The following is a 121384-nucleotide window of genomic DNA, read 5'->3' as shown; positions in this document are numbered from 1 at the left end:
TCTTGCATCTCATGATTAATTGCTGAGATAGCTGAAGAAGTAGCATTAATTTTTTCTGCTAAATTACATGCAACAGAGTTAATGTTAAGGTGAGCACGAGCAGCAAGTGCTGGCACACCCACCATAGACACAGCTAGTGCTACATATTCTGCTTTAAATAAAGTTGCTTCAGAGTCACAAGTGCTATCTAGTGTGACCCCTCGTTGAGAACGATTTGAATGATAAAGTTGTTGTTTAGAAAGCAACACAAGAATCAGCTGGCTGAGGCAGCATTGTGCATCATTAATATTAGCAGGAATATATTTAAAAGTTTCTTGACCACATGTAAAAAAACCATCCTTGTGGTAGCCAAACATGAGCAAAGTGAAAGGAAGTCTCTTCAAAAGCTGTGCAATTCAAAGTAGGTGAGCTAATGCGATGACAATGAGGTTTTTTACTTGAAGATGTACAATTAACTACTTTTGCGCAAGTTATATTTGCAGGAATGGCTATCACCAGGGTGTGCAAAGCAATCGCATCAGGGGGTGGATAATAAGCAGCAAATCCCCAACTAGCAATAGTCCCATAGTTAAAGCTTCCATTCAGTCAATATGTGCTTAAGCCAGTGAAGTTTTGACTTACTGCAGAAGGAGTGCAAACAGGAACTAAACATGTAGAAAGCAAATTTTCCATATCATAAGCTTCAGATAAACAAAAGGCATCATTTTGTGTGATGTTAACCAATTGCACCCATAGGTTTTGCTTCATTCGTTGCACCAATGAGTGTTTGGGTGGAATAGCAGCCACTGATGCCAAAGGACAGCTGTGAACAATCAAACATAAGTAAATGATGGCAAAGGAATTTGCAGTTAAAACTGCAAAAATGGCAGTGCATAAATTTTTGGGGAGTTTGTTTTATTTGCTGCTGTTGTAACACTGCCTGTCCTTCGGTGGTCAAGTTCTTCACATCTCCCCATGTTACTAGATGACTGGCATGGCGGGATCGGATTGGATGCTGTGCTGTCTGTAGCGTTATCCTTGCCATCTCCGGGAGTGGATTCGGGGACCAATAAATATCTTTATCAAAAACAGGACTTTGCACATCACTGTGGCTAAGCTCCTGGCTCATCGATGTCTTAGCCGGCTTACAAAGTTCAATTTTAAAGTTCTTCAGTAACTGGTTAATTTTATCTGCCTGTGAGATTTTGTAGCCTCCCTTAGTTTTCTCTATTTTTAAACCAAGATACTGTTTAATCTCACCTAAATGTTTTATTTTAAATTTCTTTTCTAACAGTGGAATAATCCCAGTAGCTTCTTGATCAGTCTTAGTGATCAATGCTATGTCATCAGTGAACAATAGCAACAATGAAATTACACCATCACTTTCCTTTTTGAATAAACATGAATCAGCCATGCCAGCTACAAAACCTATCTTTGTTAATTCCTTCACTATGCATTGGTTCCATTCATAGCCTGATTGCTTCAAGCCATATAGACTCTTTTTTAATCTCCAGCAATCAATTTTGTTATCAGTTTTTATCACTAAAGGCTTCTTTAAATATATAATATGTTGCAACAATGCATGAAGATATGCCATCTCTACATCTAAATGGTTTATTGTGTATTTATTTTTAGCTGCCCACACTAATGCTGCTCATAATGTGGTAGCCTTCAGACTAGGTGCAAACACCTCGTCGTAGTTGTTGGCTGACTGATCAAACCCTTGCGCTACTAACCTGGCTTTATGGGTAACAGTCCCATCCACACCTGTCTTAATTTTATAAATCCACCCTATGGCATGCTCACCTGGTGGTAACCTGAGATTTTCATATACCTCCAAACTTTGTAAGGATTTCAGTTCCTTATCCATTGCTTCCTGCCAAGCAGCCTGATCCTTAGCAGGATACAGTTTCAGTTCATTATAGTTAGTAGGAACTATATTTACTTGGCATACTATACTAGCCTGATATCTATCTGGTGGTCGTGTTACACAGGTTGAACGTCTCGGTAATACAGGGCTAACTGGTGGACTCTCCTGTTCCACCTGCTCCTGTTCTTCTACCTCCTCCTGTGCCTGTTCTTCCTCTTTAATGGCTATTGATGGTTTAACTATCTCATCATTAGGGACTACTTGGGTGTCGATAACAACATCATTGTTAGATTCCTGTTCTAGTTTATGCCACCCAACATGCTCAAGAAACTTAGCACTAGTGCTACAGTAAATATTAGCTGTGCCTGGATCCCAAAATCTAAACGATCTATGGTTGGCCTCATAACCTACGAAAAATAATTTCCTAGCTCTATGTTTCCCTTTCAGTCTTACTTGTGAGGGAATATGCACCCATGCTGGAGTGCCAAATGTGTGTAGATAACTTAAATTTGGTTTTCTGCCATGCCAACGAGTGAATGGCAATTCACCGGTTGTTGTGTTCACAATTGTTTAACACATGGTTGCTACACATTATGGCTTCACCCCACAGTGTTTCAGGCAAACCTGAATCAGATAACATAGTGCAAGCCATGGCTTGTAACATTTGCCCTCTTCGTTCTATAAATGAATTATGTTGTGGTCTGTAAGGTGCAGAACGCTTATGCTCAACACCAACCAATTTCAACATTGTTTGGAATCTATTATTAATAAACTCAGTCCCATTATCTGTAACTAAAGTAATTACTTTATGACTCATTTTCCTTTCTGCAAATCTTAGCCAATTAAAGAAATGTTGGAACGCTTCTGTTTTGTTTTTCATTAGATAGCAGAAACCATACTGTGAGTAATGATCCATTATACTCAACACATAGCAGGCACCTCCCAAACTGGGCTTCTTAGGACCAATTATGTCAGCAAAAACAACCTCTAAAGGTTCTTTGGTCTTAAACCCATTCAGTCTGTTTGCTGGAGTAACCTTGCTTTTCTCCGGATTACAGGCATTACAGTTTAAGTACTTGCTACAGGGTTTTAATTTTATCCCTTCTGACAATTTAACAGTGTGTTTCAGCATTTTGAAATTAATGTGCCCCAGACGTCTATGCAGTAAATGTATACATTCATCATGTGGCTTAACATTGTTATAAACCGAGTTAGCCATCTTCAACTGTTCATCATGTATCACATATAAATCATTCTCTAAAGTAGCAGTAACACTTTTACCCTCTTTCTCTATTATACAGTTATCTCCCCTAAAGTTTACTACATAACCAAGATTAACTAAAGCCCTTACTGATAACAACTTAAATTTCAGTTTAGGTACATATAACATAGGTAAATACTCATTTACACATGAACAATATGCAATACCTTCACCAGACGCTTTCATTTTCCATCCATTTGCCAATGATACATGTTGCTTACTTGTGGACATCTTTACAAACCTCTCTCTATTTCTAGTAATGCACTGCGATGCTCCACTATCAACTACCCACAAATCATGGTTTACAGTTGAATTGCTAGAAATAGCTAAATTAACATTCTTCTTAGCCTTCTGGTGATTACCAGTATTCTGTCATTTGCCCTTCTTACAGAATCTAGCTATATGTCCCCTAGCCCCACAAGAAAAACATTTCCTAACAGTATAGGCAGTTGAAAACAAATCCTCTTCTTGTGGTTGTTTCTCTCTCAGTTGGTCTGTATCCTGCCTTCTTCTTGCCTCTTCTAACAGTCGTCCGGTTATGTCAGTCAATGTCAGTTCATTTCTGGTCAGGACTTCCAGTGAAGATACGTAATCATCATAACTTTCATCCAATGAGGAAAGAATATTGTAAACCTGATGTAGCTCTGAAAAAATCAGTTCCTTCTCATGTAGCTCTTGAAAAGTTCTTTTCATGAAGTTCAAATGAGCTAACATATCTCCACCTTTCAGAAGACATGCTCTAAACAGTTTATGTGTAAGATGTATGTGTGCACCTACACTGTCACGAACATAAATCCTCTTCAAATTCTCCCAACACCTAGCAGCAGACTCTTCTCCATGAATATGGACTAGCCGCTGGTCACTCAGTGTTAGTCCAATTATACAAAGAGCTCGTTCATTGTTCCGTTTAAAGTCAGCTAACTTTTTGGCATCGTCCTCATTATTTGGATCCCAAGCATTTACATCCGGTGGATCCTGAACTGCAGCCCATAACACTTCCCTACACAGAAGTAGACTGCACTTCATAGACCAGGAAACATAGTTTGTTCCATCCAACCGGGTTATCAGTGATAGACTTGTTGATGAGTCTTGTGCCATCTTTACCAGGACAGTAACCCACAATTAAACAGTAAACAGCTGTCTGTATATGGTACTGCGTATTCACACTAACTCTCAGTTATCTGAGTCTGGTATGAACTGGGCCCATAACCAGTGTTGAGGTATTCCCCATTAGGAGAATGAGTGCACTCAGGGAAACATAGTGAGAGTGGTGACGAATAACACACAACCAGTATACAGATACACTGAATAGTAAAATGTACATTTTACTTCCTGTAAACGGGTAAACAAAGTCCAACAAACAGTCCAAATCATACACGGTTAAAACAGGTAGCATTCAATACAATCAGTCCAGGGATAATCCAAAAACAAAGTCCAGTATCATAAACAAAGTTCAGTAAATGGAGTTTGCTAACAGTTTGCAAGACTCACAGCAATTCCAGCAGAATGACAATCAGGCAAAAGGCAATAGGGAAATGTAAGAAGAGAGCAAACCAGGTTTCTGGCTCTACCTTATGGCCGTCGGAGGAACCTCAGCCAATCACAATTACAGCACTCTCTTAAAGATACAACAGTATTAAATAACTATCCTGGTTTATATATTGCCAACCCAACTGTTAGGTGACTATCATTCCTAACAACTGGTGTTTAGTGTCTGTGGTTGAGATTCTTCCTTTCAATCCCTTGGTTCTGGGAGACTGCTAACTAACTGTGCTGGTTCCACCTGCTTGTTTCGTAGCTAGTACTGCTCAGCCATATAGGCCTTGACTGGTTTTCTGGGTTTTCTCTTTCCAACTCTTCAAGACTGAAGTTGAGAGAGGCGGCGTTGGCTACCTTCCATAATGCTGCGGCCTGTGCTGGTTTTTTTGCTGCCTCCCTTTGTCGTATGAGCAACTCCAATTTGGCCTGAGCTTTGGCCATTTCAACCTGTTGTTTGGCTATTTCTGCCTGTTGACTGGCTTGAGTTTCTGCTTGAGCTGCTACTGCCTCCTTCTGCCATGTCACCTCTTTTGTTGCATGTAGATCTGCGTCTGCTACTGCGGCTTCTATTTCAGCTTCTGCAGCTTGATCAGCTTAACTTGCTGCTTTGGAGGCTTTAGATGCATCACTGTGACGGGAGGATGCTCTGGAAGGATGGGAAGAGCTAGCAGCAGAGAATTGCTGTGAGACGCTGGAACCTGCTTGAAATCTAGCTGGCCTGGGATGGAGGGAAGAGGCTTTCTTAGAATAGTGGGAGGAGGCCACGCGTGACTGAGGGGCTGTCGGATGTGGCCCTCTCCCCTGATGTTCCTTTCAGCTATAGCACTTCATGGAGTGCTGCTTGGAGGGAGTCTTTGCCTCTCTGAACTAAGTCCTCACGTTCCTTGTTCATTTCCTTGAAGCATTGAATGTGTTCTTGGAGCTTTGGGTCACCCAGCGTCGACTGGATGGACTTGATTTTACTTTTACTGTTTCTCCACCTTGCGAGAAGGTCATCTAGATCAGGGGTCCCCAACCGCCGGGCCGCGGACCGGTACCGGGCCGCGGAACAAGCCTTACCGGGCCGCTGGTTGCTGGGCGCCGCCATCTTTTTTGGTAAAAAAGCAATTTTTCGTCAAAAAGATGGCGGCGCCAGCGCTTGGTGAGCTTTTCCGGGTAGAAAGCCATTTCTACCCGAAAAGCTCACCAGAAGCGCTGGCGCCGCTTATTTGACGAAAATCACTTCGTGACGTCACCGGAAGTGATTTTTCGTCAAAAAGATGGCGGCGCCCAGCTGACGCCGGAACCGGGCCGCGGCGCCCAGCTGACGCCGGAACCGGGCCGCGGCGTCGAAAAGGTTGGGGATCCCTGATCTAGATCATCTAGCAATATGCGGATTCTCTCGAGAGACAGCTTGAATTTTGGGGCTTCACAGATCTCCTCCAGCTCCGACCATGAATCTGCATAGCGGCAATATTGCCTGTCCCAATCCCTCAAGCATGAGTCCATGGGTTCGGTGAGCTTCCTGTACTGTCTGAGGTCATAGGCTTTCCAAGGTAACATAGCCTCTTCAGAATGTTGGACATCTGAAACTGGGTTTTGGGAACCAGGCTCCATGTTTACATCAAGGGTGGGTGGAAGATTCGAGTCCTCTGGTACATCAGAGATGTCTGTCATGGCTGAAGACATTGCCATGCTTCAAATTGGCAAAAGGTGAATTTTGGAAAATTTAGCAGTTTTCTGTGTAATTCCCCTTTTTTTCACTAGGATGGCAGTGCAGGCGTGTGGCTGAATTTAGAACTTCTGTAAAATTCAGTACTCTAGGTGGTGCTGCAGGCATGTTGCTGAATTTAGAAACTTCTGTAAAATTCAGTGCTCTAGGTGGCGCTGCAGGCATGTGGCTGGTTCTTTCAAAAGCCTGTTGGCACTCCTGGGTCCACAACAAAGCCTGACTAGGTTGTGGCTTTGCAGTTATATGTTTGGTCCATAATAACTCGGTCAGTGGCAAAGCAACTGCTGCAAACGATGGTAAAAATTGTCAATAGAAATTTGCAAACCCTAGAAAGCTCTGAAGCTGCTTCTGGATACAAGGAGGTTGCCACTCTAATACTACAGCTACCTTGTGTGGGTCCATTTCTATTCCATCACCAGAAATACGATAACCCAGATAGTCCAGTTGGGTTTTGTGAAACTTGCATTTTGATAGTTTCACATACAATTTAGCATCCAATAGTTTTTTCAAAACTGTGCGGTCTAAGTGTACATGTTCCTCTAGGCTGGTGGTGTAAATTAAAATATCATTTAGATACACAAGAACTCATCATGCAATAGGTTTGATGCCTACCAGATAATAAGTTTCCTGCAAGTCCAATTTTGTGAATATGCGGCCTTTTGCCAACGTTGCCAACAGATCTTTCATCAAAGGCAATGGGTATAAGTTTTCTTTGCATACTGCATTGAGGCCATGGAAATCAATGCACAAGTGTAACCCTCCACCCTTCTTTTCACAAAATAGGACGGGGCAGCAATATGAACATGTCCTGGCTGGATGAATTCCCTGGCTAAGTTTTTATCGATATATTTCCTCATTTCTTCCATTTCCGCTGAGGTCATTGAATACATCCCCTCCTGTTCTTTAATTACCATTGTTAATCTACTCATTTCTGCACATTCCATTATTTTCTTGATCGTTTCCTCCTCTGTTGGAAATTTTCTCATTTTCCAATTTTGTGCAAATACAATTCTAGCTACTGTTAATACATTAATAATCAAATATGTTATCTCTTTTTTATAACCTTCAGGCAAAATCCTCAATAAAAATATCTCTGGTTTTAAGTCTATATGTTGTTTGATCATTTTTTCCAACCATGTGTGTATTCTAGTCCAGTATTTTTTTTCCTCTATGCATGTTCACCACATATGGTAATATGATCCAGGTATCTGATGACATTTCCAACATTTCGTCAATTTGTCATTGAACATCTTTGCTATTCTTGCCGAGGGTAGATGCCACCTGTAACATATCTTATACAAATTATCTTTATAGGCCGTTGACATTTATTTAAAAAAATTTATTAGACAAACAAACACAAAAACAAAAAGAAACATTAAAAACATTGAACATGGTATGATCCTCCTAACCCACATAGTTGTCTTACATTGCTAAATCACATTTAAAAATAATGCATGTTTACATTCTATATAATACACACACACACACACACACACACACACATGTACGTACGTATGTATGTATGTATGTATATATATGCAGGTTTTGGTGTGTTCGGGTCTTTTCGTGTGTAAGATTGAGAGTATCTTGGCGATGTTTCAGCGAGGCTCACTCGCCATCTTCAGGCTGGTATTTTCGGCTTCGTGCTTGTGATTAAGAATTGCCAATTTAAATTGTCAAAGGCCTTCTGCGCATCCAAGAATACAAGGGCTATTTGTTTTTCTGGATGGGCTTCGTAATATTCCAAGACATTTAGCACTATTCTTAGATTGTTCCTAATTTGTCTGTTGGGGAGAAATCCATTCTGGTCTTTATGTATATATTCATTCAAAATTCCTTTTAGTCTATTTGCTATGATAGTAGCAAATATTTTGTAGTCTGTGTTTAACAAAGAAATTGGTGTATAGTTTTATATGAGTCAGGGATCTGAATCTTCCTTTGGGATCAGCGAAATCAATGCCTCCCTCCATGAATCCGGCATTTTAGCTGCGAGTAAAACCCCGTTATATACTTCCACCATGAGGGGTCCTATTTGCTCTCCTATTGCCTTGTAGAGTTCCCCTGGGATCCCATCTGGTCCCGGAGTTTTATTATTTTTTTGATTTTCTATTGCTGTTTTCAGTTCAGACCATGTAATATCCTTAATAATATCCTTAATATCCTCATCTCATCCCCAATTACTTTATCTTTTGTTTCACCCAGATAGTTTCTTATCATATCCTCATTTACCTCCTCTTTTTTATAAAGGTCTTCAAAATATTTATATGCAATTTCTTTTTTCTGTTCTATTCCCTTTTGGGCATCCCCATTTCCATCTATTAATTGGTAAATTAATCTTTTTTCTTTTTTGAGTTTGTAGGACAGCCATCTCCCTGGTTTGTTAGCCTGTTCAAAGAATATCTGTCTATCTGTATTCAACTTTGTAATCATTCCTTCCTGTTCAATTAAGTTCAATTTGTGTTTAGTTACTATCTGATTTTGCAATCTACAATCATTTGGGGTACTCTGTAACTGGCTTTCTAGTTCTTTAATTCTTTATTTTAATTTATTTTGCTGCACATAATTTTCTTTATTCCTTCTGGCAGTATATGATATTGTAATGCCCCTTACTGCTGCCTTCATTGTATCCCAAATATTTTGCTTCATAGTTGCCTCATTATTTTATTTTTAAAAAGTAATTTAGTTCCTCCTTGCGTCTATTTATAAATTCTTTTTCTTTAATTAGCTGTATATTTAGTGTCCACCTTTTCTTTGGCTTTTTCCTACCTTTCCACAGTATCTGAATTGGGTTATGATCTGTCCATTGATTGGGTAAAATTTCAGTCTCTTTTAACTCATTTGCTATTTCACCATTCATCCACACCATATCAATTCGTGTCCATGATTGGTGTGTATTGGAGTTAAACGTAAATTGTTTTTTCTCCGGGTTTAATTTTCTCCACATATCTATCAAATTTAATTCAGTCATCATTACCTCACATGTTTTCAGTAACTCTCTTTTTCTTCCTCTTCCTTCCCCCACTACTGTGGTCCTTTTGATGGTCCACAACAGCATTGAAGTCCCCTAAGATACAAATATTCCTTTTTTCTAATCTTACTATTTTTTCATGCAAATGTTTAAAAAATTCTTTTTGGTTTTTGTTAGGGGCGTAAATTACTACTAACAGAGTTGGGGTTAAATTAATCCAAATTTGTAAAACCAGAATTCTTCCATTGGGGTCTGTCCAGATTAAGTCTGCTTTCATATCCTCTTTCACATATCCTGCTATCCCTTTCTTTTTCCCGGAGTCTCCCGGTGTTGTGTATAGTTTCCCTAGCTTCGGGCATACTAAATATTTTTCATCTGAATTCCTTATGTGGGTTTCTTGTAAACATATCTGCATTTTGTTTAATTAATTTGGCTAATATTCTTTTCCTTTTTATCATAGAATTTAGACCGTTTATGTTAATTGATATTTTCTTTTCCTCATCCATTGTCTAGTTGATTCTTGCTCTTTGTCTTGTAGTTACTCCTCTTTCTCTTTGTGACTGGTAGCATGTCCTCGGTTCTTCTCTCTCTTGTTGTTGTTGTTGTGTATTTTTCGGATTTCTAGGACTCCCGTCTCTGTTCTTTTGATGGTCTTGGTCGTCTTGGGAGTTTGATTCTAGTACATCTTTGCTACTCAGTTCTTCCAGGCCTACCAGTCGTTTGTAAAATTCTTGGGCTTCAATTTTACTGATGCCGCCAATCTAACAGAGGACTCTGATTCCCTTTCAGAGTATGGGCACATCCTACCTAGGGAACACCCTTCCTATTAGTTTTCAGACCAAAAAGTGATCTGGGAGAATTTGTGCTTCCCATAGCAGGAAGCATCTCCTTCCATAATCTGCCTCACAGTTTTCAGACCAGGATGATCTGTGCTTCCTTTTAGCAGTGTTATGGGCCCTTCCTACCTAGGATAGGACTGTGTTCAGGGACTTCTGTCAGTGCCCCAATAACAATATCTCACACTATTTCTCTTTCTGTCACTCACTTGGCTCCTGCTCCCTGCAGAAGGTCTCACACTCCAGCCAAACACCTTTCCTTTCCAAAACCCATTGGTCATGGTTCGGTGGAACTAGCAATTGATCTGGGTGTGGCTAGAAATGGCACAGAGGATCCAGGATCCAGCTCGGATTGAGAGAGAAGAGCCCTTCCGTTCACTCACACGTGTCCTTTCACTCCCTTGGGGTTTTCCACAAGATTTAAATGTAGCGGTACTCACCTCTTTCTGAGCAAAACTCAACGCTCTCTTTACTACCCTTGCTCTAAATGGGCAAGGTCCAGGAAACCTACCCACAGACACAAGGAATCTGCTGCCAGCAAGATGGAGGCTTACCCAGGCTAGGTCCATTGGTCAGGTTAAGCTTGGAGTCTCATCTGGGGTGCCAAATTTTTGGAAGTAAGATCCAGTCCGGTTCCATACTGAATCTATTACTTTTCTGTTCTCTGTGCTCGCTGTAGCTGGCTGTGCTTTGCCTATGAATAGGCTGCAGCCGGCAATGCTTTTATTGATGAATGGAGGTGTCCAGTTACTAAGTTTCCATTCACAAAAAGCATACTACTTTTATGAATGGATACAAGTTTTCCATTCACAGGTGCTTTGACTTATTGAGAAAACTGCTCTGGGCAATTTCCTATTAGTGGGAGGATGCAAGTTGGCTCTTGTCAAGGGAAACCTTTTTTCTTGCTTTTGGGAAGGGTATTTTTATCAACTATTTTAGAAAGGGGAAGCTGTCTTCCTGCACCCCCTAAACACACCTCACAGAATTGCCACTTTGCCATTCATTCTATATTTAAACCCTTAATAAGCCTCATCATTTTATTCGTAATAAGTTCTTTGGCTGCAAATTTTTGTTGGATCCCTTTAATTCCCTATTCATTTTTCCTGACTTTGTTGGTGGGTTGAATAATTTTATAAACAGTATTCTTACATGTATTTGCAAAGTAGTTTTTTTTCCAGTTTTACAACTGAAAAATGCTGTTGTAGGAAGTGCTGTATAAACTGACTAGAAAAGAAGGGGGTCAAATCCCACATTTCTAACATTAAAAAAGCATGCGGAGCATTGTGGGTATGGATCCATGTATGGATGTAAAAATAGGGTTTTGTTAATTAAATGAAGGAGGAATATGGGTAGAGTTTGCATAGCTTTTAGTAAGAGCATGATTTCTGGATTCCCATAATTCAAATTGCTAGTTCTGCTGTATGTGGTTGGAGGGCTATATTAGTTCTGAGTTTGGGCCTGTATCTCATTATTTCTGGGTTTGGGGACTATCTCCTTATTTCCTGGTTTAGGTATATGATATCAATTTTGGTTTAACAAAGTAGCCCCCCTTCCGGCTGTGAACCAATCAAAAACGCTTCCAGGGGAGGGAATATGTTGTCATATCCAGTTTGGCTCAATGCTACTTTGGATCTTGTACCAAGCAGAAGAGCTTCTGGGGGAAGGACTATGATGTCATATCCAGTTTGGACAAATGGGGAGGATGTGGAAGTGATGTCACTGATAAAAAAATGCTTATTAGCTCCCATTATAAAAAGATATGTACTACTTATGGATCACATAGAAGCTTCACGGGACTCAAAGATTCCTCATTCACACTTCATGCGGTGCGGTGATTAAGACATCAAGCTAGAAACTAGAAAACTGTGAGTTCTAGTCCTGCTTTAGTCATGAAAGCTGGCTGGGTGACTTTGGGCAGTCACTCTCTATCAGCCCAACTCACCTCTAAGGATTGTTGTTTTGGTGAAAATAGGAGGATACAGTATTATGTATGTTCGCTGCCTTGAATTACTTATAAAATAATAAAGATGGGTTAAAAATCAAATATTTTTGTATGTTTGTATGCAATTTGTATGCAAGTATAATAAACTCTGGCATGGGGGTTTTCAATAGCCATTTTCTTTGAGGCAGTAAAAGAGAGTTCAAGAAGAATTGTTCTGTTGGTGAAACAAATTATTGTTTTTGTTTATTTGATTCATATCTAGAAATCCAAAGCAGATTTCACCTGTGCAGACCAGAAATCTTTGCAGTAAATCATGGAACAATGATATTTTGCACCTCTGCCAATCAAAAGAGAAATTTCAATTATTGGTGTCAAATTTTGCACAAAAATAGAATAAAAACCATGATTTTTGTGCACTGTCAGTGATTTTATGCAGAACAGTATAGGAGAGGCACTAGTCATTGAATAGCTGGCAAATCTTTTTGCGCAGTAAGCTTAGATACAGTTAGACAGTAAGCAATTATGCCTCGCTGTTGTTCTGTTGTAACATAATAGTCCAGAGGAAGGACAAAATCCTAGTAGGCATCCTTAGTATAGTACAGGGGTCCCCAACCACCGGTCCGTGGACCGGTACCGGTCTGCAGAACAAGTCCTACCAGGCCGCTGGTTGCTGGGCGCCGCCATCTTTTTGATGAAAAAGTGCTTCGGTGAGCTTTTCCGGGTAGAAAGCCATTTCTACCCAGAAAAGCTCACCGAGCGCGCGCCGCATCTTTTTGATGAAAAAGTGCTTCCGTGAGGTCACCGGAAGCACTTTTTCATCAAAAAAAGATGGCGGCGCCCAGCTGATGCTGGTACCGGGCCACGGCGCCCAGCTGATGCCGGTACCGGGCCGCGGCGCCCAGCTGATGCCGGTACCGGGCCGCGGCATAAAAAAGGTTGGGGATCACTGGTATAGTATATACCCTAAGCACATTTCCACATGACCAGCCATTCTTTTGAAAGTCTAATTTCAAAACCGCTATGAAGCAGGATTTGAGTGGGTTATTCTTGCCATTTTACAATCAGAATATGCTCTTTCTGGTCAGTAAAAAAGCAGAAGTATTAGCCAATCAGTTTTCAGCTATTGGTCAGTTATTGAGTCCATCACTGTGCTCTTTTACTTTTGCCCCAACCCTCCTCCCATAAAAAAGATTAAAGGAAAAATCTGAAGTATCTTAACTGTTTACCACGATGGCATTATGTTCTTTTAAAAAAAAAAAATCTTTAAAAACCAAAAATACAGAACTCTCATTTCCATTAACAGTGTTTGTATCATTGTATATACATGTTTCTCGTTTTGTGACTGTACATCATTTTTATCTTTATTCTTCACCCATTCATACCATCTAATCCATATTATATAAGATTCTCAATCATCCTTGCCTCTTAATTCCATAGTGAATTTGTCTAGCTCTGTACAATCCATTATTTTTTGAATTAAGGCTTCATCTGGTGGTATTTTATTGCTCTTCCAACTTTGTGCAAAGGTGATTCTTGCTGCCATTAAGATGTGTACAATAATGTATCTTTTGTCCTTGCTCAAATTCCCTTTAATCATACCTAATAGAAACGTTTCTGGTTCCAGTTTCAATCTATAATTTGTAATCTCAAAAAGCCACCTCTGTACCTTCTTCCAATATTTTTTAACCTCCATACATTGCCACCACATATGGAAAAACGTTCCTTTTTTTTTTTACACCTCCAGCAATCCGGTTTTATATTTGGATACATTTTCACCAGTCTTGCCAGCGCTAAGTGCCATCTACAAAACATTTTATATTGGTTTTCCTTAAATGCTGTCGACAAAGTCAGCTTCTAGTTCTCGGTCCAAGTCTTTTTCCACTCATCCAAATTTATGTTATGTACTACATTTTTCACCCAGGCAATCACTGATCCCTTGACAATTTCTTCCTCTAATTCCACCTCCAATAGATAATTATACATTCATGTTATAATTATGTTCTATATACCCCTTTACCATGCATTTTGCAATTCCTCCATTGCAAAGTTGCCCCTTTTATTTTTTAAAAAATAAACCTTATAGGCATGGCATCAGGAACATGTAATTAAGTGCAATGAAAAGAATGAAAAGGATGCATGAATAATATTGTCTGATCACCAGGAGTTTCAATAATCTGTAAGCAAATTTAAATCCACAGATCACCAGAATGCTCCATTTTAACCATAACATCCCAATGTGAGATCATAAACCTTCCTATAAGTAACTCCAGCCGCTGGCATTTTGCCAGGAGATGAAGATTTGGTTTTTCTATTGAAATAGCATTGCTGTCAGAAGTTACTTTCAATAGTTTGCTTTCTTGGAAAGCCTTTCTCACCAGGTCTTTCCCATCTCCCTTCCCATGCTCAGCTTTTCAATCAGGAATTATAGCCTTTTGAAATTTTTGTATCCCATTCTCCCTCTCAATGCTCCGTTGGAGTTTAACATCTTTGTGAAATCTCCAATATCCTGTTGAATGCATTGCTTGCAAGTGATCTTCATTTTCTGCTTTGTCATATCGACTAAAGGAGTTTCCCATACCTAACCTCCCTCCCTCCTTTTATTTTCCCCACAACAACCCTGTGAAGTAGGTTGGGCTGAGAGAGAATACCCAGCCCAAAGTCTCCCCAGCTGGCTTTCATGCCTAAGGCGGGACAAACTCACAGCCTCCTTGTTAGATCGGGTACATCAGTTCCAATCAGAGACGCGAGACCAGTGTACTTCAAGCTCTTTATTTCATTGTATAGACCTGTTCAGGATCTTGGAGCCGCGGCAGCTCTTCATATAGGGATTGCTCGCGGCTCGTCGGCCAATGACAGTACTTTGAATCTCCCGCGATCGGCTCGGCCAATCGCAGTTGATTCTAAGTAAGCCAATCACAGTTGTTGAGTCGGCCAATCAGAATACAGTCTGTGCGGACCAATCAGAATTTACCTTTTGGAGTATGTTAATACAGAACACTCCTGGTTTCTAGTCTGGTGCCTTAACCACTATTATAGCAGATTGCCAACCACTCAGAAAATCTTTTCTCTGCAAGAAAATGACCCAAAATCGTTCTGATCTGCTGATATACTTACACTATCAGAATTGTTGAGTTATCTATAATATACCGAGTGCCTTTGCTGTGGCTGCTTTGCTGATGGAGTGCCTCAATTTCATTTTGAACCATAAGTTCTTTTATGTCAGCCAACGATATTATATGTACAGTTTATGGCCAATAGGGAAAATAACCCTCAAGAGCCAACAGGGAGATGTAGTAAGATTTTCCATCTTTCAGAGACAAGGCTGCCTAGGTTTCCGTACCTCCTCCACCGTTCATTCTGTGGAATAGATTATGCCAAACCGTAAATAGTAACCATTTCAGAATAATTTATTCAAATTGAAGTGAGGCTATATAAATCTCAGTCACCCTTGCTAATATCAACAAAGTTAACTGGTATTGGAGCATATGGATGCAGGGGGAAAAAACAGTTAAAAAAATCTTTCTGTAACTTTCTTGCTCTTTGCCATTGGCAGGTCTTATTATTATCTGCTTTCCTTGCTTTTTTTTAATTTACTGGCCATGTAGTCTTTGTCTTCCCATGCCTCCATTCTGTTCTTCATTTGGTCTTTCCTATAGGCCAGTTTAGTCTCTCCAGTAGTCAACAAGCCTTCCTGACATAAATAAATATATTATTATTATTCTTTTATTCATTAAACATGAAACTCAGTCAACTGAACATTTAAAAATGTATCACGAATATAATTGACTGGTGCTAATGGTTGATACGGGTTGCTGCCAGCATCCTAGGTATCGGCAGATTATGTGAGCAGATCCCAGTAAGGTGGCCTTCTGCAGCTGACCAATGGTGATTTTGTCAGTGCCAATTGTTTTTAAGTGCTTGCCTAGGTCTGTCGGCATAGCACCCAGTGTGCCGAGTACCACTGGAACCACCTGCACTGGTTTATGCCAGAGTCTCTGCAGTTCAATTTTCAAGTCCTGATATCTGGTGATTTTTTTCAAGTTGTTTCTTGTCGATTCTGCTGTCACCAGGTATGGCAATGTCGACGATCCACACTTTTTTCTTCTCCACAATCATGATATCCGGGGTATTGTGTTCTAAAAGTTTGTCAGTCTGTATTCGGAAGTCCCACAGTAGTTTTGCATGCTCATTTTTGACCACTTTTTCAGGTTTATAATCCCACCAGTTCTTTGCTACAGGCAGATGGTAATTGCAACACAAGTTCCAATGGACCATCTGAGCGACTGTGTCGTGAACTGTCCATGCAGTGCTTTGTTACACCAGCTGTCAGCCTGAGTTTGCATTGCTGTTTTCCTATATTGATCCTTACTTTGCTGCACTTTGAGCAGCTTCCTCTTGTTGACCTCCATCAAAGCTGGTTCAACACTGTCTTTCACATAATCTGCCAGAGCATGATTCTCTTCTTTGACTGTCTGCTTCACTTGCAAAAGTCCTCTGCCACCTGCTTTTCTGGGCAAATATAGCCTGTCAACATCACTACGTGGCTGCAGTGCATAGTGTATAGTCATCCGTTTTCTCGTTTTCCTATCCAGGCTGTCCAGCTCTGCCTGTGTCCAGTTTATGATCCCAGCAGTATATCTGATGACAGGTATGGCCCAGGTATTTATAGCCTTGATGGTGTTACTGCCATTCAGTTTGCTTTTTAGAAATTTTCTGACCCTTTGTGTGTATTCTTTGCTGACCACATTTTTTACTTGCCCATGCTTGACATTGTCCAGCTGCAGTATGCCCAGGTATTTGTAGGCTTCGGGTTGGTGGCACTTGATGGTTTGTCCATTGAGCATTTCGATTCGATCATCATCATCATCAATCACACAATCAGCCAGATGTTCAGACTGGGTTTGGCATTTTTGTCTACCTATTGAGTCCTTACCAAGGACCTGGGATAGGCAAATCTGGATGTTTGATGGTGTTACAGGTATCATCGCAGGATGGAAGTGTGATAATTAATAATAATTATAATTGTTGTTGTTATTGCCAAACCCAGGAGCTTGGGCAGGATTCGATCGATGAATAAAAATGACAAACCCAGCCTAAACATTTATCTGACCGTATGAAGAAATGGGAGAACGATGCCAGCAAGGATGCCTATATCATTTCCATTATCCTAAAGGGGTGGGGGTTGTAAAAGGATGCTGAAAAGTGGCTCCCTCAACGCAGCCTCGCAGTAGCTGAGGTAGCCAAGACATCAAAAGGGGGTGGGTGGGAGTTCAAATGGGCACGAGAGGACCTGCTGCCACGGCCCAAGGCCCAGGCGCTCAGGGTGAGCAGACAGCCACAGAGAAGCCCAACGGGGACGTCCGGTAGCTCAGGCCCTGCAGCCGAGAGATGCAGTGATAACCCTTCACACCCTCGCCCCCAGTATTCAGGCCGGCGTTATTCCCGCCAAGACCCCCTTCGCCTCAGCCCCTCCATCCTTCGGCGAGCGAGGACTCTCTCCCCCCCCCACTCCGCTCCTCCCTAGCCCCGCCCTCGCCTCCGAAGTCCCCGCTTCCTCCTTGCGGTGGAGAAGACGAGGAGGGGGAGGAGGAGGGGGAGGGGAGGGGAGCATGGTGCGGCCACGGCTTTGCTTAAGCTGCAGAAAGGGAGAAAGCGGCAGAAGCGACTAAACCCGTTCGAGCACCTGCCAGGCGCGGAACTGAGGAAAGCGGCGAGCATCGCGCCGCTTCCCTCTTCTTTTCTGCCTTTCCCCGTTTGAGGGCAGCGGCGGCGGCGGCGGCGGTCAGAAAAACCTGTGCCCTGTCGCCCACCGACGAGTTCCCGGCGGCAAGATGGTGAGTGAAGAGACCGGCCTATTTCTAGCTGGCTGGGTGGGGGGGCGCCGCCGCTTTTTCCAGCTAGGGGATGGGAGAGAGCGGGCCTTCGACCGGGATTTCTTTAAGGATGGAGAAGGGAGCAAAGCCAGCCCGTACCCAGCGAAGCGCCTGCCTGCCTTCGTCTAAATCGCGCCTCCCACCCCGCTCGCTCAGGCAGATCCCTGGATCACATTTGCTCTGACAGATCTGCAAATACCACACGCCTCCATTCATTCTTGTCAGACGTGCCTACAATACTAGTACTTATATCATATTCTCTCTCTCTCTCTCTCTCACACCCACACACCCACACAATCTATACAGGCATCTTATTCTCTTACATTTACTGGACGTTGTACACATGCAACATCTATTCTTTTCTCTTTTTTTAAACATGCCTGTTTCCTTGCCTTTTTTGTGTGCAAATGCGCAAACTCTGTATTCTCTCTCACACCCACCCATGCTTCTATTCTTTCAATCATTCTTCGCACATTTCCTTCAGAAAGGCACATAGATCGTATTTCTTTTCCATAGTCCTGGGCTCCTTTTACTCTTCTGCTTCTGCTGGTTTCTCTCTCATACCCACCCTGCTTCTCTACCTGCTCATTGCACATTTCCACCTCAAATCAGCTAATCTTAGTGACATATAAATTCCAAATATTATTTCCCTCCTGTAATATTCCACTTTTGACGTATTCTGTTTTATATCTGCATGCCAGCCCCTTTCTTCTCTGTTTGACACCTATGCAAGACACAATTTGCTCTGCCTAGTATCCTGTACACTATTCTCATTAATATTCTACACAGTGCTGCATGTCGCTTCCCTTTCTTACACATGCAAATGCTATCTAGGTTGCTTTATACAGCCTGCTGACAGAAGCTGCCCTTTACTTAGTTTTGTACCACACAGTCACTTTTTCACTGATTCTACAAACTATACAAAAATGTGTGCTCTCTCCCCCTCCCTCCCTCCCTCCCTCTCTCTCTCTCCCCTCCCTCCTTCCCTCCCTCTCTCTTACAAGTTAATTTTCCCCCAGTGGAAAACAGTTATTATCTTATTGTCTTTCCAGTAGTACTCTCTTATACTTTCTTTCTCATATTTCTTTTAAAGGCATCCCATCAGAACTGGTTTGTTCTGTTTTACAGTGTGTGTTTCCTGAGATATACATTGAACACCTTTTATTAAAAACAAGTCAATAAAAATAATAATAGCATTCTGTTATAGGAAGTAATACTAAAAACGCTTTAAAAATACACTCAATGAAAGATGTATGAAGACACTTGATTAATATGGCTCCACTAACACAAACTGGCCCTAAAACAACACAGAAATTGAAGAACTGCAGAGGAACCACTGATTGCCAGTACTACTGGTACTTCCAAATTATTCTCCCTGTTTGCTCTTGTAACAAAAAGTTTTGAGAAGAAAGGTCAGTTTAAAAGAACCCATTCAACTTATTTCTTCTTTGTGGTCCGTATCATTCCGCTCAATGGATAGTTCCAACGTTTAGCCAATTCAAGATAGGAGAGTGTTTTTTGTTTTTTTTAAGATGCCCTTGCAGAAAAAAGTTTAAAACTGCAAATTCGATAAATGTAAAATGTTGAAGGTTTGAATCTAACTCCTAATTTGGGCACTAATTAATGTGTAACAGTTCCATGGCTGAGACTTGGTGTTTCAGACTGCAGTCTGTGTAAATTCTCAGTGTTGCATTACAGAACAGCTGTAATAAAAGTAGAGGGAGGAAAAGCAAGTTATACATTTATTCCTAATTGATTTTATTTCTTAAAATGAAATTAAACAAGCCCCCTGGAGGACATATACTTGGTTTACTTTGAGAGGAACAAACATTCAATCTGAATCCTTTTCAGGTTTAAGAACTTACTTCCTAGAGTCAATTATTTATGTAGGCAGTTTATTTTCCTGATAATTGCCATTGCATTATTGAGAAATGTATCTTTTTTTAACACTTCGTTCTCTTTTCCTTACAGCTTTTAAATAATTTAAAAGCCTACATAAATCTTTAGGACATAAAATATTTATATATGAGAGCAAACTATAAGAGAGACTATAACTAACTATAACTGTTATATAGTTTTCACATTAATCATGCTATCATGATTGTCAACCAATTCAGAACGTTTACTAATGAGTCAAATTGTTTGCACAGTTTGAAATTTTGATTCTAGTAATTAAGATCTTAAGTAATTAGATAAAAATATTTGGCATTCACAGTTATTTAGAAGCGTGGTGGCTCAGTAGCTTAATAATAATGGAGATGGGCTTTGCTCCAGCAGTTTGAGTCTTAGCAGTGTGTGGCAGGGTGAGCTCCCATCACTCACCTCAGGTTCTTCTTACCTAGCATTTTGAAAGTATGATACATGCAAGTAGATAAATAGGTACCACTTCCATGGGAAGATGAGTCAGCACTTCATGCGTATTGTTAGAATCCTGTGACACCCATTTGCTAGGTGGCTTCAATGGAAGGAGGGTGTTCAGATGACATTGCAGGAAGCTGTTTATTTTTCTTTCTGGTGTGGAGTTTGCTCACATCCTTTGGCGCAGCTTGGAAAGCGTGAGAGCATGTGCCAAACAGGGCTAGTGATCTTAGGCAGCCAAACTCTTACTCTGTATTATCATTGTAATCTCCTGGCTAATGTAACATCCTTATACACTAAATAAATAAATAAATAAAAATCAGTTACTTGACATCCCTCAAAGCCTGTATATTATTTGGGGAATTATATTTTGAATAACACAAATATAGTTGATTAAGAAAAAAATATGACAGCCTCAGGATTACAACGTCATGGCTAAATTGTACTTCTCTAGTTAGGATCCAACGATTTAACATGCTACACTGGGCACCCTGGATTACAGATTAGGCTTTTGCAATAACCTGTGGAAGGCATTGCTGCTTTTACCTTGCACAGCAGAAATTTTAATAGGATGGAATGAATTAATTTGCTTCATTTTTCTTTGATTTGTTTGAGTTTGAATTTGGCTAAAGCAAGAAATTTATACATAGCACATGCATGATTGGTATCATATTTTTCCAATAGTGAAAGTATACAAGAAATCTAAGTTACACTGCACCATTTTTCAACAAAATCAAGACTTAGAATGGATATATTTCACACATTTCTGGCAATGCAACTAGAGTATATGAACTAGGGAAGGCCACAGATTAATTTCCCTAGGTAAATATCAACTGAAACCATCAGCCATTAAATAGCATTTAACTGAAGCATTTTTTTTTTGAATGGCAGAACTATTATTCATTTCAATTGTTTAAATCTCTCTGGTCGCAGAGATAAAATAAGTTTATTGGGGAGGCAAGATCTTACATACAGAAGACATTTTGCTAATTAGGAATAAATATTTGAAAATTAAGTACCCAGCTTCATGCCTGGAAAAGTGTTTTGGGAAGTTTGAAAATTTGTTTCTAATAAATAAATTTCATTTCTCTAGATTTTGGGTCTTTTTTTTTGAACCACACTCTAGTGTTATTAGCCTCTGTGTTACAACCTTACAGGGCAACGAAAGACAGCTCCATACCCAAGTGGCCATCTAATCAACAATTTGGTATGAAATAAGATAATTGGAAAGATTACGCTAAACAAGAACATATGAACTTCTTCCAGTTACACATAACAAAATAAAAGCAAAATAACTTTTCCCCCCTTCAGTTTATCCTGCTGAACCTTTTACTTTCTTCAACAGTTTCACAAGACCATTTTTTCAAATGTCAAATTGTCTATTTAATTTTACTTGCAAATCGTAAGCTTAGAAGAGATGCAGTCGAGCCTCATCTAGTTTTTAACAATGCAGAAAGAATTTATTTTTCAGTGTTTATTTCATCCCCTCAAATTGCAATCAAATTGCTGCCTTTCCCCTATAAATATTTTTCATGGCCAGCATTATTTAGGCACAATTACTTTGCTCCTTGCAACCTCTGCTTTAAAATCTGAACAGAAACTTTCTAAAGAGTGACTTAGTGGTGGCAACTGAAGGACTGGCAGCAATTTGAAAATGGGAGGGGAAAATGCTCTTTCAAGAAATTGGCATTCAATAGTGGCAGCCTTGCCGGATTTGCTTCTGGATTCATTGGGGGTAGATGCGCTAACTGAATGAATTATATTTGTGGTTGTTTCTCTGGTGAGCATTTGTTTGTGCAAAAGGATGTTTTATTTAGTTCTATTTTTTGAGTGGAAGGCAGTATTTTATATGCCCCAAAGGCGTTTATATGCCCCCTGACATCTGACTACATTTACCTGAATGCAGTGCAACTAAATTCACCAAATCTGAAGATTTATATACGATCCAAACTGTAACGCTGGGCACTAATTCACAACCGAGTAATCAAAGTCTTGAACATTTGAATATGTTTGTAAAGTTTAGATATGGAGTGCTTACTGAGATTTAAACTTTGTACATCTACTCTTGCTATAAATTATTTTATAATCTCTTTCTTGAAGTTAATTGGGGGGTGGGGTTGGCAGCGACCCTGTGGATATATAGTCTGAAAATTACAGTCTAAATACAGCATTTTCTCCAATAGCTCTGCATTTCATATATCTCTATTATTATTTTTCTAATTTGATCTAAATTGTTGTAAATGTTCCTGTTCTAAATTGAAAGCATCTCAGGCTTACTTTTCAGGGAGCTTTGTGGCTTTCATTTTATTCTTAAAGCTCCATTTCTATGTTATTAATAATAAGACAGAATAAACTTGCCTGTAAAAAGAATACTTCGCCTTCCACTTATAAAACACACAATTACAGATAGTCCTCAACTTACAACAGTTCATTTTGTGGCTGTTCAAAGTTACAACAGCATGGAAAAAAGTGACTTAAGATCGTTTTTCACACTTATGACCATTGCATCCCACGGTAACATGATCAAAATTCAGATGCTTGGCAACTAGTTCATATTTATGATGGTTGCAGAGTCCCAGGGTCACATAATCCGCTTCTGTGACCTTCTGACAAGCAAAGTCAATGAGGAAGCCAGATTCACTTAACAACCGTGTTACTAAATTAACAATTGCAATGATTCACTTAACAACAGTGGCAAGAAAAGTCGTAAAATGGGGCAAAACTCCCTTAACAAATATTTCATTTAGCAACATCATTTTGGGGCTACCTGTAATTGTGCCAACTTGTAAAATTAAACCTTGTTTTCAGTGAGGATTTCTTTATAAAGGAAGGTGTACTTCAAAAATGGTGTTTGCCAGCCATAATTTTTAAACCTTTTATTTATTTAAATTTCCTAACTCCAATGAGGACTTTGAGGGATTTGCAACAAAACATTATTCCATTAATGGAGATAAAAATGTAATCTGGTTATCAAAATGTTGCAGTGCAATAATAAACATATAATTATGTCATATTCTAACTGAAGCATCTTAAAAATGGCAACATTTCATAATGCTTTGAGCAAGATAGATAAAGTAATAAAATAATTGCTACTGAATAAAATAATTGCTACTGAAGTCCTTTAATATAGCCTTATTTCAGTTACATCTGAACTTTTCCAGGTATTAGGAATAGCAGGCTCTACCGTCTCTGCACCTGTTGTGCTGTCCAGACAGTATATAGTTATTTGGGAATTGGGATAGTTAATTGGGAATTGGGAGCTGTCCCCTTAAGGGAATGCCTCATGGGAAATGTAGTTAATGCATCCTGGGAAATGTAGTTCATGTCATGTGGTCACATCTGTAATCCTGATTGGTCACTGAATTGACCCTTGGTTGGGTTGGGGGAGTTTCCATTATTCTTGCTTGGACCTCAGCAGCATCGTGCTGCTTTGCTCCATTGTTATGGGATGAAGATAACTGTATTTTCACACTATGAAGTCAACTATGCAAAGAATTGGACATTAGATGAATCTCAACGTAACTGTGAGTTATACCTTGAAGATGCCTTGTGATCCAATAAAGAAACTTTGTATGGAAGCCTTTGTAGAGGTTGCCTGACTGCCTTTAGATTCAGCCAGCAATTTAAAGACAGAACACCTGTGTTCACCCCAACATCATTAGCCATATTGTGATCCTGTATCTAAAAACATAAGTTTTTATTTATTATCAAAGAAAGGATGAGCATAAATTGTGATCTTTTATGGCACAGCAAAACTTCAGTTAAGGAGTGTGGAAAAGAAAATCCTTCACCAGCAGGAACAGGCAGTGCAGTTTCTGGCAATTAATCCTAATTTTTAGGACATGGGGCTACACACAGGTGACCAGGTTAGCAACAAAGAAACCTACTTAAACATAGAGCTTTCTTTGTCTTAAGTTTCAGATCTGAATTATTGAAAAGTTGAAATTTATTTCCCTTTGTCCTGAAAAGGTCTGTTTCTGAACCATCAAAAGTATCCTGTGTGCAAACTGTGTATCCAGTATTATAGAATGGATTAAAATGAAAGAAGATGAGAGAGAAAACCCTCTTTTGAGGGATATTTTCCCTCAACCTAAATTATATAAACCTAAGTTGTATATACACAATAGTACATTCACTTACCAACTGAATATATTCATAATTAATATTTATTCTTTGGCCTGCAGATGGAAAAAAATGGGAAAAAATTGTACCCTTGAGTATCTAGCTTTGACTGGTTTATTCCTATTTTCTAATCACAGTTAATTAACTAAGCTTGAATATTTACACGGTCTGTTAATCCATAAGGGATTAAGGGTCATACATAAGGGTCAAGAATAGAAATAGGATTTGCTGTATTTCTTAGCAAGAAAATATGTCTGTGGTGCAGCACAATTTGACACTTGCTATTTCTCACCTGATCTTTGTAATCTTATAGTTTTTTTTGGGGGGCAGATAATCTCCTACCTCCACATTCCTTCTTTCAGCCTGCTTGCCTGTCACTTGTGCCAACTGGCAAGCTGTGAATTCGGACTTTGAAATCAACACCTCGTTGAGGGAGAGATACTTTAGAACATAGCAAAATGAGATTCCCCAAGGGAAAATTTCCTCCTTTCTGCTTGGAAGAACTTTTGTTCTTTTAGTATCAGAGAAAAGGAGCGAAAACATTCCAAGGTCAATTAAACAGGAGGGAGCGATAAGATTCCCTCCCTTCCTCCACATCCAATTAAAATTGGAATTTGCATGTAGAAAGATTTGTCTAGGTAACAAATCTGAAAGCAATTTGATTCAAGATAATTGGTTCTTGGAGGAAGTTAGTTAAGAACTACACTATCTTTAATTTCTGCTCTCTGGAATTTATATTGTCTGCATGTGCTCAGTAAATAGAGTGTTTTGTGTTGGGAATTTGGTGCTCTCTGAGCCTGGATGTTTTCTTGCAGATGTTTCATTATCAAACTATGTAACATTATTACTAGAAGGGAGTGGGGTTTGCTCTTATTTTATGTACTAGTTCAGGGGTGTCAAACTCGCAGTATCATGGTGGCGTCACGTGACGTATCGGAACTTTTATTCCCTTCGCTAAACCGGGTGGGCATGCGACGCATCCGGCCCATGGGCTGCAAGTTTGACACCCATGTACTAGTGGCTTGTCTGTCATTGTGAGTGGGAGTGGTCTTGGTGTTCCTGGATTAGGTTATTTGTCTGAGTTGGTAGTCCCTTGATTGAGATATTGTTCATTTCTTGATTGTTGGTCTAGTGTTAATCTTGGGATCTCATCTGGATGTTGATTGCTGGTGAGAAGGTGTTTTGGTCTTGTTTTCTTTTTGGCTTTTTGATTGTTTCTTTCGAATGGTATGTAGATGTTATTTATATCTATGTACCTGCTGATATTTGATTCGTCTGAGTGCCAGGCTTCCAGGAATTTTATAGCACTTTTGGACATGGCCTGGTCCAAGATGCTCACAATTGCCCATTTAAAACTATGGTTAAGTCTGCCATATGGTATGAAATTAAAGACTTTCCATCATGTCTTCTGACTGCTAGTTGGTATTCAGAGTGTTTTGTGTGCCTTGAAGTCTTTTTTCCACCAGAGTACCTCAAAATTAGAAGTACTTTAATAAATAAATAATCTGCATCTTCTTTTGTTTATGATGTGTTTATAATTTTTTTCTTGGGAGGCTATCTGTAATTTTAACAGTTGTGTAGCTTTATCTCTCCACCTCAGAATGTTTGAATGTGCTAAAATTTTCTTTGATTGTTATACCTTGTAAAAGTGATTTATTTCCTAAAAAGGGGGGAGAAGAGGGGGTTGATAACATAAGGATCTCTGATGCTCTATACAATTTATCTCTTTCATCATTTTATATGCCTTAGTGAGACCACACTTGGAATGCTGCTTCCAGTTTTGGTCACCAAAATGTAAAAAAAGATGTTGAGACTCTAGAAAGAGTGCAGAAAAGAGCAAGGAAGATTATAAGGGGACTGGAGACTAAAACATATAAAGAATGGTTGCTGGAATTGGGCAGTCTAGTTTAATGAAAAGAAGGATAGGGGGGATGATAGGATAGCAGTGTTCCAATATCTAAGGGGTTGCCATAAACAAGAGGGAGTCAACCTATTCTCCAAACCATCTGAGAGCAGGATAGGAAGCAATGGATGGAAACTAATCAAGGAGAGAAGCAACCTAGAACTAAGGAATTAGCAACCTAGAACTAAGGCTATTTATAAATCTGTCCTCTTTTCAAATCATCTAAACTAGCATCTAACATAACATCTTGGGGCAGTATATCCCATGGGTTAATTAGATCCTGCATAAAGAAGTCCCTTCTCTTCTTAATTTTAAATCTTCTATATGTCAAATAACACTCTAGATCTGGTATCATGGGTCATTTTTAAAAAAAGCAATAGCACTTAAGACTTCTATACCACTTCACAGTGCTTTAAAGCCCTCTCTAAGTGTTTTACAGAGTCAACATATTTCCCCCAACAATTTGGGTCCTCATTTTACCGACCTTGGATGGATGGAAGGTTGAATCAACCCACTAAGAATCAAATTGCTGGCAGTTGGCACAATTAGCCTGCAATATTGCATTCTAACTACTGCACCACCATGGCTCGAACCCTAACCCTACTTCTTGTTCACCTGTTCTTTACCATGCATAACTGTATAAGCTTCATAACACTTCAAAATGATCTTTAAGCCAAAAGGCCTCAACTTTTATATCCTGTTCTTGCATACAGCATAAGGTATTCAAGCCTATGGTCATCTTGCTTGCTCCCAAATGTGTCTCCTACGTGTCCATGATATACATGCTGACCAGAACTATGCTAAGTATTTTATGTGTGGTTCCACCATAGATTTTGTTAGGGACATCAAAGCATAATCTCATGTATTGTCTACATCTTTTCTAATAACAAGTAGCATGGAATTTACTTCCATTATAGCTGCTGGACACTGTGCTGATGGTATCAATGAAATATCTACAAAGACCCAGGTCTTTTTCTTGGTTTGACCACTGACAGCAAGACCCCATCATTTTATAAGTGAAACATGGATTCCTAGCTGCAGAGTGCATCACGTTACTCTTGCTGTTGTTGAATTGCATTTGCCACTTAGTGAGAGGTCACATCAGATATTTGCTCATTTTTCCCCCCTGTTTTTCACTCCACTTTTTATATATTGAAAACATTTTATGCAGCACTGTTTAAATTAGCCAACTGAAGGGACTTTTTTATCCCCATTTGGTTACAATTGTGCTAATATGCACGCAGACATTGCAATTTTTATATCTTTCAAAGTTGAATGTGGGAGCTGAATAAACAGTGAAACAAGAATGTAATTATTTTCCATGAGAAAGGATAATTGGTTCCATGCAGCCTATTCATACAGCCCTTCTGAGCACATATTGGCTATGAAAAAAACTGGAATATAATATCCTTTAATTGTGTATCGTCTCACCATGACCAAGTGAAGGAATTATATGCTTTCTGATGCTTCCGAAAGATAATTAAGGCTCAGTTCTTTCAATGACTAGGTTCACAGCTCATTCCACATTTTCAAAAGCATGCGTTCCAAATCCTTCCTCAAGCTTTCACATTATGCCTGCTGGTTGTGTGAACAATTGTGGCTATAGATAATAAATAATCCTTTTCGTTTATGCAAAAGTCCAGCCACTGAAGCGGTGAACAAAATTCAGGCACTTGGTTGCTCCTATGAAAACCCTCCTATCTTTCCCCCATCCTGCTCCACTGAGTCCTACATCCTCCTTCTCACCTCTGGCAATTAAAGTTCATCACTTTGGGTTGTTAAGCAAGGACAGCGGGTAGCCATTTGGGTCCTTCTGCCAGTTTGCCTATTGACTTTTCTTGTCGTGAAACCGATCAAATAGTCACCACCTGAATGTGGGATGTTGTGATGATGTAATTGAATTCTCAAATCATAATTACATAACTGCAGGTACACTGCAACCAATACAGTTGTAAAGACTGGTTGTTAACTACTGCTCATTGAACATTGTGTTAAGTTCAAACAGTGATGGAATGAGTGGCTGTTAAACAAGGACTACCTGTATTTCATTAAAAAAAACAACCAGTAAAATAATAAAATTGTTGGAGGTTAATAATCATTTTCAAGCATATTCAATTGTTAAGTATTTGTCAACCCTGAAGCCATTTTGGAGCATCTTCAGGGCTGCCACGGCAAGGCTGGCTGGAACGGGAGCGGGGAATATGGATAGCTGGAGACTTGTAGCCAAAATAAAATTCTTTCTCCTGGGAACCAAGGACGTTCTCACCAGGTGCTGGGGGAGGCGAGGACTGAAACCAATTGGAGTTGGAGCTGTGACTGGATTGGACCATGTGAAGGACATGTGGACTGGGGGAAAGAACTTTGACTTTTAATTTAGGTGGGAAAACCATGGGACTTTCAGAGTTGGGTTTTCATCAGATATGCCAATATGACATGCCTAATAAATGTGTACTTTGAGGAACACCTAGGCCTCAGAAGTTTGATTGCATTGGGTCTGTTAATTGGAACCCTGACAGTATTTCTTACATTTCTTCTTTTAATCTTTATACACTTTTGTGAAATGTCAGCATATTTTGAATACCTTTCCATTTCAGCATATTCTCATCATTAATGATTACTGGGTAATCATTGGCTCGGTATCTATTATTAAGGCATTCATTAAAAAAATACATCATCTGGGCAGGAAAGGGAAGGAACAAAACTAAGTGTATGCTAGTAGGAAAGAACAAACAAGCACTTCAGATTTTTCTGTTATTCGGGATTAAATTGGGTTTGGATTTGTATGAAATGGTGGATTAGCAAAAGAAACAATATTAGATCTGGAAAGCCAATAATCTAACCCAAGACGTACTTTAAAACTTAGCAATATGGGAACAACACAATTAATTGCTAAAATGCCAGGCATATTTACTTGAGAATAAGATATACTCTGTTTGTATAACTTGCCTACCTTGCAAATGGCAGTAAAAGTAAACAAAAGGCAAGAATTAAAATCAATTATAAGGTCAATATGGGAAAATGAATTTACAACTCGAGGGCTACCATTAAGGAGACTCTTCAGCAACCATTTGTACAGTTGTACTATGTACAGATGTATATCTATGTATCTGCTCCAAGCAAACCCACCAAGAGTCTGAAATATCTGATGGGAGTGAAGTAGCCTTACTATGAAAGTGTTTAAAGTGTTTGGATAATATGGATTAAGGCTCAAAATCCCATATTGGTAATACTATGAATTTACTAATAGGGAAGGAGTGGCTGCTAAGCAATGCATAGCAGAAGTGCAGGTTTCAACTGAACATTTATTGGTTTCTATCTATGAATGGGCAGTATATATGAAATACTGGTAGTATCCAAATCTGGTGTCTCTTTAGCGTCCCACTGTGGCAAAAGTTCAATTTGTCCGATTGCTCTCCGGAGGGGAATATCTTTTTAGGAAAATCCGTAGTGGGGGCTCCCGAAGAAGGCTTGAAGTGAGGTGCCCCCTACCTCCCGTATTCCACCCTGGAAAGAGACATGATAAATTTATTTCTTGGCCGGAGCATGGAGATCAGCCTCAAATGAGGCGCCAGCTAATTTATCAAAGCACTTTAAAAGGCAGGCGTGGGCTGCTACCGGTTCGTACCGGTTTGGCTGAACCGGTTGTTAATTTTACATCTGGTTCGCAGAACTGGTAGTTGCCATGACTGGCTGGCCCTGCCCACCCTGCCCCTCCCGGGGTCTTCAAGAGGCCCATTTTGGATTTGGATACTTGAAGGCTACAAGCTAAGGGAATGCAGTCACATGGCTCATAATTCTTCCCTCCAAAGTTGTATTGCAACCTTTCAGCAGTTGCCAAGTTTGGTGATTACTGCCTAATTACATTATATGCCCTGAGAATTTGTGGCTTATAATAGCAAAAGAGTTGCAGTTGTTTCAAAATATAACGTAATAGCATTTGATGCATCTTTCAAAGATACTTTGATGGTTTCTCCGTCTTTCAGCAGCATATGTTGCCTAAGCACCTTATTATTTAAACGTCTGTCCTGACCTTGTTAATATCTATAGTGGCAAAGCTCACAGAGCATTCTTGTATAATAACATGCTATTGTAGTACAAGTAGTCTCTACTTAGCAACTGACTTGCTTAGTGCACTAAAAAATGAAAAAGGTCCATAAAGCAAAGGAAAGTTAAAATAAGATCATAAGCTCCGTCAGTTTCACTTAGTGACCACACTGCCTAATGACAGAGTTGCCAACCCCTAACAAGGACTGCCTGTATATCAGGAGCATGAGAATGTATTCATAGAAGTAAATCTGTATTTACGATTATCCAATATATTCAGCCTTGTCCCATCTTACCATTCTTGGTCCTTTATCCATTGCTCTGTTGCACTGTAATTTCCCAAGCTATTAAAATAACCCATTTCCTATTCTGACTTGTTTAATAATTGTGGGTCTTGAGTCAACTTATTCTAAATTGCTGCCCACTGCTTTTCAGAGAAAAAAAATATTCTGATTTTTACAGGAGAGCATGCACTTGAATGAAGTGCAATAGCTTATAATCTGGGGTCCCGTAGAAAAAAAATCACCACAGTATCATCTGACATCAGAAATGCTATATTTAAATGCCAGTAAAATGCTGCAATCCAAGTCTGCTACTAACATGTAACAGAAAATGGCCAATGTCCAAAAGAATAACAAAAGAAAGACCACTGGATTTTCTGCTGTTGACCATGCATGTCTTCTCCATAGGGGTAAACCTATCCAAATACATGGAGTATGAAGAATCAGAATAAAAATTTATTCGAATAAATATTTGTGTCAGGGCTCCGGTAGTTCCCCCATTTAAATCATGACTCTAGCCGGGATTTCAAAGCTCAAAGAAGATTTATTAGGAGAAGACATGCCGGTGCTGCCTGGGTGTAGCCGACTCTGAGACACATCATTCATTGTCGCCCTTGACCCTGGTTCCCCCCCACCCCCTGGGTGTATCATAATTCATATTCTCCAATGGGACACATCCATAGCCAAGAGTCATCAATCATTCTCTCCAGTTAGAATTTTGCGTGGCAGAAACTTCGGTTGCCTGGAAACTATCTTTGAAAGCATCCATGGAATGCAGTTTCAGTTTTGCAAGCTGCTACATTACTCTCCATTTCTGTTGGCAACTCTAAAAGACCAGATAAATATTTTATGAGTTGACAATTTCATTGATTGAAAAGTTATTATCACTGAGAGCCTTTCTACCCCTCTTTAGTTGGGTTAGATAATGGCTGTCTCTAAAGGACCCTCAAATTCACTTTTTAAAATATACAAGTAACTGAAACAACAGAAACAACTGGGAAGAGCTGTGGAAGGCAACCTAATAAAAAATAATATAGAATGGTGGGTCCCAATTTGGCATGTCTTCTTATCTGTATTGATCTGTGGACATGTATCCCTAAAAATTGGGGTTGTGATTTTTTTTTTTAAACAAGTTTTATTAATTTCAACAACAAACAAATCATTACATATTTAAATCTTTTCCTGTCTTTCTACAGAAATTTCCCCAATATTCTCATAAAACACAAACAAACATATAAAAATCTTTTAGTAAAGTACCTTGGCCCCAGTTACCTCTCTTTGTATGGGCAGCGCATTTCACTCTTCACAATTCTATCTTATTTAATCCATCTTAATTAAATCATTATATTTATATCTTTTGCCCATTCATTATCCCTCTATCTCTTCTTATAATAAAAAGAATTTCTCCTGAAATCACTAATCAGAGTATGATGCCTTTCTATCCTCCCCCTAAGTTAGTAAAATTAACATTCAACATAACAAATAACCAATTCGGTTCTGCTTGGTACATTCTATCCACCAAAAATGTTTAAATACATTGTATCCTCCTTTCCTTCAATATTTTATTACATTTTAAAAATCAATCATTATTAAAGACTTCAACATTTTAATTTCTTATTAAATCTTAAACCATTCTAATTTACTATTTCAAATATAAATGTTACAATACCATCTTCTGTACCTAGCAGAATCTTTCTTACAGAAGTTTATATTTCATCCTTTGTCCCTAAAAAAAATTCCTCTTCTCCCATCCAATTTTAAAACTTTGAGGCTTTTCTCCGCCTTTCCCCTTTCTTTCTTCCCCCACCAAATCTTCCTACCCCCCTTCTTCTTCTAACCTCTGCCTTGCTGGGATCCCTTCTCTGTTGTGTTCCCTTTTTCTCTTGTTTGCTATCATTATATTTACTTTGCATCATATTTTTCTCTTTCTTAAATGTTTTTTTAGATCTTAAGTCCTTCATTTTCCTTGCTCTCTTCCTTCCTTCTTTCTTAGAAAAGTTTTGGGATTCAATAAAGATGGCGTCTTCGTCTTTTTCTTGTTGTTGTTCTTCTATTTCCATCTGTTTCATTGTCTGTTGGTAATTAACCAGCGCCATTTCTAGAAATAGAAAAGCTTTTTCCATACCATCTTTGCAGGCTGCTTTTGTTTGCTCATATTCATCCCTCAGGTCCTCAAAAGGAAAAGCCATTATAAATAAATCTTTTCTTTTCTTTATTCCTCTTTCTTCTTACACCAACCAAATATTCCGAGAGAAAGGTAAAACAATCCCAAAGTCCACAATCCTCAATAAATCCAAGCAAGCCAAAATTCCCCCTTCCTCTTCCAGGGGTGGTATCAAACAAAAAAAAAAGAGAGTCCAGATCTATATTTTAAAGCCTTATTAAAATTATGTTTCTGTCCTCAAATCTTCAAGGCATCTCCTCCAACAAGATCCAAATTTATATATTATCTTTGTCCTCTCCCTTCCGGCTTAATTCCGTCGGGAGGGAGAGTAAACTTTCCTTTCAGCACCTCAAAATTGCCGCTTTTTTTCTCTTGTGGAAAAAATCATCAAAAAACCATCTTTTCCAGGAATTAAATTAGATAAATCTCAAAGCCCTGGGTCGACCAAGAAGAACTTTCACTTTTAATAACTTTTTCTTCTTCCTCCTGCGCATACTTGCCCGGCTGCCGACTTCTTTGTGGCGGCCATTACGGACCGCCGCTGCACCGTCCTGGTAAAAGGGGGTTCTGCCAGCCAGGGAGGGGGTCTGCAACACCCCCAGACCCTTCCTCCGGATCCCCCTTACCTTCAGCTACCCCTGCAGGGCAGCCTTGCTCCGCACCCGTCCGGATCGGAGCCCCAAAACGGCTAGCGCGGCAGGGATCGCGCAGCTTCGCGAATCCCTACCGCTCGCGAAGCCGACAAACCGGAAACTCCGGGGTTGTGATTTTTAAATTGGACCATCTGGGCAACCATAATCCAATTAGTATTCCAAGTATTATTAGAAAAACCTTTTCTATAAATTATTGTATTGCCTGCATTCTAGAAGCATTCTAGTGAGAGAAGCAAACAACTTCAGAGCTACTCATCAAACCACTGACAAGGCCTGGTATAATGCCATCTAGTTAAAAAATATTAAATTGTTGCCTTAAGTATCCTTTGTTAACTTCAGCTATGCATCTGTTCCTGTCCTGAGGAAAACCTGTGAAGCAAATGTAAGGACTAACTCAAGGGTGTCAAACTCAAGGCCTGTGGGCCAGATTTGGTCCACGAGGTGGTTAGATCTAGTCTGCGGGACTTCCTGAGAAACAACAAAGGAATGGCCCGCTGATCTGCAACCTGGTGTGGCCATCTGGGCTGGACTGTGGCCAGCCTTAGATCCGTGCTGCCGCCTTGGCCCCACCCCTTGGGCGTGCAGCCGGAAACCATCGGCCCCTGATCACAAAGGGTAGTGAGCAGTGGTGGGATTCAAATTTTTTTACTACCGGTTCTGTGGGTGTGGCTTGGTGAGCATGGCAGGGGAAGGATACTGTAAAATCTCCAGTCAAAGGTGGCATTTGCCGATTCTCTGAACTACTTAAAATTTCTGCTACCGCTTCTCCAGAACTGGTCAGAACCTGCTGAATACCACCTCTGTGTTGTGGCTGACGGTTTCTAGCTGCAGCCGCCATGATCCCTGCCTTGCCTCATCTCATCCACTGCCCACTGCCCCACTTGCCGTAGACCCCTGGATTCCCTCCTAACCCTGCCTGGCCCCCACAGGCACTTCCCACGTGAGCGCCGTCAAGCTGGCTATGCCCCCAGGCCATGCCCAGTCGGCCATGCCCATACCCCCAGCCCCCAGAAGACAACCACAATACTGATCCAGCTCTCAATGAAATTGAGGTTATATCCTAATACTCATGTCAGGTACAGTACATTGGGCCAATTAATGGAGAAGGTTTGGAGACAGTTTAAAATACAATAAAATGTCTCCCTCATCTTGTGGTTACCCTTTAAATTAACTTTGTAGCAGGGCATCATGGATTTATTCCGTTGAATATTTTATGCCTTTGGGATGGATATGAATGTGCTAGGTTGGTCCTTGAGGAAATTATTTAGGTAGAGAATGATAAAATGAACAAAATATCCATGAATTTTTGGGAGCCAGTTGTAGTGTGCCAAGCCAAAAATGTATCCTGATTTGCTCATTATTCCCACATGTTTTAGAAAAATTTCACCAGCAGTTTTGGAGAGCATATTTAAGAAAACTCCATATATGCAAACCTTATTTCCTTGGGAGTGTGGAACAGAGGTCATAATTGTTGTATCCTTTGCAGTAGTTCTTTCAGTTCTCCTCCATGCTGCATCGAGAGCCCAGGATGGGTTGACTCCTTCCTATGACATCATTTAGCTGAGTCTGTATTAAGATATAAAAGCCAGCCCCTGGGAGAGACCCCAGCTTTTGACTCAGCTCCTTTCAGTCAGTAGCTGTGTCTCTGAAAGCGTTTCTGTTAGATAGCACTCACCAGCGATCTTCAGTACTTTTTTTCCTTGCTTCAAGCAGCTCCCAGGGATCTGGGCAGCTGCTCTTCCAGGAGAGCAGGGCTCTTTTTCCTGAAACGTTGGGAGCAGCGTTACAGAGCTCTGTGCAGGCAAGCTGGGCAGTGTCTGTAGACCTCCCCCACGCCTGCGGTTTGGAGCGATCGTAAAAACGATCGGCAAACTGATAAGAGCACAAGCCAGCTGATCGTGTGGCTGGTTGCTGCATTTTTCCCTTGCTGACTTCGCTCGGGGCTCTGTATAGCCTAAGGAGCGATTCTTCGATCTTGGAGCCTGTTTCCTCTAGTCAGCGGCCATCTTGGATTCAAGCCTTCCACCACGAGGTGAGCGGTCATTTTGTAAGCCCAGGGGCCATTTATACCCTAAGGGGCTTAATAGAAAAATTTCTAAACAGCTTCTAAACAGCTTCTTTCCAATGCAAGAGCCTTTATTCTACAAATGGAGCAAGATAAGGCTCAGGCAGAATCCCCCACCCCCCCAGTGGAACAGTCTCTTAAGCCCAATAAGTGAAAAAGATGTAGGCAACGCACCCAATCAGTCCAGAGGGAGGTGGCTACTAAAATTAAAGCTAAGGCTCTAGCCCCTAAGTGGCAACTCAGGCTGAATTGAGAGAAGCACAGACATGCAGAGTCTGTGTGCAGAGAAGCACAGACATGCAGCTCTAGAGAGGTAGTTCAACAGAACTATTCAACAGAAGGGAGTGCAACTACAGCATGTTTCAGGTGATACTCGTGGACCCCAACCAAGCCTTCCCGGGGAGGAGAAGTTATCTGTGAGCCTTTCCATCTTCCAGCCTGGTCTCCTGAGGCTCTTGCAATATAATCAGATCCTCAGGATCTAAGCAGATCTGGGTCTTATTTCCAACAGGCTTCTGGGCCCTATGCTCCTCCCCCTCCTTCCAGGCCTCAAACCTCTCCTCAATGTAGGCCTGAAGCCATCTTCACTCCCACAGCAGCGGGCCTTCTGCCTTGTGCCTCTACCTTTGAGCATAGACCAGGGGATATCCAAGATGTTGTCTCATTGGCCATTAGGCAGGGATTGGCTGAAGGCTTCAAGCAAATTCTTCAACCTCTGGAAAGGGTTCAGGCCCTTCTCCCTTCTCAATCTATAAGTTCCTTGCCTCATCATCCTGATTTATACAGGCCCCAGGACCTCAGGGACCATTCTTCTCTACCAGAATGGGAGGAGGTTGATGAGGAAGGAAGGCCTTCACCATCTGAACACAGTTACTCTTCTCATTCAGAGTGTGAAGAGGGCGAGATTTTTGACCAAAATCTTTCAGAGGAAGAGGATTCTCACCCAGAGCAGACATCCTCTGCATTGGTCTTCAAACCTACTCTCTTCAGGCCATTACTCAGCAAGGCCTTGGTCACTGCCAAGCTGTTGCCAGAGGAAGTGGCTCCCGAGCCACAAGGAAATCCCTCTAGCCAAGGGGATTCGCTCTTCTCCAAGCCTGTAGTGCATGCAGAGATTTTGCGTTCTCCCATTTTGTTCCTGGACATGGTCAAGGAACAGTGCACTTCTCCTTCGGCAGGTCCTCGCCCATCTTCTCTGGATAAGCGTGTCTACAATGTCAGCACAGCTATGGACAATGCCCTGGCAGTGCCTTCTGTTGACATTCCGGTTCTGGCCTCGTTCTCATCTTCTGGCACTCCCACAGAGCCAGAAGATATCCTGAAACCGGATGATAAACGCTCTGAACAGTCCCTCAAGCGCAATTACCAGGCCGCTACTTGGGCTGTTCGGGCTTCAACAGCAGCATCCTTTTTCACAAGGGCATCCATACGGTGGCTGCGCCAACTCCAGAATAGATTGCCTGCTTCTGACCTTCAGTCTCACCAAGACCTTAATAAGATTATTGCAGTGGCGGAATTCACTGAGGATGCCACTCTCAATTCCACCAAATTTGCATCCAAGGCCCTGGCATCTTCTGTAGCAGCAAGAAGACTTTTATGGCTCCAAAATTGGCAGGCGGAGTCATGCCAAAAATGGAAGCTGGCTTCAGTTCCATTCGCAGGCGATAAGCTTTTTGGCGATGCTCTGGAACCTTATCTCATCGAAACCAGAGATAAACGTAAAATTCTCTCTTCCTCTGGGAAGAAAGCCGACTATCGCCCTGCTCCTTATCGCCCCTCTGCCTTCCGAGCGGAGACCTCATCTTGCTTCCCCCGCTCTCACAGGCTGTACTCCCAACGCCAAGACCAACGGGTGGAAGCATCTGACAGGCAACAACCTTCTACTGGTAAACGGCCCTTTCGGGGGGGAGGGGGTCGTTCCTTCCATCGCTCTAAGTAATCCCTCATTCTTCCCACCCATCGGCGGTCGCCTCGCCTTCTTTGCCTCCAAATGGGAGGAGTCAACGACGGACGCCTGGATGCTCAGCACTATTAGGTCAGGGTTACAATTGGACTTCCTAACGCTACCCCCCCCCCAATTTTTTGATCTGTCCTGTCTCTCAGGACATTTCCAAGCAAGCCCTCATGAATCAGGCCATTCAGCACCTTCTTGAAATCAGGGCTATTCAACCTGTTCCCCCCTCTCAATGGGGACATGGGCTTTACTCTCACCTTTTCATCATTCCCAAAGCCTCAGGGGGGTGGCGAGCCATCCTTGATCTAAAATATCTCAACCAATTTGTAAAATACAGGCGATTTAAAATGCAGACTCTGCATTCTATTTTAGAGAGAGTTCAGGAGGGCAACCTCCTCTCTTCCATTGATCTCACTGAGGCTTACCTCCACATCCCAATTTGGCCTCATCATCTCCAGTTTCTCCGTTTCTGTTATCAGAATACTCATTACCAGTATTGAGCACTTCCCTTCGGCCTCTCATCGGCTCCAAAGGTAGCATTGATGGCATCTCTGTGTTCTATTCCAGTGAGGATCCAATGCTACTTGGACAACATTTTGATTCTATCCTCTTCCATCCATGCGGCCCATCAGGATCTGCAAATTACCCTGTCATATCTCCAGAGCCATGGATTTTCCATCAACACCAAAAAGAGCCAGCTCTCTCCCACAACCAAATTACAACACTTGGGAGCAGTCATTGATACCATGTTGTGCCAGGTTTTCCTGTCCCCAGCTCGTGCCTTGCAGAGATCATCAGCCAGATCCAGCAACATCAAATTGTCCCCCTGTCGCTGCTGTCCAAACTTCTGGGGAAGATGGTCTCCTGTATTGGCATCATCCCGTGGGCTCGGCTCCACTCCTGACCCCTCCAATGGTTCTTGCTTCCCTACCAACGAGCAGGCACCAGCCACTCATCCATCAAGGTCCCACTCCTGCCACAATTGGTGGCATTCCCCGTCAATCTGGAGGGAACTCCTGTTCAGGGACCCAGACAGGCTAGTGATAACCACCGATGCCAGCCTCCTGGGTTGGGGTTCCCATATGCAGGACTAGATAACTCAGGGCATTTGGTCCAGATCAGAGCAGACCCTTCCCATAAATTGGCTAGAGCTCAGAGCCATTTTTCTGGCTCTCAAGCATTTCAGGCAATCAGTGACCGGCTCTCATGTTCTAGTCCTTATGGACAACATGGCCACAAAGGCTCATGTCAACCGGCAAGGGGGGACGAGTTCCAAAGCCCTCAAGAGAGAGGCTCTACGGTTGGGGTTATGGGCAGAGAAACACCTGTTGTCAATCTCGGCAAACCACATCACCTGGGTCAACAACTCCCAGGCCGACTGGCTCAGCAGGAGCCTAGTCAACCAGGCAGAATGGTCCATTCCTCCGTCTCTATTCAGGGACCTCTCCCTCAGATTCGGAACACGGGAGGTGGATCTCTTCTCCACTCCTCAAAACGCCCAAGTCACCAGATTCTTCACCAGGTTTCCTTGCCAGGGAGCGGAGGATACCAATGCTCTTCGGTGCAGATGGCCCAAGGGTCTCCTCTATGCCTTTCTCCCGCTTCCCATCATTCCAGCAGTAATTCGGAAGATGTTGGAGGAACATGCAGAGCTCCTCCTCCTGGCACCCTATTGGCCAAGGAGGCCCTGGTTTGCGGACCTGGTCAACCTATCGGTGGCTTCTCCTTGGAGGATCCCTGCCCATCTAATCTCCCTTCACCAGGGGCCCCTGCTCCATCCAGAGCCCCAGTGGTTCAAGCTGACCGTGTGGCACTTGAGCGGCAGCGGCTCAAGGAGGCTGATCTTCCAGAAAGGGTCATCCTCACTATCCTGGCGTCTCACAAACCTTGTACAAGGCGCATCTATGATGCCACCTGGAAGGCTTTTTCCCGATGGTGCCTCAGGGAGGGTCTTTCTCCTGCTTCATCCCAGTTGGCAGAAGTTCTTAGCTTCCTTCAGCATGGGCTGGAGAAAGGTTTGCCCCCCAATACCTTAGGCAGGCAGGTTACGGCCCTCTCCTCGGTCTTTTCATGGGGTTCGTTTCCTTCCTTATCCCATCACCCTTCAGTCAGGAGGTTTTTGAAAGGGGCTTCCAACCTCCACCCTCCGGTGGTTCACAGGTATCCTTCCTGGGACCTTCATATGGTCCTTAATGCCCTTACAAAGCCCCCCTTTGAACCCCTTAGAACAGTGTCTCTCCGTTTCCTGACTCTGAAGGTAGTGTTCCTTGTTGCCATCACTTCTGCCAGGAGGGTTTCCGAGCTTGCTGCTCTTTCCATCAGACAGGACCTTTGTTCCTTTCACGATGATAGGGTTGTTCTTCATCTGGACCCCTCATTTATTCCGAAGGTTAACACCTGGTTCCACAGGTCCCAGGACATTGTTTTGCCTGACTTCTGTCCTCTCCCGCACCATGACTTAGAGCGGCAGTGGCACACGCTAGACATAAGAAGGGCTCTTAGAATATACATCAAGCGCACTTCCTCCTTCAGGAAGTCGGAAGCCATGTTTGTTTCCTTTTTCCCTTCTCACTTGGGGCACATGGTCTCTTCTCCTACTATTAGCAGGTGGGTCAGGTCTTGAGCAGGCCTACAAAGCTGCGGCCCTTCCTGTTCCCCGAGGTCTGACGGCGCACTCTACCAGAAGCACGGCCACTTCTGCTGCCTGGGCGACCCAAGCATCCTTGGAGGAGATTTGTCGTGCGGCCACGTGGACATCCCCGTCTCCTTTTATCAGACACTACCGTCTGGATGCTTTTGCCTCGGCGACTGCAGCCTTCGGCAGATGGGTGCTTCAACGAGTGGTTCCACAGTCGGTGTGATGAGCCGGACGAGGACCCGCCTGTGGACATGCAAGCTTTGGTATGTCCCATCCTGGGCTCTCGATGCAGCATGGAGGAGAATGGGCATTGGTAGAAGTTCCCGTGAACGCCCTTTCTATCTATGCTGTGAGAGAGCCCAGCCCCTCCCTTGATTTGTCCGGAGAGGGTAAGACATATTTCTGTATTTATTTTGGGCTTTCAGAGACACCTTTCAGTCTGTCAAGTATCTTCGTCAAAGCTGGGGTCTCTCCCGGGGGCTGGCTTTTATATCTTAGTACAGACTCAGCTAAATGACGTCATAGGAAGGAGTCAACCCATCCTGGGCTCTCTCGCAGCATAGATAGAAAGAGTGTTCACGGTAACTTCTACCAACGCCCATTTATTGTTAGTCCTACTCATGATTCCTTTCCCCCCCTTGAACTGACAATCATTAGATCTAGTTCCTTCTTTCAAAAAAAAAAGTTACATAATGTAGCTAAATTCTGTTTGGTTGCTAAGTCAGGCAAAACAATGTCCTGGGACCTGTGGAACCAGGTGTTAACCTTTGGAATAAATGAGGGGTCCAGATGAAGAACAACCCTATCATCGTGAAAGGAACATATAGCTCCAATTTAATTTGTGCTTGTTTAGCTAGCTTCTAATTTACTACTGGTAAATTGACATAAGACATAAGACATAAGAATTTATTTGTCATTACACTCGCTAGCGGGTGCAACGAAATGAGGTGCTCTTCCACAAAGTAAAACTGGACAAACACCACTAAAAGAAAAAAAAATTAAACTAAACACAACCAACCATACAATAATCTCTATGCAATTTAAAAATTTTAAAATGTAAATACCCCATTACTCTCAGCCATTTAAATTCCACGAAATCTTATGACCCTGCATTCAAACTCAAAACTGCACTTGGATAAAAACTGTTCTTAAATCTGGTCGTCCTTGTTCTTAATACCCTAAATCTCCTTCTCGATGGTAATAGTTCAAAGAGCTGATGTCCCGGATGAGAGGAGTCATTCAATATATTAAGTATCTTCCTCTTACATCTATTCCTATACAGTTCTTCCAAAGAGGGGAGTGAGCAGCCAATGATGTTTTGGGCCGTCTTGATCACCCTCTGAATTGCCTTTTTTCTCTGCCACTGTGCAGCTCGAGAACCATACACAGAGACAGTAGGATAATATACTCTCAATTGAACTCCGATAGAAGGTAGTCAGTAGACTCTCAGCCAGTTGTTGTTTCCTAAGAATCCTTAGTAAATACAACCGTTGTTGTGCCTTCTTAATTAAAGCAGCGGTGTTTGCGCTCCAAGTCAGGTCATTTGTAATGATGGTCCCGAGAAACTTACATTCCACCACCTGTTCCACACGAACTCCCTCTATATACAGTGGCTGAATGTCTGCTCTTTTTTTCCTATAGTCCACTATAACCTCCTTGGTCTTCTTAATATTAAATAGAAGATTATTATTCTTGCACCAGCGGGATAGCTGTAGTACCTCATCCCGATATGCAGACTCATCATCCCCAGAAATAAGTCCTACAAGTGTAGTATTGTCTGCAAATTTCATTATCCTATTGTTGGGATGTTTATTTGTGCAATCAGATGAATAAATGGAGAACAGTAGTGGACTAAGGACACAACCTTGTGGAGTTCCAATGCTAAGTGTCTTGACAGTAGAAATATAATCATTCAGTTTAACTCTTTGTGGACGATTTGTTAAAAAATCCAATATCCATAAACAAATAGAATCTGGAAGATCTAGATCTTTGAGCTTGGCTATTAATCTGTGCGGTATGATGGTATTGAAGGCAGAACTAAAATCTGCGAACAACATTCTTACATAATTCCCCAGTGTTTCCAAATGGGATAAGGCCATGTGAAGCACAGTAATAATTGCATCCTCGGTTGATCTGTTTTCTTTGTAAGCAAACTGAAGCCCATCAAAGGAATCGGGAAGGCAGGAGATAATATAATTTCGAACTAGCTGCTCAAAGCACTTCATTAAGATAGAAGTTAGTGCCACCGGCCTATAGTCGCTCGGACCATTTGTGGGCATCTTTTTAGGCAGTGGAACGATGGTGGAAGCCTTGAGACAAACAGGAACCACGCATTGTATCAAGGATCGATTAAAAATTTCAGTCCATACCCCAGCTAACTGATCAGCACAATCTTTTACCACCCGACCAGGAATTGAGTCGGGCCCAGCTGACTTTCTGGAATTAACCGCCTTCATTGTCTGCCTCACATCCTGCTCATTCACAATGAAGGGGAGGCTCTGCTGAGTAAATGATGGCAAAGGGACAGTTTCAGTTTGATGGATCTCAAATCGGACAAAAAAATTGTTCAACTCCTCAACCACCGCCGCACTACCATCCGAAGAGACCTTTTTTGCTTTATAGTTCGTTAGTTGTTGAACCCCCTGCCAAACCTGCCTCATGTTATTACTGAGAAAGCAATCTTCAATTCTCCTCTTATATTCGGCCTTAGCTTGCTTAATACCTCTCCTCAAGTTCGTTCTTGCAGCACTATAATCTAGATCATTCCCAGACTTAAAAGCCTTATTTCTTGCGTACAACAAACGTCTAACCTTCCCGGACATCCAAGGTTTTTGATTAGGATAAACCCGGATTCGTTTATCCACCGTGACAGTATCAATACAGTGTGCCACATACCCTAACACCGCAGCCGTGTGATCGTCAAGATCAGAATGATCAAAAACTTCCCAGTTTGTCTGTTCGAAGCAGTCCTTTAGCTGCTCCATTGCTCCCTCTGGCCAGCTTTTCACCGTCTTGACTATTTTCTCAGAGGAATATACTCCGGGGCTAGAAGCAGGGACAAGTGATCCGACTGGCCCAGATGTGGTAATTGTAACACCCTGTATCCATTTACAATATTCGTGTAGACCTTATCCAAGGTGTTCGACCCCCTAGTGGCACACCTTATATGTTGATAGAATTTAGGGAGGACCACACGAAGATCTACATGATTAAAATCTCCCGCAATAATGTATACAGCATCTGGAAATTTGCTTTGCAAGTTTCCAATTTCATCACCCAGGAAGCCCAGAGCCAAATCTACATTTGCATCCGGCGGAATGTAAACAGCAAGAATAATAACAATGCTGAATTCCCGTGGAAGATAGAAGGGTCTGCATCTAACAGACAGATATTCCAGCTCCAAAGAGCAGTGACGTGTTATAACCTCTGAGTTTGTACACCAAGTCTCTTTAACAAACATACACACTCCACCTCCTCTGCACTTCCCCACATTTCTGTCTCTATCCAGACGATGTAATAAAAAACCGTCCATCTCAATAACAATGTCCGGGATAGTGGGGTTCAACCAGGTTTCGGTGATTAACAACACACAACAGCTTTTCACGAACTTACTTGAAGAGACCTGTAACCTTAAATCATCCATCTTGTTTGCCACGGATCTAGCATTAGTCAGAAAGAGACTTGGGAGCGGCAGCCGTTTCATTTGTTTTTGCAGCCTGTATAAAACACCAGCCCTGCAGCCTCTTTTCTTCCCCCTTTCCCTTCGTCTTCTTCTCCTCCTCACCCTCTCTCTCACCGGAGCCACAATCCACGGAGAGCTGGGGAGCCTTGCAATCTCTGACGGTATGTTATGTTTCCAAACAAACTTAGCTGTTATCTCTTGTTTGCTTTGTAGTCCAATCTTCACAAGCTCACAATTGCTGTAGAGTATGTTCATCCCGCAGGAGGTATTCACAATACAAGATAATCCACACAAAACATCCATAAAAAACACCAAGTCGAAGAGCACTGAGCTGCAGCATGTGAATTCCCTCCTTAATTACCGAATTGGTGTTTGAGATTCTACCATACTTCTACTCTTACTTTTCCTTTGATTTTTCCTTGTAATAATTGACTAACTATATTGATTCTGAATCAGAGGTGGTATTCAGCAGGTTCTGACCAGTCTTGGAGAACCAGTAGCAGAAATTTTGAGTAGTTCGGAGAACCGGCAAATACTACCTCTGACTGGAGATTTTACAGTATCCTTCCTCTGCCACGCCCAGTAAATCACGCCCACAGAACCGGTAGTTAAAAAATTTGAATCCCACCACTGTAATCTGAATATATTTTGCAAATGACTAGTCACAAATTCTAACTCAGTTTCAAATAAGAGCAGTTACAGTAGAAGATTTCACGTTTACCAGATGTTATCCATTGCAATCCTTTTCAATCTTCAATATTATATAAAATTCAAATATCAAGCAAAAGAACTACCATTAAAATCTCAATAAACTTTGACAGAATGTTTTGAAATTTGAACTTGAGCAAATCAGATCACGCTTATTGTGGCAAAAGATCCCTTTCAACCAATAATGCCATTAAAAATTCCATAAGTATCACAATCTCTTCTAAAATGTTATTGTGCAAATTCTACTCTTCCTAGATTGCTTTTAAAAGAAGGTATTCAAAACACAAATGTTGCCTTCTTTAGCTCCAATGCCAGATAGCCTATTCTTGAAATCACTGAACAATTTTTATTTGAATGTGTTCTCAAATTTCTGTTCATTTTTATTAAGATTATGAAGGTAAGAAATTAATTGTTTCTGTTGTTAGCTTCCAGATGCATTAGTGTTAAAACACTGGAAAGCCAAAATATTTATTTCTTTATTTTATATCATTGACACTTAAAACTGTGGTTTGGCTTGTTTTAAAACTTAACACAATAGTGAAGAGCATTGAAGAGCCTCATGATTAAAGACAATGTTATTCAAATCTGATGTCTGTTTTTTAGCTTATTAAATTTTTCTTAATATATGTTCTTCATACATACAAATGGTTTTTAGATATAAATATTGAAAATGGATTGTTAAATTGTTTGCATTCTAAGGTTACATGCATTCATACCGTACTTTGCTCATTCGCCTTTTCTGTACTTTTTAAGATGTACTAATCATTTTAATTAAAAAAAACACACAAAGCAGGAAAGATTTAGGACTGCAGATTGTTTCTTCTCAATCATAGGATGCTGTCATTGTCTGTCTGTCTATCTATCATCTTTGATATGAATATGAAAAAATAATGAATTTTGTTCATTATGTAATATAGAATGTAATACAATTTCTGTTTTCTGTTACCTTTTAGGAACAGCTAAAGGCTTTTGATCAAGAAGTAAATGAGTTTGTGGATTATATGTTTGGAGATAGAGGTATGCATTTTCTGGAGCTTTCTGGCTGCCTAATAATTTAGCAGGTATTTAGAAGTAATGTATTACTGAAAATTTTATCTAAATGACTGGGCACAGTAAGTGATGGAGAGCCTTAGAAATTCTATTCTTTCCTTTTACTTTCACCATGCTGAGTAATAAAAAATACGATTATGATAATTTAAAATGTGAAATTTGGCAAGGTTTCATTGACTGCAAAATTCTTTCTTCATTTCTTTGTTATTTGGGAATGTTCAAGAGGGATAAGAAATACACTTGGGTATGTGAAAAAAAAGGAATTCTTTTTTCCATTCCCTCTCACTTAGACAGAAATCAGGAAACAGATTTTGTAGATCCAGTTCGTATGGCTAGTTTACTTCTCCTCTGTTTTTTTATTTTTATTTTTGTGTTGGATTTTGAAATGGCCTGACCCCAAAAAGTTTCTGGATGCCTTACAACATTTGAAAGTACATAATTTAAGAAACATGACCGCCAGGACCAAACCACATAAGTAATATTTTTTTAAAAAAAATCAATGGAGTTCTACAAGCACCCTAATCCTAACATTGGGGAGCAGAAGTAAGTTTCTAGAACACTTGAAAGAATGAAGTCGAGCACACTAGGAAACCAACGTAATGTGTGCCAATATTACTTTTATTATAAAGGTATAGTAACATAACCCTGCAAGTCTGGATTCTCTTCCCCCCTTCCTTCCTTTATCTTCCTTCTGTCTCTTAAGATTATTACCTCTGCTCAGCTCACGGGGAGAAGCTGTAGGAGTCTTGGCAGAGAAGGCATATTTCTTCAGTCCCACAAGATGAAAACATTTAATGGAGGGAACCTGGAACACACCTGTTCTGACCAGGTTTACCAGATGGGCAGAAAATTTGGAGATACGTGGCCCTTCAGATAAGCAGGCCCTTTGCCATGAACTGCTCCATGGGTGATGAACGGTGCCTTCAATTGAGGCCAACCAGTAACCCATGCAGCTCAAAATAACAGCAACGACACACGGGCATAAGGGAGGAGCACCCAATTTTCTTTGCAATTAAGTATATGCTAGTGAAACACATGTGGAAATAGACCGGATTGAAGGACCAACAAAATATTGAATTGTCTAATGGACGGTTGATTGATCATTATTAACAATCGGAGCACATGTTTTAGAATTTGTAAGTCAATCAAAATGTATGCATTAGGGCAAAGCGCGCACACGTTTATACAAATATATTGAAGAAAATATTTTCTGGTATAAAGTCTAGGAAAGTCTTTTACCATAAAGCATGTATTAGGACAAGATTTTAGGAATTTTCATGTACATTCTTATATAGAATTGAGCAAGTAATCAAGCCTGAAATGAATAAATTTATAATTTGTCTCTTTCTCTATTATGTATCATATACTGTGTTTGTGCATGCGTGTGTTTGCATGTAAGTATGAGAAGCCAAAGAAGTACCAGGGCCTGAAGGAAGAACTGGAGTAGATGTGGAAAGTAAAGGCCAAAGGTCCCCAGGAGTGGTAGGAGCACTCAAGGCTGTGACTCCTAAACAGGGATAGTAGCTCCAAGAGATCTCAGGAACCTAAGCTTATTTTACTGATAGGTAAAAAGTTTTTTGGTTTAGTGGATTTTCACCGTCAAAGTATGTTTAAACTTTCAACAATCAAAACCACTGGATTCTGATAAGTTATTTTCTGCTTCCAGTTTATGATGATACATTTAGCAGCCATACCTTATACAGGTAGTCCTTGACTTACGACCATTCGCAATCTAGGGCCTCCCTAACCCCTTGAGGCATATCATATTTTGCAAAACGACTTCAATGGGGAGAGCTGGGATGGCATATGTGCCTTGCTTAACGACAGCAACAATTTAAGGACTGTCATTCTAAGTTCAGTTGTGGCCTTAAGTCGAGGACTATCTGAAGTTTAAACAAAATCATTTACAGTACATTAAATAACTACTCAACTTACGAACACAATTGTACCCAAAATTTATGTTGCTAAGTGAGAAATTTGTTAAGTGAGTTTGCTCCATTTTACAACTTTTCTCACCTCGCTTGTTAAGTGAATCACTGCACTTCTTAGTCATATGGTTGTAAAGTGAATCTGACTTCCTCATTGACTTTGCTTGTCATAAGGTCACAAAAGGAGAACACATGACACTGGAACCCTGCAACCGTCATAAGTATGAGTTAGTTGCCAAGCCTCTGAATGTAAATCACATGACCATGGGGATGCTGCAATGTTCATAAGTGTGAAAAATGGTCATGTCTCTTTTTTCACTACCTTGTAACTTTGAATGGTCACTAAATGAACTTTTGTAAGTCAAGGACTATCTGTATGGTATCTGAATAATTTGCCCAAGCCCAATATTTTCTGGAAATAAACCCTCTCTGTGGTGATGGACAGCTGTGATGACTCGGAGTGTAACAAAAATGTAACAAAATCCAAAACGTAAATAAATGTCCTTTAATGCCTCCAACTTGGCCCCATTGTTCAATAATTCTCAGTTGGAGATAAAACTTACTCAAAAATAGTCTTTAAAAGAAAGCAATACAGTCTGAACTTAATGAGCAGATAGAGGTGAAATAAAAAATCAAAACAAACTACAATGAAGGAATTTCCACAATGGACCAGGATAAGTAATTACTAACTTCAAGGCGATAACAAGGCACAGTCTGTTGAAGGATGCCAACCAAGTTCACTTCAGCCCAGAATAAAACACGCTTTGCTTCTGGCAACGCTGTGTTTTAACCGTCTCTCTTATATACTATTCCCCCCAGCTGCAACCAATGAGGGGGATCGTGGTCGCTTCCTCTCTCGTAAGCCAAGTTGTTTCCTTCTCCGTTCCTCCCTGCATGTCCTAGGATGAAGAGGGGATGGGCCTGGTTCTTCCTGTGACTGCCCAGCCCACCTCTGCCCTTCCCCAGCCTCCTCCGCAACCTCCAGAGCCAAACCTCCATTCCCTGTTGGCTGTTCCTCCTCTCCCTCAGAGTCCGACTCTTCCAAGGGCATGACGCCAGCTTAGCTACACTAGTATGACTAGGATATGATAGCTGCTTCCCATACATTTATTTATTTATTTTTAATGTGCAAATACAAATGCGTGTTTGTATGTGTGTATGAGTGTGTATATTATAATCGTAATATAATATACAATTATATAACAATTTAATTAGGTATTAGAAGAACAAGCAAGAACTGCTCATGGTGATTAATTATTTTTTTAATTGGGTATGTTTTGTTGTCATTTCTTCAGATCCCAGGGTGAGAGGGTGGCTTATGCTGGATTCATACTTACCTACTTTTGCTCTCACCATCCTATATCTGCTCTTCATATGGCTGGGCACCATGTTTATGAAGAATAGGCCTGCTTTGTCACTCAGGGGCCTTCTTATTGTGTATAACTTTGGTGTCACAGTGCTATCGTTTTACATGCTGATAGAGGTACGTCTTCTTAACCGAAGAATTTTCAATTTTCTTTTCTTGGCTTTTTATTCAACTGATTGGGATTTTATAAGAATATTTGGGTCAACTTGACTTCAACCTTCTCAAAGTGGAATTGAGAGGTGTTTTAAATGCATCTATTCTGTACTGTACATTCAGGAACGCCTATTCTTTTAATTTCTGTGATCTCTATGATTCAATAGAAGTAAAAAAACAACAACACCAAGGCATTGTTCATAGCGACGTAAGAACAGACACTGAGCATTAGACCCATAGAAGCAAGGGTGTACCACACTAGACAGGACCCAATGTTCAAAATGTACAGTGGGACCTCAGAGACAGTCCAATACATCATGGAAGGGTGTAAGATGTAGGCAGGACAGCATACACACGAAAGGCACATCTAAGTATCTGGCATTGTATACAGGAACATCCACACAGTGTATGGGCTAGATCCTCCCAAATTCAGATGGGAGATTCCACAGGTCATGGAGAATAAGAGGGCTAAGATTCTGTAGGAAAGATTCAGATAAACAGCAAGCCATGCTAATAGAAGTTGTGGTAATAGAAAAAGACCAGAAGACAACAGTGGTGATAGATGTAGCAGTGCTAAGTGCCAGCAACACCAGGAAGAAGGAGTCTTGAGAAGCTGGAGAAGTACCAGGGTCTGAAGGAGGAACTGGAGAGGATATGGAAAGTAAAGGCCAAAGTAATCCCAGTGGTGGTAGAAACACTCCTAACAGTTCCTAGGAATGACTTCAGAGCTCTCTGTCCAGAAAAGTGCAGTACTAGGAGCAGCTAAGGTACTGCACAGAACCCTCAAACTCCCAGGCTACTGATAGAGGATGTGAGATTGAGGAAGGCCTACAGGAGTGAGGAAGGAATTGTCTGCCTGCCTGCCTGTCTATCATCTATCGGCATCTATCTATCTATCTATCTATCTATCTATCTATCTATCTATCTATCTATCTATCTATCTATCTATCTATCTATCTCTATCTATCTATCTATCTATCTATCTATCTATCATCCATCATCTATCTATCTATCTATCTATCTATCTATCTATCTCTATCTAATCTATCAAAATAGAGAACTTTCTTGATCATTTGGGTGTTTCAAATTGCATACTTTCAAATATCCCCAGTACACTGCTTTTTTCTAATGCAATTATGACTGTTTAAAAATAATCTTTCTACAATAAGACTACAATGTCTTATTTCATACAATAACACATAGTTGGGTATAGCTGTTCCTATTTATCTAAATCTGAATGTCAACCACTACCTAATTAAATAGTGACTCTTGCCATTAGAGTATGTGAGAACGGACAAGTCCTTTTTTAGCTAAAGTGCAGGCAAATGCACTAAGGAAAACTTTCCTTAGTCTTCCACTGAATGCTTAAATGTCAGAATTTTGAATATTCTAGGGATACTGTAAAACGGACAAGTTAATAGCAACAATTACCATTGACATATTAAAAAACAAAATAACGCCTAGTTTTAGACATAATTCACATCACTTTGTGCGATAACATTCTCTCATGGATGACAATCACCACATTTTGATTATTTAGCTTAGGGTATAGCATACACTATATTCTAGTAATTTATTTTTCTGGCATAGAGGAGCTGTGGTCTTGTACGTACTGCCTGCCTTCTATCTCAGCAGCCCATCTAAAATCATGGATTAAACTCGCTCTTTGAAGAGCATCTAAAAATAGGTAACCTACATAGAAAGCAGAGCAGGAAATCTGGATTGCTGCTTGAACAAAGCGATGATGAAGGACCTCCTCTCTTGGCCTAGATTTGCTTTTTGGATTCCACACTGATTTTCTCCACCTTTTTTTCTGAATCCACCTGAAAAGAAACAAACATGTCCTTTCAGCATTAATTAATCTTGGATTTGGTTGAAACACTCGTCTTATCCTACCTCATCACAATACCACCACAAAGAAAAAAAAGTTTCATATTGTCTACAATCATGCATTACAGAAAGAGATTATAATAATAAGTAAGATAAGTAAGTTTGGAGTTTTAGATTGCAGTCCAGATGTATTTTGGAATGCTGACCATTTCGAAACTAAGACCTTATGGAACATTTGTGGACCATTTGCACTTCAAGCAGCTCCATAACAACTCTAGGCACCTGCCAAAATCAACCCAATAATGAGCAGAATTTACACAGGAAGGTTTCTGTCAGTGGTTCTCAGCCACAAATGAATATTAGAGAAAAAAATCTGAGTGAGTCACCCAGATGTTTATATCTTTTGCCAGTTCCCTTCTGAAGTCAAGGTGGACTACATTTATTTGATCTTTATTCGTGGTAGCTGGCCTGCCCTCTTGAATGTTCGCAATATATGTTATGGTTTTAAGAAAGCCATAAAGAACTCTTGCTTTTTGACTAAACAGAATTTTGTAGCAAACAAATTGCTGACTCATACAAAATAATTGCAAAATAACAATTTAGAAAGGAAGAATTCTTGATTTATGTCTGTCATCCTTCCAGACTACATGTTAAATGGAAATTGTTTACGACAACAGAATTAATCCTAGCAGTGAAAGAGAGGACTATAAAGGAACATGGAAGAAAGTTCCTTGCAAACTTGGTTCTAGGATTTTAGCTTTATCAGCTTTTTAGTTAAACTTTCCAGCTGAATCCACAAAACAGAAACTCTCAGGTTTCTTGCCTGCCTTCATGACTTTGTGCCACTTGTAAGCATGACAAATGATACAAAGGCTGTTATTATGACTAAGAAATATGCACCCCATTAGGCTCCTGCAAAAATATATCTCAAGAGGCAAAAATCATGTTGCTCTTTCCATCAGCTTCCTCTGCATTCCTCTGACCAAACAGGTTCATTTCACAAAGGCTGTCAAATAATGAGCCATTCCCTCAGATTGCGAGAATAGTGGATTTATACCTCTATATGAGATTGCATTTGATCTTTTTTTTTATGCGCCTGCCACTTCTTGTATTAAAGTTTTTGCTATTTCATGATTTCCAGATTTTTGTATTAATGCTTATTTTACTAACTTTATTATGCTTCATAATTAACAAAATAAAAATACGAATACATCAAACTATTAATAAGGACCGGTTTTTCCCAGTTCTATCTATGTTACCCACCAGAGCAAGGAGGCAAGGAATGTTACAGACCCCACTCTCTCAGGACGTTCATTAGTGGAACCAAGAAGAAAGACCTTTTCCATGATTGGCCCTTCCCTGTGATACATCATCCCAACAGAAAAAAAGATACCCACTTTCACACTCTTCGAAAAGGGCCTGAAGATATGGTTCTGCCTATTGACCTGGGGACCCCAGGGTAATATGGGGCCCATCGAGTTTGATTATTGTCACCATGGGCATGGTTTTTTTTTTGGCTTTTGTATTGAGGTTTTTATTTTTGTAAGCCAACCGAATCATTGTGAGCTGAGTGGCTATATCAATTTTTCTAAATAAATAAATTTACTTCAAAAATAAATAATAATTAAAAAGAGAGAAGAATGGGTCTGAAAATTATTTGAAAAATTCCAAAATCCTTTACTCCCTTTGCCAACAAAAATCTAATCCACGTTTTGGTAAGCAACCTATATAAACAATGATACTATGCTTAGACATCTCGTAAGAGAAGACCCTTCTTACTTGATTAACAAAATCCCTACTTTCCTCACATTCAAAATAACAATGGAGTTTACTTTTCAAAGATTATGGTAAATTTAAACCATTTCAATTTTGCATTAGGCTGCAAATTTTTGTTAATATTCTTGACAAAGGTCACTGTATTATAATTCAGTTCAGTTATAGGTTTTGGAAATTGAACAGTTCCAGTCATCTGAATAAAAATGGAAAGGAAGATTGGCAGAGAATTGAGTGCAGTATTGTGAAATCAATACTGTTAAAAACTATTTGAATGAAGAGCTGAAGAAGCTTCTTGGATGAGAAGCAAAATATCTTCAAAGAAAAACTAGAAAGTCCAGTTGCCTCTTAAAAAAGCACCTTTGGGATATTTGAAAGAATATGTTTTTAATATGCCTAAAACTGAAGTTATCTCTTACTTAAATCCCAAGTGCATGCCATAATTAATATAGTTTTATTTATGTTTGTTCTAGTTATACAGGCACTCATCTCACATATATGACTCTGGGAGGCTTACAAAATTAAAAACATAAATAATAACCAAAAAGAACAAAACACATTGAAAATGTAAAAACTATTAAAACAACTACTGCATTTTCATTCAGAGTAATAAATATGTTTTTTTTCTTTCAGCTGATTCTTGCTACATGGGAAGGAAATTATAACTTACAATGTCAGAACTTGATCAGCGCAGGAGAAACTGACATCAGGGTAAAAGAAACTTAGCAGGGAACAATGTTTTCGCACATGCTTTAATGCATCTGACCCGAACAATCAATCTGCATAAGTGTAGGATCTGAATCCCTAAAATTCCCCACAAGAGTCTTAATGCATCAGGAGAGCATTAAGTTAAAAACATCTGCTGTAATAAATGTTTTGTACAGATTTCAACAACCTTAGCAGTTACTGTTCCACTGAATTTCTTGGTGCTTATTTTGGACAGTCATGTATGCGATTGCATTGTCTATGTTTGATTTATATGACTGTCCATTTTACAACAGTGACTTTGGGTGATGTACAGGGATTAAAAACAGATGTTATATATAACCCATGGTGCCCAAGATCAAACCAATAATCCCAATCATTAAAAAAAAAATCACATCAGCAGTAGAACTCACCTAACCTCTTGATCCAAGAGCCTAGGGAAAACTCTTCCGTGCACTTAAATTCCAGTGATTGGAATTTTTATTTGCCTTATTTTTATTCTTACTTCTTGTTTGGGAACAGTGCACAAGATTCATTTTCCTAATCTTAAAATTCTTGTAAAGGTTGTTTGCTTTTTATTAGCAAAATTGTCACCAAAATTATTTTCCTAAAAATAGTTTTACTAAGCTCCATTATGCCATACACGTTTTGCCACACAGTGTCATGTCCTTCCTTGCCTAGGTAAAGAAGCACTGTGCATAAGGTGAGAATGAGCAGTTACATCTTTGACATCATAGTCCAAGCACCTTCTTTTTCCTACATCCGTTTAGGTGTGTCTGTTCAAAGGATATATGGTTATTGTCAGGCTATATAATTGCTTCTAGAAACTGAGGCTGTCAATGTAGTAAGTCAATGTAGAGCACAGGTGTCAAACTCAACCAAGTCACGCGACATATCACAACATATCGCAACATTTTTTGCCTTTGCTAAAAGCCATTGGGCACCTTCTTAGAAGTAAAGAGACAGACTAATAATTAAAATACAAATATGTTTCCAGCAACATTAAATTTTATTTTCAGCTACTGTAGAATATCTTCAGAAAGAATTAGTATTTTTTCCTATGGTTTCTTTAAATTAACTGAATATGTTGTTATAAGATGAGATGATTAATTTTGCAGATTCTTTCTTGCAGGTGGCCCAGGTGTTGTGGTGGTATTACTTTTCCAAAGTCATTGAATTTGCTGACACTGTTTTCTTTGTTTTGCGAAAGAAAAACAATCAAATTACTTTTCTTCATGTTTATCATCATGCCACTATGTTTAACATCTGGTGGTGCGTCATGAACTGGATACCTTGTGGACAAAGTGAGTATATAAAGATGTCAATTAAGATACTGCAAAACAACATACTTGGAAAACTTTCCTGTAGAATGTGTCTGATTGCCAATCTGCATTATTAAAAAAAAAGTGTGTGTGTGTGTGTAACAATACCTTTAGTAAACATGAGTGAAAGATGGGTCTGACTCCGAATAAACATTCGGCAATAGTTGAATAGAGGATCATGGAAGACTGCAGCAGGCCACAGAAATCAAGATGTATTCTTCAGTACTAAGAAAACGGTAATGTTTGAAGTGTCATAAATTGTCACTTAAGTATAATGCTGCTTCACAGAAAGAAGTATTTTATAATAAATATGACAACATATTTATGTTTTCACAGGCTTCTTTGGACCCACTTTGAATAGTTTTATCCACATCCTCATGTATTCCTACTATGGATTGTCAGTCATTCCATCCATGCGTAAATACCTTTGGTGGAAGAAATATCTCACTCAAGCACAACTGGTACAATTATATTCTTATTTATTCTTAGTAAATCACCATTTAAAGAATAAAAATCCTAAGTGTTGAAGCAAGGTAGAATTATGGGGACAAACCACTTTGAAACAAAGAAAACTGAGGAAAAAATAAATTTGGGCGGTAGATTATTCAGCTTTACGAAACTTCCATGGTAAGTTTTTTATGCACATTTGAATCCAACTATTTCTACTGCATAATGCAGTGATGGGCAAAATGGGACCTTTAAATGTGGAGCTTTGCTTCCATTTGCTTTAACTATCATGATCATAAATGAGAAATGATGGCAGATGTACTTCAGCATCTGAAAGATCACAGTATGCTCTGAAGCTGGAGTCAGAAAATATAGTCATCTATTCCAAGAATTACGTAACACAGAAAGTGAGACAAAGAAAGGAAATAGATTTGATGAGAAACAGAGCAGTTGTAAATCACCAAGTGTTTGATATTTGAGCAGTTATTTTAAATTAGAAGATAAATGTGCATTGCAACACTTATTGGTAAATGTAGATCTATTCCAGTTCTCCCCTCTTGTTCCAAACTGCCCCGCCAAATGGTCCCTCCCCATACAATTATGGTATGGCTGCAGATCACTTGCCTGGACAGAACAGACCATTTCTAATGATCGTATTATGAGGGTCAATTTTAATCTGACCAATTCATTCTGCAACTGGTGCGATGTTTTCTTCTTCTAACAGATTCAGTTTTTGCTCACCATTACACATACACTCAGTGCAGCTGTCAAACCCTGTGGTTTTCCCTTTGGATGCCTCATCTTCCAGGTCTCCTATATGGCCACATTGGTGGTTCTGTTCATTAACTTTTACGTCAAGGTAAGCAGAGGAAGAGAATGGAGAAGTACAGGCACAGGTCTGTTTTTAAGGAATGAAACTTGTCGCTTGAAACACAAGCACCTCTGCTTTGGGGGTTTAAGTAATATGATGCTTCTGATTGATTGTCCAACCTAGTTTGATCCGAGATTTTGTTTCTCTTTGACACGCTTATTTTCCCCATGAAATATGATGTTAAATTAAGTTGCTACATGCATATTCCTGCATGGTCTGAACCCTACCCTAACTCTTTTTGCCCTTGACTTCAAAGCACTGCACAGCCTTACCTGCTAAGGATTGATAGTGAGTGACAGTCAAATGATGAATATAACTAATCAGTCTAGTTCTAACTGCAAATCAATAGTAACCTCATATAGGACTCATACATCATTTCCCAAACAGTAGGAAAGCATTCATAAAATTGAAAAAGTTAATTTAGGCTATTGGACGCAACCTCCTCCTCACTGTGTGAATTCAAAGGGATAGACGGTTCTATAGACTCTCCCTTTTAGGTAGAGGCTATATAAATAGGGGCAAGTTATTCATTACATGAATTTTATCCAGCTTAGCATAGTCTTGTATGCTATGTTGGGCTAATTTAAATCTTCCCATAGAATCCCTTGTGGAAATACAACAGTCCTTCTGTATTGTTTCTCTCTGTCTCTCTTTTTTTTTTTTTTTGCACAACCTGTATGTTTTTTCTAGCTATTTCACATGCCCCACTTATCTTGTCCTCAAGGCTGTGCTTCTTCTGTTACAATTATATTGCATTCTCTTGGTACCCAAAGCTACGCTCTTTATCTGAGAAAATGTCCTTCAGGAGTGGTTCACCCAGTGCTGTTATAAAAGCTAGACTTTTCACATCTCAACTTGGCAAATTTAGTGCCTGTGTTTTTTAAAGTAGGAAGGAATGGTAGGACAAAATATTCTCACCCATCTTTTCATTACGTTGTCTTATAAGAAGAAATAATGCAATTATCAGGATAAGTATGATTGCATAATGGGCAAAAGATGAGCTGGAAGAACTTTTCTGCAAAATTCTTCTATTCACAAATATAATATTGTTGGATCCATGTCCAGGGTGGGGTGGAGTGCATTAAAAGGGCAAAGAAAAAGTGCAGTTTGTGCTGCCTATTTAGCTGTTCCACAAAGTCAGAAGGGATAGTTCTACAAACCAACTTGCAATAGCAAGATATGAAAACAATTAAATTAAGTGGGCATTACCTAGTATGAAAGTATTGTATTGATGTGAGGTTGTGTGTTTAAGCATTAGACAAATCACATCTGCATGCTTCTTTATATCCGCTTATAATCACCCTTTTAACTTCTCTTTTCAGACATATCGGAAAGCAACTTCAAAAGCCAATGCGAAAGAGATTCCTCTGGTGACAGAAATTAAGAATGGGTTCCATAAAAACTACCTAAAGGAAATTAATGGCGCTCTGAAGAAAAAAGCACAATAACCATATTTTTACTATTACATTGTAGAATACAAATACCTCTCACCACACTTTTCTAAAACAAAGCAAAACTATTATACACAACTTTAGTACAATTTTAAACTCGGCGGTAACTGGTTCTTCTACTCACTATTTAATTGATTTCTTTTTAACAATAAGACTTGTAAATGGTGAAGGCACTTACCTCTTTTATTGGGCTAAAGTCAAATTGCATTCTGTAATTCTTAATATAGAGAACATGCCTTGAGAACTTTCCCCTTAATAACAAAGATTTGGATATTTTTGAATAGAATCTAAAAAGTTAAAATAGTGCCAGACCGAAGTCTATGAGAAAACAATATGTATTATTTGTTCAGCTATACAGCTCACTCCTTTTTTTGTCTTCTCTTAGTTTCCCTTGATTTATAAGAGGGGGGAAATCTTTGTACTCAAAAATCTTGGTTGTTGCCTTGACGGTGCTATAGATTGCTCTTATTACCCATTCTAGATACAGGATGGAATACATAGTGCAATGGGATTAATTACAAATTCATTTAGCTACAGTGAAACCATCTGAACATTAGTGTGGCTGTATGCCACCTTTTTAAAAATGCAGTTTTAAAACTAAACAAGAATAGCTTGATAGCTCCATAAATCTCTCCTTAAATATTTGTATCTGTAGCTGTGTATCTTAAACACCATGACAATCACAATGGCCTGAATGTTATCAGCTTTGGAGGTTGAAGACCAAAAATGTTGGTTTTATTCCCAAATGTCAATTGTTACTTTGAAATCCAATAGGGACACTTTCTATTCTCATTAAGCCACATCTAGAGACAACGAAAACCGATTCAGCAAATCAAATGGCTGATTGAGTGTACGTTAATGTTAATAATATAACTGAGACTAGCAACAAGGAAACTCAGCCTTCCTGAAAACAGGTTTGCCCACGCATGCCAACTTGGCATTTTGGATATCAAGTACAATTCAACACCATGAGATGTGAAAAGCTATATTCAGCTTAGTATTCAAATACTGAAGACGGGACTACCCAAATCACTCTACACAGGGCTAAATGCATTTATCCAGTTTGAAAGGTTTTTCTATTGTAGAAATAGGTAACAGGTGGAGAAAAGCATTTGCAAAGCTAGTAATTCCACAAACTCAAGAGACATGTTCAGTTCTAAAAGTAAAAGGATGAGGGGGTGGGGGTTAGTTGGTATTTGGCTGGCCATTTTATATTTTATTTTGCACACCATTTCTGTATTTTTAGCGTCTGACTTCATAACCAAATATTATCATTCCTATTGCAGAGGGAGGAAGACATGAAAAAAGAATAGCCAGAGATCCACTGCAAACATTTTTTTTTCACCAATCCATCTTAAGTATTTCTCTGAAAGGTTCAATAGTATGATTGGAATTTTGTATTCTAATTCCCAAAAGAAGTTTCATGTAATTCCCCATAACTCTCTACTGAAAATCAGCACCAAAAACCCTAGAAAAATAATATTCCGTCACAATGATGCATTAGGCCAGGACTCTCCAAACTTGGCAACTTGAAGGCTTATAGACTTCAACACCCAGATTCAGGTGGTGGAATTCTGGGAGTTGAAGTCCAGAAGTCTTAAAAGTTGCCAGGTTTGGAGACCCCTGCTTGAGACTAACTTCTAGAATTCCAATCTGCATGATCTGATTGATTGGGAGCGCGGAGAATTGAAACCTAGGTTTATTGAAGGTAACAATTGAGGAAGAGGGTTTAATCAAAGTAAATCATCAAATCTCTTATGAGGTGGACCCATAATGAACAATGTTCAGGAGTCCCTGAAGGGATCCTCTTAGAAACCTTTCCACAGGTCAGTGAATAGTAGAGATAGTAAATTGCACAAGGATTGTCTGTCTCACCTTGATGGGTTTTTTTTTAAAAAAAAAACTAACATTGCCTTAATGATTAAGGCTTAATCAAGCTTTTAAAGGGCTGGAAAAAATGTTATCAAGTTAACATTTAAAACCATTTGAATAAGCTACATTCAGGTATTCACCGAATGCAGAAAAAACCAATCAAAGTGCTGCTATTTTGAATTGCAACCAAGATTATGACTTTTAAAATTATTTTCTTGTAAACATTGACCATTGAAAATAAATGAAGTTTTACAGCAATGTATTTTAAAGTCTTCTCTTTTCTGTCCATGTGGCACTGCAATAGCTTCAAACACAGTAGTTGGCAAGTTATTGTTAACTTTCAGTTAGTTTCTTCAACCCGATAAAACCTATACCACTTTTTATTGTAACAGCCTTACTCTTTCAAGATGTAGAAGAGATCTATGTACCAACTGTGTGTTTCCTTTAGAAATGCAGTTTATCATTAGTTTCTTTCCTTGCTGTTTGGCTTACCAAACTACTGCAGTGATACCGCATTGATTTCCAAGACTTGCAAAACATTTGGTAAGTTGTTTTTCCATGGATTATCATGAACAAGTGGAAACAGAAAGGATTATAAAGTGAAATGCAGAGTTATGTTTAAAGCTCATGAAGATTTAGAAGATTAATTCTTTTCTAAGGTACTCAAAACAGGCTGAAGTGCATCTTTCACAATTCCTAACAGGATGCCAACACAAGATACTGTTCATTTGTCCAGTAGCAGTCGTAGTCTAGCACAGTGGCTCCCAACCTTGTGGGAACCAGGGACCGGTTCCGTGGAGAGGTTTTTCTGTCGACGGGAGGAGGGGGCACGTGGTTGTGTGTACTATCTGAATCCCGCAGATGGGGCTTTGCTTGTTTGTGCGGCCTGGTTTTGGCATGCAGTGGCCCAGGTAACGGTCCATGGTCCCGGGGGTTGGGAACCCCTAGTCTAGTAGTCCTCCAGTCTGTTTCATCCCAGATACTGTATATAGATAGTCCTTGACTTACAACCGTGATTTGACCTAGTAATTATAAGTCATGATAGTTGTAAAGCAGGTCATCAAGTGACCAATCTGATTTAAACTTGTTTTGCAGTGGATGCTGCAGTTGTAAAGCAAACACTGCATTCATTAAGCAAGTCTATTACTTGCTGTGGGCCATTTTTTTTTTGCTGGAAACTGGGTTTTTATGTGTGTGTGTGTGTGTGTGTGTGTATATATATATATATATATATATATATATATATATATATATATATATATATATATATATATATATATATATATATATATGTTTTCTGAGGTTCTCGCGGGTATTTGTATGTGGATCTTTGGTTATTGGGTTTCTCGCGTAGATTCAAGTATCTAGGCAGCGCTGGCGAGGTCCCACGCCATCTTCAGGCTGGTGCTTTCGGCTTAGTGCCAGTGCAAGCAGTGTGTGACCGGAGCACTAAGCCGAAAGCACCAGCCTGAAGATGGCGAGTGGGACCTCGCCGAAACGTTGCCTAGATACTTTGAATCTTACGCGGGAGAGAACCCGAATAACCAAAGATCCATATATATATATATATATATATATAATGTAAATCTCTAACGTAGCTGATTGCTGTGGTTCAAAACAGAATTTGAAGGGTTTTCTTCCAATGCAAAACCTCGTCAGTATTATCCCCCTTCTGGCCAAGAAAACATCTGAAAATTTGATTGTGCTGAATAATGAGACAATGACTACTACGTATTGAATATATTCATCCAGTGTATTTTCAAGTGATTTGATGTATTTGATGAGTGTTCCTTAAGCTTACATTTAAAATAAATGTAAGTTAGCAAAACCAGTGGAAGTTTTGCTACCGTGTGGTCAGTGGCGTTTCCATCCTGTGGGGAAAGAAGGAAAACCATTTCAACATTTATGTTGACATCTTGCAACAGAAACTAAAACTAACCACGAGTTAAAATATCATTTGTTTTTATACCAACCCATCATACAGAAAAAGCCACAATATGTTGATCAGGTGTCAACCTGAAGAGCATTGCTCATGTGGGTAACTGGAGACCAGATACTTAAATCTCTGTGTGAAATGTTTAGTAAAAATGTATCTTCATACTCAGTTGAAATCTGTTAATCCTTACATTTCTCAAGTTTCATGTTGAAATGTACACTGAATTATAACACATTTTCATTGTGAATGGTTCCATCAAGGCCCCTCATGTTTTCCTGCAGTATATCCATGGACTCTATTCTGCAATAAAAGGCAAAGCAGAAGCAACTGAGATGTGCAAAGTGGAAACAGAACTGCTTAGAAGTGAAGTTTATCTAGTTCTCACTTCACTCATACAACAGACCCAGAACAAAAGTCTGCAATCTAAATTTCATTGTTATTTGTGCAATATAGGATAGGTCTTTCACCTCTAGTACAAGAAATGAATGTGTCAGGTAAAATATCAGAGGTAGCAAATTTGGAAGTCTCTGCCCAATATAGGATTTGCAAGCCAGGGTACAACACAATCAATTGTGCATAACCTAGAAATTATATTGTATATGTGAATGAGCCACAGTGACACATTGGTTAGAATGCAGTATTGCAGGCTAACTCTGCCCACAGCCAGGAGTTCGATCCTGACCAGCTCAAGATTGACTCAAACGTCCATCCTTCTGAGGTCAGTAAAATAAGGACCCATATTGTTGAGAGCAATATGCTAAACCATCAAGAGAGGGCTGTAAAGCACTATGGAGTGATATATAAGTCTATTGCTAAGGGCTATTGCTATATAACTTTTTTTAAAAAAAGCTTACTAAAACCGCTAGGGAAAACTGCAAATAGCACAGGAGAAGAAAGTACCATCCATTTCCTGATGTTTGTTACTTTCAATTTATAGTGTAAACACAATCTAGAAATGGTGAGATAGATATGTTTGAACCCACATCCCAGAGAAAAAGATGTGCAAAGGAAGGGTTTAATGGTGCTTTTTGGACAGACAGGAGAAAATACCTCTGTATCTGATGAATGCAAAATGCATTCAGTTTAGTGTTCAGTTTATGGGATTGTTTTGTCCAAAATTCCTGTAACAAATTTTATGAATGTGAGTCAGATGACAAAAGCATTAAATCGATTAACGAACAATGGAGAAAGAAAAAATCACACATACCACAGTCCCCTTTTCAAGGCTTGAGAGAAACTCTGTTTTCTTCTCAAGATTGGCAAGTTCTTTAACAACACTCTTGTGGAAGGTTTCCAATTCATGCAGCCTGCAGCAGATGTGTCAAAGATACTGATTTCATTAGCAAAAAAGAATCCTGATATTGCTATATGCTAGTGCAAAATATAAACGCCATCCTCCACTTCATCGGTTTCTGTCAAGGGTCTTAATCGGTTTGCACTGCTTGATTAGGAAATCAACTGACGAGTAAATCAATCTAGCTTGAAAAACATCTAATACAGGCAGTCCGCAGCTTACAACAGTTCATTTATGGCCGTTAAATGAAAACATTGAGTTATGACAGTTTTCCATGCTTATGACCTTTGCAGCCTCCCCAAGGTCACATGATCAAAATTCAGACCCTTGGCAACTGTCTCGGATTTATGATGGTTGGAGTCATAATATCACCTTTTGCGAATATCTCACAAGCAAAGTCAATGGGGAAACCAGATTCACTTAACAACCATGTCACTAATTGAACAACTGCAGTGATTCACTTAACCAGGAAAGGTGGTAAAATGGAGCAGAATTCACTTAACAAATGTCTCACTTAGCAACAAAAATTTGGGACTCAATTGTGGTCCTAAGTCGAAATAAATTATTTATGAACCATATTTTGGGGACATTTGATTTCCTTCAAGACTTTTTATTGTGGAAGCCTTGTTAAAACTAACCACAATGCACAGATTTCCCTCAACTACTGCCTGAATGTATTATATTATTATATTTATTTTTTATTTTATTTTTTATTTATTTATTTTGTCAAGCGATTATTAGATAACAGGTATAAGTATAAAAATAGTTATGAATGCATGAAATGGATACGAATAAGAAAAATAAAAGAAACAATAGGACAGGGACGGTAGGCACGTAGGTAGGTGCGCTTATGCACGCCCCCTACAGACCTCTTAGGAAAGGGGTGAGGGTCAATAGTAGACAGTCTAAGGTTAAAGTTTTTGGGGTTCGGGGAAGAAACCACAGAGTCAGGTAGAGTATTCCAGACATTGACCACTCTGTTGCTGAAGTCGTATTTCCTGCAATCAAGTTTGGTGCGATTAACCTTGAGTTTGTATCTATTGTTTGCTCTTGTATTGTTATGGTTGAAGCTGAAGTAATCATTGACAGGTAGGACATTGCAATGTATGATTTTATATACCATACTTAGATTGGACCAAAGGCGACGTAGTTCTAGATTTTCTAGGTCTAGAATTTCAAGTCTGGTGGTATAAGGTATTCTGCAACAAGTAGAGGAGTGGAGAACTCTTCTTGTGAAATATTTCTGGACTTTCTCAACTGTATTAATATCAGATATGTAATGCGGGTTCCAGACTGATGAGCTGTATTCAAGTATTGGTCTAGCAAATGTTTTGTATGCTCTAGTTAGTAGTGAGATATTACCAGAGAAAAAGCTACGCAGGATTAGGTTAACAACTCTTAATGCCTTTTTGGCTATGGAGTTACAGTGGGCTCTATCATTAGAGATGAGTACTCCAAGGTCCTTGACAAAGTTTGGATCATCAACAAGGTCTTGACTATTCAGCTTGTATTTTATTTTCTGATTTTTTTTGCCAATATTTCTTTAAAACGCACAATCTAAGAGCATTGTACACATTCTACCTTGATGCTCAGTTCACACAATGCAATAGCAAGACACAAATAAGCCTAGCGAATGTCTAACTTGCCATGCTAATTTGTTTAATTAATTGTTTATGGACCCGCTTCCAATGCAAGACTCATAAAGGAAGAACAATCATGGGCTGAAACACGGAAATCGAAGTGTGTATACATTATGCTGGTTTGCCCATTACTTTAATTAAATATTCCTTAGCCAAAGAAACGAGTATGTTTTTCCTAGGTGAACAGAGCAGCATCAAAGCTTCATCCTATGCACCATGAGTAGTCCCATCTCCTTGAACCTCTACCAGGAAAAGAGATCACTGTGCTTTTCCTACACAAGATGGGTACCACTTACCGCTTCTGATGGATCCGATGGAACAAGGCTGATACATTCTGTTCAGGTGCCTTCAAGACTCTGTGTGCATAAATCTCCATCTTCTTGAATCTAAACTAAGTCACAGTACTGGGAGATTAGAATCACAAATTATTTGTAGTAATAAAAGAAGAATAACCCTAATCTAAATTGTCTGTAAAGACCACACAGTATAAAAAAGAGATGGAAGGGAAGACAGGAAAAAAGAAGGAGAGAGAACTGGTTGCACATAAGGGAATTGGCAATAGGGGAAAAAAAATCTGTTTACATATTTGGGAGCCTATCTAGAAGTTATTCGCAAGTACAAAAATGACTCTTGGCCAATTGTAGGGAAGAAGAATTACCCAAAATGTTTTCTTCAACTCGGCTGTAAAATTCTCAAAAGCAGCAATAATCCCCTGGTCACCAAATTCTTCTCCAAGTATTTTAGAGGCAAATACTTCGTTCTCAAATTCATTTAAAGGTTGGCCTGCAAAAACAGAAGCACAACTCTCCTAACAAGGCATTTACAACAATAACCAGCCGAAAGATAATCAGGGAAATACAAAGCTGTGTTTAAGTGAATGAATAGGAAAACTCTTTAACTTTCTAGACATGGTATGTAAGACGGGAAACCTCTACAAAGAAACATTGCCAATTATCTGAAACATGATTTCTCTCATCCATACTTACAAAAAGTTTAAATTTTTGTTGTAAAACTTACTGCGAGAAGTCCTGCGTCCTCCCCTTATTTACAGTAGCTGTATGGTAATTCATCTTAATGCTGATTTTAGCATTCTGGAGATCTTGACTCATAAAGTCCTTTAATAATGTTTTTTTTTAAAAATCATCATCATCATCTGGGAACTTCACTTTATAATCTGTTCATTCATGATATTTTAATTTGTTTTGATTAAATTGTATTAGCTTACAAACTGCAGAGAGTTTGTAATCTGTTCATTCATGGTATTTTAATTTGTTTTAATGTTTTTGATTAAATTGTAACAGCTGACAAACTGTGCAGAGAAGTGAAATGGCTATATAAATGTTAACATAAGGAAATTAATAGGAGGCCATCTTACCTCCTAAATATTTTGATTCTGGGGTGGTGTAACAGGTTATAGGCTGGAAATATTTATGAAGATTGAAGCATAGGAAAAATGTTGAACACTTCCATGGTTTTAACTCTTAAAATCATACACAGGTTTTTTTTAAAAATCAGGTGGCGAGGTGGCACAGTGGTTAGAATGCAGTACTGCAGGCTACTTCTGCTGACTGCCGGCTGCCGGCAGTTCAGCAGTTCGAGTCTCACCTGATGACTCAGCCTTCCATCCTTCTGAGGTCGGTAAAATGGGGGCAATATGCTGACTCTTTTAAACTGATTAGAGAGAGCTATAAACCACTGCAAAGCAGTATATATTGCTATCAATTATAAAAAATATGAACCAAGTGTTTTCTCTCTTAAGCTACCTTTTCAGGGAATGCTCAAGGAGATCAACAATGACAGGACAGATGAAATCCAAATTCAGACTATATTAAAGAGAGTGTTAGCAAAAATTAGAGCTGCTAAAAATGAAACAAAAATTTATCCTCAGAATGCCCTCAAAACAGGCTTTTGCTTTTGAGAAAACACAAGTGAAAAGGGAATGTATTACTCATTGTATCCATTCTGAAAGCAGGCCATCAAAGCCGACACCAGCCAGAGCATAGCAAAACTCAAAGAAGTAGTACCGTAAAACATTGGAAGATATGGAGAGATCTGGCCCACAGAATCGCCAAGAGTTGGTCACAACTGAATGGATAACCTGATCATCAATTTCATTATCTGAAGGCAATTCGATTCGGATCACACATTTTTGCTCCAGCTTTTATGGAATGTTGTCACTAGAGTTCTAGTGTGATTACCTTTTGGTGTTTCATTTGCCATTTCTGTGGAGGAAAAGAGTTTTCTTGGTTCAAAGGTTCGGCTGAATTCATTACTAGGCAGCCTTTCAGTGTGTTTTGAGCGTTTTCTATTGAAATCAGCTGACCATTCTAGGAAAAAAAAAACATATCCAGTAGTTAGTGGGAAGTTTCACCAGGTTAGAATAACTTTAAAAGAATAACTATACTGTCACTAAGTCTACACTAATCGGCATACATTAAAATGAAATTTCATTGCATATAGCCCTCAAAGGGTCACCACCTCCAATATACACTACATAAACATGACAAATTTAAAAATATGCATATACCCACATATATTATATGACACAGAGAAAGACTCCTTAGACTTTCATCATATTAAATGTCACTGAAATTTTGATGGGACTTGGAATTCAAACCAAGCTTTGTTCACATCATTTGGACCCATACAGCATGGCTTTTTCAATGTTGATAATTAAACTGTCACAGCGAGAGGAAATGTTGATAATTAAACTGTCAACAGCGGGAGGAAAAAGCAGAGAAGACTGATACCATCCTTCTCCTTAAAAACTAAAACATTGGTGACAGGGTTGCTATGTTTCTTTCAGCTTTATCCAATTTTCCTTTGCTAGCACTTATTTTACCTGAAAATTTCCTCTTAGAATTGGAGATTTTATCTTCCAGGAGTAGAGTACTAGGTGTAGCTTCATATTTCTAGAAACCATTAAAAAAAGAGGAAAAGAAAAAACAAACACCATCCAAATTGTCAGTATATGAGAGTTCATGAATTGGAATAGACATGGTAACAGGCCAGCCAATGGGAACGGTCTGGTGACTAAGAAACAGCACCTGTTGTGAGCCATGTCAGATGGCTCAGAGCCTGGGCGTGGCTTAGGCTAACTGGGCTAACTTTGCTTCAGTGTTTATATTGCTTCTATGATGATGATTTCTGGTTTCTGCATGGGTATTGTATGCATGCATCCAATAATACTGTATATTATTGTATATAAAGAAGTTTCTTCTATAAATGAATCTTGCTGAATTATTTAGTTGTTGGCTGGTTGGATTGCTACAAACTCTAATACAAATTGCAATACTTTTCAAACAGATTCTAGTATTATAATGGAACAATGCAATGGGAATAGTCTGGTGTCTTATAGTTCCATAAATACTAATAACCTCAATGCAGTACATATTTCACGCATTCCATCTGTGTATACATCTATACATGTGTTTCCAAAATCTTTACCTTGCTTGTTTTAGCATCTGATGGAAAGGATGACAAACTGCTGCTTAACGGGAAAGTGGCATCCATCATTTCTAAGCCATCTAAAACAAAAGATAGTAATATTACGTAAAATATTTATTTATTTGTATCCCGCCTTTATTATTTCACATCTTACTTTTCTGCAGCTAATGATTAAAAATATGTGTGCAAAAGCAATACTAACAATCAAAATACATACACACTTAAAACAATCCTAATGAAGACCTTGAAGGAAAATTCAACTTCGTCTTACATCCACATTTTATTTTTTGTCTGTCAAGAGGTATTCTCTTTAGGATTAGAAAAAAAAAATCTATTCCTAGATGAAAAACATGATATAAATTAAGGATTAGATGATGTACTGAATGACTTTACAATGCATATGACAGGGGTTCCCCTGTAGGCATCTCTTACCAAATTTAATCTAAATTTAGCTTTTAATGTTCTACATCACAGGTAGTCAACCTTTTTATACCTACCGCCACTTTTGTATCTCTGTTAGTAGTACAATTTTCTCCATCTGCCCACCGGTTCCACAGTAATGGTGATTTATAAAATAGGGGACAAAACCCCTACCGCCCACCATGAAAGCTGGAACGCCCACTAGTAGGTGGTAGGGACCAGGTTGACTAACACTGTTCTACATCCATCTCTTTAAAAATTAGTCCTAATCTAAATTCAGAAGTTGAAAGTAACGGCATAGGTTGGAGGTGGGGTGGGTGCTGAGTACATCTTGTTCAGTAGCATTATTTGGAATGTGGCATTAGGAGCCTTGTGGGGAATTGAACAGCTCCCCAAAGTTAGATTTTCTTGTGTGTTAGCACCTAGTAGCGCAACAGGTAACTGCTGGTGCCAAATGCCATAGATGGGTAACAGCAAACACCCCATTTTTCACTATATCTACCATTATTCAAGTTTTGTCTAATTAATTTACTAATGAGAATTCTCTCCCAACATCCCATCCCAAAATGCAGTATTTCATGATCTTGCATTTTAATCTTTTGGAGCAATAATTCAGACCTTTTTATTATATAGAGAACTGAAGATCCAAACAATCAAATCCCTGCTATTGGCTAGGGCAGGAGACTGGCATCTGTACACGCACGGGATCCAGGCAGTGTGCAAAACCACGCCCATGTCCCCCCCAAAAAAACCCACCTTCCACAGAACCAGTCTCTGGCGCCCCAATCCTGAAGGCCACTGGCTAGGGAATCAAGACCAGGCAGCTATTCATTCAATCTCTCAAAAAGAACATCATGCCAAGAAGACAGCCCTAGCTGTATCCTCAACCAAAGATGTAGTTACATACGGGAAGCTATACAGGTAGTCCTCGATTTATGACAATTGAGCCAAAAAATTATGTTGCTAAGTGAGACATTTGATAAATGAGTTTTGCCCCGTTTTACAACCAAGTTGTTAAGTGAATCACTGCAGCTGTTATTTAGTAACACAGTAAAGTGAATCTGGTTTCCCCGTTGACTTTGCTTGTCAAGAAGGTTGCAAAAAGGTGAATCACAGGATCCCGAGACACTGCAACCATCATAAATATGTGTCAGTTGCCAAGCATCTGAATTTTGATCTTGTGACTATGGGAGTGCTGCAATGGTTGTAAGAGTGAAAAAAGGCCGTAAGTGTGAAAATGTAAGTCGTTTGTTTGAGTGCCATTGTAACTTCGAATTGTCACTCAGTGAACTGTTGTAAGTCAAGGACTACCTGTACTGAATGCCTGAGTCCATAAGATGGAAATCTAGAGTTCTCAAACTTCATCTTCCAGAAGCCTTCTACATACCTTGACTCTCCCTCCTATTTTGGGATAGTAGTTTGGTCATTCCTGCTACCGCCACCTATCATTTAAGGGTAACTTCATTTCTTAACTTTAATGTGTAAAAAAAAAAAAAGGATCCTCACAACCTGTGCTGTAGTTTTGATGATTAAAGGGTTATATATAATGGTTTAAATAATTTCTATAATGTCAACTGAGGGCTACACAGTATGTAGGATTATGACTAGAGGATGGAGAGTTCCTTTAGAAAAATATCATTCTCACAAGTGACGAGCAAAATCAAGCTTTATTTTTTAAAAATGTAAACACTCCTTTCAATTTTAAATATTATAATGCAAACATTCAAAATTGAAGAGGTTCCAAACATCTCAGATTGTGGGCCAATTTAAAACTTTAAATGAAAATGACATACTCCTGGCACACCACAAGATGGCGATGGTCTGCTACAAAAGTTGCTCCATGTCTTCACAAATAACTAATGGAGAGCATTCCAAATCCTATTACATTACATAACACGGGTTTCTAAATAATAAAATTGCACGTTCACACACAGTCTGAGACAATAGTGAAAGAAGCAGAGTTCTGAATTGCCAGTTACAGTATGATTAAGTCCACACCACTAGAATATGATACAAAGTTTTAGATTCAAACAGAGTTCAAATGACATTGGACAGAGGCACGTACTTTGTCTAATATGTGAATTAGGAGTTGAACAAACATGAACTGGACAATGGGCTGTACAATGAGACATCTCTGATAGTGACTTTGTTCTTCTCTGTATCTTGTCCCTGGGCACTGTTGAATTTTCCACCTAGAGAAGAAACTGAAAGCATCAAATCAAACACCTAACAACAGACCTGCTGCATACAAGTTGTTTCACTTACTGCACCTATGTACAGGTAGTTCCTTGGGTTACAACCATGCATTCAACTGTTCAAAGTTGTAATGGTACTAAACAAGGGGAATTTATGATGGTCCTCAAGAGTTTCAGCCACTACAGCATCCCTGCAGTCACTTAATTATAATCTGGGCATGTGGCACCCAACTTGCGATTATGACACTGACACAAGTCACAACTATGATTTCCTATATTCTCTGCCAACTTCCCACAAGCAAAATCAATCGGGAAGAAGTTGGAAGTCACAATTGAGTGAGGTCCTCGGTTAAAGACGGTAATCAGGGCTGCCGGAATTGCCATCATTAAGTGATGTGATCACAAGACATCATGCTTTACAACTGTGTTGTTTAGCAACAATTCCTGATCCCATTTGTTATCCTCACCTGAAGACTCCCTGCACTGATCAAAAAGTTCAACAACCTGAAAAAAGTTCTAGTTAATTTATTCTGCAGCAGAATTTTAATAATCTTTCACTGAACTCTTAATGTCATGCATGGATGTTGCTACTACTCAGATGAAAGGACATGTTATCTAAATTTGTTGTGGCTGAGAGTTCTGAGAACAGGAAATCTAACCCCCTTTGTTTTTAACAAAGTCTGGTAAAAAACACAGCTAAGGTTTAAAGTCTTGGCTTTGCCTGAATATGCTGAAGAATAAAATTGAAAAGAAGAATGAATTACTATGTTTGTTTGTTTTTAATATTGCCTGGAATGAAGATTGGAGGTTAAGAGCATCAAATATACTAAATTAAATGTAGAAACAGTACAAAGTTCTACAATCAATCTACGAGAAAAAAAACCCAATATTGACACAAAGGGCCTTAGAAAAGCTAGGACCCCCCCCCCAAAAAAAAAAAAAGCATGGCAAATTTTCAATCCAATCCTATTACAAAAGAACTTGAAGAATTGAATAAAGATGTCTCTTCAAAAGATCTACTAGAAGGGGTGTATCTCATCCTTAGCTTGTTTCATTCCAGGTGTGTCTGTAAGCGTAAGGATCTCAAGACTGAACAGGGACTCCCTTGACAGACATTTTTGCCTCTGGCTTCACAAAGGAAGGTTGGAGGTTAGGACAGGTATAAATGATTACAAATCTAAAGGACTTTTAAATCAGAAATTATTTGTTACGCTTCCTGGTCTATTTCCAACCTTTGTTGCAGGCCAAGATTGCCAAAAAGATAAACTATCTTTATTATAATGATATTACTACTAGACCAAATTCTCTCCGTTTCCTCCATTCCTTCCTATGTATATATATATATATATATTAAAAGATCTAATGCTTGTTGGCAATACAGCTACATTCTTGAAGCAAATGACAGCCTACTGAAACATTAATTCAATAGAAGAAATAAGAACCAACATAGTTTCCTTATCCTTGGCTCTTCTCCCTTAACCATGCGAAACTTAAAGTACTTTGATTTTTTTAAAAAAAATATATTGGAAGATATCCACAATAATGCAGTTGTAGATCCTTTCTTTATATTCATCGAAATTCTAACATTGTACAAGGAGAGTGTATGTACTGTAAGGACAGAGCAACGTAAAATGAAAAAGAGCACAGGTATAAAAAGAGCACAAGTAGAATTCTACATATTCTATGCATCTGGCAGCCACATCCATCAGAAAAGAAAAGAAAAGAAAAGGTCACAATTCCAGTTTTCCTTACTTTCTTTGCGTCATAATCATTGCCACTACTTGGAGAAGACAAAGGCAATACTGTGAGAGGAGAGATAAATAAATGTTTGCAATTATAAGCAGAGATGATATAGATATTACAGTACTAATGGAACAAGTTGGAAGTAATATGCAATATGCAAACTTAGAAATCATTAATACATGGTACTGAACACTGCCAAATCTATATACCTGCACACCTACACACCTACACACACACACACACACTTTTGTAACAATGCTGCAAGTCTAAGTCTGAGCTAAAAAGAATTAGGAGCCCTAATATTTGCTTTAGAACAGAGGTCTCCAAACTTGGCAACTTTAAGACTTGTGGACTTCAACTCAGCTTGCTGGAGAATTCTGGGAGTTGAAGTCCACAAGTCTTAAAGTTGCCAAGTTTGGAGACCTCTGCTTTAGAAATCCTGGTTTAATTTTATCTACAGTTACCTGGAAACAAGTTGCACTGAACTAATTACTTCTAGCAACATTTTAAACCAATAACTAGTTTCCAATCGTTTTTTTTTTTTTTTTACCTTTTAGCCTTCTTTTGACTTTTGTTTTTTTCCGAGTGTAGTCTGCCACTTTGGGCAACGTGTTGTCGTGAGAGCTATGGATCCAGCTTTTTTCACTCATACCATTGCTCAGGGACTCTGAGTTACTTTCAGAAAAGAGATGAGCCTTGTAGTTAGAAGGTTGGGGGGAAAATGGAAGCAACAGTCAGTGCCACCCAACTGCCATTACAAAGTTTCCTTCCAGAAGCATTTAAGTGTGTCGCTCACTTTCAAATCAACATTACTGAGCTAACCCTTAAGGGTCCGGTGTACCTATTTTGTTTTGGAATCACATTTCTCCCTTGGGGGAAAACTGTCTAAAATGCTTAGGAATCCCTTTTTCAATATTGTCCAGAAACTGAATGTTCAAGGCATCAAAACAAATAGAATACACATAGCGCTTCTAAGGTTAAGTACCCTGCCCTGGTCTTAAAAATGGCAACAATCAGCAGGTATGTCTATGGAGATTCTCAGTCATCCAGGTCATGGTTGTCCCAAAGGTGCTTTTTCAAGAGGCAACTGGACTTTCTGGTTTTTCTTTGAAGACGTTTTGCTTCTCATCCAAGAAGCTTCTTCAGTTTGACTGGATGTTGGGGAATGAGGTTGGAAAGGGGTGTTTTGACTTCCTCACCATCCAGTCAGAGTTGAAGAAGCTTCTTGGAGGAGAAGCGAAACTTCTTCAAAGAAAAGCCAGAAAGTCTAGCTGCCTCTTGAAAAAACACCTTTGGAACAATCAGCAGATATCACTGGGCAAGACAAGGATGTCAACAAAGACCTTGAAACAGGACCTTCAATCGTTATCACAGCTTCACATGAAAAGCCCTTGCCTGAATCCCAAATAAAACTGAGAGAGGCAAGACTTTAATGAACTAAAAAAGGGCCTTTGCATTCCTTGATTCATTCCTTGAATTCCTTACATCAGACTTACGCCAGCCTTCTTGGACACAGGACCTCCCAGGTATTATCTGGTCAAAGTTCTCAGAATTTGGAATCTTACTGAGATAGCACAACTCATAGATTTGGGGGGGGCATGGAGACCGACTAAAAGAATTATGAAAAAGTATTAGAGTAAGAGAAAAAAAAACCTGATTAGTAACAACAGAGTTTTGGTATATGTTGCTTGATTTGAATTTTTTTCCCAAGAAAGATGAAAAAGTCTTTCAAGCAACATGTTCCATGTTTTTAAGAGAGGTTCTGGAAATAAGTGTCAGGTCTTTTCTTTTCATAGCTACATTTATCAATCCTGAGCTTGTATTGTTTCTTTTAATGCATATGTATTTTTCTTCTATTGATTAGTTCATCATCGTAAAATGAAAGTATGTTATATTCTAACCCTGTGGATCTTTGGATAATGGGTGCGCAACATAGATTTATCTGGCAGGTACCAGTTTGGTCTGATCTGATCAAGAGAGTTAAGTCCAAAAGACAGGCAAAGAAGAAAGGAGGCTACACACTGAAGTTTTTATCTCTTGATGAAGAAAGTGTTGTCATGTTCTTTATGGCAGAATTTAATATCCACAAGCCTTAATTTGATTGGATAATAAGTCTGGAAGTTGTGATTTTTAGAAATCTTTCAGACTTGACAGTCATTTCAGGGAAGGGAGAAAGACAGAGCAGGAATTATAGAATGGTTTTCATTTCTATTCTCAAATCTATTCTAGAGTAATTCTATTATTCTAGCACAGATATGGTAGGCAATGTAGAAAGAAAAAAGCAACAGTAGAATCTTTCCCATTTGGACTGTTTGGACTGATTACCAAAGTTGCTATACTGGAATCCTGAAAGCTGTACACCCATTCCTTTTTAGTAACTGCCTCGTTTAGTGACTGCAAATACAACGGCATTTTAAATTTTTTGACCAATGCGCTCACTTACAATCAAATTTCATGCACTTGGCAACAATGCAAGCTAGGAAGAAAATAACATTGGCACAGTTGCACAAGGTAACTTTGTCTGAATGCATTGGCAACAACCAGAGATCTCATCCCATCTCATCTCTTCTCATCTCTTCTCATCTCTTCTCTTCTCTTCTCCTTTCCTCTCCTCTCTCTTCTCTCTCTCTCTCTCTCACACACACACACAGAGTTTGTTTAGCAACCATTTTCACTTCCGATTTAAGGAACAGATTGTGGCCTCTAAATGAGGAGAAGGTGTACTTCCAATTCATCAGGAGGATGAGATTGGGGGAGACTGGAACATTCCTTTCCAAGTGCATCCCTGGCATCTCTCCTTCAAAAGGATTAGTTTCATGCCTGTTTCAGGTAAGTAGTGGCCATTCTTGAAAACAATAAACAAAGCACTTAAACTGACCCAGACATATGAAAGACAATGTATTAGATGAAGTTCATAGATGGTGAGAGATGACCGATCTCTCATTTCATGCACTGCTCAAGTAGTGGGTAATATGTTAGGCAGAACTAATCCAATGTCTTAAAAATTCAGAAAAAGGCATTTAGCAGTTACAGCCCTGAAATCACAAACATTTGGGTGTCTGAACTTAGTGCCCATAAACTGTAATATAGGCTATAATAAATATGAAAATTGGACATTACCAGACTTCTCTCAAACTTGTTCCGTTTCACATTTCCCTTTTCCAGACTCCTGCATGCAATATAAGACTATGAATGAAGGAGACAGTGTCCGCAGAAAAACCTTTAGCATTATTTCTGCAAAATCCTATACGTCAGTGCCCAGTAAATAAAGACTGCATTTCCTAAACTCCTCTGGTTATATTCTCCACCTTTATCTTCCTTCTAAATGTGGTTTATATTGGCATTAATATGTCTTACTTGAACATAATCCAGCCAAGTAGGACTTAAAAGCCCAAAAGCTCCAAAAATTAAGAGTCCCAAGGTTGTTCTCTGAGAACACTTTCCAATGTGTAAGAAAGACACAAGATCTCCACAGATATTCTAATCCAGTAAACTCTTAAGAGGTCTCTAAAATTCTAATAGGGCAGGAACAATATGAATCTCCAGGACGGGGAATTATCCAAATGTATTAAAAAGAATGCCTAATGTTTTCATAAGATACCCTTCCTTCCTTCCTTCCTTGACCATTTAGACTTACAACACTCATGAAATAGTAACTCTATGACCAATCCTGACTTCCTTTCCTTTGCAGGTCAGTAAAGCAAAGGAAAGCTGGATTATTAAGTTCATAAACTTAGTTGCAGTTTCTCTTAGCAATTGCTTCGTTGAACAACTGAGTTGGAATCTCAATTGTGGTTACTAAACGACTACACCTGCACCACTTTTTCTTTGACTTTTCACCTTGGTTACCTAATGCATGTTATAATTCTATTCCAACAGCATGATAAAAAGTGCCCGTACTTGTGCAAAGTGCCGTGGACAAATTTTTTTTGCTTCATTGTAGAGACCTGAAAACAAATCAAAATAAAAATTGTTTCAAAAAAGAGGAAACAGAAAAAATGGGACAAAGATTTTAAGGTAAAACAAGAATAATATTGTTCTTTAAATACTAAGCCTTTGATCTTTACCAACAACTAGTCAAACCTAATTTTAATCCAGACAAATTAACAAAATAATCACGCATGCTTCTGAATTTATGTTGGTAGGATTTGTTCTCAACAATTCCAAGGGAATTTTTACCAAGATATAGTCCAAGTCTTATCACAAATAAATTAATAAAAAAATTAATTAATATTTTCCAAATCTATGGAAATAATGCTGGTGAATCACAACATTTTGAACCTGATTGTACAGTTAAGTATATTGTTAAATAGGTATGGAATTAGATATTTATGTAGATTCTTGACAAGGTCTTAGGCAAACCTTGATCCTGCAAAGAACGAGACATTTACTAAGCTATAATAGAACCTGATTATGAACTCTTCTCTAATTTTCTACTGGTAATGAATTATTTATGCCACACTGGGAAAAATAAATTAAAAAAAAGAACTGAATTTAAAAATGACTGAAACCATTAACAATTACTAGAAATACGGGGATAGAGGAGATAAAGAACACAACTAATATTGTTTATGTAAATTCTTCTGAAGAAACTTTATCTGGGATTGTTGAAGAGTCCATAGCAACCTGACTGAATGTAAACAATCAATCCATCAATCAATTTGCCTGTAAACATTCCCCACAGAAATAATTGTTTAATTACATATTTTACCATATCATGTGTGCTTTGATCAGATGAAAAGTGAAGTTCATATTCATGCATCCTAAAAAATAAATGCCTTGTGTAAGTCACTGATTATTTTCAAATGCAATTTTGGCACTATGGATATAGAGGATCAAGCTTTCTCAAAAACAAAACACTCCCGGAAGTGCACAGAAAAACTGGTTGTGCCTCTGTGAAGAAGTGCATCAACCTTTTTCAGACTTAAGTTGAATGATTTGGTGGAAGAATCTATTAAAGAATAGACTGGACCGTGATAATACAGTCAATAAACTAGCACAAAAACAAAATGCAACTTTAACTAAATTAAATTTGATACAGTTAGCACCCATATATTTCATACTTCCTCTCTGTCAGATTAAAAATGGTACCTGTGTCCATTTTGAAAAGGTTTGGAAGCTGTAAAACGTGAGCTGCTCTTTTAAGGTAGGATTTCTAGCAGTTTCCCATCTGATGATTTAAGATCTACGTTATGATACTGACTCAACTAAAGTGTTCTTGTGACACTAATGACAATGAAAGCCTCTTATGTATCAGTTCTGTGTATTTTTAACAGGAATAAAAGTTCACCCTCGCTAAACTATAATACATTATTTCCTGTAATAACTGGGATGAAAATCTCAAGCTTTAATGTAAGGTACTGTGACGTCATATGTTTTTGTGTATCCATTTAAAATAACTTTAAAAGCAGTTGCTTACTCTGCTTTCATCCTTTCTTTCCTTGAACCTCTTGCTTGTTTTTTCTTCTCTAGGATATCATCCTGGAACAGAAAGACAAAGCCACCTGTTTACCACTTTCAGAACATTTAATTTATTTTGCTTCAAAAAGTTTTGGACCAAAATGGACAGTCCATGCACTTATTGAAAATGCTAGGAAGAAGGGAACGAAACAAAACAAAAACAGAGCCTAGAGATATCATTAAGCTGTTTATATCTTAGCAACAAAAGCCGTTTCTTGCAGAATCAGTTCAACTGATTGAAAAGAAAAAAAAAATGAATTGCCAGAATCTCACCTTGTGGTCTCTTTTCATTGGCAGTATCATTTCTTCCTTATTTTACCACCTAATCTGTGGTGTCCTTGGTGTCTCTGAGCTTGTTTGCTTGCAGGCATTTAATTACCCATCTTGGTAACATCATCAATGCAAATCAGTGTTGGGCTTATATCCTATAGTATAGCTTGCCCTGCCAATTTTGATTTTTTTCCCTTGGTAGTTTCTTGATTAGGGTATTTGCTTTTGGCTTGTTTGCCTTGTGTTAATCCCTGTTTATTTGGGTGTTGGCTGCTGGGGAGGATGGCAAACCTGACATCCATTCGCATTGATGATGTTACCTAGTTGAATAATGAAACATCAGCAAGCAAACAACAAATCTCAGAAAATAACAAGGACTCCACAATTCATGCATTGTGGAGCTACAATATATTTCTTTTCTACTGGAACTATCTACTGGAACTATCATCCAGTTTGCCACCAATCCTTCATTTGTTGCAAATTTCCATCTCCATTCTTGCTGTTACCTTTGCCACCTCAGTCTGGTAGTAATGGGGTTCAGGTATCTATAAATGTTGTTGATTTACAAGACACGCATTACTGTTAACCAGCCACCTACAAAGCCCAAGCCCTCATTATTTTATTCAACCTTATTTTTTCCATTAAATAATTATCATACAAAATAAGAGTAATAAAAACAAAAAGCGAAGAAAGCATATTACTTCTCCCAAAGTAACCATGCTGCATTCACCCTTGCTCAACTGTATGACCTCTTCATGTGTTGGGTATGAATTCCTACAATGGTTAATTGAAAATTGCAGGAGCTGACTTCCAACATACCAGGAAAGCACCAGGATGAAAAGGGCATTGTTGCTTGATAAAACATACCTCTAAAGGGTGGGTTTCCCTAAGATGGATATCAGCTTCTCCTTCCACATCTGGTTCACTACATGCCATAAAAAGGAACAGAACAAAAGAAATTCTTTAACCTCAAGACACTATAACAACTACATCAGTTTAAATTTAAAGTGTTAAAATTGTTGATATTATCCATTTTAAAATGCATCCACTAAAAAACCCAAATTCTATAGTTTCGAACTGCATTTTCTAGAAAAGTAAAAATACAGAGAATATTTGACACCATTTCAAACAATGTATTGGTCTGTTTGAGACATTTTAGTAGTACAAAAAGAGTGACTTTTAGTTATACCTGTTGGCAGAGCTCACTGAAATATAGGAAGCTCTCCAGTTAAAACCTTAATGGAACATGCCTAATGTTAGGAATCTGTCCACCAATTAGTTGGGTTGGCAATATATAAACCAACAATGTATGTTTGTAGCTTTAAGACAAAGTCACTGTGTTGATTTGTACTATATTCCGATTGGTTGGTTGTGTTGCGAATGGCCATAAGAGGGAGCTAGAGATCATGGCTTGTTCTCTCTTGACATTCTGTATCTCTGACGTTCTGTTGCTATCTAAGGTTTATGCTGTGCTTAGACTTCGATATCTTTGTTTACTGTAAATGACAAAGGCAACCGGTAATTGGATATTCTTTGGACTGTTAAACATATATGACCTGGACTGTTTATTGGACTGTGCTATTTCTTAAAGTAAACTTTAACTCAATTTAGTGTAGCTGTGTGTGGCTGAATAATTATTCATAACTACTCTCATAAACGTTTCCATGTGTGTATCCTTGTTACTCAAGGGTTATTCTGTACATATCATAACATTGGTTATGGGCCCAGAGAGATATTGAGAATCAGTGGGAATATAGTTTCATATTTAGCCAGCTGATTGTAGTTTATTGTTAAACTACCAATGGCACAAGAACAGTCAACCAGTTTCAACTGAAAATTATAGGAGCTGTAACCACTGTAAGACATTACCTTTGTCGCATCTGTCCTTAAGGAAACCCTGCAGTCCAATAGTTCACTATGGGTACAGTTTTGCCAAAAAACCTGAATGAATGCTAATTTATGACAAAACTGTCATAGAACTTGTTCACGTGACTGCAGGAGGGGGCACTGACCATCAGAATTTCAAATTCAGGTGATATACTGTATATCCCGCAGGTAGGTCCATCAGAACTTTGAACAGTTGCTAAGTGACTTGTGATAACTTGAGGACTAACTAATAAATTCAACTGTGTCCAAAAACATCTTTCCATTCTGGATTTGTCTGACATAGAAAAACTTCCTTGTAATTAATACATTATCAGCTACATCTCGTATTATGTATTGTTTTAAGTCAGTATTTAGATAGCAAATGCTAAGAAATAAATTTACTAGGGCTGTGAATTGCTTTGGAATTTGTGGTGTGCAGTGTGCAGCAGCAGCCAAAAAAAGCTAATGCAATCATAAATTGCATTAACAGAGGGATACAATCAAGATCAAGGGAGGTACTAATACCACTCTATAAAGCCTTAGTAAGACCACACCTAGAGTACTGCATCCAGGTTTGGTCACACTATAAAAAAGATGCTGAGACTAGAAAAAGTACAGAGAAGAGCAACCAGAATGATTAGAGGATTGGAGACTAAAACACATGAAGAATGGTTAGAGGAACTGGGCATGGTTAGTCTAAGGAAGAGAAGGACCAGGGGAAGATATGATAACAGTCTTCCAATATTTGAGGGGCTGCCACAGGGAGGAAGGGGTCAAACTATTTTCTAAAGCTCCTGTAGGCCAGACAAGGAATAATGGATGGAAACTGAACAAGGAGAGATTTAACCTGGAAATAAGGAGAAACTTTCTGACAGTGAGAACAATCAACCCATGGAACAGCTTGCCCTCGGAAGTTGTGGGAGCGCCATCACTTGAGACTTTCAAGAAGAGATTGGACTGCCATTTGTCAGAAATGGTGTAGGGTCTCCTGACTGGGCAGGGGGTTGGACTAGATGACCTACAAGGTCGCTTCCAACTCTGATTATCTGTTATCTGAGATACAAACGGCACCAATGAGCAACACCAAAAAGCCACTGGTCTAAAGAAAAGTGTTGTGTTTACAGCCCTCTGCACTTGGAACATTTTTATGTCTTCAAATCCAAAACAGGGTATAGCTTTGAGATGGAATAATAGATAGGGGATTTATATATTGTATATTTGAGTAGGAATTCAAGCCAGCTCTCAACTAATATGCATAAATGTTACAGCAGTTCCCTTAACAAGTGATCATAAAAGGCAGGGAGAGGAACATTCCTTGTTCTCAAGACCTCTGAAGCACTTCTGTTTCACTCGACAGTCTAGGACAGGGGTGTCCAACCTTGGCAACTTTAAGACTTGTGGACAGCTGGCTGAGGAATTCTGGGAGTTGAAGTCCACAAGTCTTAAAGTTGCCAAGGTTGGACACCCCTGGTCTAGGATATCAGGACACACACAATGGACATGTTTAAGCATTTCTCCTCTGGAGTGCATCAATCCAGTCACGGACAGTGAAAACCTTTATGTATATCCTCCCATGCCCACAGTGTCTATCTACCGAGAAATATGTTCAGATGTGGAAGATCAATCTGTAGAGTAGTTGATATGTGGCTCTCCAAAGTATGTTGGACAGAAGTGGTATTCAGCAGATTCTGACCAGTTCTGAAGAACCGGTAGCAGAAATTTTGAGTAGTTCGGAAAACCAGCAAATACCACCTCTGACTGGCCCCGTCCCCCATCTATTCTCTGCCTCCTGAGTCCCAGCTGATCGGCTGGATCTTCTTTTGTTGCCCTGCACAGGAGAACAGAGCTGGAAAGCAGGTTAATGGGGTGGGGAGAGAATGGGATTTTGCAGTATCTTTCCCCTGCCATGTCCACCAAGCCACGCCATGCCCACAAGCCACGCCCACCAAACCAGTAGTAAAAAAAAATTTGAATTCCACCACTGATGCTGGAGTACAACTTTCCTAACTACTGTCACGCGTGGTATAAATTAGTGGAAAACGTAGTCCCTTAAATCCACGAATTGCCCAGTCTTAATTTAAGATGCTATTACCTCTACTACATTTGGAAAACTTCCAAAAAGAGAGATGGTCTCAAATAAACATGGTATTATGGTAAAAATTATGTTATTTACAAACGTTACATTTTTCCTTAAAATCTTTTTTTCAGAGAGGTTTGTGCAGCTAGAACACTTACTCAGCATTATTCTTTGGTTGTAGCCGAGAAGGTTTCAATTTCTGTGTGGATGGAGGAGCAGCCAATGCATTTGTTGAACATGATGGAGAAACCAAAGACCTACCATTGGAGGCTTTTAAGGAATAAAAAAAAAGACACAGCTGCATTTTCTATCATATAACCAGAGATTTTACAAGCATTTACTTTTACATCCAATATGACTCAACAGGCTTCCTGACATTATTTTAAAACAAATCTTTTTGGTTTTAATGGGATTAAGGTTAAGTCTTGTGAAGAATCACATGAAAGAATAGGAAGAGCACCTGACCTTGAAAGCCATTTTTGTTTTCCAGCTGCCAGCTCTCTTTCTCTCCATCGACCACAGTTGCTGCAGAATTAATTATTTTCTTCTAGATAAGGGGATAATCAATACCATTTGTATTATTAATGCCATTAACCCAGGGAGTTTTTATAAATCTTAATTGAGGAGAAATAGTTCTTAAAAACCAGAAAGTGCAGGTGTTCTTTCCCAGTTCTATAGCAGATAACAGAATAACCAACCTGTTGTTTTCCTGCTCAGTGGGAAATAATTGTCCAATGAATAATTGTCCAATAAGCAGCTCATCAGGTGCTATATACCTTGGTCTTTTTCTCCATTTGGGCCATCCCCAAAAGGTATTTGTAAGTTGACTGTCCACTAAATGTATGGTGGGCTAATATTCATTCCGAATTTCTTGGATAATTCCGTCCAAAATAAATGAAATTGTTTGGATAAATTGTGTGTTTGTTAGCCTGTCCCTAGGTGTATGATTTAATGGGAAATTTTGGAATGCATGATCAATATTGGAGCACCTCAAGATTTACGTCTCTGTCTATTTGCTTTGCAATATTTCTATTACAGTTCTTCTTGTTTCCTCTTATTTTATTCCTACACCATTAAATTTGATAGGAGTGGTGTGGTGCCCTAGAGGTGGAGCTCTTGCCTCACAAACAGGAGGTTGTGAGTTCAATCCTAGGTAGAGGCAGGCATTTCTCTCTCTCTGGGCACACAGAGAATATATAAAACCCTGCACTGGCAACAGGAAGGGCATCCGGCCATTAAAACACTCTGCTAGTCCCATTCAGTTGCCCAGACTCCTCCCGGGAAGGGATTATGAAGATGATGACTTGACTGCCAACTTAGCAGCCTTATAGGGATGGCTGTTCTCCTCTCAATAGCAGGCTGATGAGGCTGGAGATTTGGGAGAACTGCTTTTCTTTTTTTTCATTCGTAATTTGCAACAAAGCAAATAACAGACCTTGGCAATCATAATTCACCCAAGTTTTCCAAAGCTGCAAATATACTTACGATTACTACAGGAGAAATCAACTCGTTGCTTTGGTGCAATGTCAGAATGTCTGATACGGAATCAATTTCTATAAGATCTTCTTTCCTCTCCGGCTGAATGCTTACTGTGATAAAACAATATTATTTACTATTGTCATATCAAAAAAAAAAAAAAAATACAACCAAGGGCAAGAAACAGGATAAAATGGTCAACAGGAAAGCTAATCCAGATCAACTATTGCAGCTGGTCAGCTTTTCCAATCTGCTGCGGTCTAGATTTTTGGACCTGTAACTCACTGACTTCACATGTCATGCCCCTGGTGGAGACTGACTCTGAGGGAGAGGAGGGACAGCCGACAGGGAGTGGAAATGTGGCTCCGGAGGTTGTAGAGGAGGCTGGGGAAGGGCAGAGGCCGGCTGAGCAGTCAAGAGGAGGACCCAGGCCCATCCCGTCTCCATCCTAGGGCACGCAGGGAGGAGAGGATAAGGGAGAGACGTGGTCTCCTCGGGAGGAGAGGGCCTTGATCCTCTTCATGAGCTGCAGCTGTGACAACTGGATAAGAGTTTGGACCTGCGTGCTGGCAAACGCTGGAAACAAAGAGTGTTTTATTTTGGTCTGAAGTTATCTTGGTTGGCGTCCTTCCAACAGACTGTGCCTTGTTATCTCCTTGAATTTGGTAAAGACTTCTCTTGCTCCATTGTGGAAATTTCGTCATTGTAGTTTGTTTGGTTTTTTTATTTCACCTCTATCTGCTCATTAAGTTCGGACTGTATTGCTTTCTTTTGAAGACTATTTTTGAGTACGTTTTATCTCCGAGTATTATTGAACAGTGGGACCAAACTGGAGGCACTAAAGGACATTTATTTACGTTTTGGATTTTGTTATGTTTGTGTTACACCCTGGGTCATCACATCACAACTCACGTGTCTTCCAGGGCAGTACAGGTAGTCCTCATCTTACCAACAGTTCATTTAGTGACCATTCAAAGTTACAACGGCACTCAAAAAAGCGACTTATGACCGTTTTTTAGAGTTACAACCTTTGCAGCATCCCCATGAGCATATGATCAAAATCCAGATGCTACCGGTTCATACTTATGACCATTGCAGCATCCCAGGGTCATGTGATTACCTTTTTGTGATCTTCTGAAAGCAAAGCCAATGGGGAAAGCCAGATTCACTTAACAACCAGGGTACTAACTTACCAATTGCAGTGATTTCACTTAACAACTGTGGCAAGAAATGTGGCAAAACGGTACAAAACGTCCTTAACGAATTCTCACTTAACATAAATTTTGGACTCGATTGTGGTCATAAGTCGAGGACTACCTGTAATTTCTAATGATTCCTTTGACATTTATCGGGGTTCCCTAATTTTCTCAAAAACTGACCACTAATAAGATATCTCATTATGATGCAGATACAGAGAAGTGATATATACCCTTCAGCATTTTCATCACCCTCCACAAGATCAGGTTTCTCCTCTATTTATGGAGACTTTCTAAACATCTATCATGTAAGACAGGGATCCCCAACCTTTTCGACGCCGCGGCCCGGTTCCGGCGTCAGCTGGGCGCCGCGGCCCGGTTCCGGCGTCAGCTGGGCGCCGCCATCTTTTTTGACGAAAATCACTTCCGGTGACGTCACGGAAGTGATTTTCGTCAAAAATGGCGGCGCAGCGCTGGTGAGCTTTTTCGGGTAGAAATGGCTTTCTACCCGGAAAAGCTCACCAGCGCTGCGCCGCCATCTTTTTGCGAAAAATTGCTTTTTTACCAAAAAGATGGCGGCGCCCAGCAACCAGCGGCCCGGTAAGGCTTGTTCCGCGGCCCGGTACCGGTCCGCGGACCGGCGGTTGGGGACCCCTGATGTAAGAGACAGAGCAGAATTGTTTTTTTTTTTTTGGTGCCCAGGAATCGAACCAGCAGATAAAAATTACAAGGAGGACCCCAAAGAAGTAAAATATCTACTGCTACATATTATAACAGCCGCCAGAGTAGCCTTTGCACAAGTTTGGAAAAACCCCAATATCCCCAATGAAGAACTAATATTACAAAAAAATAATGGAAAGTGCTGAAATGAATATGTTAACATTGAAACTAAAAGTAAAAGAAGACTGAATATTTCTCAATTTGGAATAAATGGTACGACTGGGTAGCAAACAGAACTAAGAAATAAGACAAGGAATTCACTGTAAAAAACCTTAAGAGAGTAAAACTTAAATTTGTAAATATATAAAAATATAAGATTAAGAATTATAGTTAAAAGTATTAATAAACATTTGATAAATATAAATACAACGTGGTAAGTTATGTAAGATAAGAAAATATATAGTTGTCAAGAATGCTGTTGAAACTATGATACTTCAGAATAACAGGATAACAGAAAATTAATAAAAATACATTTTAAAAAAAATCACAAGGAGGACATTTTCAGTTAAACATCAGAAATAAGTTTCTAATGACAAGAATTTTTCCAATAGTAGGAATTGTTGCCTCGGGCTTTCCTATGTTTTGTGTTACACTCAAGAGTAAATCTTCTAACAAGCGTTCTTTGCATTTTAAATCTCCCACTTTCACTCATTCTCTCCTCTCACCCCCTTTGACCCATCATTTTGCCATGACTCATCTTCACTTGTAAGCTGCACGTCTACTGAGAAAACTGATTCAGTGGGGCATGGACTGTTGGCTCTTTCACATTATCCCAGTTTTAGGCACAAAAAAGGTTCTTTCTATCATCAAAATACATTAGTACAGCCAACACCTTAAACAGCCTGACTCAAGACCTATGAAAGAGAGATGGGTCTCGGGAGAATTGAAGCATGGCCACAAACACTGAGCAAATTTCATTTTAACTTTTCATTCCTTCTATTAAGGCAGAGGAGCGAGAAGGCAAAGGAATGCAAACTATTTCTAATCAGAAACATGAAATGACTATTATACTATGTCCCCTCCTTGATCTCCGTAAATACTGGTTATTTTTGTTATTTATTTTGTCAAAAGCTTACAATACAATAGAAATAAGAATAAACATAGTTTAAATGTAAGAAATAGGAACTAATAATTGGGGACAATAGGACAGGGACGGTAGGCACGATTGTGTGCTTATGATTGAGTATCTCTCAGTATCTCTCAGTATCTCTCTCTCTCTCAGTATCTCTCTATCTCTCTCTCTCAGTATCTCTCGGTCTCTGTCTCTGTCTCTCTCAGTATCTCTCTCTGTATCTCTCTCTCTCAGTATCTCTCGGTCTCTGTCTCTGTCTCTCTATCTCTCTCTCAGTATCTCTCTGTATCTCTCTCTCTCAGTATCTCTCTGTCTCTGTCTCTCTCTCTCAGTATCTCTCTCTCAGTATCTCTCTCTCTCTCTCTCAGTATCTCTCTCTCAGTATCTCTCTTTCTCTGTATCTCTCTCTCTCAGTATCTCTCTCTCTCTCTGTATCTCTCTCTCTCAGTATCTCTCTCTCAGTATCTCTCTGTATCTCTCTCTCTCAGTATCTCTCTCTCTCTCAGTATCTCTTTTTCACTCTCTCAGTATCTCTCTGTATCTCTCTCTCAGTCTCTCTCTCTCTCTCTATCTCTCTCTCTCTCAGTATCTCTTTTTCACTCTCTCAGTATCTCTCTGTATCTCTCTCTCTCAGTATCTCTCTCTCTCAGTATCTCTCTCTCTCTCAGTATCTCTTTTTCACTCTCTCAGTATCTCTCTCAGTATCTCTCTCTCTCTCAGTATCTCTCTCAGTATCTCTCAGTATCTCTCTCTCAGTATCTCTCAGTATCTTTCTCAGTATCTCTCTCTCAGTATCTCTCATCTCTCTCTCTCAGTATCTCTCTCTCAGTATCTCTCAGTATCTCTCAGTAACTCTCTCTCTCAGTATCTCTCTCTCTCAGTATCTCTCTCAGTATCTTTCTCTTTTTCACTCTCTCTCAGTATCTCTCTCTCAGTAACTCTCTCTCTCTCTCTCTCAGTATCTCTCAGTATCTCTCTCAGTATCTCTCTGTCAGTATCTCTCAGTATCTCTCTCAGTATCTCTCTCTCTCTGTATCTCTCTCTCAGTATCTCTCTCTCTCTCACTATCTCTCTCTGTATCTCTCTCTCAGTATCTCTTAGTATCTCTCAGTATCTCTCTCTCTCTCTCTCTCTCAGTATCTCTCTCAGTATCTTTCTCTTTTTCACTCTCTCTCTCAGTATCTCTCTCAGTAACTCTCTCTCTCTCTCAGTATCTCTCTCTCTCTCAGTATCTCTCTCTCTCTCTCTCTCAGTATCTCTCTCTCTATTTCTCTCTCTCTCTCTCTCAGTAACTCTCTCTCTCTCTCTCTCAGTATCCCTCTCCCTCCCTCCCTCCCTCCCTCCATCTACCTATCTGGAACCATCAAAGCTAATAGGTGTTTCTTCCCAGGAAAATCCCTGCAAGGTGCCACTGTCAAGAATGCTCCCATTTTGCCTCTTTTTGCTTATGATCAAGCAAGAAGACAACCTGAAAGAGGATTCTATTGGCATTAATTCCCACTCACCTGTTGCAGTTTTCCCTTGGTTGGCATTCTCCTCTTCATCCAATATTATCTATTCAATTAATTTATTGGAAAAGAAAAGTTTAATCCGGAGAAAGAAGAATCTCTCAGAAAAAAACCCAGATTCAACCAATCCTATAAAAAAAGTCTGTAGTAATCATATTATTGAGTTTTAGTGAATGCTTTCTAAATTGAAATAGAGGAATATCCGTTAGTTGATTGTCTAGTAAGTATTTTTATCGAACTTGGTTGTCATATTACGGTCCCTGAAATAAAAATATTTTTCTCAATTGGTAGGCACAATTTCTCTTGGTTCAATTCAGAGGGCAGCTGTTACATTAGATGAAGAGTAAGTGGAATTTCTGACTACTTCCCAGTACTAGAATGCAACAGAGTTTTCGCGGGTATTTATATGTATGGTATTCAGCTTTGTTCAGGTATTTTCCCACATCATTATAGTTGTGCTTTTAAAGTTGTAGCAATGTTTCGGCAGAATCTCATCTGTCATCATCAGGCTTCTGTACAGTGTTTGTCAGATGAACCATACATATACATATACATATGTATGAATACTATAACTATAACTATATATATATATATCAATTTTCCGCGGGTACTTACATGTATGGCATTCAGCTTTGTTCGGGTATTTTCCCACGTCATTGTAGTTGTGCTTTTAAAGTTGTAGCAACGTTTCGGCAGAATCGTATCTGCCATCATCATACAGAAGCCTGATGATGGCAGATGAGATTCTGCCAAAACGTTGCTACAACTTTAAAAGCACATCTACAATGACGTGGGAAAATACCCGAACAAAGCTGAATGCCATATATATATACATATACATATACATATACATATACATACACATACATACATACATACATACATACATATATGTAGGTCTAGGTGTGTTTGGGTCTTTTCCCGTGTAAGATTAAGAGTATCTTGGCGATGTTTCGGCGAGGTCCCACTCACCATCCTCAGGCTGGTGCTTTCGGCTTCGTGCCAGTGCAAGCAGTGTGCGATTCGAGCTGCCGTCTAATGGAGGCTAATGGAAAATAGATCACTACAAAACGAACGATCCAGGAGATTACAGCACAAGATCCAGGATATCTCCACAACAAAACTCACAAGGCCATCACACAGCCCATTATACCAACATCAACTCCATCAACCATTCAAGAGGCAGCAGCGCAGCCAACCAGACCAGCACACCAGCCCCCACCACCAGTATTTATAGAGACGGCAGCTCCGATCACATACTGCTTGCACTGGCACGAAACGGAAAGCACCAGCCTGAGGATGGCGAGTGGGACCTCGCTGAAACGTCACCAAGATACTCTTAATCTTACACAGGAAAAGACCAGAACACACCTAGACCTACATACCTGTACCCGTGAAAATCTACAAAAATACACACACACACACTTTAGGAGAAATTTCTAACAATATTCAATATTCAAAAATAACAGCTTAGTATGATACAAAACTGTAAAAATCTATAGTTTTTTTACTAGACAAAAGTTGATGGGCAATTCACACATCACTTGAACTCCTTACCATTTTATCTTTTCCAATAGCTTTAAGGAGTGGTGTTAAAACATCAAAGCAGCTATCAAAGTGAATTCTGATCTTGGTGATTTCTGCTTTGTTCATCACAAGGGAACTTCTCATGATGATTGTAAGAATCCTTTCTCCTTCTTTCTCTTTATGCAAAAGGAAAAAGAGAACACATGTATTTTCTAGTCATTCCCACAATCAGCAATTTTCTTGGAATAGCTTCAATGAAGCATCCTATTATATTTATTAGGCATTAGGGTCAAAGGTGGGATTCAACCGGCATTACTACCGGTTCGGTGATTATGTTATTCCTATTTTCCCCAGTTTCACCATATCCTCTTCTTTCAATAAAGCATCCAGATCTATACACACTATCTGTTTTATTGGAGGATAGGGGAATTTAGCTGCATGTCAAGCTGGACACAGACTAATGTATAGCAAGGACAGAACACTAAGAGTAACCAAAAATGACACACATTTTCAAGAACTCAACTTAAACATAAATATTTCTACTGAGAGTAATCTCTCATGGACTTACCCTGTAGGTGATAACTGCTGATGTCTTCTTTTGACAATCTGATTGCCTCCCAAAGTATGTCCTGAAACACAATGTTTGAGGTAAAAGTCATGTTAATGGCAGGTAAGTAAGTAAGTAAGTAAAGGCCCCATTTTAAAAAATATTATAATTTTACCTCTAGGCTTTCTGAATAGAATGTAATGCTCTCACTTCCATAATTGAAGTCAATCCAAAACTCTTCTAGTTTGTCATCAGCAGGTTTCTTTAACTTGGATATAAAAGGAAACAATCTCAATTTGATTTCTAACCCCCAACGAAATCCAGTACAACATAACTTTGCATTTTAGAAACCCAAGAAACAAGTGATGTAGTACAATGCTAGATGTTAGAGAATTTCAGCTACTCCCCTTCTCATGCACAGAGTCCTCAAGATAATTTCCACTGCTTTAGTTTCCTGAGGTTTTTTCTTCTTCAAAACTAGTAATTCCCAATGAATTCACTATTTAGCAAAATATAAGTTATCTGACTCCTTGTTGCATAATGAATTAAAGGTGATTAGCTTTACTATTTAGTACTAGCAGAATATATGCAATTTTGGAAGCAATTTCTGAAGCTGTGGGTACAAGAGACACTTCAGATCTGAATAAAACATAATTCTAAAAAAATATTATAAAACATCTTTGAAAGAATAACATGTCCCACAAAATCCCAAGTACTTTTTCTTCAGTAGCTGTAAAATAAGAAATTGCAACATACCAATTTCAAGTTATTTGCAAGTTTTATTTTGCTAGTATTCAAGAATGGATGGAATTATATACATCAATTGTTCCTGAGAACTGTTTTCAACACTAAAAATAAACCAGGAACAAAAAGAATAGCAATATAATTATGGGATGGGAATAGAAGAACTTTTATTTCTCAAAGTTACATAAAAATATGTTCACATCTTGTTTGACCTTCATCAGCTCTCTCTCCCTAAAGGGAGTAACAGAAATAAATAATTTCCCCCAAATAACACTTTTGCTATCCCATTACTAAACTAGAAAGATTGGATAACAAACATTGTAAGTAACCCTATTAAAATCTCTACACGTCCAATATTTCATAACATCACAATGTAATTGCTAGCTTAATTACCTCAATCAGGTCAGCATAAGCCACTTTACACGGAATTGAATAGATCCTGAAAAATAAGACAATTTTCACTGATCCTGAAACACAATCTCTATTCCAATCTGCTTCTAGAACAGATATAGTGGGCATGGCTTGGAATTCAGGCCTAGAGGTTTTCAAGTTGTAAAAGCCTGAATGATAAGCAAAAATTAAACCAGAGAAGCTCAAGCTAACCTAAACTATCAATTGAAGTCAATCTGGATCTGTACGGCAATGTACTGTGTAGTCCAGTTAAGACATTAAGATCTTGAACCTTCAAAAATGCGACGAATCTATACTCATCACAAAGTAACACTGGATCGAGTTTTTAAAATTATATTTATCACAGTATTTACTTAGACAATAAGGTGCTTCAAAAAAGCTTACATCCAGGTGGTTTTACAAGTGAACTTAAGAATATTTTTCTTTTGCGCTTTGCACTGAATATGGCCTAAATACATAAAAATTTCCTAAATAATTCATAGGAACAGTGCTGGCAGGTATGATTCAAGCATACAAATGAAGAAAAGCATTACTAACAAACATAACACCACGTTATCAATGAAGTTTTCTCATGACGGAAGAAGCAAATCTATGTGAAGTGTTGCTTAGCAAAATATCTAACTTAGCAAGACCCAACATGAGAAAAAGTGATTTATCCTGGGCTAGCAAACCTGTTTGAGGATTTTTAGGGAAGGTCAGCATTATTTTATGTCAACATTTCGTGGAAAATAAAGCAAGCCCACATCTAATTCCATGCTTCATCAGCAATTCACACTTCATTAAGAGAGGTACTTTCCTTTCCGCACTGCTTAAGGTAATATCAAAACTCCAAATTAAGTAAAATAGCTTGCCAATATGGTTGTTTTCTGCACTGGTGTGGCAGGGGGGCAATGAAACTGGCATGGAAAATGACAATCAACTTCTGACATTACTGCATCTCACACCACCTGATAATATCAGCATAGATATGTGATTCAAAATTTGATCTCCACACATTTTTTTAAAGGAACATGTTTCCTGATCCTGCATAACCCACTGCTCACCTTTTAAAAAGTTTGTTTTCAAGATTTTTTTAAACATCCAAGAGGATATTAATGGCATTAAAAAATAATTCATATTGTATCTATGGTGTTAAATATTATAGAACTACAGGAATCATTTGTCTCAAGAACATCAATTGTCCTATTCTGTATAAAAATGCAGCCGATCTTTTGTATCTTGCATTACTTACCTTTACTATCGCAAATAATCAATGGTGAAATTTAAAAAATGTTTCCAATAATCTGAAATCATAGTTAATACTGAATTGTTAGCTAGCATGCCTCTCTCTTTAATAAATTCCTATTGGCAGACTAAGCTGTGCGCCATTGTGCCCATCTGGGGAAGATTCATAGCAAACATTTACCTTCTTTTATCACCAAGTCTTTCATTTAGTTCATTAAGAAACTTTCTGCTATCCTTGAAATGAAGACAGAAAACAGACTGTTACATTTATTTTTTTAAAAGTGCTCTCCTGCTTAAGTTGAGGAGGGAATTACTATATTGAAAGTTAATGTCCTCTCCAATGGTATTCAAGGCAACATGCAAAATATTTGTGTGATAATTATAATGGACTATTCGTTGGCTTAGGTTCACTAGCACAAAGTATCCTAAAAGTGAATTATGAATAGCCTTTAGTGAGGAATACCCAAAGGTGAAATTCAAATCTGGATTGTTATACAGAGCTACCTTGGCACTCAATTGCTTTGAAGCTCATCGAATTTGGTACTCAATGCATTTTGCCATGAAAATTTTGTCCCGGTATTCAGCCTTTGTTTGGTACTCAATGCACAAGCTAAAACTTGTCAATGTTGGCTGCCTTGATGACTCACTACATTATTTCTTATGGGAGTAAAATGTTTGGAACTCATTATTTTTGGTACTCATTGTGCCTCCTGGAAACCAATTAATGATGAGTAGCAATGTACCATTGTATGTTCTGTATTAGTGACCTATAAATTTAAAAGCAACCTCTGCCGTTTGATTCCTTTCTCCCCTTCCCCAACTGAGAAAACCATGACTATTTCTGATATGAATCACAAAAACCCTTACTGTCTCAAAGTCTCCATCCTTGATTTCTCTAAAAACTTCAGTGACATACTGATCTTCAAACCAACTGTGCACCATATCATCTCGGCACTTTTTCAACATCAGCCTAAACAGGGCTTCAACAAGAGCAACCTGAATATCATAATCTGCAGGAGGGGAAAGGAAGAATTGTTTTTTTCAAAATAACAAGCTTAGCTACCCCCACCTCAGCCCGCAAATCGTCTTTTTAAAGCAGGAAGAAATTCATTTCTATCGCAGCATCACAAGTTTAAATTGAAAACTTTTTTTGCTTCTTTTTTTTTTGCATCACAAATTTAAATTGAAAACTTTTTTGTCTACATTAGTCTTTTTATTCCATCTCGTCAAATCCAATTCTCAGAAATTGCCTGGACAAGCCCCTGAAATTTTCTTAGCAAATTTTTCAGGGATTTGCCTCCTTCCTAGGGCTGAGAGAAAGTAACTGGCCCAAGGTCACGCATCAGGTTTTATGTCCAAGCGGAACTAGAACTCACAATCTCCCAGTTTCTACCCTGGTGCTTTGACCTCAAACTGGCTCTCAGCCCAACTCAAGGTGGTGAGCGTAATACTACTGCCACTCAGCCTGTTGGTTTCTAGCCCAGCACCTTCACTGTTGCTCCATATTGACTCCCAATGCTGTCTTTACTACCTTTTGGACAAATGTCAATCTACTAAATATACTAAGTGCACCAAGAAGAATAAAGTGAAAATTAAAGGTAAAAATTGCATTTCCAATTCTTAGGTAAGGCATGGTGAGAGACAGATAAGTTCCTGACTCTCCTGCAATCCCCTCCCTCTCTGTTTAGCATTTTAAATTCTAGCTCCATATTTTCAATTCAGAATTTCCCCAGCTCTGATCAAGATATCAAACATTTCTTACCACCAACATCCTGAATAGTTTTCATAAATTCCTTCCTGAAACAACATAGCCCATTAATAACACTGATGACTTGGAAGAGTAATGCAGTAATTCATGATTATTATTTTTCAAAGTAAAATGCAAACATGTCAACACTGAAAACAAACTAATATAACCCAATGGACTGCAAAGGATCTATTGCCATTCTTTTGGAAAAAAAACTAGGACCAATTGGGTCTCTATTAATTATTTAACTGCTTATCCAATAATCTAAGCAGAGAAACAAGACAAATGAGCCAGTTTCAGACTTAATCATAATTAAAGATCCTGATTTGCATCTTTCTTTTGCAGTTCAGAGAAAAACCCTGAGAAACTGGCAAATATAAGCAATTAAGACAGAAAATAAGATTTTTTATTTATATAGCCTGCTGTTATTAATTTTACAAATAACTCATGGCGGTGGTTAACAAATCCTGTCTCCTAAATGCTGTTGCAGGAAATGAAGTCAAAGATAAAAGGGATATCCTCCAAATATCTTTGAGGGAGATAGGCGGTAAAGGAACGTGAAAAAGAAATAAAAATATAATCCTGACATGAAAAGTTGACTTACATAAGCAAGCACATCTCTTCGGAGGCAGCAAAGGCCTTTTTCTCCTCACGGGTAACATTAGCCAACAGTGTATTCAATGTTCTTAGAGCCTTGGTTTTAGTGATCGAAAGAAAATAAAGAAAAAGGACAAGAAATAAAGTTCAGCTATCCCAATCTGATCAAAGGTGCTCTCCTACGTAATAGAAGTTTGCAAGCTGATAAAAACCGATGATGATTTCATGCCTTAAAGTTTGCCACATGTTTTTTAAACTAACCTCCTGTCGAAGGGCACAATTCACATTAGGTTCAATGGCTAAACGTCCCACGTGTTGTATGAACGAGTCAAGCAACTGCTCTCTTCCTACATAAGTTGAGGGGCAAAATGTGACAGGATTGACAGTATTAACAATCACACACTATCTCTCTAATTGATTTTTAATAATTCTAACAGTTTTATGAGGTTTACTTTTTTAGTCCTTCGTCTTAAATAGTATTTCCATCTAAAGCTATGATGAAATGTTAAATTCTAGCCAATCGTCTCCTTTTAACTCATAACTGCACATCACCGTTTAATTCAGAAGTGCAGCTTTCGAGATATTGAAACAAGTCAAATTATAAGAAGAAAAACCCATGGTTGAATTTTTGAAGATACTTTCTGTCTAATGTAACATTATAATATGGAACAACAAATTTCCCCTGTAACTCCTTATAATCTAACTGATTAGCTGGAGCAGGGCCACTGGAATAAATAGTTTTAGCATTTTAATGATTAAGCTAAATAAAGTTTGCAGCCTTATTTATGATTCCCCCCCTCAAAATGTCAAAATACCTTTTCACACAGACCCAACAATAAAATACAAAGAGACTCATCCTACATTTACTCAAATGTAGATTCTATTTAACTCAATATGCATAGACTACAGTCACAAAATCTGAATGTCACCTTGACTATTCAGTAATTATAACAGTATTTAGTAGCTGACCTTCAGTGCTGCTTTTGCCAATAACCTACAAACAAGATGTTGAGGAGGAAGGAACAGGAGATAGAATGGAGATATTAAAAGTCAATATATGATATTTAGCAAGAATACAGAAGTTTCAAACATTGTGATATTTTATGCAATCTATATACTAATAATATATAATATATAATATAATATTATCAGTATGTAATCACGTAAATAATTCAATTTGTGTTGCTGCAATAATGAACTCTTCAATTCAATAGTTTGTGGCAACAACTGATGCTCCTTTCCCCCATTAGTCTGTGAAAATGAGACTTCATTGCATGATAACTCAAGAGTCAGTTCCTACATCATTAATGACAACATGTTTATCATTGACAGCTGCTCCCAATGTTCAAGTGAGTACTCCCAGAGTACTTGCCATAATAGAAAGTTGGGATATATATTATATATAGCAGGTAATGAGTATGGAGCATGCTAGGTCTGATGATACTGGAAGATGAATTTGTGCCAAACTCCCTAAGTGAACCAAATAAGAAATCAATGGACCCCAAAAGTCTTTTCAACCCCACTTATTGGCAAGACTGTCAGAAGAGAAGAAATCAGAAATCAGTTGCTTCATAATGACAAGTATTAATAGGGAAAGGTCATCAGATAATTGTTTTGTTGTTCTTTCTATGTGCTTACCAAGGTTGTATTAAAGAAGTCCTCAACAAGATTTACCAAGTGTCTGTTTTCTTTGGGTTCTATCAGGCTCAGAAATTCTCTTGTCCTTTCAAACCAAGTAACCATGTAAACAGGAGACACATGCAAGCAAAAATCAAATGAACATCTAAAGCCAATTTCACACCAAATTTTAATATACACCTACAGAGGAATTATATTTACTGGAACCAGTGAACATTGCTGTGTGCTTGCTCAACAATAAGTAAAATGATAACGTTCTCTAGCAGAACATATATTGTTAATGTTGGTGTTCTGTTGAATGGCATGGGGAGATAGATTTACTGCAACAACACTCATCCAGCTCACATTCATTTGCTGGCTTCAACCAGCACACTAAGAAACAATGTGATTTGTGTGCCCTTCCCTCATTATCATGGCTTAGTGCAGAGGTGGTATTCAGCAGGTTCTGGAGAACCGGTAGCGAAAATTTTCAGTAGTTTGGAAAACTGGCAAATACCTCCTCTGACCGAATATTTTAAAATATTCTTCCCCTGCCACGCCTACCAAGCCACTCCCACTCTGGTAGTAAAAAAATTAATAGTGCTACAAAATCTTCTGCTCATTATGGTTGTCAACAAACCATGACAAAAGCCTACGGTTCAGTACTACTGTTTGCTGCAGGTTGGTCACAAAAGCAAGCAAACATTTCAACACCATCACTTACAAGGTCTACCCTACCACTGGGCAATATGAAAGTTGGGTGTCCTGAAAGGACAGCAAGTTTTACTTAATTTATTGCTGTTGTACTAGAAACGGCAGGAGATATTTCTCCAATCTTTAGCCCCCAACAACAAAAGAACTCGCAGTAGTCTGCATTTTGACTTGGTAGAAGGAGCTTCTCTTTCACGCTTCTCAATCTTGAGACAGTCCGAATTATATTTTCAAGTTCCATGGAGGTTCTGTAGGCCATTAAAGTGGTACCTCCAACTGACCTGGGAAGCACATACCTTGCACTTTTTTCTATTCTCTAGTCAAGAAACACACAGCTACACATAATACATTCCCTGTGAGATCTGGTTAAATTTGTTTCTCTCCCCAAAAGGTGGGGGGGAGGGATTAGGAAAAGGAATATGGAATTATAGTAGTTTTTTGGATATATATGAATCAATGTTATTGCATTTGGGATGCATCAAGAGACGTTCCATTTCCAACTCATGTGAATCAATAGATTGTATTCTACACTGATCAACACTGAGAACTGTATTTAGCTCTGGACACACTTTAAAGGATTCAGACAAACCGAAACAAATAGAAATAAGGACAGGGATTTTAGTTTACAAAGGGAGATTTGGGTTTGGTAATATTCTTCTCAAGGGCATGAAAAAGTAAGTATTGTATAGGAGATGAGCCTGTTTTTTATTCTTTCAAATGCCAGGTCCCAGAAGTAATAAAAAGGCAGATTTTGGCTGAATGTTAGGGAAAACGGCATACTAGGAGGAAGGAAATCAATTACATAAGAAAGGAAAGGGCTCCCCTTTTGCTAAATGCCTTCAAGGACAAATTGGATTTGTGGGATGTATTTAATTTGGATTTTCGCACTGAACAGTTGGACTCAGCCCCTAACATATACAGTAAATAAGAAGTTTGCAATTTTTGCTCACAATCGGCATAGAGAGGTGAAAGTGAAATTTTAACAATAAAAAAGTAATTGAGAATAGTTTTAGTTGCAACAAGAAATGTTGAAAAATACGTTTACCTTTCAGATAACAACTTCATAGACACTTCCAGCCAGGCAAGTATGTTTTAGAATATAATATTACTGATTAGTAAAAAAGATATTAATGTATTAGGTTACTTATCTTTGGTATCAATCCTTGCTGAAGAAGCAGATTTATACTTTCCGGAGGATCATTTCTACAGTACAGCTGAATGCATTTCAACAGTAGGGAAACATTCGAAAATTCATTTTTGTCCAATTCCTAAAGCAGATAATTTCACATGTGTGACTGCCTAAACAGTTGAATAGATTTAATGTTCAGCAATTAAGAATTTCCTACATACCCTTTTAAGAGCTTTGTCAAGTTGATTTAATAATTGTTTCGTACACTTCTGAGGGACATATTTGTCTTTTTCTTGTATTATTACATTTATTTTCTGAAATCCTTTCCCTTTGAAGGCAGCTCTTAACAATGATTCTAGCTAGAACAAAACAGACAAAAAGCAAAACTTCAATATGAGCCTTTAATTACTGACAAATAATCTTTACTCTAGTATATGAATCACAAATTTGGTTTTAATTTTCCCACTACACCTGAAAGAATATTACGAAAAATAAAAAGACCCCTTCTCCAAGTTTCTCCAGACCAACCCTTTCTAACTGAATTGGACTGTAAGTCTAGTAATATTGCCACCAATGAGAATGGTTGTTTCACACAACTGGAAGACTAGGTCAGTGTTTCTCAGACTTATAAACTTTAAGCTTCCAGAATTCATCAAATAGCATGATGGAATTGGTCCTCACAGCTTAAAATTGCCAAGGTTGAGAAACACTGGGCTGGGCCCACAAAACTCAGTTTCAATTATTTAATTTGCATGTATCTGATCTACTTCAATACTCCCTTGGAATTAAAACTCATTTATCTTATAAAAAAAACAAAAATTGTATGAATGTATTCCTGTTTAACCTCTAAAAATAGTTTCTTATAGGGTTCTTTTTAAGGTTCTTTCTGCTGTACATATTCACTACATGTACCTATATCATTTCTATTTTATTTATTAAAATGTATATGCCATCCATCTCAATATCCAGAGTGACTCTGGGCGGTTACAATGTTACTGAGAAAATCTATGAAAAGTATGTGACAAATTTAGATAAAATCTGCTTTACTCCAGCAGCATGATATGCTATAGTAAGTTTTTGTACTTTATTACTATTAGATTTTAAACTGAATCAAGTCTTCAAATAGTCTTCAACTTAATGAGAGGAATGCCTCCCTTTCAGTAGAAGTTTATCAATCCAGACTGGGTGGCCATATTTCTAGGATAAAGAAATCGGCTCAAGAGGTAGGATTAAATTACTTTGGAGGACTCTTTCAATTATAGGATTCTACAGTCAAAACAAGAAGGCCAAGAAAAAAATGTACATGGACAAGCCTGGGGTAACATGTAAAAATATCAACAAAACCTTCCACTAAGATTCAAGAATTAAAGTGGTCTATTCAGAGCAAAAGGAACAGAAAGATAAAAAAATATATAGAACTCAGAATTCTTTGAAACTTTTAACAATTGACATTCAAAGAATTTTAGAAAGTGATTAGAAGACAATATTTCTTTTTCTTTTTTGCAACCCTTGTGTTTTTGCCATCATATTTTTATCATTCTTTTTTTTCAGAAAAAAAGAAATGTGTAAATCTCTGTCTTGTGATAGATACCATGTTAATTGAATCAAATTGTTTTTGAATTTTTAAATCTGTGTCAATACTAGTCTGACCATATTAAAATGATTATCCTAAAAAAAAATCCAAAACAGTTTATACTTTTATCTTTAAAATGATTTAACAATTTAGTGAAAATCAAATTATATTTACATAATATTCAGTTCTATCTGGCATTTCTTCTTCTTCCTCTCCAATATCTTCTTCCTTTGGATTAAAAAAGTAGAAAAAAAAGCTTTACTTCTATGCATATAAAAATTCGCAATATCCAGCCAATGCTTAATTTAGGAATAGATGGTAGGAGAGCCCTTCCTTATTTTGCCAACCTCACTCCAAAATAATAAATTGATTCAAACTGGTTGTATTAAGGTACGGAGAGTACTTATCCATACTTAACCATGGCTTACCCCAGCCTCTCTCTCTCTCTCTCTCTCTCTCTGTGTGTGTGTGTTACTTATACAAGTATAGGTGTTGTGAACGTAAGAACTGGTCTGTTTCCCGTACCGGACAACTGACCTGCAACATTGGTTAAGGCTGCCGCTGCCACGCGGCGCTTTCGCCACACCAAGTGCAGCCTCCGCGACTGGCTCCTGCCGTTCGCGGGGCCCAAATTCCTCAGCCTGGGGCTGGATGGGTACGCATGCTCAGTGTCGGATCCTAAGCGAGGCCTCTTCGCGAGGAACGCTCGCGCAGTTTTAAAGTTTCTCGGCTTTGCGCGCGTCCTTCCTTCAGTAAAGTTTTAAAGTCCAAGCACCGACTTTTTAAATTTCTAAGTTTAGGATGGCAGTACTTTACGTTATGGGAGGTGGCCATGTCAGTTTAGAGCCTGAGCCGTTGGGAGGAATTCCAACTTGTTTTGCATCTCTCCGCTGACATGAATGGGCTTTTTATGTACTGTTTCCGAGAGATGAAATAAATAATGCCGTTTGTTAATCCCCACTACAAAAGGTTCGACAACAATCCTGGTTGCGGCTGTATCGGTAGAAAATATTTAGACAAAATGGCTTCGCGGAGGGGGACTTTGCGCCTGTACAAGTACTTCGAAATTACTTTGGTGCCGTCTGTAGAAATGCACTCAGAAAAAAATTAATTGCATGCGGTCACACAACACATTTTATTTCTTGACACAGCACTGTGGTCCCTGGTGATTATTTACCGCATAATAAAGTTAGGTCAGATTAGTACACTGTTAGAGCAAAATATGGTTCATTGGAAAGATTAACAGATACGGTGAAATGCAAAGTAACCATCAATATTTTAACCTAGTATGTTTTGTGAACTTGATGACAGGAATCTAAAAAAAAATTGCTTACAAGTCCCAGGTAATAACCACAAATCATCTGAACTTACTTTAAAAAAACAAAAAAAAAACCAAATCCAGGCTTCAAACCATGTGGCCACAGCTGATACTCATTTCTTCCAGTTTATTGATCTAAGCAACAATAACCAGCTTAATTCGTTTACGGCACAATGTAGGTGTAGCTATAATAAAGGAATTCAACAAATGCAGCGAAGCTACCCTCAGTTAAAATGCAATTGCATGTACATGGGAAAAAATTGTAGTTTTGAATTTGATAGCAATCGCTTCTAAGTAGGAAGTCATTGGATATAGTGGGACACAAGACTATAAATCAGCAAGAAAAATCCTGCAGAAAAAATATGACATATCCAAATGTAAAAACACTCTTGAATCACAGATAAATTACAGATGCAGATTCAGTCAAATAAATAAGCCTGTCTTTTCAACCAAACATTCTCCAACATTTTAAGATATTTTTGTTTCATTATTAGAGGGACATTGCTCCCATTGGTGTGATGGGAATATTAACACAGAATAGTTTGTTGCAGAATTAAAGAAGATTTTTTAATTGCAAATTTAAAGATTATAATGCTCTTAATCTCATTGTAAAATTACCAGATTTACCAAGCAGACAATGAAATACAGTCAGTGAGGTTTACTTAAGAGGTTAATACTTTGCACCCTACACTTTCCAGTGTTTTGATACTCCTGGGAAAGTCGGTAATGATTAAAGAGTAAAAAGAGAATCTACCTCTCTTTATCAGTTATTCAAGTCTTTCCTTCATTTACATCTCTGATGCTTTCTGAATGCTTCTTATTAAAAAAAAAAAGTTCATTTATGCGTGTATTTGTGTGTGTGTATGTGTGTGTGTGTGTATCAGAGAGAGAAAGAGAAGAAACAAGTTTTGGAGGAATTGCATTGTTCTTTAAAACCCATCTCTACTGTATCATTAAGTAGATACTTTGTCTATACAGGTGTAGTATTTGAGAACCTACAAACATTTTGTATTTATTGGGAATTTTTAAAAAAAAACAGGTAGCCCCAAAAACTATTACAAAGAATTGTGTTGTCCCACTGAAGTCAATCTGACCCTCACTTTTACATATACATACACTGGAATTAGGAATATGTTTAAGCTCTTGCAGGCCTCCAGTCAAGCACCTTTAATTATGAAGCCACACCTTATATTATCCATAGCATACTCAACTTGCCTTGCTTTTTAATGACTTTGCTCATTGGAGATAATGATAATCCAATACATCTGAGATGTTCAGTTGTAAGCAGTTCTGGCCTCTTTTCAAGGTGTAAACAAGGTCTGGAACAACCAATAATTACACCCAAGTATTAAGGGTCAAACTGTTTGTGGCTCACAATGAAAAACGCTTTATGTTCCTTTTGGGGCCTTCACGCCTTAAATACACGAATTAGCTATGAAAAAGAAATGTACTTGTGAAAAGCAGGGTCAAGACCATGATTTCCCTCTCAGGTGACACAGCTCTAGCTGGCTGGTTTGTGGATCAGCAATACTTAGTGCAGGGGTGTCCAACCTTGGCAACTTTAAGACTTGTGGACTTCAACTCCCACAATTCCTCAGCCAGCAAAGCTGGCTGAGGAATTCTGGGAGTTGAAGTCCACAAGTCTTAAAGTTGCCAAGGTTGGACACCCCTGACTTAGTGCTTGAGGACTTGTGGAATAAATCAGGGAGGAGCTGCCAATGACGTGCTTTCAACACAGCAGAGAAAGGTATGCGGGCGGGTGAAAGTTGAGGACAAAAAAGATGCCCTTGCTGGTGTGAACAGATTTGAAGCCAAGCTCAGGAAGGGAAGCGCAATCTCCAGCTGATTTCAGCACTGGCAGCAGCGGACAGAGACAAGGCGTTAGTGAAAAGGTAAGAGGATAACAAGCCGCAGAACTTCAAGGCAAATTCACAAAGATATACTGTACAATACTGTGCAAAATCTATGCATGCTTACTTAGAAGAAATTCTATTATGTCAGTTATTCCCAAAAAGCATTTATATATTCTAACTCAGGTCTTTTGGAAAAGTTTTTTTTCCTAAATACTTTGTTGTTCCTTTCTCACATTATACCGCCACACTTCTACATGTACCCCAGAAACTGAGCTGCTGCTATTTATTTTTATTTATCCTGCTTTCATTATTTTTTTAGTAAATAACTTAAGGTGGTGAACATATCTATTACTCCTTCATTCTGCTATGTTTCCCACAACAAGACAAAGAGGTGAGTGTGGTTGAGAGAAAGAATGACTGGCCCAAAGTCACCCAGCTGGCTTTCATGCCTAAAACAGGACTAGAACTCAGATTGTCCTGTTTCTAGCCTGGTGCCTTAACCACTAGACCAAACTGGCTAGTCATGTTTTCTTCCTATTTTCTTTTTAAAGTTGTAAAGGTGGTTTGCCTGCACAGGCCTTCATTTCTGTTCCTTGTTCCTTCCTATCTTTTATCCTCATAGTTCTGGCATAGATTTTGCTGAGAGGTTATAAGTACAGATCTGAGTTTGATTCATCTCAATCCTATGTCCTCATACTAATCTGTATTTCAGAGAAACTGCTGTGGTGCAAAAATGGAGGCCAGTTCAAATTTCACATTAGTCATGAATTCACAACCTATATTTAGGAAAACTACTGTTTTCTCAGATTTCATTGCCTGTGCTTTACCTTTAGTTATACATGCAGATGACAGCAATACTTTCTAGATGACTGGTAATTATCACTGAGGGAAAGAGACCTAAATTTGCTACAGGTAGGTTTTTAAAAAATGAACAACTGTTCAATCACAATCTATTTATTAAATATATATATAGGGAAATTTGAATTATAATGTAATTGTGGCCTCAAGGCAAATTAGTCACTATTTTTTTCAGCCACTAGACCACTCCTGAGACTTGTTCCAGACAATATGTAGTGTGTGCATATATTTGACACATGAATTTATTCTTATGGACTGTTTAGTATCACACATTATAGATGACCTAGTTTGACTATGCATGAAATTGGGCATGAGTATGTATGTGTGCGTGCATGTGTTGCCATAACTTCCAGTATGTATATACAGTAAAATATATAAATAAATTATTGTCATATATGATATTCTCTATATGATTTTACATTGTAAACTGGATGCATGAATGAACACCAACTTGATGTGCAGCACTAAACTATGATCGTGAGAAACCGTTGTGCCCTTGTGCTTTGGACCTTTGAGGAAAAACTATCATTTTCATTAATATAGATTTATATGTTATTTGTTAATGATCATTTTCATTTCTATAGATTTATATGTTATTTGTTAGTGGAAAAAACTTGCCCTATGTTTTTAAACAGAATGATTCAGGAAAAATCTTATGACCAGAAAGAATGTTACTGAGCTTTTTTTTAGCAATCTGAAATGAAACCTTTTCTCCAAATGATGGAACGAGAGAAGTACCTAATATCTTTTTTTTTTTTAAATGAATAGGTTCTTCTAGATTCATGGTGAAAATGTCAAAGGGACCTTTTGATGAATCTAACTACATCTGTTCCTTTGGAATGAAGTTAACCTGGGACATCAACGATCCCAATCTACCGCAGGTACGGGGCAGAGGGAGGTTTGGAAAGTAGGTATGGAATCGTTAGATTGGCATTAGGAATTAATTGCAAAGTCCTTTCTGTCCAGTGAAACATTGCACACCTCCTAACTGTGGTAAACTTTCTCCAGAGGCAGGAGAAGCAGAATAGAATTCGGCAATGAGAGCATGCTGATGAGCCTAGGACTCTTGTGTCCCTGAGCTTTACCTGCATTTTCTTTAGTCCGCATTTCTTTAACTTAGGAGATGCCCAGGCAGAGTGTTCTTCTCATTAGGAAAACAGCTAATTTACTGAATAGGGACAGCTACAAAGCCAGAGGAGCTGATAGAGCCTATGCTAATTGACAAGCTCACGAATCAGGTCTTAACATTTGGTAGTGTTTTTGGACAGACACAACAAAGGCAGACCAAAGATTAGAAATAAGGATGACAAAGTTATACACTCTCTGTATCTCATTGCTGTACCGGATTGTTTTATACTAATTTACGGGGGGGGATGGCTAGTGCCTCAACTCAATATCAGAGGAGTTTCTAAAGAGGAACGGCATAGAAGAGGCTTTTGGATGCGTTCCATACCACATTAAAGCAGGGAACCCAGCCACTATATATGTTATGAATGCATTGTCATTAGGACTCCACAACATATTAGACTAAGCAAAAAGTAGGATTGAGTAGGTTTGTCGGTTTCGCGAGCGGCAGGGATTTGCGAAGCTGCGCGATCCCTGCCGCGCTAGCCGCTTCTGGGGCTCCGACCCAGACGGGTACGGAGCTAGGCTGCCCTGCAGGGGCAGCTGAAGGTAGGGGGGATCCGGAGAGGGGTTTGGGGGTGTTGCAGACCCCTCCCGGCCGGTAGAACCCCCTTTTCCCAGGACGGTGCAGCGGCGGTCCGTAATGGCCGCCACAAAGAAGCTGGCAGCCGGGTAAGAATGCGCAGGAGGAAGTGGAGAAAGTGCTTGAGAGGAGAAAGTTTTTCTTGGCTCCTAGGACTCTAAGACATATTTAATAAAATTCCTGAAAAGTATGACTTTCTGAATAATACCTGCCAGAAGAGGAAAAAAGCGGCTGTTTGAGGGTGCTGAAAGGATAGCTTTCCCTCTTTTCCTACGGAATAAATAACTGGATATTAAGAAACCTATTTTTTTTAGGTGAAAATTGGTTTTAAGCGATGAGTGGGAAGAGAGAGGATTAAAAAGAAAATATTTGTATGCTAAGACTTTGTTGGAGCAGATGCCTTAAGGATTTGAAGACTAGAATATATTGCAATAAGATTTTAAACAGATTTGGACTTTCTTTCTCTTTGATTGATATTACCCCAGAAGGAGAAAGTGAGAACTCTGCCTTGGTTTGGACTGACTGATAGCTTTGGGACTGTTTTATTTTTTTTATTTTCTTTTGAATATTTTGGTTTTTGTAAGAAGAAAGAAGGGGAAAAGAAAAGAAAAGATTTATAATGGCTCTTTCTGTTGAGGAACTAAGAAAAGAATATGAACAAGCAAAAAAAAATGGTAAAGATGGTGTGGAAGAAGCTTTCCTTTTTTTAGAAATGGCGCTTACTAACTATCAACAAACATTACAACAGATGAAGACAGCAGAGGAACAAGAAAGAAAGGAAGGAGCCATTTTTAATGAATCTCAGAATTTGATCAAGAAAGAAGGAAGAGAGAAAAGAAGAAAACTAAAGGACTTAAGATCTAAAAAAACATTTAAGAAAGGGAAAAATAAGGTGCAAAACCAATATGATGATAGTAAACAAAAGGGAAAAGGAATACGACAGAGAAGGGAAGCCGGTAAGGCAGAGGCTAGAAGAAGGGGGGGTAGAAAGGTTTGTTGGGAGAAGAAAGAAAGGGAAAAGGTGGAGAAAAGCTACAATGTTTTGAAATTAAATGAAAAAAAGGAATTTTTTATGGATAATGGATAAAGTATAATTTTTTTAAAAAAAAGATTTTGCAAGGTACATAAGATGAGATGGTAGTATTGTAATGGTTTAAGAGTTGATAAGAGATTAAAATGTTAAAATGTTTAAAAATGATTGGCTTTAAAATTTAATAATAGGGGAGGTTTAGAATACTGTTTTAATTAAAGAGTTTAATAAGATTATGGTATTGATGTTATTATAAAATTTTTATTATAGTATCTTTTTTTAATATTTGGATTTATTGTCTAATTATGTACTTAATTATTTTGGATGTATTAGTTAGATAGAATGTACCAAGCAAAATCGGATTGGGTATTGGATATTATTTTAAAGATTAATTTGACTAACTTAGGGGGGAGATAGAAAGGCATCATACTCTGATTAATGATTTCAGGAGAAACTTATTTTCTTCTTTTTTATAAGGAATGAGACAAAGGGATGATAAAAAATGGACAAAAGATACAAATATAATGATCCAAACTAAGATGATTAATTAAGATAGAATTAAGAAGGGTGAAATATGTGGAGAAGTTAATATAGAAGGCTTAGAATGGTAAATAAAATAAGTAATGATATGTAAGATGAGCATGAATATAATTGAAGTCCATGAAGAGAGAGACACCTGGGTCCAAGTTACTTTCCAAAAAGATTTTTTTTATGTTTTGTGTGTTGTGTGTATATGTTTTTTTGGGGGAGAATTAGTAAAAACTTGTAGAAATATAGAATGAGAATAATGGTAACTAAGTCAGAAAGAAATAGATGAAATAATAATAATGATATTGAATAAGAGTAAAGAGAAGAAAGAGAAATTGAATAAGAGGTTTTGGTATGTTATATGGAAATGGTTTAAAACAGAATCATAATTTATCTGACTTGTTAAATTTACAATGAAAAAAGGTTTAAACATGTAATGAATAATGATAATTTGTGTGTTTTAAAAATTAATAAAACTTGTTTTTTTAAAAAAACAAAAACAAAGGCAGACCAAAGATTAGAAATAAGGATGACAAAGTTATACACTCTCTGTATCTCATTGCTGTACCGGATTGTTTTATACTAATTTACGGGGGGGGGATGGCTAGTGCCTCAACTCAATATCAGAGGAGTTTCTAAAGAGGAACGGCATAGAAGAGGCTTTTGGATGCGTTCCATACCACATTAAAGCAGGGAACCCAGCCACTATATATGTTATGAATGCATTGTCATTAGGACTCCACAACATATTAGACTAAGCAAAAAGTAGGATTGAGTAGGTTTGGGGTCAGAATGTTACTGATACCAGACTGTACTCATAGCAGGGTTTATTTGTCTAGACATACTGTAGCATGCTATCAATTAAATATAGGAGTTGTGTTTATTAATGAGAGTTAAGTTTTAGCATTTTGTTCAAACAGAATGAGAATGTGTAGTAAATTAATGCACTGCATGTATTGATGTACACACCCAGCTGGTTTCCCTAATTCCCCCCTTTTTAAAAAAAAAGGATGGGGGAGAATTGGCTACTTTCAATCCTGCTCATACATTAGTCCCATTAGGTCAGCCTCTCAGAGATATTTCTTCATCAGATTTCTTAGTGCCCTTCAACAAATGACAGAATGTGTAATGTGCTGCCTTCACTGGAAAAGTTTGGATACATTCAGAGATGCATCTGTCTTGAATATAGTCCATGTTGAACTGCATAGCCCAGTAAAATAACAGGAAATGTTTTATGACATTTTGTATTATGTCATAAAATGTTTTATAAAATTTGCTAAATTTCAATTCCACAGGAATCATGTGTCCCAGATTTAGGACACATTTTGCTTTTTAGCCCATTTTTTGGTTCTTGGTTCAAAAATTATTGCCTTACTGTTCTGTCCAATTAAAAATTATGGGAACAAGAATTTTAGTAGCATATAGATAGATTCTACATCTATTCCTTTTCCCCCCCTCCTTCCTCTTATGTATTTGTCTCCTATGCAGGAGCCCAAACACTTCGATTCTTTCCAGGAGTGGCCTGATGGGTATTTGCGATATATTTATGCCATTGAAGATAAAAATGCACAAAGGCATCTTAGCGGTTGGGCCATGCGCAACACTAACAACCACAATTGCCAGATCCTCAAGAAATCCTGCCTTGGTGTGGTGGTGTGTGCCAGAAACTGCACCCTGCCTGATGGGACAAAGCTGCAACTTCGGCCTGCTATTTGTGATAAGGCTCGACAAAAGCAACAAAGTGAGAATCGGGGTGCAGGGGACAGGACAGAGGGGGCAAGTGAGCCATGCAACAGCCTTCCCCTCTAGCGAAAAGTTCAACAAAACAAAAATCTTCCTCCCTCCCCAGATTTCAAAATTTAGTGTAGTTTTACTCAGCTCTTACTGCTTAAAAATAGAATCTCCAAGTTATTCATTAACCTATTTATACATATGCATATATATGCCAGATACTTGTTTATAACAGGCATTTGTATGTCATCTAGAGCCAGGAGAGGTAAAACTCCTTGCAAGAAGTGAACCTTACGGTACCCGAAAGTTTTTTTTACAAAGCAATGTTTTTTTGCAATTCCTGGAACAATTTATCAATGTCATTCCTGTAACTGAAGTTTCTACCGCAGGTGGAAAAAGTACACACGAAACCACATTGTTTCCCCACAGGAAAAAAATATGTGAAAATGTGCCAGTGTATAATTCCCAAATTATGCAAAATCAAACTATATTGCACATTATTTTTTATACAGTATTTCTATCTCACTATGTAGACGTCTTCAATCTTATATATTTCCAATGTAGTTGTCTATCTTGCAGAAAAGCATTGTCCCAACTGCAGCTCAACTCTTGAACTGATTGCTTGCCGAGGACATAGTGGCTATCCAGTAACTAACTTCTGGAGACATGAGGGCAAGGCAATATTTTTCCAGGTAAAATTCAAATGCCAAGTAGGCTATCTCTGTAGATTTCTTCTAATTAAAAAACAACAACCCAATATTATGATGTATAACTTAATGGAAACTGGAAAGACATGGATTTCCCTTATCTGATAATAGTTATTCCTATCTGAATAAAATAAATGTACTGCACTAGGTGATACTCACAACTTTTGTTAGCCTGCAGACCGAGAGACTTAACTGGCTGTTTGATCTATTGCATATCAGACTTGTTTTTAAGCCATTGATTCAAGGTTCTAAAACAAGGAAGGAGGGTGCTACTTGTGCCATGTTTTAACCAAAAAAAGAGCTTTAAATGAAGGAGTTACACTTAAAAGCCTTGCTTCCTAGGCAATCCAAAGAAGACTATAGATGTGTTTACATGAAAGACTTAACGTTAGTGCTTACAGGTCCAGGTTCACATAGCAAAGAGAATGACTAAAGATATGGACTAGGCTCTTGCAGTATGCTAGGCTAGAATACAATGTGCTACTTTGCAGTGTAGGATGCTTTGCAAATATGAAAAGTCACTGGATCCTGAAATCAATTATATTGGACTTTTTCTGTTCATACCCAAGCTTTAAACTTCACTAGTGCATGAAATTTCCAGGATGCTTCCAAGTGTTCACACGTTCTCCACATTAGAAAAAGGTTCACATGTGCGCTAAGCCAAAGGTTCAAATTCAAGCCTCCAATCTTTACAGGTGAAGTTAGGAACCATTCTTTCAGTAACCCCAGGAAAGCTGCTTTCTATTAATATAGATGATTAATGTCTATCTTGTTATACATTGACTTTTTAATGCTCTATTCTGTTTCTGTGTCAATATTATTTCAGGCTAAGGGAATTCATGACCACCCTAGACCAGAAAGTAAATCAGAAACTGAGATCAGAAGAAGTGCACTTAAAAAGCAAACATCATCTCACACGTCTCAGAAGAAACGGTTTCTTGAGTTTCAGGTAACTGGGTCTGCCGTGTCATCAGAAATGTTGATGTGAAGTATCATAATGTGAACATTCATTTATATTCATTGAGTCATAATGAATTCAGAATTTTAGCTCTTCAAATATGACAGGGTCTCAGAAATTAAAAAACCAGAAATCCATAACATGGATTAATATAAAATCATTTTAGCAAACAGTCTGAATTTTGACTTCTTTCTTGCTCCGCTAAAAATAGTAACTAATATAACTATGCTGTATCCTAACATTAACCATTGCTTATGGAACTGAGAATGTAGACTATATGCTAAGTACTTATGCCTGTGTTGAGACGGTAGTATGGAATTAATTGACTATATTTTATTGTACTGTTCATTATATAACAGGATCCATAATAGCCATATCAAACCTACATTATGTCACTTTCCAAGTAGATCAGGCATTTATTAATAGGTACTTTACTGTTATTGGCAGACTTAAATACAACATATATAACAAACCGTATCAAATGTTATGGCAGAGCCAATGGTAAGGTCAGCATCTGATGTTATTAAGGCTTATGCTGTTATATTATACATGACATTGAGTTGCTATTTCTGACCACAAATCATCAAATCATCATAAGACCATTATGAAAACTAAATTTATAGTCACACATGCATTTCTCCATGGAGTTCTCACTTGTACGATACAATAATTTGTTAATTTCCGTGTCTCTGTTCTGACTAATGTGGATTTCTTCCTAGTCCACCCCACAGATACATGTTGTAAATATTCATCAAAAGTCAGTATTTAATAGAGTGACATTTTGCCCCTCAGAATGGGGTGGAATTCATATCAATATAAATTTAAAAATAATTGCTGTAATTCAGATAGAAATACAATATATCTCATTGTTATGGAAGAGATTGACAACGTGACCAAAATGTTTGCTGCTTGTAAATGTTAATTACTCATAACTAAATTTAACTCTCCTCTCTTGGATTGGAATCCTTTAAATGGAAGGCATCATTAAACATTGTTCTTCGATAGTCCTTTGAATTAGAAATAAAGAATTACACAACTTTTATTCTTGTAATTAAAAAATTACATGTATTGTGGAAGTTCCAGGAACATGAACATCATTAGTTTGACTTGCAATCTGATATATAATCTAAACATCCTGATAAAAATACTGGAAACATAATTTAAACAACAGTCAACAATTAGTAAAAAGTTGTGTGTGTGTGTCCCCATTAATTGTTTCCATTAATATTTTCTTTAGACAGGAACAGCATGCAGTGAGAATGGTAATCACTTTCCCTACATCCATCCTCTATCATATGAAGAAGGACCAGAAAAATTCAGCATTTTCACAGATGCCAGCATACCATTCCTTGCTCAGTCTCACTTATTTCCAAGTTCAGAAGCATACCACATTACTTACGATGCAGCCAATTTTCAAGGGGATATAGCATCACCACTCCAGAACTATCCAACCTCCCAAATCTACACATCTAAATCAAGCTGTGGTTATGACTGTGCATTTCCTGGTTATGTCAATTCCAATTTATATCCTACATTTCACAAAGAGGTAATGGATATTCCAATGGACACTGATCACCTCTTGCTGAATGGACTTCAGTGTCATGCAACTTCACTCAGTGTCCATGAGCATCAGGGGATGAAACAGTCCTTAGGAGAAAATAATTATGGAGAAAGAATTAGCTATGGGCTATGTCAAGCCAATGCTAACTATCCTCATTATAGTGAAGAATATGCATATAAATATAGTAGTCATTCCTCTTTGAATGTTCCAACTATGCAAACTGTTATAACTGCAACTACAAAGATGTCCCTTGAAGCCTATAAATCTCCTGCTGTGAAATATGGTGACAGTTTCTGTGATACAACGGACATGCTTAGTTGTCCCCTAGTAACAGACATTTCAGGGAATTTTTGCTCAGAAATCAGCATTCAAGAAGAAGATTGGGCAATGAGCAAATCAACTTTGATGACTCCTAATAAAGCAGGACATGTAGTAGAAGTGGATACTTGTGACAATAGTCCAGGTACTGAAAGAAACTACATTGGTTACGAAGGACTAACATTCTCATTTGAAAATACTGAAGCCAAAGTGCAGTATCATTAGAGGTAAATATAAAGCATAATATTTATCAATAGTCATTCAATTTTTTTCCTGGGAATGTATTGTATTGGATGGCTTTGTATTGACTTGGCTGTATCGACCTGGCTGGCTAAGTTATTCATTCTAAATCAAGGGTGTCAAACTTGCCACGTCACGTTGTCATCAAGTGATGTTTCGTGATGTCTTTCCAATTTGTGGCGCTGAGGTGGATGTAGCCTGCACATGATGCATCTGGCCTGCAGACTGCCAGTTTGACACCCCTGTTCTAAATCAAACATAAAGTCATAACCCAACAAGTCATAGAACAGTGAAAATTTAAGCTTAATTCTAGCAGACAGAGGGCCTTTGGTTCAGAAATTGACCAATTCCAGAGATAGTCTATTTCCAGCTCTAGATAGTGCAGTTCTTTTCAGACACATCTGGCTCAAAATTTCGGATCCTCCTGGATTTATGATTGCTGCTAAAACATCAGGTTGAAGCTGAGGCCACCAGGCTTTTGCATAATTACATCTGGTAAATAATTACTTATGCCTTTGTCATTCTGCATCTGGATTATTACAATTTGGAATATATGGGGCTACTCTTGAAGATTATTCATAAACTGTAGTTGGTTCACCACAGGGAGACATAGCATAGGTTATTATGGGCGCAGCTAACCTTGCTGGTATAATACCTCTACTGCAGCAAATGCATTGATTGTAAATTCTTCCAAGGATAATTGTAGGTCCTGGATGTCCCTTCCTAACTTAGGTCATTGATTTCTCTGAGACCACATGTTTTGGGCCTCAAATCTGCCCATCCATCAATAGAATCTGACCATCCAATGAGAACAAGGCACAGTAAGGCTTTCCAGCTGAGGAAATGTGTCCAGAAACAGGCTGAGTTTTGAGTTTCCTTCCGAAATGCCATTCCTGAGTTTTCTCAGTGATGATTTCCCTCCTGTGGAATAAGTTTCCTCTAAATATAAGAACTGCCTTTTCTCTGAAAGACCCTTGAAAACCTGGCAGTTCTGGAGAACATTTGGGGATGACATGAAACGTTGAACTAGTGTACATCTATTATGATATGGTGAAAGTAATATACTTCTTGTGAGTTAATTTTTTTTCACAGTTACCGTAAACAGATTGTAAGCTGTTCAAAGTCTTCTGACAAGAGTGGCCTAGAGAACATATCAATAAATGAAGATATTATAAAATTAACATACTGGGAAAGAAGAATTGAAAAAAATATAATACACATAGCAGACTGAAAAAGCTGCAGTTTTAATTGATCTTAATTCTGTTTTGTACTATCCCATACTTTCATTAGGGTATCAGTTTCACATATTTTATTGAAATGTATGGAGAATGAAAGCATGCATTCATTCTCTGATGAGTTTTTGTACAGCAAAACATTGTGTTCTTGTTAGATAAACATGCTGTGAGAACCTGTTCCAAAAATATATTTTCTTTTTGTATGACAGCATAAAATCATACTTTGAAAATTAATCTTTAACGACTCAGATGTCCAAACGGCATCCTAAAACAATAATAAACTTTTAAAAGTGTACTTTAATAAAGTGTGTGTGGGGGGTTTGAGTTAGTAATTCAAATGCCATTTTTCAAGTAAGAAAGAGAGAGACATTGAACAGTGCATTTGAATATGCTTTATTAGGTGAATACTTAAGAATATTAAGAAGCGATGTCATTATTGGTTTTGTGCCAAAGGTGTATATGTCTGAGGAACAATATTAATACAGAATAGATTGAAAGTAAAGATCAGTTATACAATTTATGACGCTGCAATTTTCTACCCATGATACTGATGGTAAAGCTCCTTCCCCTGGCCTTCCAAAAAGGAGTTAAAACATCACTCTGTGGTTTTGCATGGGGAGTCCAAAGAAGCACACAGTCATGGTGTTGGTTATTGCCATGACAACCTATTTTTTTAAGCAGGATTAATTATTCTTACCTCCTTAAAACCTTTTATAATTTTTTAAAATTTTAACCCTTTAACATTTCAATTTTTTATATACCATTTTATATTTTGCTGTTTTATTGTACACCAACCAGAGTCCCTTTTTGAGGGAGAAAGGCAGTTCATAAATGTGAAATATAAACAGATAAATAAATAAAGTCTGCCACGAGGTTAGCTTGAGCCATGGTGCCTTTTTTTTTTTTTTGCATATTTATGTGCTCTCCTTTATTTGTACTTGTTGGAAGATTGGAAAGAAGATGGTGACAGATAATAAAAGGAACTCGGGAAATACAGTGCTAAAGAAAAGGGAAAATGAAGCAGGACTCAACAAGCAATAGCGTGAATGCCTGAGCTCCTAAGATTTCCTTTATACACTAATGATCATCTCCGGTCAACTGACCTTACCCTTAAGATAATAGATGGCAAAACATTACAGATTTGATATAGCCTGAAGCTGCAGTAAGGGAAAAAAATACCATTTAATAACAGAACAGTTTTACTCATGAATTGGGGACAAGATGAGATGCAACATTCAAAGGCGAATAAGTGATGTTGTCAGGGAAATGATAATGCCAGTTTAAAAAAATGAAATGGTGACAGGGCCTAAAATGGCAATGTCAATACCCTTAACTTGAAATAAACCCCACTAAACATGGTGTTAATTGTACTGGAAAGCCATTGCATTCGAGAAGGCAATATATTTAACTGGAATCACCCTGCAGCTGACCTGTGGACGTGCCAAAGTATCAGATAAATTACTGAAGCTACGTATTGAGTTGTCACAATATTGAAGGTTTGGGGTTTTCTTCTTTTATTTTTTAAGAAATTGCATTGCTGCTCATGGACCTTTTAGCTCTTGCCTATTATCTTCCATTTCATTTCCTGGTTCACAGCAAGAGCAAGGCTGACTGCTATTGTTATGGCTATAAAGGTAAAAGACGTGCTAACTGATCAGGACGTGTTGCTCATTCCCATTGCTTTGAGAAATGCTGCACTTTTTCAGCAAATAACCGGAGGTTCCGCCTAAGGTCAAGCTGTCTGTTATCTATGAAACTTAAGAACTAGTACCAAATGGGAAAAAATGAAAAGAAACTTGATAGTGACGAAAGGAGACAAACATATCATCTATAAAGAACAACACATATAAGTAAACATGGGTGCATAAGGTTACATTTATCAGCATTGTATTGATGGATAAACCTTCTGAAGAACTTCTGCTTAACACTTGTACTTCTTTCCCAGGCCTGGGGTTAAGGTGTTTGTGGAACCCCTGCTGTCGTTTATGTTGTTGTGTTTTTAATTACATATTTTAAATATTGTAAGCCATCCAGATACTTCTTGGAATCAGGCATCATTAAAATCCAATTAATAATAATTATGAATATTAAGCTGAAATAAGTATCCTTCTTTGTCTAGACTGAGATAGAAAATCTTTACATATTTACTTGAAAATAAATCCACTTAAATTCAACAGGTTTTTTTTTTTTTTTTTGCAGATTTGTACAAGATCACCCCAAGTACATATTCGTTTTGGTCTGCAATTCTAAAGCACACTGAATTCTATCATGTTTATTGATATGTTCATTCCGAAATCTCCAAAACAATAGCATGTAATTATAACCAGAATATTGAACTACAACTCTCATAATCCACAGCCTCCCCAGCTGCAGATGGTGAAACTTAGCAGGAAACAGGACATAGATTGTGGCACCCTAAAACCATCTGATTTGTTAATGCTTTAAGCAACATGTATGAAACTATTTTAGGTGAAAGACCATCTGTACTATTGGTTAATAATTCCATTGAGCCATTGTTATGGCAATATATTATTGGTATATGGCTTTATATTGCCACAGCATGTTGGTTAAAGCATCATACTTGCCCTGCTTCTGCTGCATCTGGTCCAAGTCACTCTTGGATGATGCTGTCCTGATTAAGCATCTGCAATGCACTATAAGCAAAGGAACCAGTTAATTCCTCTGACTTTGCTACTCTCCATCAGCAGCATGTTACCAGCCTACAGGAAAAGGGGTAGATCTGACTGTAAATATCATGTCCTATATCTATATGACAAATAAAGCAAAATAATCAAATGGAGTCATAAAAGGATCTGAATCACAGAGCACTTTAGGGTATTTAGGGTATCCTCCTCCCTCCCTCCCTTCCTTCTATATGGTAATAAATGTTGACTTCCAAATCTACTTCTTTGTTTGGAAGGCATTGTACATGTGTGCGTGTGGGTATCTGTTGTTCACGAAGCAATGGGTAGGGGAAGTATCTGTGCAAGTGTGTATGCATTGGTCTTTCAACCATTATCTTGCATACTCACAGCACTGCTACCCGAACAGAATAGCATATTCACTACCATTTACATTTACTGGTTATCAGCTGCTTGTGCTATTTTGGATGAAACATTGTGACATGGATAGACTTGTGCCTGTGGCAGGAATTTAGAGTAAGCTGTGAGAAAACAGCAAAAGGACTCCGTATGCTAGAAGGACAGCTCTTCCGCAAATCAAAATAACCACCAGCATAACCCCAGTAAAGTTCAGTTCTCCAAGGAAACAAAGGTAACCAGAGATTGAAGTGGAGGGATATGTGTCCATAATTAGCCTGAACTAAGTAGCCAATAAAACACATCTCTCATCCTATCTATTCCTACTCATTAATTTCAGCTCCAATGTAATGGCTTGAAGAGATTTTACACGCTTCACAGTTGTTGTTGTATTCTGTTGGCTATTGAAACTCTAAAATTGCTACTGACAACTTATGACATTTCATATTCATGGGCTGGGGAAAAATGAAGGCAATATTGTGCAGTTTTACATTTGGCTATGGTTCGGGTCAAATGGGGAAAGGTTCTGAGATTAATTATCTACCCTGTTTCTCCAACAATACAGCCTCCCCCAATAGGAAGTCCCAGCATGTTTTATAGGCATGAAATGAAATTAAGCCCCTCCCCTCAAATTAAGGCCTATATTAAAACATGCGAAATGGGGGAATGGTGGGGGGGCTTGCCGTTAGGAAGTACTTTTGTTGCACACCCGGATATGGTGCTGCCTGCGTTGACCCAGATACGAAGTGCCCCACCAACGCCGAGGTCAACATCGAAGCCATCGCTGCCCACCTGAAGATGCAAGGGGGGGGGGAATTAAGTCACCCCCGAAAAGACGGCCTAGCCATTTTTTCGGGGCTCAAAAAAAAATAAGACCCGGCCTTATTATATGAGAAACATGGTAATAATTAGATAATATCTGAATAAGACATGTTGTTAGCCACAGTACAGGAAGGAACATGCTGTTCTCTCCAAATTTGTAAAAAAAACAAATAAGTGGTGTATAATTTATAACAACCTGATTATGTTCCCAATCCTGGGGTGCTGAATGTACTAGCTATATTGCTAAAAGGCCAAATATCTTGCTCTTGTGTAGCTTGAATTGGATGGTTGTTTTTTTAACTGGTTTTACCGTTTAAAAATATTTTTAAATCATAATATATTTTCTGAATTGTAAGCTGCCCAGAGTTATTGACTGAGATGAGCAGCCACAGAAATTGAACAAACAAACCAAAACAAACATGGAGGTCTCTAGACCGTTGTATTTCCCACTCTGGACCATGCCATTGAAGGGGAAATCCTGTTTTCAAAAAGTAAATCTTTTCCAAAAAAACAAATCCTTTCAACTGGAAGTAATTCAAGATATCTTAGACATGGCATGCCAAATGAAACAGTTCTGTTTGGAGCTTGGAACACTTTGAACTACTTTCAATTCCGAATATGGAATTTCCAATTTACAGAATTGCCACAAAAGGCCCAGTCCATATGAAGTTCAGGTGACTGGATGGGGAATTGAACCTTCTGAAATTCCCTGAATAAAGTTTTGCATATATCTATTTTGAAAACATGTTGCACTTACAAGTAGCTTACCTGATCTGTTATAACTGGCAATGTATTTCTTCTTTATTATTTGAATGCAACTTAGTCTGTTTTTTTCCTTCTTCATTAAGCTAGGACTTAAATCTAGAAGCATGTTCTGTAAACAAGAGCAGGAATGTTCCACACTTAATTTAACTTATGGCATTAGTTATAAAGTTTCTTTTGAACTTTCTTTAACCTGAAAAGATATGATGTTTTCAACAGTTTAGACTTTGAGAATGGAGTTTGTTTTCTGTGGGTTTTTTTTACACAGTTGACTTGCGGTGGAATCAATTTATCTGTCAACATAAGTTGAACTCTGCGATAAGGAAGATAAGCAACTCTGCAGACATTTTACAATAGCCCAATCAAGAAAAGTTTAGAATATTCTGTGTAGATACTCCTGTATCTGCACAGGATGCTATGCCTAAACTAATAAGCCATAGTGTAATAAGGTTTATTTGGTGAGCTAGTTGATACAAGGAACTAAAAGAATGACTAAGTACCCACAATATAAAGAACAATAAATTATTCATGCCCTTTTGGTTTGGCTAGGATACTATTCTAATCCAGCTTCTGTGTTCTTCCATATATAAAAGAATATTCTGTATTCTCTTAGATATAGGATCCCAATCTGTCAAATGCAAATTTTCCTCTATTATACGGCAAGTATATCTGCTATGTCAGAGGAAAAAGCACATATTTAATCAACTTTTTTTTTGCAGTTTTGCACAACATGCCAAATTAAAAGTGATCACAGTAACAGAATAACAAAGTTGGAAGGGACCTTGGAGGTCTTCTAGTCCAACCCCTGCTGAAGCAGGAGCGCCTGCCCTATACCATTTCAGACAAATGGTTGTCCAATCTCTTCTTAAAAACCACCAGCAATGAGCACCTAGTACCATAGATAGTTTCTAGGTCAGTGTGTTGGAACAACCCAATTACTGTGTTTAACGTGGTTTAGGATCTAGGAACAGCATGGCTTAACCTTGGCAACTTTTTTTTGTAATAATTTTTTTATTTTTACATTTTAAAAACATCTCTTTCCATGAACAACGTGGTTCCAGGTTTTTACACTTCAATATAAACATGACCTTAGTATACATTTATCTTTCACATTATAAATTTTCTCCAATATTCTTATTTTCTTTACACTTATTAAATCCATTTTCAATTTATATCTTAACTTAATTCCTTCTCAAATATTCTCATATATTGTTTTATAGTCTGACCTTATTTTTTTAATTCTAAATTCATTATTCCTTTATACGTACTTTTATCTGTCACATTTGCAATTTTTTCACATACTTTTGTTTCATTATTCAGTACATTTCATCTTAAATCTAATAATTCCAAAAATTTCCCCTTTTAATTACCAATTAGAGTGCCACCCTTTTATCTTATACATCCCTCAATTTATTCCATTTTAATCCATAATAAAAGTTTATCCTAATATATCTATATTATATATAATAATGTATAATTATCACATTCTAGTTTAATAACAATAATCTCCTAACTACTATATATCACATATGCATATATATATTTTAAGCAAGATTTCACCTGGTATTATTTCCCTCAATTACTTTCTAACTCATTTATTATTTCAAATATATTGATCTATTCAGTTAATTATAAAAACTGATATTAGTCTTTTCATTAAAATCTTCATAACTCATTTTAGGTGTATTCTTTATTTTATTAAATATAATTCATCTTCTTATCATAGCTTCCAGTTTTTGCATTTATTTCAGTTATGCCCATATATAAATTAACAATAATCCTTAAAAAAAAAAGCCAATTAAAAAAATCAGTTCCATTAGCTTACATTCAGTTACATTCTTATATATTACAACACATTACCTTGCAGAATCCCTTTTCTTTAATCTTTATGTACCCATTATCTCTATGTCTCCTAACTAAACAATTTCTTATCGTTTTTGTTCGGTTTCCATATCTCTTTATTTTCTGTTTTTTTTTCCTCTTATTACCTCTTTTTTCCTTCATTTTTTCCCTCCATTTCTTATTCCAATTTTTAATCCCTCTCCCTCTTTAAAATTTTCTTCTGTAATTCCCTTTTCTGCTGTTTCCTTTTACTTTGTTTGGTTTTCAAAACATTTCCCTTTTTAATTGTCCCCTCAAACCTCCAAGTTTTAATTTCCATTCTTTTTTCCCTTCGTTTTAATGTCCATTGTTCCATTTGTTCATTGAAGCTGGCTTCTTCTTTGAGCAGCTCCTCCCCTTCTGGCACTCCTTGTTCTTTGTTCTCCAAAATCGCCATTTCTATTAATTATAAAGCAGTACAGCACAATTCATTTCCTTCATATAACATTTCCTTTATGTTTCTCAATTCCATTTTTAGTTCCAAAAAAGTTCTGCCATTTTTATACACTTCTTTTATATTTTCTTTTATCCCTTTCTTTGGTATTTAAGTCCAAACCAATTGTCCAGTAATTTAATTCGACCAGCGTCTTTGATGTTTATTTCCAACGATCAGCTTTTATTACTTCCTCTTTTAAGTTTTTTCCAAAGTAATCAAATAATCCAATATCCATACGTTTAAATTTGTGCCAAAATCACCAAACAGTCCCAAGGTAATTTCTTCACGCATATTTCTTTTATCTTAATATTCTGTGTTTTCACTTTCTACTTTTCAGGGTTTCTATTTTATTTTATTGTAACAAAGTTCCTCTTATTTTGTATCAAGCTCCAATTTTGAAAAAAAGGCACTTTTTAAACACTAAATTTTTTTCCTTTACCATTAGGTGGCGCTCTCTGTTACATCCAAGTTCCACCCTTTCTTTCCACTTTTTTCTCTTTTGTTTGAGGCTTTTAAGTTTCAATAATTCAGTAAGTCCAAATTATTAATTTTTTCTTTTTGGCATTTAATTATGCCTATTTAGTGCCAAAATCATGTTTATCCAATTTTTTTCCAGCTTCCTCCTTCAATTTAGCTCCTGTCAAAAGTCAAATCCTCTTACATTTATTTCCACCTTCCCCCCCCCACCTTTGTAATCCTTTTTGAAAAAATTCTTTATTACCTTAACTTTTGAGTTGCCTGGACTTCAGCTCTTAGAATTTCCTAAACCAGCAATGCTGGGGAAGTTGAGAAACAATGATCTAGAACAGGTCTCCAACCTTGGCAACTTTAAGCATGGAGGACTTCAACCCCCAGAGGGAGGAGTGCCAAGGTTGGAGACCCCTGATCTAGAAAGTTGTACGTAAAGTTAATTCTACTACTACATTTGAGCAAA

General features: G+C 38.4%; 3 protein-coding genes across 4 annotated transcripts; 2 read left to right on the top strand and 1 right to left on the bottom strand.

The window, feature by feature from the left end:
* Nucleotides 1-17702: 17702 nt before the first annotated feature.
* ELOVL2 (ELOVL fatty acid elongase 2) lies at nt 17703-59577 on the top strand. Of its 2 annotated transcripts, XM_087961298.1 has the most exons (9): nt 17703-17940; nt 45505-45568; nt 48349-48387; nt 48825-49012; nt 53285-53362; nt 54489-54660; nt 55015-55139; nt 55850-55984; nt 57319-59577. In XM_087961298.1, exons 1-9 carry the CDS (start codon nt 17938-17940, stop codon nt 57442-57444), a joined length of 930 nt encoding a protein of 309 aa, XP_087817424.1. In that variant the 5' UTR covers nt 17703-17937; the 3' UTR covers nt 57445-59577. The 2 variants fall into 2 exon arrangements, with proteins under 2 accessions (XP_087817424.1, XP_087817425.1); XM_087961299.1 differs by lacking the exon at nt 48349-48387 and having other exon boundaries at nt 17704-17940.
* Nucleotides 59578-61053: 1476 nt separating this feature from the next.
* Nucleotides 61054-100080, bottom strand: SYCP2L (synaptonemal complex protein 2 like). Its single transcript, XM_087960076.1, has 32 exons — nt 100004-100080; nt 99641-99694; nt 98115-98252; nt 96075-98032; nt 95406-95430; nt 94698-94783; nt 94444-94532; nt 93855-93889; nt 92960-93102; nt 92274-92326; nt 90851-90896; nt 89889-89981; nt 89735-89795; nt 89197-89342; nt 87637-87685; nt 83153-83256; nt 82133-82214; nt 81826-81937; nt 78592-78649; nt 77414-77475; nt 76706-76757; nt 72545-72704; nt 72004-72053; nt 70122-70248; nt 67637-67716; nt 67032-67101; nt 66388-66516; nt 64848-64972; nt 64486-64580; nt 62463-62562; nt 62306-62376; nt 61054-61555 (listed from the first exon to the last, which is right to left on the bottom strand). The coding sequence occupies exons 4-32, from the start codon at nt 96177-96179 to the stop codon at nt 61480-61482; spliced, it is 2484 nt and encodes an 827-aa protein (XP_087816202.1). The 5' UTR covers nt 96180-98032; nt 98115-98252; nt 99641-99694; nt 100004-100080; the 3' UTR covers nt 61054-61479.
* A 4206-nt stretch (nt 100081-104286) lies between these two features.
* On the top strand, nt 104287-112261 carry GCM2 (GCM transcription factor 2). The gene is made up of 5 exons (XM_026669886.1): nt 104287-104376; nt 108250-108502; nt 109072-109184; nt 110026-110148; nt 111395-112261. The coding sequence occupies exons 1-5, from the start codon at nt 104287-104289 to the stop codon at nt 112259-112261; spliced, it is 1446 nt and encodes a 481-aa protein (XP_026525671.1).
* The last annotated feature ends 9123 nt before the right edge of the window (nt 112262-121384 follow it).

This window comes from Notechis scutatus, chromosome 3 (assembly GCF_049901735.1).
Source record: "Notechis scutatus isolate UNSWTSFEM ecotype Mainland chromosome 3, rNotScu1.2, whole genome shotgun sequence".
Taxonomy (NCBI): Eukaryota; Metazoa; Chordata; class Lepidosauria; order Squamata; family Elapidae; genus Notechis; species Notechis scutatus.
This window is presented reverse-complemented; position numbering and strand designations above follow the sequence as displayed.

Excerpts from the sequence above, each read along its gene's own strand:
- ELOVL2 (XM_087961298.1), top strand. Across the intron at positions 45,569-48,348 it reads TTATATGTTTGGAGATAGAG|CTGCAACCAATGAGGGGGAT; the intron begins GTATGCATTTTC and ends TATTCCCCCCAG. Across the intron at positions 55,985-57,318 it reads TCATTAACTTTTACGTCAAG|ACATATCGGAAAGCAACTTC; the intron begins GTAAGCAGAGGA and ends TTCTCTTTTCAG.
- SYCP2L (XM_087960076.1), bottom strand. The coding sequence starts at position 96,179 with ATGGTTACTTGGTTTGAAAGGACAAGAGAATTTCTGAGCCTGATAGAA. Across the intron at positions 94,784-95,405 it reads TGGCAAAAGCAGCACTGAAG|GAAGAGAGCAGTTGCTTGAC; the intron begins GTCAGCTACTAA and ends CAACTTATGTAG. Across the intron at positions 70,249-72,003 it reads ATGATTATGACGCAAAGAAA|GTGGAAAATTCAACAGTGCC; the intron begins GTAAGGAAAACT and ends TTTCTTCTCTAG.
- GCM2 (XM_026669886.1), top strand. The coding sequence starts at position 104,287 with ATGTCAAAGGGACCTTTTGATGAATCTAACTACATCTGTTCCTTTGGA. Across the intron at positions 109,185-110,025 it reads GCAAGGCAATATTTTTCCAG|GCTAAGGGAATTCATGACCA; the intron begins GTAAAATTCAAA and ends ATATTATTTCAG. Across the intron at positions 110,149-111,394 it reads AACGGTTTCTTGAGTTTCAG|ACAGGAACAGCATGCAGTGA; the intron begins GTAACTGGGTCT and ends TATTTTCTTTAG.